The following is a 144,179-nucleotide window of genomic DNA, read 5'->3' as shown; positions in this document are numbered from 1 at the left end:
AGGTAAATATACGCAGGTTATGCCTGCATAAAACATGCACAGGTTACAACTGTATAAAACATACCGAGGTTACGACTGTATAAAACATATGCAGGTTATGACTGTATGAAATATATGCAGGTTACGACTGAATAAAATATACGCAGGTTACTACTGTATAAAATATGCCCAGGTTACGACTGTATAAAATTTATCCTGTCACTTGCAGTATTTTCGACCCGATATCAGGGTGCCGTATATCTATCTTGATATACCGTCAGTTGATCATGTGACCAGTGATATACGGTCAGTTGATCATGTGACCTTATTGTCGATATTGTTGTCATAAGAAATTTTGCAACGAAACCATCATCATTGTGTTGGAAATGTCCGAACTAAGAAAATGAGTGGTCAAATAATGAGTTTTTATTCAAAAACGAAGAAGTTATTGCGATTTTGCCGGTAATCACGTCATTATATAAGTGACGTCATTACGAATATGACGTCATTAAAGCGGTTGTGGCACACTTATTTTTGTAAAATAAATTGCCAAATATCGGATAATGAAGTAATGACAAGATAAATAGAATAATAGGTTAGTGCCTAAGATGGAGAAAGTTTATCTGGCTCGGCTCCGGACGTTATCAGGTTCGCCTTCGGCTCACCTGATAACCTCCTCCACCTCGCCAGATAAACTTTCTCATCTACGGCACTCGCCTATTATTCTCTATATATGCAGGTTACAACTGTATAAAACATATGCAGGTTACGACTGTATAAAATATACGCAGGTTACGACTGAATAAAATATACGCAGGTTACTACTGTATAAAATATGCCCAGGTTACAACTGTATAAAACATGCGCAGGTTACTACTGTATAAAACATGCCCAGGTTAAGACTGCATAAAACATATGCAGGTTATGACTGTATAAAATATACGCAGGTTACGACTGCATAAAATATACGCACAGTTGCCTGGTTTTAACATCATTAACAAAAAATCACAAAACAGTAATTCAATGGAAAGTTCTGATTTGTTTAAATCAGTAACATTAAAACAAATACCTGGTAAGGAGTATCAGTTTTAAAATTGTTCCAAAAACATATTTGTTTATTGAAATATTTTTCTTACAGGTTCTCAACTGATGATATGAAAAAGATTCTACAATTTAAATCAAATTTTATAAACATAAAATTAAACATGATTTGCTCTAACAGGACTCTTTGTATGAAAACAGTAACAAACAAGAGCTGTCCGTAAGGCAGCCAATGCTGGACTAATCGAAGTGTTGTCCCAGCAGAAGGAATATTACCCTAAATGTTAAAATATCTATAGAGTTTCAATCCAGTATCTGCATTAGTTTTGGAGATAGTAACTTGCATGCAAAACTTTAACCAGAAGTTTTTAAGTTCAAAAGGGGACATAATTTTGCAAAATACATGTCAGAGTTATGGGACTTGATGCTATGACTTAGTTTTATAAACCTGAAGAAACGTGTGAAGTTTCAATTCAATATTTGCATTAGTTTTTGAGATAGTAACTTGCAGGCAAAACTTAAAACTAGGATTTTTTAAGTCCAAAATGATGCATAATTTGCCCAAAATACATGTACAGACCTAGAAAAAGAAAAAAATAGTTTCAAAGCTATATGCCTTTAACTGATAGCTATACATCCTTGCATGCAAAACTTTAACCAAGGTGTGAAGACGACCACGCCGCCATGGTGAGCAGAATAGCACGGACTATTCTCCGAACAGTCAAGGTAAAAACTATTTCTGAACCAATGGAAGTAACCTTCATACCTGCCATTCTTGAGCTGCTGGATCATATCTATGTAAAGTGTATGTCTGTGAGATCATGTCTGGGCGTGTCTCCAGGGTTGTAGTTGGTGCCCATTGCTTAGGTGGTAACATGGTGTCCCATGGCACTTCTTCAAAAGCCCTAGAACAAACAAACTGGTATTAAAGAAAAATAAATTAATAATCTCTTTAGTGCAGAAATCATGTAACTGCTATATTTTGTCAGAGCAATTATCAACTTCTAGCAGTAATTTAGTGACATTAAGCTTTAGCCTGCTGGCTGCAAGTGATTCTGCCTTTGCGACCATTGCAGACCAAGATGGTCTGCACTGTTCGCTATTTTCAGTAAACACCCCTTCAAATAATAAATGGTACTGCACAAATTGAATGATGGACCAGTTCATTTTAGAAATTTAGTGTGCTTAATTAAGGTTAAGTGTAATACTGATAGTACAATGTGTTACAAATGGACAAAATCTTATTTTTTCTGACAGTGACTATTATGTTATCATTGGATACATTATTCCGACATGAAGTATGATGATATATCATGTTACAAATGGACATCATCTCTACAATTCTGATATTACAATGTGTTACAAATGGTGGCAATGTCACTAACTACTGTGAAATAAAAGTCACTTATAAAGAAGTAGAAGCAAATATTCTGTCATCAGACAAACTTATTATAATTCTTGAGTACCATCTAAAGTGAGAAAAGGCTGGCAGTGTCCAAGTTTCATACCAGACAATACAAAGCTTTTCTCTGGCAAATAAATGTCACTATGAGTATGCCCCACGTAACTAAATTACTGTTTTCTAATGCTCTCCACATATAATGATTTACAGGAAGTTCTTTATTTTGACATTTGAATTAAAAGTTCTAGATTTTGGTGCAAGCATTTAATCAGAGTAAATTAAAACAAAAGCACTGCAACTTTATCATTTTAAATTGTTTCTTTGTTTATATAGCTATACAAATTGTGGATCTATGACTATACTAATACATGTATATACTTACTTTTGAGTTGAAGTACTGTACTGATGTTTCATAGCAAGATGGTCACGTCCCTCTTTGCTCTGTTCTGATGGAGGTTTTTGTACAAACATTGACTAAAATTACATAAATATACAAAATATTTAAGTTTTTAAAAAATATTTCTGAATCATAATTTGTACATGACTGGCATTATTTTCAGCAGGAGTTTTAACCGGCTGTAGGCAGTAATAAAGAATTATATTACCAATAAAGACTTAAAATTATAAAGCCAAAATGCCAATAAAGACAGGCAATTTTAAATCTAATAAAGTATGAGGTAATGCCAATAACGACTGATCATTATAACAATATAATGCCAATTAAGGTTTACCATTATAATGTAAGTATAGTGCGATGTAATGCCAATAAAGGATGATATAATATAGACAATATTTTACAACCATTCTCTGAACATATTAACTGTAAGAGCAATGCAGTCATTGTTCAAACACTCTCTCCAATGTCTTCTGTACATAAAGTGTCCAAAAGTTTTCACCACAAACTATAATTATAATACCTTAGCTCTTCTCATGTCCAATGTTTCTTTAGGTGGGTGTCTAGGATCATGTGCACTAGTCCAACCTAAAGAAAAACAGGAACATATTAGTATAAATATATTACCTAACAAATGTACAAATTAATAATAAATATAATAATAATAATAATTAATAATAATATTAATCATACTAATAATGCATATCTATTATAATTTTCATAAGCTTCTTATGTCTTTCACAAGTATTTCATGCATAAAATAGTGTTAATTAATATTTAATTCAGTTTGAGCTTCAAGTTACTCAAAGTTCCCTATCTATATAGTCAATGGAAAACGTACTTAAAAATATTAAATGCGAAACATTTACAGTCACTGTTTATATATAATTTCACAATGATGATGAAGCACCTTATGAGGCAATGCCACAGACCTTGATGAATTTACTATCTAATAGATTTACTCTTTGACATAGACAGTTGGATTTGATTAAATGCTATGAAACTTTCATGACATACTCCTAAATGCGACTTTTAAAAACTTTACACAGTAAACATGTTAAATATAGAAAAAAAGTAGAGCATGTACATCATAATCGAAGCTAAGAAATATAGTATTTAATAATCTGGCATAAAATAAAAGAAATCTGATGTAAAAATATTTATCTTCTTGAGATATCATTAACTGTTCATAATCTGTCAGACAATAAAGCAGAAATGAATGCAATTCACATATGTATAAATATCAATTATCTATTGATGTGTTTCATTGGTTAATGGATATTGTTTAAGTTATATACATTGCAATCTATATTTAATCAGACTAAAGATTCCTTGATAGTAGATATGAATAAAAGATAGCTGTTTGTAATAAAATACCATAAAGTCTAAAAAGGAATAATTAATGACTTTAAAATCCAGTCTGCTGGTTATGAATTGTATATGTGCAGCTGTGAGATATTTGATATCTTTGATAAAATAATCAACATTTTTAGTTATATACAGACTGTCAATACAGACCAAATAGTAGTTGCTTAGGTACAGAATATATATCACAGTATTGTAAAGAAAAAAAATTGACCTGAAATGACTTAAGATTAACATAAAAGTTCAGCATAGAAAATATCAAAACATCCATCAATACCGCAAAACTGAAATTACAGCTGTACGTGAATATACTGAAAATTAATATGATAAAAAATTCACATTCTATTGCCTGTTCCCTTAGGTTAGAACTATCTTTTTTATTTTTGTCCCATTTACACAGCAAGTGTTGGTTAATGCTATTGAATACGAAACTTAATTTTTTAAAAATGGCTTGGATCGAGATCTGCCAAATAAGACATCATTTTTGTGCTGCATACTCACCACCAAGTTGTGATCTGATCCATATATCGGATGTTTTCCTACTGTTCCATGCAGAGGGTGCTCCTGGTTCATATGTATTGGACCGCCGTAGTTCTGGGGGAGCAGCCCTCTCATTCTTTCTATCTGAATCTTTAGAGAGAGGTGCAGCAGCTTGTGGAGTATCATTTAACTGAACTAGTGATTTAATTTTCTGGTGACCTGTGTTACGATCAACATCGCCACCAGCACTGACAAAACCAGACACAGGATCAACAATGTTCTCATAACTACGGAATGGCGCCTCAGCACGGTAATCACCATTATCATTCCATCGCTTAAAAGCAATATTTTTCAAATCTTCTTGGAAAGAGTCTACATCTTGACGACCGGACAGTGATGGAAATTTCATATGCCGGATGCGTCTCTTCTCCTCAATCTGATGCACAGCATGCCCACCTGCATTGGCATCAGTATACAAGTAGGTTTTAAAATGTGGTCTACTTTTGAAAGCAGAATCTGATAAAACTTGGCCCGAAGAAATTACTTCTGTCATGATTAGGAATTAAGGAATTAAGTTTTAAACATAAATGAATTTGTCTCATGAAAATCAGTTGCTGTCACTGTGGTTGTACCATTTAATCTCCTATGCAAACTTATACATAATTCCCGTTACACCATTACTTTTCCGAACAGGTGTAAACTTCCTTGTTACCCTGAGACACGACGGAAACTTCCATATATGGAATTCTCCGTAAACAGGTGCTTCCTCCGATTAGCGGAAGTTACTAACTGGATTTTTGACGGGTTTACAATTCAGATATAATGATACGAGAGGCGAAAGTCAGAAAAATGTAATTCTAGATCCAGCCAACTGTCAATTACACGACATCAACAATGGCTGCAAAACGACGGCAGATGCAAAGTTCCGATGCTTCAAATGGCAAATCTAGTGCAAATAAGGGGAATTCAAGACCCAAATTCATTCCAAAAAATAAATCTAAAGATGATGAGTATTCAAAGAAGAATGCCAACACCGTGTTATATAAGATATTCTTGGTTGCAATGGGTAAGCTTTTCGTTAAATTCGTACCCGGTAATTTTCGTTCTTCTGTCAATCACTGTAACATCTAAACTTAATAAAGTGTAAGATTAGTGTCTGTCTCGCCGTAGAAAAATGTGATCATGTAGAGATCAATCGATCCTTTCTGTGAAAAAGATTTAATTTGGCCCAATTTGTAAGTCCACAGACGCATTGGTCCTAAGAGGCTTTCTATTTTTAGCGGTCCCCACTGACTGTTACTATTTATTTTAGGAGGGCTGTCAGGCCCTTCCCCAGCCGCATAAGGCACCGCGCTACCGCGGCGTTTAAAACACGAAATACAGCTTCCCGCAGCGCTTAATTATCCTGCGCGGTGCTTCAATTATTAGCGCAGCGTCTTAAATCAGTAAGCGATTTCATCCCTGTGAGATACCTCAGGTAAATATCATTCGGGGAAGTTTATGAATACACAGAGTAGCTAGCTGTTTACCATGTACTGATAATAGGGTTTAAAGACGACACGTGTCGATGAAAGTCTGTGTTTTCACAAGTTAACTGGAGCAGGAGTGATTGGATTATAATTAGTTAAAGATTACAATTAGTCTATGCAACGAATTGGGATAACAGCTGGTGACGGCATGCATGGGTAAGTTAACTGTTATCGAGTAATAATTAGCAGAGAAAGGCAACTGTATTAAAATGACCAGTGATTCTTTGAAGTTTGAAATCATTGTTCCGGATGAACTGAAGCAAACTTTTTCGAGGATGTTTAATTACCATTGTTTAAGATGCTATTAATTTCTAAATATTAAACTTTATCTACTATGATATTTTTGTTTCACTTTGCTTTTGTATCTCTCAAAGTAAACATGAAAAGACCAAATGATACAAGTTTCAGTGGAATAACAAAATTTAGGGCAGGTTACCTAACCATCGTTCCTGGGAAAGACCAGTTCCAAATAAGCAACTGCCTACTTTCTCACGTAAAGAACCGGCTAGTCGGTAAAAGGGATCAATGAATTCTCTTCTGCTGTATTTCAAGGAAGTCAATATTTCTATGCTAAATAAACATTGATTTATTTATTTACTGACTATATTTACAGCATCATGTATGGTCCAAAGAAATTTAGAAGAAAAAAAAAACAAGAAACTTATCAACAACAAAAAAGTTATGATTCATTTTGTCAAGTCATTGAAACATGTCATTGTAACTTCTGTTTCATTTCAGGCTCTTTCATCACTCTTCTCCCTTGAAGAAGACCGGGCGGTTATTGAATGGGCACAGGCAAATCTTAGCCACCCTTACCACAGATGAACACTTTGAGCACCATGGAGTGGATTGTTGGTAATCTGTCCGAGTCTCACCCAAACCTGAGCAAAGTCGCTACAGTGGGACTGCTTCTACCAACCTCCACAGCTGGTGTGTATACATGTTCTTTCTGAAACTTTCTGCTTGCAGTAAAATACATAGTTAAACTTGAAATACAGATTCTGAACCTGCTTCTGTGTGTATATACTAATCTCATCATACAGGATTTAAGAATGATTTTTCACCTCTCATGTTTTTTATTAACAGATCCTATTATATGTTGAGTTAAATTATAAGTAATTTTTTAAGAATGTTACACGAAATTATACAAAAACCATCTTAATTAATAGAATTAATTAACAAAATATCAGTAAATGAATAAATTACATAAAACATATTAGTATTCAGATTTATTGTATGTGTATATTTGTGTTCATATTATTTCCATAAAATATATATTTTAACCTTCCGCTATAACATGCATGTTTGTAATGTATATATATGACGATGAACGTTTAATGTTCAAGTCTTCCTGTAAATAAACTTCTGTTCTGTTCTGTTCTGTTCTGTATAAAAGCTGCAATGGTGTTGTTAATACCCACAAATATTTAACAGAAATACTGTTGCAATTCATTGTGCAGAAGAAAACAAGATAAAGGTCAAATCTTAGGAACTTTTACAATATAAATCCATCCTTGGTTATCCTTGCTCTGGGAAAATAACAAATACTTTTTTTGTACTTTCAGATTGTGAGAGAGGTTTCAGCAGTTGAATGTGTAAAGACCACCCACCATTCACCGGTGAGCATGAAAGTGCTTAATGCCTTACTCATGGTGTCCATGCAGGGACAAAAACTGAATGACTTTAATTTCAGTGGTGCAGTAAAGGAATGGCAGAGAGCCAAAGACAGACACTTACCAGTATATGAAAACAAAAATGCCTATGTGTTGTTAGTGTTAGTACAAAGACAAAGAAGTGGAAGGACATATGTGTTGTTCGAAAGTACATAAAAGAAGTGGACATCTGTCATGTCTGTGTAGTGTATATAATATATTGATGGTTATATGATTATGTAAAAATGTAGAAGTAATGAAATACATGTTTTTGTGTTTTTTTTGCATATGGTATACTTAAAAAAGCACCATTTGGGTTCGATTTTTAAAAAAAAATCGATCACGGGAGGGGAAACCCCTCCCGCACTTATCCCGCCACGCCAACATTACCCCAGCCTTAAAAAATTTCTGGTGAAGGGCCTGGCTGTGTTTAAATTCTTGATAAAATAACATAGCTTTGGTAAGGGGCTAGTAACACTAATGAAAAAAGCAGGGGTGTGGGGGCAGCAGCCCCCAGAGTTATGTGATGATGACGTATTTCCGACCGGGGACTGCTAAACTGGAAGTGTCCCAGGTGACTGAGTTCGATTCCTGGCTACGCCCATTTAATGGCTCATTGTCACAGGGGCAAACAATTTTCAAAGTGACTTTTTGGCATTTTTTTCTGAGAAAACATTATTATTGTAATAATTTATAAATCTTAAGTGTATACTTTTTATGCCTCTTTCTCGTAATTCCGAGCCTTCTCATTGATCCGAGCCTTTGGAAAATTTGCACTTGCAGCTATTTCCCATTTCTAAATTTTATGTATGTTGCGTCAAATCACATGACAGTTAAACAAAAATAAAAAGAAAATAGTATTTATACTCACATTAAAATAGAAATATACACAACAGAAAATTTTGGCACAAAATTTGCTTATCTAGAATCACTGGGGTAATACATAACCTTCTTACAGAGAACAGAAACCACTTATTGTAAAACATTTTTGTCTGCAAACATAATTATATATCTCTTCTTAATTTTAAAAAATAACTTTTTCAAAAACAGCCTTGGTTTTTGAGAGCTAGTACAAATGATCACAAGTCTCAGTTCAACAAGAAAGCATCTGGCTGTTTCAGAGGGTGAGGGTCATCATGTGAAAGCATGGATTATTCTTGACAACAATCCTTATAATTTTTCTTCATGGGGATTTTTTAAGTTTAGATGTTGGAGTATCAAACAATAGCAAAAACTCTTTTGAAACTTAAAACTCTTACCGACAAGAACTGGAATACTGGTTAAGGGGCTCGGAATAATGAGAAAAGGGCATATACCAATTACCAGGATATAATTATACATATATTACCGGGAATGTCCTGTTTTGACACTTAACATGAAAAGTGCTTTACTTTTTCCTCTCATTATATGCTCAATGGGCTTAGACTTTTAGAAAAACTATTTTTGAAAAATAGAGTGTCCACTGAATATAAGACTCACGTTAATTAGTATACCCAGTATATATATGGCACATGGACCGGTCCCATACTGTAACCTAGATACGTTAACCTGTTTGCACCTATTTTTGCGGTACTAAGGGAATAAATGAATAAAGGAAAGAAAACCAAGATTATGTTGCTATTATTTCCTATTGACTTAGTAAACCGCAGGGCTTTTTCAGGGGGTTTTGGGAAAAAGGCCCCTGGTCATATTGGGAATTTTTAACGCGGTAAATTGTCAAATTTGGGAAAATATACTGACAAATTAAATGAGTTTTTAATAAATATATATTAGTTTAAATCTTTAGTTTCAAATTTTACTGGTAGTGTATCCCCTTGTGAAATTTTGAGATTTTTTTTTCAGGATTGTGTTCCAATATTGCCTAAAAATACAGTAACTCTTTATTTGTCATGCTAAAATTTTTGTTTACAGTTTGTTTTCACCAAAGTCATAACTGAAATTATCCAAAAAGTAAAATGGCAAAGTGTGTGTATTTTCGAGTGTAAAAACTTGGTCGCGAAAATATGTGACAATTGATTTTAATGATATAAGAACTACCTGTCAACATGTTTTGGGTACTTTATTCAATTAATATTTGTGTTTTTATGCATTTTGAGAGGTTTTTGCATACAAATCATTCATTTCTTCAGCAAAATCTTGTAATTATTTTTTGCCGAGGTTGCAGCCGGTCATGTTACTAAAAATAGAAACCAATTGGTTTTTCCAACATTTTGTTTGATTTACTTGGCAAAAAAAAACTAATTATGCAAGAATTATTACTGAAAAACAGGAAGTAAATGATTTCAGTTGGGAAATTTTTCACTGGATTGGGAATTTTTTGCTCCAGATTGGGAAAAATAGAGCATATTTGGCATTGGGAATGGGGCCGAATATCGGCCCCGTGAGATAGGGTGAAAAAGCCCTGAAACCTGTCTTTTCCAGTATTATTTCAAACAGGGAATAATTTTTCTAGTCATTGTTTACTTTAAACCCATCATGTTTCCGGTGCATGTGACCTTCACTTTTGCCAAGGGAGTTTAATTCTAATTTCGCAGTACAGCATTCAACTTGATAAAGCGCTTCCTTTGAAAGCGTAAAATATATCTGACCCCCATATTTCTTAAAATAATTTCGTGAGTAAGATATTTACAATTATTGCAATGTAAATTTAAGACAGTGGCAGGGTAATTTCATCAAATATTTGGACAACACACAATTCCTTACCAATTTTACTTTGTCAAATGATCGACAAGGGCATTTGAAAATAATTAGCCTGCTTTTACAAAAATAGGGTGTGAAACGTATTAAGTTTTCAAAGTAGGTCAAATTTGTTTCCAGTAGGTAGCGCTGCACATTGTTGTTCTCGCAAAAATCAAACATCGCGAGACCAGATGTAACACAAAAATAGCAGCAAGAGGTATACTTCCACCTGTGATTATCATTGGTTTTCAGTAAACTTTTGCAGGAAAAAGCTATTTCCAATAGCTGCATTTCTTCATTTATACAATTTGATGTAAGATAGTTAAATAAGAATCAAAGACCTGCTTTAAACAGTTTTAAAAGCCTCTGTAGAATGTTGATCATTTATATAACAGTATCTTGGTCTCTTAAATCCTTCCATTTTTCATCTTTACTAAAAAATATAAATGAGTTAAACTTCATTAAAGGGACATACCTCCAGATAAACATCAAAATTTCAAATTGTTATCATCAGATAGGAATTGTTGTTACATGTTATTACTGAAAATAAAAAATAAATGATATTTAAGATGAAATTTAATGTATAAGATATAGAATGCAGCTAAATTCTTTGTTTTATACAAATTTCAATTGTGTGGCTATGTTGCTTTTGAGAGATTTACTACCCTACCTACATTGTAGTTTTCCTACTACAACAGTATTTTATCGATAAATTATGTCAACAACATTGTGTCTGAAATCATTAGTCCTCCACCTCTGATTTATGTGGGGAAGTTGGCAGTTACTTGTGGAGAACAGGTTTGTACTGGTTTAGAATCCAGGAACACTGGTTAGGTTAACTGCCTGCCGTTACATGACTGAAATACTGTTGAAAAACGGCGTTAAACCCAAAACAAACAAACAAATTATGTCAAAAATGCACATTATCAATTTATTTCTTTTTTCTTTTTCAGTTAATGACTAAGAATTATCTATATTTCAGAAAATATCTCTTAAATGTGGAGGTATGCGGCTTTAAAAAGTTGAACTAATGGGAAATTTGAAAGAAATGCCAAAAAAACTACTATAATTGCTTGTGAATACTATATGGATTGTAACATTTCTTTTTTCTCTTTCAGCTATTCTGATTGGCTTTACGCACAGGTAAATATGAGTTCTTTACTGTTAAAATAGTAGACCCATAGTGTATACCTATATATAATTGTTTATTTAAGTCTCATCATTGTACAACATTGCATTCTACAGTCTATACAATTTCTGCTATATAAGTACAATGCCATTAAAGATTTTAATTATAAGAGACAGTTTACAATGTAAGTTAACAAGTCTTACACCACATCTTGACAAAAGATTACAAATACTGAAAGTTTAGAGACAATCATTATTCAGGATATAATATAATTTTCAGGATGAAGTTATGCCTGAAATTTACCAGAAACTGTATGTAACTCAACAAACACATGGCTTTGCATACCAAAATGGCACGCAGAGTACATTGTCACTATGGGTCCTCTGCCTTAAAGGGATGTTCATGTGTTATTTTTTTCATAAAATAAAACCTTGATTTATCCATATCATTTTAGTTGATCAGTTAAAAGAAACAGAAAGAATGAAATACTGCTGTGATAATCAGGGTATGGTTATAACTATGTGAAAACATGGAAGATCATGTCTTCCAATCATGTAAAATTGATAAAACTAAAAACAAAAGGTAGATTTCTTTAATATTTTATAGCAGTTTTGCCTATTTTTGGAAGATAATCCTTATCTGGCATTCGTTGGTCAATATTAAATTAAGTGTTTGATTATCTCCATTAAAATTTTATTCTTTTAGTGAATCTGAACTCATATAATTTCTTAGTAAAACCTTGAAAGATATACTGACAGCGTACTTTGACATGAAAATGCAGTAAAGGCTGTATCTGTAGGTCACAAGAACTAGAGGTGCTATGGCACTTCTTATACATACCTGAATAATGATAGTCTTTTATTTTACCAGTATGTTTCTAATGATTGTACAGATGTCAAGTTTTGAATTTTTTAAACTATATTTAATGAAGATATACATGTATATGCGTGGTATACAACTGACTGTATTGTAATTTTGTATTTCCAGAAACCACATTGCAAACATGTTTGAAAGAGACCGGCATTTTTCTCATTTATCTACACTGGAGAGGGAGCTTGCTTTTAGAACAGAAATGGTAGGCTATATTTAACTGCTGTGTTGCCAAAGTCTGGGTGTTTTGTTATTTTTTTTTAATGATGTATTAACTAAATTTAATACTAGTGCATCTTACTGAAGGCTGAATAGTTTTAATTACATAAAAAAATATTGTAAATTTGATGTTGTGGCAGATTTACATCAGAACCATTTTACCACCATTTCCATTTTAAAAAAAATAAATCGAGTAATTTGAGTATTGATATAATTTTTATGTCTCGGGGGAGACATATTGTTTTTGCCCTGTCCGTCCGTACGTACGTCACACTTCATTTCCAAGCAATAACTGGAGAACCAATTGCCCTAGAACCTTCAAACTTCATAGGGTTGTAGGGCTGCTGGAGTAGACGACCCCTATTGTTTTTGGGGTCACTCTGTCAAAGGTCAAGGTCGCAGGGGCCTGAACATTGAAAACCATTTCCGATCAGTAACTAGAGAACCACTTGACCTAGAATATTGAAACTTTATAGGATGATTGGTCATGAAGAGTAGATGACCCCTATTGATTTTGGGGTCACTCCATCAAAGGTCAAGGTCACATGGGCCTGAACATTGAAAACCATTTCCGATCAATAACTAGAGAACCACTTGACCCAGAATGTTGAAACTTAATAGGATGATTGGTCATGAAAAGTAGATGACCCCTATTGATTTTGGGGTCACTCCGTCAAAGGTCAAGGTCACAGGGGCCTGAACATTGAAAATGGTTTCCGATCAATAACTAGAGAACCACTTGACCCAGAATGTTGAAACTTAATAGGATGATTGGTCATGAAGTGTAGATGACCCCTATTGATTTTGGGGTCACTCCGTCAAAGGTCAAGGTCACAGGGGCCTGAACATTGAAAACCATTTCCGATCAATAACTAGAGGACCACTTGACCCAGAATGTTGAAACTTAATAAGATGATTGGTCATGAAGAGTAGATGACCCCTCTGTGAAAGATCAAGGTCACAGGGGCCTGAACATTGAAAACCATTTCCGATCAATAACTAGAGAACCACTTGACCCAGAATGTTGAAACTTAATAGGATGATTGGTCATGTAGAGTAGATGACCCCTATTGTTTTTGGGGTCACTCTGTTAAAGGTCAAGGTCACAGGGGCCTGAACATTGAAAACCATTTCCAATCAATAACTTGAGTACCACTTGACCCAGAATAGTGAAACTTCATAGGATGATTGTACATGCAAAGTAGATGACCCCTATCGATTTTGGGGTCATTCTTTTAAAGGTCAAGGTCACAGGGGCCTGAACATTGAAAAACATTTCCGGTCAGTAACTTGAGAACAACTTGACCCAGAATGTTGAAACTTAATAGGATGATTGGTCATGCAGAGTAGATGACCCCTATCGATTTTGGGGTCACTCTGGTAAAGGTCAAGGTCACAGGGGCCTGAACTTGGAAAACCGTTTCTGATCAATAACTTGAGAACCACTCAGAGAACCACTCAACCCAGAATGTTGAAACTTCATAGGATGATTGCTCATGCAGAGTAGATGACCCCTATCGATTTTGGGGTCACTCCGTTAAAGGTCAAGGTCACAGGAGCCTGAACATTGATAACCATTTCCGATCAATAACTTGAGAACCTCTTGATCCAGAATGTTGAAACTTCATAGGATAATTGAACATGCAGAGTAGATGACCCCTATTGATTTTTGGGTCAGTCTATTTAAGGTCAAGGTCACAGGGGCCTGGTGATGTGAAATCATTTCCGGAAAATAACTTGAGAACCACTTGACCTAGAATGTTGAAACTTTATAGGATGATTGGACATGCAGAGTAGATGACCCCTATTTATTTTGGGGTCACTTGATCAAAGGTCAAGGTCACAGGAGCCTGAACAGTGACTTGAGAACCACTAGACCAAGAGTGTTGAAACTTAGCAGGATGACTGGACATGCCAAGTAGATGAACCCTATTGCAGCCAACCATCAGTGTCTCTTTGACTTTCGCTCCTGACTCCTATTGATTTCTTGCCTATACCACTTTGCATTGGGGGACACATGTGCTTTTTTGCAAAAGCATCTTCTAGTTTACTTTTTCCATCATTCTTACTTTCTGAGCTACACATAGATGGATAGGATAGGATAGGATAGGATAGGATAGGAGGATAGGATAGGATAGGATTGATTTTTAAGTGTGATAAAAAGCCATCATGCACACTGTTTTATGTTCTGCACCAGCTTTAAGGTTATGAAAACTTAAGGTAACAACAGACACTTGATGAAATCCAATTCTCTAAATCTGTGTTCTAATTTATTTTCGAGAGGCAGAAGGTTTACCCCTTTACTGTATTTTCTTTACATTATATTTTCTAATGAAATATTTTAAGTTCAAACTCTTGGAATAGATAACATCAGTTTGTGTAAGCATAACATAGATGAGTTAAAACATAAAATACCATACATCACTGTTCTCCCTAAAAGCTATCATATTGGATTGCTATTTTGCTTAATGGACAACGAAAAATTGTTTATTAAATTCCTTAATTGTTCAATCTTAATTGCTCCTTGATTGAAATCTTTTTGTTACAATACTATCATTGGGTCATAGTGATTTGATGAAAAGATTAAACTATTGTTCCGTAACTAGATTAGGGAGTTAGTTTTAAACACCTTTGATATTTGATAAGTTTAATTGTACCTTTAACATGCTGGGAGCATGCGATGTTAATATTAGGTTTCAGTTTTGAAACAGTAATAGCATTCTCTCTGTATTGTTAGCTAATATTGTTTACCTTTAGGTTGAAGGTAATTGAAAGATGCAAAGTTTTTTATAGTCGTGTTATGATACGCAATGCCTTCAATACTACTAATATAAAGATAAGTATTTTGTCAAATTTGTTTTCGCAAATGCAGAGAAATTACTGAGATGTGGCAAAATGTTTGTTTTATAGTTGTTTTAGCATTCAGATATTCAGACAACTAAATGTGTGTAATTATTTCTTCGCCAAAAATATGGTACAAAAACATTAGACCTGCTTTTACAAGAAGAGAAAGATTTTGTATTTGCACTAGATTGAGGGACCTCAATGGTTTCCTTTCGCTGTTATTAGTGCAAAGCCCTGCCAGATTTATCTTAATTAGCAAACAATTTACTTACTGAAACCCTTTTAACAGCATAAAATAGAACCAGTCAGGACATACAGGTTCTATGGTAGCTATTATTACATTTAAAGCAATTTTTTAGTCATAAAACTCCATAAAATCTGGATACTGTGAAAATGAACAGTGATACAAACTTATTGACATAAGATTTTTGCAAGATACTTAAATAAATACCCGTCCCTAGATTTGCCGCCTAATGCCACTCTTTGCCACTTATTTCCATGTTAAAAGGGTGGCAATTGGTGGAAATAGCTGGCATTAGCTGGCGTTTGGTGTAATTCAACTCTTTTTTCCAATAAGTGGTAAATTTGCCACCAATTGCCACTTTATTTTGGTGGCATTTAGGTGGCATTAGGTGTAAATTTGAACATAGTTTTTCTTTATGGTGGCAGGAAGGTGGAAATAGGTGGAAAGTAGAACATAGTTTTTTTTCATGGTGTAAACTGAGCGGCGTTTAGTGGAAAATAGGGACTTAGAAAATTTTCTTGGTGGCGAATAGGTGGAAAAAAACTTAGAAATTTTTGTGATGTTTGATTTAGAAGCAAACTGGAAGACATTGGATTACCCTTGACAAAAATCTTCACATGGACTCTGCTTGGAATCAAGGTGTAATGGACACTAAATGTCAAACTTCAGGCCTAACTGACACGGACCCTGACTTTGCTAAAACTCCACATTGACAACAGCTCGTAGAACACAAAAATGCCCCCCTTGATGCATTCAGTAACTGTACAAGAAACAAAAATCATTTGGTCAGTGTGCACTGGACGTCTGATGTACTGACCTCAAATCAATAATTATGGGTCATTTACCAGTCATAAGTGACTTCTGTATCAAATGTGATCTTAGACCAAAGCATTCTCTAGTTATTGGGCAAAAAAAGTTCTAGTGTTCTGGGTCAATGTGACCTAGACCTTTGTTCAACTGACCTCAAAATCAATAGGGGTCGTCTGCTGGTCATGATCAACGTCCCTATTTATTTTCATGATCATAGTACTAAGAGTTCTCAAATTAACATCCGGAAACAGCTTAACTGTTTCAGTTCACTGTGACCTTGAGCTTTGACCTACTGAACTCATAATCTATAGCGGATATCTGCTAGTTATGATCAACCTTTCCATTCACTTTCATGATCCTAGGCCCAAGAGCACTAGAGTATCATCTGGAAACCATTGACCTACTGGCCTCCAAGTCAATAGGGGTCACTGCTGGTCATGACGAACCTCCATATAAAGTTTCATGATCTTAGGCCCAAGTGTTCTTGAGTTACCATCTGGAAACCGATTGTTCTACATACCGAACGACCAACAGACTGACAGACTGACTGACCGACATCAGCAAAACAGTATCACGTACCCAGACTCCTTCAAAGGATTTTGTTAAAATGAGAATAAGTCTACGCTGACTCCAGCTAGACAAAAATAATATTCAGAGTGGTGTATTATACAGAAAATTTAAATTTTGGTTATTTTGTGAGACAGAATATTTATTAATTATTATATCGTTGTATTATATACAATGTAAATATTATTAATAAGTCACTTTTTCAATCAACAATTCTGAAATACAGAAAATGGTGGAAAATAGGTGGCAACTAGTGGAAATTGGCTGTACTGGCTGAATCTGAAAAGATCATTTTTGAATGTGTCTGCAGTGTATTATTTCTGCATGAGTGAAAGTTGGTTAAAGATAAGATTAATGATAGATCAAGTTACAAGCTCTCACACTAATGTATAGAAACAACCTCAGGTGGAATTTGGGTCAGTTAAGATTTATATATGCAGGCAAACATCAGGTCAGATGCAAAGAAATAGTTCTTGCCTTTTCTCTTCATTGATTGAAAAAAAAGAAGTGTATATAAAAAGGATGTTTTTACAATAGTTTTCAACTTAAGTATTTGACACCTTCTTTAGCTGACCAAAAAAGTGTATGTGTGGAATCAATTTATCTGTGTAGTAATACCAAAATTTGAAATCTGGCATTTGATGAGTCAGTCAGGGAGAAAATGGAAACACATTGTGAGAGGTAACAATATTATACTGTTTATTTTTTTTTTAATTGTTACTGTCTTTAACATGTCTTATTTACTTACTCTTAACAAATACTCGAATTTGAAACAATATTTACAAATCTGCTTGAAATTAAAATCGAACCAATCTCCTTTTAGGAAGTTTGGCAGATGGATTATTTATCCAAGATATATTTTCTGGAATATAGCTCAGTTATGTTTTTAACACTGCTGGTAAAATTGTATCATTGTAATTATTTACAGTGTTGATTAGCACTTAGGATACAATAATTATGCACTTTAAACTTTTCATACCAGGAACCTTCTGTGAATTATGCAACTTTGTGACATGATCTGCCTGCCTGGCTGTATATACCTAAGCAGCATACAGCTTATTACTGCATAAAAGAAACATATCAAGATAATTCTGAATCAGGTAAATATTTTATGTTTTTTAAAAAAAACTAATGTTTAAATAACCCTTAATTTTTAAAGAAATACACCAATTAAAATAGAATTTCCTGGCATATTATATGATAAATATTAATTATAAATGTGATGAAAAACCCAAGTGCCATTATTATCTTTTGCCAATTTTAGGTAGAGGGATATTATTTTTGGTGTTGTCCTTTCTGTTTCATCTGTCCATCAGATTAATTGAAATGCTTGTAATTGGAAAAATTTATAGCAGCTTTGTCTATAGAATCACTAAACCTCGTGCAATTATTATAAGCTTATTAACACTGCTCAATTATTTATCTTGATTTGGTAAAAAATAGGGATTTTTCCTGTATTAATTGAATAGAAATTTTTCTACAATGTAGATTTTGATGAAACTTCTCACAGTTTTAATAAAGATGTGGCATATCATTTGACATAGATTAAGTTTGTAGAGTTTGTTGTTATGTCAGTAAGTTAGTTCAGTCTTTTGATTTCATATTTCCTAGAGGAAATTTACAATTTTCTGCAAAATTATTCAGAATGTTAGAAAAATATATTTTATTTAATTTAATAGATATATGGTTTGCTGTTACAGATTGTGTGCTGGAAAAATGGCCTTACATCCAAAGGAGTGAAATTTGGAGAGTCATTCGCCATCTACTGAAGCCATCCTGGAATATGAAAAAATAAGACTGCATTGACAGCATCCTGATCCTCCTGTTCAGATATTTTGTGATTTCTTGTGAAGGGTCTTTGATTTTTGCATAAAAATAAAAAATATATTAATATAATTTGATTTTTGCTTACTACTGATTTTTTTTCAAATTTAGCAGGTGCAGCCGATTTCCACTAGTTGCCACCTATTGCCAGCTATTTGGCAGCATTTAGTGGAAAATAGGACTGCCACCATAGTGGCGTTTTGGTGAAATTTTGTCCACTTACTGCCACCTATTGGGGATTGGTGGAAATAAGTGGCATTAAGTGGCAAACAAATTTTCCACCATCATGGTGGCATAATGGTGTAAAACTGTCTAAATACTCCACTTATTGCCACCTAAAGGTGTACACAAGTGGAAAAAGGTGGGATTTAGTGGAAAACAGGTTTGCCACTGTCCTGTTCATTTTTTCACCATTTTGGTGGCATTTTAGGTGGCATTTTAGTGGAAAATTGTCTAAATACTCCACCATTGAAAAGGGTGGCATTATAGTGGCAAATCTAGGGACGGGTAACCAAAAATATTGTGTATAAGGAAGTAAACCACACTATTAAGTTCCAGGGATATAAACTAGCTATTTTTATTTAGGGGCCCAGACTGTCTAAAATAAATGTTTAACATTAGGTATATGGGCATTTTCTCAAACAATTTAGGGGCCCAGCCCAAAATCCAGGGGCCATGGGCTACTGGGCCCCTGCTAATTTATATCCCTGTATTAACATGTATTTTCACTCACTTATACTTTTTTCAGTGTCATATATACATTCTATGCCAAATGTGTTCAGTTTTGTTGTCAGTGAACTTGTTGAATAATTTCACCCCTGCCATACTTTTCAGAGATATATTTTTAATGTGTTTTAGAGTGATATTTTTGTTGTGTTTCAGGGTTTATACTATTCATACTACAAAACAATGATTGAATCGCCAACATTTATTGACGGTTTATACCAGATTATGAATGACAACATCACAGAATACCCCCTCACTATAAACACCCTGAAGAGATTTAATCTGTACCCAGAGGTGAGCAACTTTTTACTATACTTTAAGATATATGTTTTAAGAATGATTGACTTATTTTGGAAATCAGAACATTTTCTTAAACTACAGTCTGCTTTAACCCTTATCATGCTGGATACAATTAATTCTGGCTTTGCGACCAGTGTAGATCATGATCAGCCTGCACATTTGTGCAGTCTTATAATGATCTGCACTGTTCGCCATTTAGTCAGTTTCTTTTTGGTAAGCATCCCTTTTAACAGTTAATGGTACTGTCCAAATTGAAAGATGGACAAGTTTATTATAGAAATTTAGCAGGGTAAGTGTTATGGGCATTTCTGACAGTTGTTACTGTGTGGCCTTTTGCACTGTGGCTGGTCCATTAGATACAGATTCTCCTTTGCATTGAATAGAAGGCTGAATATTTTTCAGACGGGCTTGGACAGAAACAAACTAGTAATGAACACGTTTTAGGTGGTAAAAAGTGAACAGGTCAATTTTATCTAAATGAAAGAAAATGCAATGAAAAAGAGATGCCTGTATATAAGTAAAACAATGGAAAGTTAAGAAAATGCTGCTTTGGGTAGTGTTGTATGAAAGATTACAATTATAATAATGAAATTCTTATGAATGTTCAAGTATATTTAAGCATCCCATTAGAAACATGAGTTAATGATGATTTCTCTGAACCGAACACCTAAGAATGTAAATAGTGCAGACAGATAGCAGAGTTAGCACCCCTGGCAGAATTGAATCTAAATTGGAGAAATACCTAAATATCTGAAAAATCATGGGATAGCCATGATTTTTATGGTTTCTTTCAGATGTAAATGATATAAGCAACTAATACAGTATATAGAGCAGAAATTGTATACTTCAGGTAGCATTAGCCATTGGGTACAGAGCGTATGAAGGTATTAATGCAGCATTGAAAAGGCCCACCAAGATGTGTTGGCGAGTGAACCGTGGAGAAGGTCTTAGTCCAGTACAAAGTTGTGAAGGTCAGTCTAAAATAGTACTGGAAATGTCTGTCAGGTTTTAACTTGGTGTTTGATCTGCCTCACCCGTAACAGGGTTTGTGGTGAATTGTGACTTCATTTTGCACGATCCATATATAAATTACACATCACTTAATATGTCTCCAGAGTGGTAGTAGTATCTTTACCAATTCTTTCATTAACATATCATATTATTGTGTTTAAATTGTAGAAATTGTTTTCTCTATGGAGTCTTTTGTTACTAATTGTTGGATAATATGTATTTAGGTTTGGGTGAGCCGTCGTATTTCTACGTGGAGCATGTGTTCATTCTGAATGGCATAATGATGTCCATGTTTTTCCTGTTTGGTACTTATCTAAGGTAAGATTGGCACTCACTATGGTATTGAAGTGGGGGAACTTTTTTGTGGAAAATAAATCTTACACTGTACTGGAGACATGATATCACTAACATATTTATCAGTATTTTGCTACAGAACTTCCTTAGCTAATCTACGATTTCACCACAGGAGAGCAGTTTTCTTAATTAGTGAAATTATTTTTGAAATCAAGATATTGAATATGGGAGGAGGTAAGGGATTGGGGTTCAAATTTTGTAGACAGGCAATTCACCACTTTTAGGCAACAGGTCAGTCTTAAATATTATTAGAAGTACGATTTCATATGTTTCAGTTGAAAAAGAGAGATTCGTAAATAAATGTATTCAATTTGAAGCTTATTCTTAGAGTAAATTTTAGATAGTTGAATGGTTTGCAGTATGTTTAATACTTATGAGGGGACTTCTTTAAACAATTCGTTAAACAGTTGAACTTCATTCAACATTAGCAAACTCACTTCTCTGCACAAATTAGTTAGAAGTAGAAAAATAAATTTGTAAATGTTTTCACTTTAAACTTGTTTTTAGGGATTGAATTTTGCTGTTTTAATTTTGAATATGTATGCTGGGAAGGAATGCAGGCCATATTTTCACTTTGAACATCTCTATTGGGATGGAATATTGTCCATGTTTTAATTTTGAACATGTTGGATAGGATTAGAAGTAGGCTGTGTATTAACCCTTACCACGCTGGACACGATTGGTTCTGCCTTTGCGGCCATTGTAGATCACTATCAGCCTGCACATCTGTACAGTCTGATCATGATCTGTACTGTTCGCTCTTCAGTCAGTATCTTTTTGGTAAGCACCCCTTTTAACAGTTAATGGTGCTGTCCAAATTAAAAGATGGACAAGTTCATTATAGAAATATAGCAGGGTAAGGGTTAATTTTGAACATGTATGGTGGGATTGAATGTTGGTTGTTTGTGTTACAGTGGGAGCATGTTTGGAGGGATACTAACTGTGGCATCATTTTTCTTTAATCACGGAGAGGTACGATTTTACACTTACTTTGTTCTTTGTTTGTGTTTGTATTTATTTAGTGGAAAATGTTAACTTTATAGAATACACACAGTCATGTCCTTAACCCTGAGAAAAAGGTAAATAAGAAGTCATTTTCAGAACAATTCAAAGAAAATGTATTGCTTTAGGTGTTTGTTTGTTTTTAACATCAATATATGTGTTCTGGTACAGTAAGTATGGTCTAAATTGACATTTTTTTGGAAAGAGAAAAATTATTATTTGCCTTGTAGTTAAATGATGTAGAATATAAACAAGAAACTGTTTATAGTACTAATAACATGAGATCTATTATCACACATTTTTACATCCAAATATTGATTAAACAAGTTTTGAAAGAAGCACTGAGCTTGTTATATATAGGTATATAAGAATGAGCTTGTCTGACGGTTGGTCCGTCCTTTGGTTTTCATGGTTTCCGGACGAAAGATAAGAACTAGGTCAGGTGAGCCATTTAGGGCCATCATGGCTCTCTTGTTGAATAAAGGGAATAAAAGGATTGAGTTACCTGCTGCCTGTCTGCTTTCCTCATTTTAATTTGGGGATTGTAATAGTATAAACTAATGGAGAAAACAAAAGAAAAAATGACCTTGTCGTCTTTGATTTGAAGCCTCTCTTTTAAAAGTCCAATTATCTAAAATTGTAATAATGATATATTTTGCAGGCCACAAGAGTACAGTGGACACCACCTTTGAGAGAAAGTTTTGCTTATCCATTCATTGTTGGTCAGATGTTTTTAGTCACCCATCTTCTCAGGTATTTAGTAGTTGATGTAAAATAATTTCCTTTACTGTCAGTAGGGGCCTCCGTGGCAGCTGGCTTATGAAAAGTTGATGGTTCTACCATGGTGTCTGCTTGAGCTGGAAACAGTGCCCGCAAGGGCATCTTAGGCTTTCTGCCACCATCAAAACCTGGAATAATGTCATATGTTGGTGAAACAAAACAGTCATTTTGAATGATGTGCAAATTCTCAAGTTGTAGAAGATACTATTTTAGGCTGTATGCCACAATTAGTATTTCAGTAATCCCAATCAGTGTGCATGCCCTTTTTGTAAAGTGACTAGGTTTCCACAAGTGACCTACAGTTTTCCCACAGATTAGAGTTTGAATATAAATGTCATTAGTCAGTACATGTACTTTGCACAGGATTCTAACCTACAGCCTCCACACTTGAAATCTTGTGCTGTTGTCAGTTTTGAAGTTCGGACCAATTTGGATAATTTGGACAGAAAAATGTCATAGAAGGAGAAAGTTTACCTATATTTCATTTAGCATTACAGACAGTTCCAGCTTTTCCTTCTCAGATATTTGTCCATTTCTGTTTGTCATCTTATAAAAGAGAACATTAAAATTAAGACAGGGTACAGAAAAAATCTGTATCAGATGCATTTGTAATACAATTATAGACAGTTTGGAACCAAAAAGAAGTTATACAGTACATAAATGACTGAAGTAATTTATTAAATCAATTTGTTTTAACCACACAAGAGTATGAAATACAGAACATTATATTGAATATATATTGTTCTCTTTGCTACTGCAGAATCAGGGGTGTAAAAGTTTTTTTCACCACTTGCCTTGTAGGACTAGTAGCCAGTATAATCAACTTACCTGTAATAAACTTGCCCCAATAAAATTTCTTTCATCTGCCCACCTGCTGGTTCTCTGTGGATACCAAATGTGACATGGTACGAGATATAAAGCGGTGAATATGATAACATCAAAGCTGATAAAATACCTTCATGTCCAGACTGGCTTATGTGTACTTATTATAAAGATTATGACTAATAAACTGACAAGAGAATCAGAGTCTTGTTGTAACCATCAATCTTATGTGCACATGTTAATCATGATCGTTGTATGACTGAATTTTAAAGCATCTACTGACTTGAATGTTATTATCTTTTCTCATGGGGTAGTAAATTTCAGAACATATTTAGAAGAATTTCGGAAAGGCTATGTCACAAAAAGCACTCGCCCTGTTTGTAGAATATACAGAATGTTTCACTTGTCCTAGCCCAACTTTAACTCGCCTTTGTGACTGGGCGAGTGGAATTTTACACTCCAGTGAATACTGTGAGAGCATTTAATTCTGCGGGCATGAAAGTTTGTGGTTTTGGCCTTAACAGTTATTTTGTGGGGATACAAAATAACGGATTTAAACTTTTCAAGATCATATAGAGTGTAAATTTCTCTAATTAGTTGGGATTTTACCTTGTGGATTGACTGAAGCATGGAATCCACACACAAAAACAGTCCTCAGGGGTGTGGAAATCCCAATCTTTTTCACTTATTGAACAAATAAGACTTAAAAATCTACTTGTCTGCAGTGAAAACTTACTTGCCTGGATTTTCAACATTAAGCATGCAAATAATTCTTTATTTTGGACAATAATCTACAGGTACTAACAAAAGCAAACATAATAAAGTTTAATACTGTAGCTGTTTCAAAAAACAAGCTTCCGACACTTTTGCTTGTGTTCGTCCGAGAGGCAGGCCAACATTTAACAGAAATGCCTAAAAGACTGCCCATCATGCCATGCGAAGCCATGTGAGGAAACATGAAACTTTCTGACTGTTAGAAAACATGAAACTTTCTGACACATACTAGCGAGCTCTTTGTGCTTTGATGGTTGACTTCCATTTTTGTTGGCAGACGAAGTTGTAACAACAAATTTGTCCAAAACTTTGTGATAATTGTTTATGTTTCCAGTTTCTATTCGCCGAGTTATCATGTGCAAAATCACACGAGACCGTGACAGGGAATCAATCAGAACGCAGAAAAAGAGATGCTTAATTTAGATGCAGTATGGTTTTCCCAAAACTGCAGAAATTGAGAGGCCCTCGGTGGGTAAAACATCTGTTTCATACGTCAAATTCGTTTATAAACTCCATAAACTTGAAGCAATGTTCACTGTTTCTAAATTGATCTTTCTTTTTTTCATTTCAAACCAGAAAGTTTGTGCTTGTCCGCGGACAAACGGAATGCGAAAACGCACTTGTCCGCCATCAAAAAGTCCCAAGTCGGACATAGGAATTCCACACCCCTGGTCCTCCATGAGCATTAATGATTCTGCACTATCTCATTGTTCATTCACATTCTTTTCTCTTTTTGCAGGACACCAATACCAACATTTAGACACAGTTTACCCATTGCCATAGCAACCATTTTGTTCATGTTACCATGGCAGGTAAAGATTACTTTTCTTTCATATATGGAGGAAATAAGGAAAGAGGTTCTTAGACTAAAATATGACAAAAACTGATTCGCTATGTTAATTTTTTATCATAAATATGCAGGGTTTTACAATTATTAGACATTGCATCTTTCTTAATATTTTTACTGTTGATTTTTTTAAGATATTGCAAACTGGAAATATTGGCCTTAAGATCAAATGATATTTTCAGATAGCCTCTTCAAGTAAGTTTTAAAAAATACAGAAAACTAGAGTTTATTTGAAGTCCGTAATAGAATATAAAACTTTTAAATTATTATGTTGGTGTTATACGCATGCAACTGGTGAATTTGGGAGTGGTTCAAAACAACAACTTTAAGCTCTTTCATCAGGATCCAAGGTTATAAAACTGAGTTAGGAAACCAGTCTCAAAACTGCAATTTGATTGGCTGATTCTTAGCCTGCTTTTGAAAATGACCAATCACACAGTTGCATTTTGTGACTGGTCTCCAAACTAGAGTTTTATCAAATGAAACTACTTATGACAACTACAAGATATGTCGGTATATCCATATTTTACCACTGGTTTTCAGGAATATATTTATCATTCAGTCCAAATTGTTCTCTCTTTCAGTTTGCACAATTTGCTTTGTTAACAGAAATGATTGCCGTATTTGCCACATATGTTTTAGGCTATATTGGATCTCGTAAAATGAAAGTGTTTCTTCTAGGGATAGGGGTATGTATTTATGCTTTTTTAAACTGTTTAACATCAGTGATTCAAATGTACTTGCTAGCTTAACAAAAGTTAAACATCTTGAAATCGGCCTCCATGGCCAAGATATGGTGGAACAATTGCCTTTTTTCATTAAAATTATTATGTGAAAATGTCGTCTAGCTGGTTTGCTGAAAATTGGCGACTTTTCCCAGGCCAGTGCTATACATTATGTCCAGAAGGGGCACCTGGGATCTTTCTTTATGAAGAAATGCAGGAAAGTCTCCATTTTACCAGAATTATGGCAGTGTGACTTGAAACCGTTCAAAATAAGTGATGTTTTAAGAAAATAAATTATGTCAAGCAAATAACCTCTCCAACAGTTACATGTTTTTGATAGATATTTTTATTATAATATATACCGCTTATTTGATTTTGTAAACTAGTATATAAAAAGATTGTATACAATTATTGCCATTTAATGAGGTCATTGAAGTCTCATATGAAACAACCATAAAAAGCAGCAACTGTTTATTATGAACTCCTTCATCTCCAAAAGAGTTATAAAGTTCAAAGTTTTGCAGAGGTTATGTTTTATGACATTGCTGCTAATATGTACCCTATCAAAGTAGATGATGATAATTTTCTCACAAGTCAGTATTTGTTTTCGGATCTACCCTGTAGATTTTATAGTATTTTAGCATTGCCGGTATATCATTCATCTTGCAACTGAGTCTAAACTAATGAAAATAACTATAAATATAGATTTAAAAATGATAGATTTTATAATGAATATATATCTTATTCACAGGGATTTTAGAAATGAATTTTTTCATTGTTGTTATTTCAATTATATATTTCAGGGTGGTTTTGTAATAAGCTATATCCTGCTGTTTGGCAATAAGATGTTGCTGACGTCTTTCTTTTTCTCTGGTCTTCTAACCATCACAGTAAGTATTTTCTGTAATGGTTTTTCTCCAGACTTTCTAACATGTACTTGTTTTAACATAACAAAAGCATTAACCTCCCCAACACAAGGTATTCTGTGACAGTTATATTGCTGTTACAGCAGTGTTAGAAATGTGGATAGGCCACACATGCCCCTAGAAGTTGGAAATCAGCATTGCAAATCAGTGCTTAGTAACTTAAATTTCAGGCTTATGATAAATGCTCTAAATCATTAAATGAGCTGCGCCATGAGACAACCAGCATAGTGGGTTTGCGGTCAGCATGGATCCAGACCAGCCTGCGCATCTGCGCAGTCAGGTCAGGATCCATGCTGTTCGCTAACGGTTTCTCTAATTACAATAGGCTTTGAAAGCGTGCATCATGGATCCTGACCAGACTTCGCAGATCTACTCCAGGTACCCACTATGTTGGTTTTCTCATGGCGCAGCTCAAAATCTTATTTTAGTGGAAATTTTTTAGCCTGTGCTTTGACCTACGATCTCAAGACTTGTTGTGTGGGTACCTGGACTAGATACCTACTAAGACTAAAATTCTTAGCTATACATCCACTGACAAATATGCAATTCAGGCAGCATCCATCGTTTTTAACAATAGCCATTGTTTTCTTATATTTGAAGCTACTGTCATATGTGCAGTTCTGTAACAAAAACTTTTCTTTTAACAAGCTCTCAATGGGCGTATTTTAAGACTAGGGCACCCATGTTACAGTTAATAGTACTGTCCAAATTTAAAGATGGACAAGTTCATTCTAGAAATTTAGCAGGGTAAGGGTTAAGTAGAAATCATAAACGATAGCTACTATGTAAATTTTATAAATTGAAAACTTACTGAGAATAAAGAATAGGTTACAATGTACATGTACAAACTAAAATGATATTTTACCTTTCAGGGTATTGTATTGATAGAACCAGTCCTAGAAACACTTAGGATACGCCCTTTGATATGGGTAAGATTGATTCTGTCACATTTCTGTATTATACACAAATTTCGTTGTTTTGAAAATGTTTGATTCCGAGGCTGATTGGTCTTGGACTAGACGTTTAGGGGAAGCCATTTATTGAAAAATTTGTTAAATAACATTCAAAGAAATATATTTATAGTTTGTCTTTGAAAATTATATCAGCACCTTGTTTACCTTTGGCTAATTGATCACTCTTCACAGAGCTGTATAGAGAGAAGCAGATTTTAAACTGTGAAAGTGTTTTCTAAATTTTGGAACTATAGGACTAAAGTGAGAAGTTTTGAAAAAAATGAGAGAAATGCATTCTGAGCAATTGGGAGAGGCTCCTTATGCAGAACACTTTATGATGGGGAAAAAACTTGATTCACCATAAAGATATATCTCTTTATATCATATATAGTACAGAATTAGTAAAGATGAAGAAAGAAGTTAACAATTAGATGACTCTTTATTGATTATGTCTTTGTTCTTTTTTTCTGGAGTATTATCAAGTATGATTTACCTGTTTGTATAAAAAGTACAATATTTTAGATGTGTTTGCAGAAACTCTATTGAAATGCATAGACAATTAAATCTGTAAGAAAAATAGGGTTAAATCATTGAAAAAATGCAATGTTTTTTTATTTATTTTAGATAAGTCAGGGAGCTATGTTAGGTGTTGGAACTGTAGGATTTAAATTTGTCATTGCCAAACTATTCAATATAGAGGATGATGTAAGTACACTAAACAGTCTTCTTTTATAATATTCATATGTAACATTGTTTGTTTTTTTTTGTCACTTTAAAAAAGAAGGAAGTCAAGTATAGTATATTCTGCAATATTCAACAGTTGACAAGCAGACTTCTGATAGAAAATAATGACATATATTCTAACATGGCTTGATTTGCCTGTCATTTAGATATAGGAGGAAGTTGAGAATAGTATATTCTGAGATAAACAATGGTTAACAAGCGGACAGGTGATAGAAAATAATGATGCTAGTTATGACGTCAGAAGTCCACTTTATGTCATGGTTCGATACTACTCTGATGAATAAAATTCATTGCAATATTTATCACATTTTAATAGCAAGTTAGCCTGAAAATGAACTAGGCAATCTTATGGTTTATGATCTGATTACCACTTGTATCATTTAGAAACGTGTACTTGGATAGGTTCCATTCTTGTGCATTCTAGTCTCTGAACAGTGGTTACTGTAGATCAGGCAGTAAACATGGAATTCCTTTACATGTATTATTAACTTTGATAACAAGTGAATGATCATTTTAAAATTCATTTAACCTTAGCCATGAAACTGTTTCCAGGATACCTAACTGAAAAATTTCTTCAGGGTAAGGAATCATGGAGACTTCTGTCAAATTCATCCTAAAGATTCAAACTCAGAATCTGCTGATTGGGAATATTTAATTCTCAAAAGCACTATATGGCTTTGGGTTGAAAGGAAATTTCATACTTACATAAACTTCTGTATGAAATAGCTTCATGTATTTGTTCAGTTCAGTATTAAACATACTGGAATTTTTTGTTTCATTCACCAAATCCGTAAACTTTGTGAATTGTTTCTCATCTTAGAAAGTCACCATATGCATGGTACACAATCACTTGGTCTATGATGTCACGCCGTAGGTATCGCGCTTAACATTTTTTGTCAACAAGGCGTTGATTCAAGAAGAAAAATTTGTCTTAAGTATTTTGTTACGTGGTCTATGACATCGCCGTAGGTATGGCGCTAAGCATTTTTTGTCAACAAGGCATTGGTTCAAGAAGAAAAATTTGTTACGAATTTTTGTAAAATGTCTTTTTTATGTTTATTTGAATGCGTACATCCGATCTTCAGATGGCTGTTTTGGTTTGGTACTTTTTGTCGCAAAACAGCTGCTGATTGATTATTTTTCACAGTAAAGGCGTTATTTTCAGGTAAAACCAAGGATAAAAAGGTATGCTATTGTGGCAAGTTCTTGAAAATAAATGATATTGCAACAAGCTGAAAAAGTATACTATAGTGGCTACTTCTAAAAGATAAATGCTATCGCAACAAGCTGAAGCACATGCGACGGCAGCTTGAGAGGCTTGAGCCTGATTTTCAGGATAATCACAGGCTTTGAAGCATAATAAAATGGTAATAAAATGCTGTGTGATTGGATGTACACATTGATATAAGGACTTGCAACATACAAAAGACATTTTACAAAAATTTGTGACAAAATACTTATTATGAATTTTTCTTCTAGAATCGATGCTTTGTTGACAAAAAATGCTTGGTGTGATACCTACGGCGTGACATCATAGACCACGTGGTTGTGCACCGTGATATGACCTATAATTGTGTCGGTGTGATGTTAAGCCCAACCAAACAGCAAATTCCTGATGTTGGAAGAACTAGATACATGTTTACATCAATTTACTCTATACTTCAATACCTATCTATCATAAAAACTTGTCTGATGTTATGTAACATTATCTATTTGAGAAATGAGAAATCCAACATAGTGCATTTCAAAGCCTATTGCAATTAGAGAAACTGTTAGCGAACAGCATGGATCCTGACCAGACTGCGCGGATGCGCAGGCTGGTCTGGATCCATGCTGGTCGCAAATGCACTATGTTGGTTTTCTCATGGTGCGGCTCATTTGTTCTGTACACATTCTTAAACAACAATTGATTTGTTTGCTTTCCTTTTTCAGGCACATATAGGAGATATCTTCCGGAGTAAATTTTCTGATTTTAAAAACTTCCACACGATGTTATATACATGTGCAGCAGAGTTTGATTTTATGGAAGCAGAGGTAAGGGAGAGGGAGTTTAGAAGATAACACATATTGATATTTGGAATTATTCTTAAGTATATTGGGTTTATTTTATACAATGCAGTATATCTGTCAGTGTTTTTACTAGTTTTCTGTGAATTATTTCAAGGGTTTCTGTGAATGGTTATAAGATGTGTCTTGGAATAATTTTAATGGTACTTTGCCCTGATTTGGTCAGTATAAAATGTTTTCATATATTTGTAACTGCTCTTTTTCAACTAGAAATATTTGAATGGAATTTTTTTCACCTTATTATGGAAAAGAAAGTAGGAAAGAGGATAGTAACAAGGATTGCAAGTGAAAGAAATTATGTCATTACTCAGGAGTTGAAAATGATAAATATGTCTATATGTGTTTGAAACAGTTTGGCTTTTGTGTAGTGCTGTTTTATCAACAGATGAAAGTTCTAAAAATATCTCTCACAGTTTTAAGAAGCTTTTATGAATATCTCTCGCAGTAAAAGAAAGTTCTCTAAATATCTCTCAGGACAAGTGAAAAACTGCTTTAAATATCTCTCACTTACAGCTAATGAAAATTCTCTTAATATCTCTCACAGACTCCTGGTAGAATCCTGAAGACAATGTTAGCTCCAGCAGTTCTTGTAGTTTTAGTAACAGTCACCTACTTTGTAAGTATTTCTTTGTTTGTATCTGTCTAAGTTTATTTCTTGTCCGCACCAAATTGCAGAAGATGTTCCAGTTCCAGAAGCTTCCTGCTTCTTTAGCATGCCCATACTTACCTAAATGTTAGTAATCTTAGTTTTTGGAAGAGGAGATTCGAACTTTTAACCCCTAGCTTCATAGTCTTCTATGTTACCACCGAACGATTACATCTTACATCTACTAGTCTCAAATCTCAAGCATTTGATTGGTTAACACCTTGACACCTAGTCCAGAAGACCATTGAGCTTTACATTCCTGCAGACTCATTGTCCATCAACATTTTTCTTGAAATGACATCAGTTTCGATCACACTTGGAACCACTCTGTAGTGGTAACAATAAAAAAATCAAAGCCCTGAAGTATTGGCTAAAGGTGTTGATCAGTGCACAGCTTTGAACAACATTTATTTACAAGACCAAGTTTAACACAATTTTGTATAGGCCACAGTTGTGACTCAGTATTTATGAGACTTGGTCAGAATGTTTGTCTTGATGATCTCTAGGTCGAGTTTTAATCTGGGTCATTTAGGGTCAAAAGCAAGGTCACATGGTGAAATCAAAGGAAAAGTTTGCAAACACTCTAAAGGCTACAGTTGTGACTCAATCTTTATGAAACTTGGTCAGAATGTTTGTCTTGATGATCTCTAGGTTAAATTTGAAACTGGCTCATGTGGGGTAATAAACTAGGTCAGTAGGCCAGATCAACTCTGGTGAGTGATATGTAGGGCCATCATGGCCCTCTTGTATAATATATTCTACGGTTAATTAAATTGGTAAAATTTCTTTTTTTATGTGGAGTGCAATTTTTACATATTTTTATCATTACAATGTATATATATTTTTACAGTTGCTGAAATCAGAATATACTTCCTGGTTGAATACAAGTGATGAACCAGAGCAGATACTCAATACAGACATTCCAAATAGAAGTAAACCTAATGCTGAGGTAAAATACATATTGTATGCCATTGATATAATACCAGCTTTAAATGGCTGTCATGACACAATCTGCGACTTAATGTTTACTGCTTAAGATAGTTCTGCACATTTGATTAACCAGAACTGACAGCATTATGTCATTTGTCCAGATAACTTAGAATAAAGCCTGGACTCAGCATATGAAAATGAAAATCATTTTTTGGAATTAATGGCAGTGTTGATTTACAAAATTTGAGAAGTTTCATTAAAATATACATTGTAGAAAAATTTATGTTTGCGAAAATGTTGTATAAATAGTAATTTTCCCATAGACTCCCATTATGAAAAGTTGATTGAGGTCCAGATATTTCAAATCAGTCTAGCAAAATTTCAAAAACACGACCCTATATTTTTTAATTGCTGAATTTTCTAAGCATGTTCTGAAATTTTGAAAAAATCAGGGTTTAATAAAATTATATATTACTGGCAAACTTTTGATCAAAATGTGCAGAACTACCTTGTTTAATGTAGGTTTATTACATATTTTGGCAGTAAAAGAGGTCTAATAACCAATCCAATGTTCCTGGAATTCTGTATTACTGTAGTACTGCATTGTACACCATTAATGACTGATAACTTCTTCACATGAAGTGGAGGACTTGTTACTCCCAGTATAATATCTTCTGTCAAATATATAAAAGAGCATTTACCAGGCTTTTGACCTCTTTATTTTTGGTCTTGATCTGCGCCTTACAAAACCCAGGAAGCTTTAGACTTTAACATGCTAGCATCTAGACAGTAGCTAGGCGCTTGTTTAGCACCATTGCTGGTATATCCTTGAAAGACAATTTACTTGCAATCATATAATATGACTTTTAATTAAACCTATAAATACACAAAGTTGGTTTTACAGTTTAATAGTATTATCCAGAGAGCTTGTAGTATCATTATTGTGTATTACTTATGTCACTCATAACAGATTAATGAAAAATGAAAATAAGAACAGTTTAGTTTACAAACACAGTAAGGTAAAAAAAATTATTGAGTTTGTTTTCACATTGTCTCTTTCAGATTGTTTATCATTTATTCCAACTGATAGCTTTTACACTAATGGCAGTGATCATTATGAGATTAAAACTATTCTGGACACCCCATTTGTGCCTTATGACTTCATTGCTAGCTTCTAGACAGGTAAGTTTGTACGCACTATACTTGCCTCTTCCTTTTAATACCAAAACTGTGTAAAGAATGGTATCTTTTAAGTAAATACTTAAATTAGTTAGTAGGTGTTCTTAGCATGAATGGGAAAAGCATTATACACATATAAATGGTCTCTACAGTCTCCAAATCTACAATTCCTGTGATGAGACTGTAAGAATCTGTCACTGGTTGTTTGGGAATATTCAGCTGTAGGGTAACTGTAAAGTTGGTAATAAGTTTATGTAGCTGACTTTGAACTCTGTTGGTAGGTCAGTGGTTCAATCCATTTGGCTATCAGAGTCTGAATAAATGCTCATTTAAAGTTGAAATATAAGAATCTTTTACTGGTTGAAGGTGCAGATGGAAAAATCTGGCTCAGGGGTATCTGTTTAGGCAGTAACGAGGCTCTGCTAAGTTACTGCAAACAGTTGCCCAAGAGCCAGACATTTCAATCTGCACCTTCAACTAATGATAGATTCTTTTTCTTGCATGCCATCTTCTTTAATTAGTAAAACAAATGTTTTTCTTTTGAGCACTATATTCTTATAGTAGCATATGATTTTAAGCATTCATTTATAAATTGCAGTACGTAAGTCATCTTACACCCCAGGGTGTAAGACGAGCTTTTCTAGCACGGGCAAAAACACGGGAAATCCTGTCTGGCATGCAAGAAAGTCACAATATTGACTACATGGTGTCTATATAACTTAAAGTTCCAGACTATTAAATTTATGTTAAAAAAGGATTAAAAGCAGATGTCCAAACAGATGTTAATATGTAATTACATTATTAGAAAAACAGTGTTTCTAATATTGCACTTGAGCATGTATAGAGCTGTAAAGGGAGGAAAATTAAAAACAATGGATTCAATAATATTTTTAGCTACGTTAATCAGTATTCAAACCCTTGTCAAATATATAAGAGAACAGCTGTCAAGAATAGGAAATAAACAGTCTATATACTTGTATATGTATGGACAAAATAAAAGCTGTGGCAGCCTTATTATAAACAAAAACATTATGGGCCTTTTAAGCTTTGCAATACAAAAAGAGAAACTAAGTTATATAAATCATGTTGTTTTTTTTTACTATTACAGATTTTTGGTTGGCTAGGAAACAGGGAGAAACATTATGCAATACTGACTGTGTTACTGGCATGTATGAGTTACCAGGGAATTGCAAACCTGCAGCATCAGTGGAGCATTCTCGGTGAATTCAGTAATATGCCATTAGAAGAACTTGTTGAATGGACTAAAGCAAATACACCAAAAAGTAAGACGGCCCTTTGTGTTTACAAAAGATAATTATATAACTTAAAGCTGGCTAGAAAGATTAATAGGAATCAAATGAAAGTGCTTATTTTTCATTGCAAGTCTGTTAACGTAAGATATATATGATATCAGCTTTATACAGCACCCTTTCTTGGTACACATGTTTAAGGGTGCTTTACATACAGTGGTGTCAGACCCTCAGAGTGCCAAATTCATCCTGTACCAGTTCAAACACAGAGCAATCTGACCAGAGGGTAGAGCAGAAGGAATAGAGAAAGAGAGAGAAATTTAGAAGTGCCTGTTCTAGAATTTGATCTCGGACCTCATGCTCCATGTTCACAAAACATTTTTCTGTGAACTGAGTTTGAGGTTGAAATTTTAGTAGTAAATTCTACCACAAAATCTAAGATTAAATTCCAATTGAGACTGACCATTAGCACTGAATAGTCACTTGAAAGTAGTCATTAACTTAACATTTAATTTTAAACATGCAATTTAGATATAAGGGACAAAAAAGATTTATTATCAGACTCAGTTGAGACTGAAATTGTTTTGTGAACATTGGGATGGGGAAACACAACTATGCTGATAAGCAGTTTCTAGTGCACCTACACACTGACTCAGTATTTGGTTTCAGGAGAATGCATCATGATCTCTATGGGATCTGACTGGTTGACTTTAGTTTTAAGAGACCTTAAATAATAAAACGAGACATTAACAATTTGTTGTTTACTGTTTTTTTAGCTCACCTTTGCACAAAGGTGTAAAACTTAGGTGAGACTTGGGACCAATAAGGCCCTCTTGTTTTCAGATTTCTACAAAGATTGTTAGAACAAATTTTTTCCATATCACAAAAAAAAACATATTTAGCCCATATGACTTTAACATGAAATACAACCACACACCAGAGCATTGGTAACTATTGTTTTATTTATGAACATTTCAGATGCAGTGTTTGCAGGTCCCATGCCCACAATGGCTACAGTAAAATTGTGCACAGGTCGACCAATTGTAAACCATCCACACTATGAAGATGCAGGTTTAAGGTATAAAACTGTAAAAATGATATTGTCCTTCTGATGATGCCCAGTCAGAGAGACTGCAATATTACTTAGGTCTTATTATTTACATGCTATGTTGAAAATGATAAAATATTTCTTAAAGAGGTATGCAGAGTTAACCATCTTTCCGTTAGATATATTGCTGTAATGCTTAGACACACTACCCTGATGGTAAAATATGCTTCCTGCTATGATAGTCATTCTTAATGCTAAGAAGTGCATCCATAATGCTAAGACATCTTTCCATAATGCTAAGATATCCATCTATAATGCTGAAGTATTCTACTTATTGCTAAGAAATCTATCCATAATGACAAGATATCCATCCAGAATGTTAAGATATCTTTCTGTAATGCTAAGCTTTTCATCCCTAATGCCTAAGATATCCATCTGTATGCTAAGATATACAACCTTTATGCTAAAAAGGTGTGTCTGTAATGCTTAGAAATTCATTTGTACTACTAAGATATTGATACGTAATGCTAGGATGTTCATCCTAAATGTTAAGATATCCATCCTTAATGCTAAGATATCAGTGCCTAATGTTAAATGTTATATATACAGAGAGAGGACAAAGAAAGTATACACAATGTACAGTCGTAAACCTTTAAGTGAAATAAAGAAGAATTTACAAGCTCTTCAAGCAGACTATGCTATACTGGAGGACTCTTGGTGTGTTCGGAGATCAAGGTGAGATTTTTCATTTTGTCATGTACAGTTATATAAATAGGAAAAGTGTTATAGTGGCACCCCTGTTGAAAAAGGCCAGCCATTTGGACTTAAAAGATATGTTTGTCTTGTTCGCATTTAATTTCCAAATCCTGTCTTTTATTACCATGCGACAGGGAGGAATGTGATCAGTAACCATTTGAATCTGGTGGTTAACAAACTGGCCACATTAGCACAATTCCCATTGGGATTCAGACCTTCAACCTCCCAAGGCAGATGTTTTGCTGACTTTGCTAAGGTGTATATTTCAAGACTCAACAGAAATCACACAGGCCATGATCTAACAGAAAACACACAGGCCATGACTTAACAGAAAACACACAGACCATGACTTAAAAGAAAACACACAGGCCATGACTTAACAGAAATCACACAAACCATGATCTAACAGAAAACACACAGGCCATGACTTAACAGAAAACACAAAGGCCATGACTTAAAAGAAAACACACAGGCCATGACTTAACAGAAAACACAAAGGCCATGACTTAAAAGAAAATACACAAGCCATGACTTAACAGAAAACACAAAGGCCATGACTTAAAAGAAAATACACAGGCCATGACTGAACAGAAAACACACATGTAATGACTTAACAGAAAACATGCAGGCCATGACTTAAAAGAAAATACACAGGCCATGACTTAACAGAAAGTACCCAGGCCATGACTTAAAAGAAAATACACAGGCCATGACTTAACAGAAAACACACAGGAAATGACTTAACAGAAAACACACAGGTAATGACTTAACAGAAAACACACAGGTAATGACTTAACAGAAAACACATAGGTCATGACTTAACAGAAAACACACAGGCCATGACTTAACAGAAAATACACAGGCCATGACTGAACAGAAAACACACAGTCCAAGACTTAACAGAAAACACACAGGTAATGACTTAACAGAAAACACGGAGTAATGACTTAACAGAAAACACACAGGCCATGACTTAACAGAAAATACAGAGGCCATGACTTAACAGAAAACACACAGTCCAAGACTTAACAGAAAACACACAGACCATGACTTAACAGAAAACACACCGGTCATGACTTAAAAGAAAATTCACAGGCCATGACTTAAAAGAAAACACACAGGCCATGACTTAACAGAAAACAAACAGGCCATGACTTAACAGAAAATACACAGGCCATGACTGAACATAAAACACACAGTCCAAGACTTAAAAGAAAACACACACATAATGACTTAACAGAAAACACACAAGCCATGACTGAACAGAAAACACACAGGCCATGACTAAACAGAAAACACACAGGCCATGACTGAACAGAAAACACACAGGCCATGACTGAACAGAAAACACACAGTCCAAGACTTAACAGAAAACACACAGGCCATGATTTAACAGAAGCACAAGGCAATGGCTGAACAGAAGTCACACAAGTCATGTCTTAAAAGAAATCACATAGACCATAACTTATAATATAGGTTTACTGTGTTTGTTTTCAGAGCTGTATTACAGTTGCTGAGAAGTTATGTTTGACTTCAGATTATTTGTGCACCTGAGGTCTTCCTTCGTAATGACTTAACAGAAAACACAGGCCATGACTTAACAGAAAACACACAGGCTATGACTTAACAGAAAATACACAGGCCATGACTGAACAGAAAACACACAGTCCAAGACTTAACAGAAAACACACAGGTAATGACTTAACAGAAAACACAGGCCATGACTTAACAGAAAACACACAGGCCATGACTTAACAGAAAACACACAGGTAATGACTTAACAGAAAACACACAGGCCATGACTTAAAAGAAAACACACAGGCCATGACTGAACAGAAATAACACAGGCCATGACTTAACAGAAAACACACAGGCCATGACTGAACAGAAAACACACAGGCCAAGACTTAACAGAAGAAACAGGGAATGACTTAACAGAAAGCACACAGGCCATGACTGAACAGAAATAACACAGGCCATGACTTAACAGAAAACACAGGCCAAGACTTAACAGAAAACACACAGGCCATGACTGAACAGAAAACACACAGACCATGACTTAACAGAAAACACACAGGTAATGACTTAACAGAAAACACACAGGCCATGACTTAAAAGAAAACACACAGGCCATGACTGAACAGAAATAACACAGGCCATGACTTAACAGAAAACACACAGGCCATGACTGAACAGAAAACACACAGGCCAAGACTTAACAGAAGAAACAGGGAATGACTTAACAGAAAACACACAGGCCATGACTGAACAGAAAACACACTGGCCATGACTGAACAGAAAACACACAGGCCAAGAATTAACAGAAAACACACAGGTAATGGCTTAACAGAAAACACACAAGCCATGACTTAAAAGAAAACACACAGGCCATGACTTAACAGAAATAACACAGGCCATGACTGAACAGAAAACACACAGGCCATGACTGAACAGAAAACACACAGGCCAAGACTTAACAGAAAAAAACAGGTAATGACTTAACAGAAAACACACAGGCCATGACTGAACAGAAAACACACAGGCCATGACTGAACAGAAAACACACAGGCCAAGACTTAACAGAAAACACACAGGTAATGACTTAACAGAAAACACACAGGCCATGACTTAAAAGAAAACACACAGGCCATGACTGAACAGAAAACACACTGGCCATGACTTAACAGAAAACACACAGGCCATGACCTAACAGAAAACACACAGGCCATGATTTAACAGAAGCACAAGGCAATGGCTGAACAGAAGTCACACAAGTCATGTCTTAAAAGAAATCACATAGACCATAACTTATAATATAGGTATACTGTGTTTGTTTTCAGAGCTGTATTACAGTTGCTGAGAAGTTATGTTTGACTTCAGATTATTTGTGCGCCTGAGGTTTTCCTTCATGGTGAAGCTGAAAAAGTCACTATTTTACTAAAAATGTGTTGGACTCAGCAAAATGAATAGTGTGCACCAAAACTTTGTCAGTTTTAGTCAAGCAAGTACTTAATGTTTCCCTCTATGGAAGATACCTACTGTAAAACACCAATTATGAGCTAAATGCTTCAGTTATCCAGGGTTTTGAGAGATGCAAGCATGGAATTTATATGGATAAAAGACTGGGACTTCATGAATTGATCAAATCAGTCCTAGTGCTTGAGTCATTTAGGCAAAGTGAGTCCATGATTAATGAGAACACTGGTAGGTTCATAGCTGAATTACAGTAAACTTAACAACATATTAAATCAAAACCTGAAGATAAACAGAAAAATGTTTTATTCTTAACACAATATTAGTATTTCAATATTTCCAGACAAGGGTGTAGTATGGCGGAGATCTGGGATATAGAAGATGAAGAGAATCGAGGGGAGACAACTCCAGCTTGTACAAAACTGAAAGAAAGCCCCGGACCTTACTTCAAGACAGTGTTCAAGAATAATGTGTATCAAGTACTTAAAGTGTTAAAATAGTATATCATATTGCTGATTAAGTTTTTTTACTGACATAAGTTTGCAGATTAATTTTTTCGCAAGACTTTACCTATATTTTAATCAGGGTTTGATTATTTTGCCACCTGAGAAACAATTTCTATTATTTATACATTAAAAACAGTTCAAATCATAAAAAAGCACTATCAAACAATTTTTTTTTCATTATTGATGACTTTCATGGAATCTAATGATAAACTGAATTAGAAGTTTTTGTTTGATATTACCATACGTATCCAGTTTTAAGGTGATAAGAATACAATAAGTTTTTTTTTATCTATTTAATATGTTAGATAAGAATGTTAGGTACGAAACTATTTATTGTTGTTAAAATACTTGAAAGGAACTTGTTTATTGAAGAGCCCATTTTCTTTCCATGATTACATTATTGTTTCATTACTTGAACTTTATTTTTGTGTCTGCACTTTATTGAAATTTTAAGTCAAAATTTGAAGTATTTGTGTTCAGATAATGTATTCATTATTTTCAAATTAGTTGTTACTTAGATTGTGTAAAAATGGTTATATAAAATGTACAAAATTACTCCATTTTTCTTCAACTTCAGACGCTGGAGTTACCTTTCCTCTTGAAGTGAATTCCTCATAACTGCATTTTTCTTCAACTATAGACAGTGGAATAACCTTTTCTTCTTAAAGGGACATTCCTCATAACTCCATATTTCTGGATGGTTTGGAACCTTTCCTCTGAAAGGGACATTCTTCTAGATTTTGGTCAAAATTATATGAAATCAAAATAGTACTTTTTTACTAATTTCTATAGTGATATGCAGAGTTTAGTGTTTATTTATTTTAAAAAAATCTTATCCAATATAAAATAATTTGATAAAATATTGATAAAACCTTATACTGTGCTAGTCATACAGTAAAAAGTACTGGAAAATTTCAGGAATTTAACTATACTATATTTTAAAGCGTTCTGTCAAAATTTAGACAAAAGGGGTGAGAGCAAAAGAGTTTTATGTGCATGTGAATAAAGAAGCAGATTGGCCTCTTTAACATTCACTCCCTGTAATTTTTTTATTTTTTTTAAAAAATGTAAAATTGATTTTTGATGTTTTACTGTAAAGTAATCATTAATTGTATAATTCCTGATTTAATAATTGTATCAATACATGCATGTAACTTTAAAACCAACAAGCAGGAAAAATTTCTCTTCATTTTATTGTGAAAAATTATAATTCCACGAATTTATATGCAGAAGAAATGGCCATTTAGCTTGAAACCACTAAATTTTATGACAACGCCATTAAATGATTTTGAGGTATATAAGTTTCAATCTTGTTTTGAAATGTTTGATATTGTGATGAACAGTGGAGGCATGTCCCTGTAACAGAATTCAAGTACAGTAGAGTGCATATCCCTGTAACAGACATCATGTACAGTAGAGTGCATGTACCTGTAACAGACATCATGTGCAGTAGAGTGCATGTCCCTGTAACAGACATCATGTACAGTAGAGTGCATTTCCCTGTAACAGAATTCATGTACAGTAGAGTGCATGTCCCTGTAACAGAATTCATGTACAGTAGAGTGCATGTCCCTTTAACAGAATTCATGTACAGTAGAGTGCATGTCCCTTTAACAGAATTCATGTACAGTAGAGTGCATGTCCCTTTAACAGACATCATGTACAGTAGAGTGCCTGTCACTTTAACAGACATGTACAGTAGAGTGCATGTCCCTGTAACAGACATCATGTACAGTAGAGTGCATGTCCCTGTAACAGACATCATGTACAGTAGAGTGCATGTATCACTGGGAAGAGATTACTTATTGTTTGTGAAGCACGGTAGTCAGCTGTAGTTGTAACCTTATCATGACAACTATTTACCTATGGTATTAACACTTTTTTTTATATTTATTACTTTTGTTACAATTTTGCTAGGTGTGTTTGCCATTGCTTTAAAAGAAGCTAGTCCCACCAGAAATGTGCTTTAATTTTGAATCTCCATTCAGTTTAAATATTTTTCATTGATATTCTTATTTTCTCTTTCATTTCCTCGTTAGTGTTAATTCATATTTAAGACCAAGTTTTAAAAATGTTTATGTTGTATGATTGTTACGGGAATTCAGTTCTGGATTGTTATGGTAAATTCCACTGAGAAAATGAAATTGAAGAAATAACATTTGAAGTTACATTTCGCTACACCTTATTTTTTTTTGTTTGGAAGTTATAGCTGTAGTGTTACCTTTAGAGAACAAGAATGTAGTTATATATTATGATACTTGTTGCATATTGAATTCAAACATATTGTCAAGAATTAGGAAGTGCTAAAAGTTTGTGTAGGCTACAAGCTAATATTTCATTATATATGTCTGGATGTAGAAAAAAGGAAATAAACAAAAAGAAAAGTCATTTAATAAAACAAAAAGTGTGAATAACTGTATTAACTTGTTAATTAGTTGTGCAGATTTACTTGTATACATGTACAGTTTATACAGTTGAAAGATGTATACTTGTTGGATCATATCTCCTTTTTTAGCAGGATTTGTTTTGGTGTTTGGGGTATAATTAGTGGGTTAATGTGTGCCAAGACTATCATTAATTTTGTTGATGATTTTGTAGTTTAATTTCTCAAATTAATTCAATGTTCCATTTTTATATTTTGTTAATTTCATTGTTCCACTGTTATATTTTGTTGTTTTCTTGTGTGCATATCATTTCTCATATAAGCATAATTACTTGATGTGTTCATAACTCTGGTTGCTAATCTCACTTTGCTCAAATTTCATTTTAGCTCTTCCAAAATTTGTACCAGTCAGAAATTAAACTGTGCCAGTCAGAAATATTCACTTTTCCAGCCAGAAATGTTCACAGTTCCAGTCAGACATATTCACAGTCCCAGTCATAAATATTCACAGTTCCAGTCAGAAATATTCTCAGTCTTTTACAGTTCCAGTCAGAAATATTCTCAGTACCTATTCTGTTGTGTAAACTGTTGTGTTTTTTTTAAATATATTTAAGATTTCAAATGAATGAAATAAATCATTTAGAGATTTCAAATGAAAGTAATACTTCAGTAAGAGGTTTGAAATGAATGAAATAAATCATTTAGAGATTTCAGATGAATGTAAGAAATCAGAGATTCCAAATGAATGTAATAGATCAGTTAGAGGTTTCAAATGAGTGTAATAAATTAGTAATAGAATTCAAATGAATGTTAAATAAATCAGTAACAGATTTCAAGTGAGAGTAATAAGTCTGAAATATTTCGCATAAAAAAGAAAGGCAAAGCGCCCAAAAATCAATGAAATAAAATGTTAAATTACTGTTAATATCATGTCAGTATTGATCATTTTAGTATCAAAGAAATCTCATGAAAGAATAAATCTGAGAAAGATTTCACATGTAATAATAAATCTCATATTTCATTCAGAGCTGACTGCAGATGCTAAGTGTTTTATATACTTTATTACAGGTTAACTTGTTGGTCTTCCTATAAAAAAGAAAAAGTCAAATTGGCATGTACTTATTTTTGTTTTAACATATTATGGTCTTCCAAATAAAAAGAAATGGATAGTTATGTTAATTATTTGTATGATTTTAGGGGTCGGTTTTACATTAGATCTACACGTTGCTGTTTAATTCAGTTGTGGGTAGTGTTTAATTTAATAAATTTCATTTATATTATTAGGCCAATAATGGGCAGTGGTGAAAATTATGAAGTATGGGTAAAAGGGTTTGCTTTCCAGTATCTATATGTAGTTTGTTATGTCAGGAAGGTTTGTTGCTCGACTATTCAAAGAATAGTCCAAGCTATTCTACTTACCCTGGCGTCAGCATCACACCTTGGTTAAAGTTTTGCATACAAGTACATACAGCTATCATTTAAAGGCATATAGCTTTGAAACTTATTTTTTTCTTTTTCTAGGTCAATAACCAACATCACTGGGTCAAGTCCAATAACTCTGACATGTATCATGGCCAAGTTATGCCCCCTTTAGGACTTAGAAAATCCTGGTTAAAGTTTTGCATACAAGTTACCATCACAAAAACTATGCAAATATTGAATTGAAACTTCACTTGTGTCTTCAGGGTTATAAATCTAAGTGATAGCATTCAGTCCCATAGCTCTGACATGCATTTTGGCCAATTTATGCCCCCTGTTTGACTTAGAAAATCAAAAAGCAAAGTTTTTTTTACTGCATGTATCTGTAAAAAAAGTCTTAGAACGTTTATGTAAAATTGTTACTTACATTATTTCTTAAGCTAGTTGTAGTTGTTTGTAGTTAATATATATTATTTATATTTAAATTTTATAATATTCTACCGTAGATACCCGTGTATAATGCGCACCCGTGTATAATGCGCACCCCCGATCTTAGTCCAAAATCCTGGGAAAAAAAAAAAAAAAATTTTTGGTCAATTTTGAGGTGGATGGAAAACGAAAGTAGAGTTTACATCGACACCGGTAATAAATTTTATCTCCACGGCGGAGAGCAGCATCGGTCTCACGGTACTATCGATTTTTGTTTTCTCGAAAATAAAACCAGTAAATTATTGTTATATTTGTTGTTTTAGCTTTTTTAATTCACTATTTTGAATAAATAAATAGCAGCTGATTCAATATTTCGGAATGGTATCTTTCAAAATGACATGAGCTTCTCAATTTAAACTGATAACAAAAGGTGTGATAGTCTTTTTGTCACGATCATAAAGCCAGTAATTACCGGCAATCAACGTGTCACCTCGTGTCAATTATGTTGTTCACAGTTTGATCTCGGTTAAAGATAATTCTCGATCTTTAATTAGTAACATAATTTTTGTGATTTATAAACATTTCTTTCGTCAAAATACTTTTAAATTTATATGAAATTAATTTTGTTTGAAAGAAAAATAAACAATTCGATCTTTTACGGAACGTAACGGCAATCTTAGATTTTAGCGGAGACAGTAAGCGCGGGGAGTAGTTTCCCTTTACCAAAATGGCGAACATCGGTAACAAACTTGTTTTGAAGTTGGAAAATTGTCTATACCTGTGTATTATGCGCACCCACGATTCGGGGGTGGTCCCGGGGGTAAAAAAACTGCGCATTATACATGGGTATCTACGGTAATCAAATGTATTTAGTTGATGTTCTAGTCATGCTTCTTGTTGTTATAACTGGTGCATTGATTTTATATAAACTGTTTCTCTGAATGTTCTTCATGCTAAAGTTCAGTCCATTCTGATTCTTAGGGTGGAAAGATTAATATTTAATATATTGTTGCATTAAGTTCATTTTCTGACATTTTTCTTTAAAATTTTGTTTTGAGGAATTAGTAAGTTTGAAATAAAACAATAATATATCCTGAGAAAATAAGGCTAAAAGAAAAAAAAGAAGAGAAGAGAAAAGAAAAATGAGTTAGAGCATTTTCTTTTAGCAGTATTTTTTTTATCTGTTCGATTTTATTTTTTTGTACATGTAAAATTTTTAGTTATTTCATTTTTGAAAATTTTTCACTATTAAAAGACCATTAATGTAGTCTGTGATGACTAAAATTCTGTGAACACCAGTCATTCAATTGTAAATATAGATCATGCATATGGATGCATTTGTTTGAACTATGGTTTTCAGTCTCATCAGTTGAGTAGAACACAGAAACCATGGGATACCAGTAATATATACCTATTGATTTGATTGGATATCTAGCTTGTTATAATCCACCTCACCTGACTGCACAGCATCATTAGGCTATACATGTACTTACAAGTCAGAATCCTCAAGGATATATTTAGTTGATTTTACAGCCTTCTGTTTCAACAGATGATTGCAAGTTGACTTTTGTTTAATTTGCACATTACTATGCAGTGCATTAAATCTTTTTTTAAAAGTATGAAAGTAAAATTGCTAATGATGCAAGTACTCTGAACTTTATCTGGAACAGCGTCACCATAAATGTGAAATTTAAACATTGGTTTTACCTTTGATGTTTAATGAGGATGTCAAAACTTGAGAATTCTTGACTGTAAAATTTTAATATGTTCCTACTGTAGGACAGAAATAGTTTGTCAGAACTACAGAGCTGTTATGTAATTCAGTTGTATATATATTGTTTTAATTATTTAAATTATCTGTCCAAGAGTTTTGTTTTTAAAGTTAAAAGCTTTTCTGTTGTGTTTTAAAATTTTCCTGATCAGGTTTTTGTTAATCTTTTTCTTGTTAGTAAATTACCCAAATTGTTGAATAAAAAAATCTGCAAAAATAAGATTTTATCATTGGTTACAACATGTACTTGGCATTCTCGCATACCAGAGGTCTACCATGGTCCCTTGTTGCCCGTCTGACACCTTTTACCGATATATATAGTTTGGTTACATTACAGCCAATCAGCCATGTTCGCTACAAATCTCTGTGAACCATTCAAAATCGGCCATGAAAGGCGTGACCGTGTCTTTTCCAACATCATGCCAAATTTGAGGAATATTAATATTTCTTGAGGTAAATTTCTAATCATCCGATTTGAGGAATAAATCTTTATTAATCGCAGTCATGCAATATCGTTTTTATTCGTTGTTAGCAATTACTTTGCCTAGCTGTTTTGTTTGAAGTTTAAAATTTGGTGTGCTGGATAATGGCGGACATTGATTGGCTGAAATTCCCGGTTGTAATAGCAAGTGCCCATGCTCACCAAATAAACAGAAGAAATAAATCAGAGGTTCGTCTCGGGATTTTGACCAACCTCAGATGAATGAGAATGATACTTATGATAGCAGTATTTCTAGAGCTGTAGTTTACATGACAACTGGTAATGGTTGACACCCTTAGGTCGGTGTTTCTTCTTTAGTATTATACAATCATGTTGAAATTATTTTCTTGTGCCAACTCATTTATCATTATAGGCTTGCTTTGATGTATCTTCAACTTTTTTGAATACCATGAATACAATAATGTAAAATGTATTCCAGTACCATTTCACTACACTTGGAATGTTGGAATAGCTTTGGTTTCATGATTAATTTCAGTACAGTTGTTTTGTTTTGTTTTTTTCAAATTCCTGATTATTTTACAGGTACATGTAGTGTGTACTTGTTATTGACAGAATTCTAGAATTAACAACAATGGGTAAAATATATTTTAGTAAGGTTGGAAGTTGTTTTTTTTTCAAGCAGACATTGTCGATTTATACGGTAGACATTATTTTATTGAAAATACAAATAATACAGTTCAAGCAAGCAACACAATTTTAAATTTGCCAGTCTATATTATTTTTTAAAGTTTTCATAGAAATTTTTAAAAGAACATTTACTACATGTATGTGTCATAATGTGTGTAATGTGAGATTAAGAAAAAAATATTTTTGTCACTTGAAAAGTGTTGTAATCTTTAATACCATTTAGTTCTTTAGTTTATACCCATATTAGCTTAAAATATAGTATATATATATTACTGAAACAGCTTCGTTCATATAGTGTTTAGTTTTGTTAAAAAACCACTTGAGATCTTGCCTTACCTGTATGCATTTAACATATTCTGTAGTTTATCATTACCGATGATCACATCATTGTTGTCTGGAATAAAAATGAGATTTAATATGGTCTTGACTTGTTGTTTGAAAGCCAAATACATGGAGACAAACTGTAAGCACTGTAAGTATTCCAGTTTGAACATGAGTTACAAGTACAGCTAGATACAATACTCTGTGAAATCATTGAATGGGGACATGCATTTGTCGTCTGCTCCTAACTTGAGCAGCTCTTATCCAGTGCACAACAAACTTGGTCAAATTTTATTGGCATAACATGGACAAGTTTGATAACCAGCTAATTTTCTCACTCATGTATGAGTTATGGCCCTTGAATAAAAAAAAACTATAACTTATGCAGTTCTTATCAAATGTTCACAAAACTTATACTGTTTAAAGGCATATTGACTTGGCCAATTTCAGTAACCAGACGGATAGTCTTTTGTTGCCCTTGAATTTGAGTTGAAATTGAGAAAACTGACCGTCTGCTCAATAAGTAGTGTATTTTTTAAGTCCAAAAGTAATTTGCTGTGATGTCTGTATGGTGGAACAGTTGACACTTGTTCCGTTTTAAATTGAAAAAAAAAACAACTGCAGAATCCATAAAAATTAGAATATAACTCGCAAATACGATTGCACAGAATAAAGGTTTTTATAGGCCCGTCTCTGAAAGAGGGGGGCGTATTATGTGAACACCCCAAAGCATGTCCGCTCTCTAAGACAAACAGTTTTCATCCGTTCTGACAAAGGTTTGTGGACAAAATATCTCGGCCAAGTTCGGTAACCAACCAAATCGCCTCAGGCACTCTTGGATTATGGCCCTTGAATTACTCGAAAAACTGCTAATTTAGCCTTGTCCGCTCTCGAAGACAGTTTTTCACCAAACTTGCTGACAATGTTTGTGGGCATAATATCTCGGCCAAGTTCGGTAACTAGCCAAATTGCCATGGGCACTCTTGGATTATGGCCCTTGAATTACTCGAAAAACTGCGGATTTAGCCTTGTCTGCTCACTTAGTCAAACAGTTTTTACCCGGTCTTCACTAAACTTGCTGACAATGTTTGTGGGCTTAATATCTCGGCCAAGTTTGATAACCACCCAAGGCACTCTTGGATTATGGCCCTTGAATTAGGCCAAGTTTGATGACGGGCATATTTTGTGACAGTCTGACACTCTTGTTATTAAAGCCATTATTCTCCTCAGTCACTAGTCTTCAGATTAAGTGTCATTGTGTTGATAATCATGATGCATTGGATTCTCATATCACTGCATTACAGTGTTACTTGTCATCCCCATTTGTGAGAAGTTACAGCAACATTGCTGATTTACATGAGAAATTCTCTGTATACATTTTTAATTATCAGTAACACTTTTGGTTTACTGTGAACTCATTAATATTAATTGGGGACTAATTTTTGAGTCAATGCACAAAAATTAAATCTCAAAAAAAAAAAAAATCATGCAAAAGTTGAAATACAAGAATCTGAGCTCATACCTGCAGAAATAGCCATTCTGACCCAAAACCACAACATTTCAGTAACACCTAATTTAGGTGAGAAGTTATCAGTAATGCCTTTGATTAATTCGAAGTAATTAACAGGAATACATTTTATTTATGTGAGAAACTTCCTTTATGTGGGGAATATATCAAGTAGTCTTTTGTGAAGAACTTATCAGTAACACCTGATTTATGGAAGAAGTTACCAATAACCACTCTGATCCATGTGAAATTACCAGTAACACCTCTGATTTATGTGAAAAATTATCAGTAACACCTCTGATGCCTCTGATTTATGTGGGAAAATTATCACATCAAATGAACTTTACATGATCAGTAAAACCAAAGATTTAAGTGGGGAAGTTACCAGTCACACCTCTGATTTCTACAGGAAACGTATTAGTTACACCTCATATTTATCATATGAATAGTTACGCATCAGGTATGTGTGGAGAAGTTGTTGTATATTTGATTGTGTGGGGAAGTTATTTGTCACTTTTCTGAATTATGTTAGGAAGTTCATCTCTGGTCTTCACATCTCTGGTTTGTATCATGAAGTTATAGTTATACGTCTCTGATTTATAAGGAGAAGTTCACTTACTCCTCTGACTTATGTGGAGAAGTTATCACGTAATTTTTTATTTAAAATTATAAGCGTTAATCAGGTACAGGCTCCAGATACGCTTAGTAGACTGACTGGTATAAAATAAAGGAATACTGGGTAGACTGACTGGTACAGAATTAAGGAATACTGGGTAGACAGACTGTACAAAATCCAGGAACACTCGGGTAGATAAGACTGGCACAAAATCAGGAATACTTGGTAGATTGACTGGTACACAATCCAGGAACACTGAGTAAATTGACTGGTACCAAGTCCAGGAACACTGGTAGATTGACTGGTACAGAATCCAGGAATACTGAGAAGACTGACTGGTAAAGAATCCAGGAACACTGGGTAGACCCTGATACAGAATTCAGGAACACTGAGTAGACTGACTGGTACAGAATCTAGGAGCACTGGGTAGACCACATGGTACAGAATCTAGGAAAATTGGGTCGACTCAGACTGGTACAGAATCCAGGAACACTAGATTAGGTTAGCTTGTAAGAAAATCGAAAAACACTGCAGACTGGCTGACTTTGAAAATTGATTGAAAATTGGGAATTATATACAGGTATGTATCAAAACACACAAACAATATTTAAATATACATTGTATTCATGTTTATTATGTAAGAGTGATGAATATAATTAATATACTGCAGGGTCATAATGGCCTATAAATAAAGAGTACAATCATGTATATATACAATTGTACCTTAACAATTTACATCAAACAAAATATCAATTAAAACAAACACAATTATATATATTCATTTTGTAACATGGCATTAAAAATAGATATGCATTCATAATGCTAAATAGGCCTGTCTAATATAATATAATGTTTTCTGATTGGCACTAATAAAATTTGTACTATAAATGTATTCTGACTAAACTCTGAAGTAGTCACAAATATTTTAATTTTATTAAAAAAGGCCTACTGTTTCAAAAAAAGATCTTTCAACACAAACCTTAAATCCTATTAATTTTCAAAATGAAAAACACCCTTGCAGAAATTGACCAGAATATCCTGGGATGTCTCAGGAACTGCCAGGAAAAAATCCTGTAAATATCCTTGGATATCCTGCTTTTCAAGACAGGAAATGCCAGGATAGTGAAAATATCTCTACAAAGGAGCTGGATATCTCAGTTTCCCAACAAAGTTAAAAAAATTAGTTATGTAGTCTTGTCTATTTACCATTAAGAGTTATGATTACATAATGTACGGGACCTCCGTGGCCAAGTGGTTAAGGCCGCTGACTTGAAATCACTTGGGTCTCACTGCGGTGGGGGTGGGGGGAGGGGGGGGAGGGGGGTGGCGATAATTCTTCATGTGAGAAAGCCATCCAGCTGGCTTACAGAAGGTCTGTGGTTCTACCCAGGTGCCCGCTTGTGATGAAATAATGCACGAAGGGGCACCTGGGGTCTTCCTCCACCAACAAAGTTGGAAAGTCGCCATATGACTTATAATTGTATCCGAGTGACGTTAAACCCACCAAAAATAATAAAATACACAATGTAGCATAAAAATTCCAGGTAAGGATTCTTGAAGCAGTAGCTTCAGTGCTAGTCATCTATTTTAGGTGATGAATTTCTTCTAAATGTGATTTATTCAGGGTTGTTTAAGCATTTGCTTTGCAAATCTGGAAAAAGACTTATTACAAAGATTTTTTATATAAATTTCTGTCCTTTATAGTATGGTGGTAAAATTCAACAACACGTGAATATTTACCTTTTATCAACGTTTCGGCGCTTATGCCTTCATCAGGATTTTTTAAATTTTTATAGTGAAATTAATCTCAAGTATTCTGGAGATAATCTTGATGTTTTCTAATTAAGTTCTTTTTAATGAAAAAAATTTATTAAAGCAGAGCTGTAAATCATTTTAATGATAAAAAAACAACACAACAACTGAACAAAGACTTCATGATTCAATATTACAGAACCATTTGAGACACTTAAGAATATTGTATGACATATTTCAATTTATGCACACTACAGTGTCTTTTGATTTCAGGAAGCTCCTTACAGGAGAGTTTACAGCTACAAAATTTACAGTAGAACTGTGACTGTCAAAAGTGATCCTATAATAACTCAAAATAATTCTAGAATTTCTATGTATAAAAAAAACTTATCTTTTCCAACAGCTGTGTTCTTTAAATATTCTAAATTTTGATATCAGACTCAAAGCACCCTGCTGCCATTCCTTTATATTACATTCTAAAATGCATACTAGTGTAGAGTACTAGTATCTGTAAGGGCACCTGCTGTACCTTCATGTAAGGTCTCTGACAAGAACCCCAGTTTATGATACACCTAGCACCATAGATAATTTATCAGTGTAGTGATTATAAAGACTCTAGATCTATAAAGATCTGTGATTAATTGGAAATATATTGTGTAATATACACAGCTTAATATACTATGTAATCACAACTTTGAAAAATACAGTTAAACAACTTTAATCAGGAATTAAATGAACTAAATCAATAAAAGTTTGAAATCTAATTTTTAATGATGCTAGCTTTACACCTTTAACTGCTAAAAAATGTTGTTTGATCTAACCATTTCAGTTTCTTTTGCTCTGATCAAACATATCAAAGCCAACAAAGGAGTTTTAGGTGTAATTTATGTAAACTTTCAATAGTTTCTTCTTGTTTTACTTGACAACATTTATTTCATTAATATTTATTTCATTAACTCTTAGCCTGCTGGCGGTAAGTGATTCTGCCTTTGCGACCAGACTGAGTGCAGACCAAGATCAGCCTGCACATCCATGCAGTCTGATCATGGTCTGCACAGTTCGCTATTCAGTCAGTAAATTTTCAGTAAACAACCCTTTGAATAATAAATGGTAATGCCCAAATTGAATGATGGACCAGTCCATTTTAGAAATTTAGCAGGGTAAGGGTTAATACACTTTAGATTATTGAACCATGTAAGATAAAGAATAGCCTATGTCCTTGAGGCAGGAATTTACAGAACTTCTTGTTTTAAATAAAATTCTGTAATAGTCCCGGAAACTCCTGATAGCAGTACAACATAGTTTTGATTTGTCCTAGTTTTTTCTTTTATGTCCTAGATATTTCTGGCTTTTCCTGTCTACCATTAATTAAGTCCTCACTTTTTCTGGTAGTCCCATGTTCAAGTGAGTATCATTGGAAATGTAAAGTTAAACACCCATATGGTCAAAGTTAGAGTAAAAATAAACATGTCAATAAAATATTGTTTCTGTAATACAAAATTAATGTACATATATATATAAATGTTTTTGTCTTTTTTTTTAAACTTTTCATGCACTATTCCACCCGAGTATCCCTTTAACATTAAAAAGGTATACAATAGTATAGTATAAAATAAAAACTACAAAAAGATCCTTCGGAAACATAGAATGCAAGCAATTTGTTTCTGTTTACTTCTTATCACTTTGTCAAATTAAATACCATAAGGAAGAAATAGATTAATTGCTACCTCTTGTGAAATGCTGCACAGAAATTTTAATAATACACATAGATCTATTGTTATAACTGTGACATTTTTAACACATTCAGGAAAAAAAACCTGTCGTATGTAAATTAGGCATGTGAGATTAAGTCTGCCAGTAAATGGAAACATTCTGAACAAATACCTATTCAAAGTGACAATTACAGAGATACAGCACTAGTAAAACAACAAACAAGAGCTGCTGGAGGACAGCAACGCTCCACTATTCGACAGCCTTGTCAATTGAATGAATACAAAAGTCGAAAAAGGGGCATAATTTTGTAAAAATGCAAAACAGTGTTATGGAACCTGCACAGTGCTTACCAGTTCATGACAGTAGCCAACTGTGTGAAGTTTCAATCCATTCCCATTAGTAGGTACTGAGATACCATCTTACATATAAGACTTTAACCAAAAACTGCTAAGTTGAAAAAGGGGCATAATTTTGTAAAAATGCAAAGTAGAGTTATTGAACCTTTAAATTGCACTGCATGTCATATCATGACAGTGAACACGTGTGTTAAGTTTCAATCCTTTTCCATTAGTGGATACTGAGATACCAGCTTACATACAAAAACTTAACCAAAAACTGCTAAGTCGAAAAAGGGGTATAATTTTGAAAAAATGCAAAGTAGAGTTATGGGACCTGCACAGTGCATATCAGATTATGACAGTGAAGAAGTGTGTGAAGTTTCAATCCATTTCCGTTAGTGGATACTCAGATACCAGCTTAATTCAAAACCTTAACCAAAAATTTCTAAGTCAAAACTTGGGACCATATTTGAACCTTGGGGGATAATTTGAACAATCTTGGTAGAGGACCACTAGATGATGCTACATACCAAATATCAAAGCCCTAGGCCATGTGGTTTTGTACAAGAAGATTTTCAAAGTTTTCCCTATATAAGTCTATATAAACCATGTGACTCCTGAGGCAGGGCCTTATTTGACCCTAGGGTGATAATTTGAACAAATTTGAGCATTGCTCATGGTGAGCTAAAAATAGGGGTAAGGTTGGCCCCTGTCACTCTTGTTCAACCATCCCAGAAAAATATGTCACACACATGGAGATTTTGTGGTGATCACAACTATTAAGTTTCATCGGAATTTATCTAAAGCTGTGAAAACTTGAGTATGGCTCCCACATTTGTCCATTCCTGAAGGTATAATTTATGTCTAACACAATTTCACTTGATGTGATAATGTGTTTAAAATGGAAATTATTGGAGGCTGTGACTGCCTGCATCTCAGTCCCCAAAAATACAATAATACATTAGAGGAAACAAAATGTGGAATTTAAATAAATGAAGGTGGGTTGTTTTTTTTTGTTAAACCATAGTGCTCTGGTATATAATCAAATGACCTGATGAAATAATTATATCCAAAGGTGTGAATTTCCGACTCTATAAGGTGATGTTATGAATGTTTAGATGCATTGAACGTCAATCCACATAATTATATTAGCTTTATTCCTGGTTGTTGTAAAGAGCCTCTTATTTTGAGAAAAAGTTCATGACCGACATCTGAGGAGCAAAAAATACCTGAAATTAGAAGAAACAAAATTTTCTTCACATAAAGCAAATTATTACCTTTCATACAAAAAGATATGCAAGGTAATGTCTAATTTAACTGTATCAAAATTGTTTTTCAATTTCATTCTACAAACACATAGTTTCCAAATGGTGTAAAACAAGAAGGTTTAAAGGGCCCTTTATAACTCATTTGATCTTTTTCTTAAGTTAACCTAGATGCCCAGGTGTCGAATTTGGCCTAAATTTCGTTAATATAATTATTCTGACCCATATTTATGTAAGATCATTAACCAAAATTTTCAATAATTTGACCATTATGACCTAGTTCTTACACAAGTGGCCTACTTCTTACTCACTCCTCTACAGTGTTAACAATGTTTGTTCTATTATTTGACCTAGTGACCTAACTTTTCATGTATATTACCCAGTTTCAAAACAGATAATTACAGACTCCACATACTAGACAAAAAGTCTGACAATGTTTTAAGCAGATCAAGCCGAAAATGTGACCTCAATAGTAAATGTTTTTCTATCATTTAAGCTTCCATAGTGACCTAGTTTCTGACCTCAAGTACCTATTCTTAGCTTCACCTAGATTGACACACATACTAAAACAGTTTAATGAAGATCAATTAGAAAATTTACTTTTCTTAAATATCATATAACATTTCAGCAGTTTGTTATAATTATGCATAACATTAACAATGAACAAAATGAATACAACTGGCTGTATCACAAAATATCACCAATATAGACAAGAGGTTGTTACAATTTCTCAAGTATGTGCAGGCAACTGGTTAGTACATGCAAACTGGATGTCTTTTTACACACAAACTAAACCAACAGTGTTAGGGATAAGACAGTGTGAGCTTACTAAGTTGCAAACTAGATGCCTTATTTCATTACAATCATTGTAATACTAATACTATACAACCATTGTTCATTACAGCCATTGTAATACTAATACTATACAACCATTGTTCATTACAGTCACTGTAATACTAATACTATACAACCATTGTTCATTACAGTCACTGTAATACTAATACTATACAACCATTGTTCATTACAGTCACTGTAATACTAATACTATACAACCATTGTTAAAACAGTATAATTACATTTTCTCTATTCCCTAAATTTAGGTAGAAGATTATTTTTAACTTGACTATATTAATATCATGTACTATGATTATTCAACTTTACAATGTTTCACACTGTATTAGATCCATTGCTAAATCATATGAAATAGGTAGAGCTAATACAAAGCATAACTGAGCCAATATGAGAAAACAGAGTCAATAAGGAATTCAAGCTTTCTGACTGGTTCAAAAGAGTGGGCCAGTACGGGAGTCACTTCCATTAAATTTTAAATGACGCCATTTTGTTTTGCATAAAAATTATACATTACAATACTTTTCACATTTTTGACAAAAATATTATCTAACATGTTCATGTAATAACCAAGTAAGACTGACAGGACGTACGATGTCAACATACATCTTTGTAGATTATAAAGATATACTTTCGACTTATTTCTTATTGTGTACAAACAAGTTTCTGTCAGAAGTTCTGACAATTTTCAAGGAAAATTGAGAAAATATGAGAAACTCAAATTAATTTAAAGGATGAGACTTATGGATTATCTGTGCAATAATAACAGTGATTCACATGCTGGGAAGTGGACGAATAATTGGTTGTGAACACATCAGTTGTAAACTGCAAACAATTTCGGATAAGAATAAAACGAGGCATGGGGGTGTATAATATGTGATGGGTTGGTTGTATTATCTTGAACAACACATGTGGACAATTTTGTGTCTCGTTGCCTGCAGCATACAAAGAATTGTCATTTAAAGCAGTCTCTATCACAGCTCAACTGATAAGATACTCACTAGAGAGAAAAATATGGTAAGTTCCAGTTATTGCTGATTATGTCGAGGCATCACAATATTTCTCAAAATTATTCACACATACCTATATACAACTCATTCTTTTCTACTGGCTAAAATGATGATGCTTAAATCAAAATTTTTGATCTTCAAAATGCACACCTGTCGTAAAGTAACTCGAGGAGTTCTTATGGTGCTACCATCAATATTTGAAAGCTGAATAATAAAATCATCATTAATCAAGCGATTTCATAATGGCCTAGTTATCTGTCCTCGGGCAGCCATATTGGCCCTCAGCCTATGGCCTTGGGCCAATACAACAACCCTTGGACAAATTACAAAGCCAATATGAAATCACTTGACAAATAACATTATTACAATATTATTACTAAAGCCTTTACATTTTCACACCAGTGATAGATCATGGTTACCTTAGCAAACTATCCTTTATAATTGGTTATTTTAGTTTCAGCTGGAACTTTGTCAGCCCAGACTGGTTTCAGGTAACTAAATTACAGCCAAGGACTAACAAAATCAGAACAAAATTAATGTTGTCAATCAAGTAATGTTAATCAATTAAACATAACATATATGAACACAGTTAAAGTTCAAGTTAGGTAGGCAAAATGAATAGCAGAAAGCACTAGAAAGCAAAATTACCTTTAAAAAGACAGCAAACAGAGTTCCAAACATGAAGTAAATCACCAAGGACATATTTGCATTGCTCTTCAACTTCTGCTTCAGGATCCATGTGACAATTTTCTCTTTGTTCTTTGTAAATGGAGGATATCTGATACTGCCAGACAGAAGAGAATATACATGGGTAACTAAAGGTAACAAGAGGGCCAAGATGGCCCTAGGTCACTCACCTGAGAAACACACCATAACAGTGTAAACATGTTTGACCTAGTGCTTTCATAGAAACAAATATTCTGACCAATTTTCATTAAGACTGGACCAAAAATATTGAGGGTAAACAAGTATTTTCTTTGATTTGACCTACTGACCTAGTTTTTTAGTCCATAAAAACAAACATTCTGACAAAGTTTCAGGAAGAATGAAAAACGTGACCTCTAGAGTGTATACAAGCTTTTCCTTTTTCCTTGGCCTCTAAAGTGTTATCAAGCTTTTAATTTGATTTGACTGGATGACCTAATTTTTGACCCAACATGACCCAGATTCAAACCTGACCTAGAAGTCATCAAGACAAACATTGTGATCAAATTTCATAAAGATCCAGTGTAAAATATAGTCCCTACTGCATATACACAAGGTTGTTTTTTTTTATTTGACCTTGCAACCTCGTTTTTGACCACAGATTACCAATATTCAAATTCGACCTGGATTTCATCAAGGCAGCCATTCTGACTAACTTTTATTAATATACAGTGTAAAATGCAGCCCCTATTGTGTACAAAAGGTTTTTCTTTTATTTGACCAGGTGACTCTATAGTTTCTGATCCCAGATCATGCATATTCAAACTTGACCAAGCTTGCACCTTGACAAACATTCTGATCAAACTTCATAAAGATCGAGCATAAAATGCAGTCCCTGTTGCTTACACAAGGTTTTTCTTTGATTTGACCTAAATACCTAGTTTTTGACCCCGAATGATCCATATTCGAACTTGACCTAGATTTTATCAAGGCAATAATTCTGAAAAATTTCATGAACCTCAACTGAATCTGAAGACTGTAGCTTGAGAAATGTGAAAGTAGGTCACTAGGTCAAAATCAGAATCAAATTTTATTTTGGAACAAAAAACTATGCATTGGTCCAAATTTGAAGCCTGTACCTTCAAAAATGTGAAAGTAGGTCACTAGGTCAATAACAAGGTCAAAGTTTTTTTCAGTACACAAACCTATGCATGTGGTTCAAATTTGAAGGCTGCAGCTACAGAAATGTGAAAGTAGGTCACTAGGTCAAGATCAAGGTCAATTCACGTCAAGGTTCATCTTGCCACTCAAAACTATACATGTGGTCCAAATTTGAATGATGTATGTTATGGACATGAAGATTCTAAGTTTTTCCGTATATAAGTCTATATGAACCATGTGACCCCTGGGGCGGCGCCATATTTGATCCTAGAGGAATAATTTGAACAAACTTGGTAGAGAACCACTAGATGACGCTACATTATAAAATATCAAAGCCACAGTCTTTGTGGTTTGGACAAGAAGATTTTCAAAGTTTTTCCCTACATATATAAGTCTACGTAAACCTTGGACCCCAGGGAGGAGCCATGTTTGACCCTAGGGGAATAATTTGAACAATCTTAGTAGAGAACCACAAGATGATGTCATATACAAAATATCAAAGCCCTAGGCCCTGTGGTTTTGGACAAGAGGTTTTTCAAAGTTTTTTTCTATATATGTGTATATAAACCATGTGACCCCTGCGGGGGGGGCCTTATTTAACCCCAGGGAAAAAATCTGAACAATCTTGGTAAAGGACCACTAGATTTAGCTACATAATAAATATCAAAGCCCTAGGCCCTATGGTTTTGGACAAGAAGATCAGAAATTGTTCAACTGTTCCTGGCCAATGTGACCTTGACCTTTGACCTAATGACCTCAAAATCAATAGGGGTCATCTGCTGGTCATGGCCAACCTAACTATCAATTTTCCTGACATTAGGCCCAAGCATTCTTGAGTTATTGCCCTGAAACCATTCTACTGTTCCTGGTCACTGTGACCTTGATTTTGACATACTGACCTCAAAATCAATAGCTGTCATCTACTGGTCATGATCAACCTCCCTATCAACTTTTGTGATCCTAGGCCTAAGCATTCTTGAGTTATCATCCGGAAACCGTTTTACTGTTCAGGGTCAAAGTAACCTTGACCTTAAACATACTGACCTCAAAATCAATAGAGGTCATCTGCTGGTCATGACCAACCTCCCTATCAACTTTCATGATCCTAGGCCCAAGTGTTCTTGAGATATCATCCGGAAACCGTTTTACTATTCAGGGTCACTGTGACCTTGACCTTTGACATACAGACCTCAAAATCAAAAGGGGTACATCTGCTGGTGATGACCAACCTCCCTATCAATTTTCATGATCCTAGGCCCAAGCGTTCTGAGTTATCATCCGGAAACGGATTGGTCTACATTCTGACCAACTGACCGACATCTGCAAAACAATATACCCCTCCTTCCTCTAAGGGGGGCATAAAAATACAGCCTCTATAGCATAAACAACGTTTTTCTTTGATCTGTCCTAGTGAACTAGTTTTTGACCCAGATGGCCCATAATCAAATCTGACCTAGATTTCATCAAGGCTATCATTCTGATCAAATTTAATGAATATCCAGTGTAAAATGCAGCCCCTATTTAGTACTAAAGGTTTTTCTTTGATTTGATCAGGTGACCTAGTTTTTGGCCCCAGATGATCCATATTCAAACTTTACCTAGATTGCATCCAGACAAATATTCTGATCATATTTCATGAAGATCCGGTGTAAAATGCAGTCCCCGTTGCATACACAAGGTTTTTCTTTGATTTGACATAGTGATCTAGTTTTTGACCCTAGATGACCCATATTCGAATCTGACCTAGATTTGATCAAGGCTATCATTCTGAACAAATTTCATGAAGATCGTTTGAAAAATACTGCCTCTATCGCATACACAAGGTTTTTCTTTGAGTTGAGCTAGTGACCTAATTTTTGACCCCCAGTTGACCCATATTCTAACTTGAAATAGATTTTATCAAGGCAATCATTTGGACTAATTTTTATGAATATCCAGTGTAAAATACAGCCCCTATTGCGTACACAAGGTTTTTCTTTAATTTGACCGAGTGACCTAGTTTTTGACCCTAGGTGACCCATATTCAAACTATGAAGATCCAGTGTAAAATGCAGTCCCCACTGCATACACAATGTTTTTCTTTGATTTGACCTAATGACCTAGTTTCTGACCCTAGATGACCCATATTCGAAAATGACCTAGATTTTATCAAGGAAATTATTCTGACCAAAATTCATGAATATCAATTGAAAAATACAGCCTCTATCGCACATACAAGGTTTTTCTTTGATTTGACCTAGTGACCTAGTTTTTGACCCCAGATGACGAATATTCAAACTTGACCTAGATTTCATAAAGGCAATCTGTCTGACTAAAATTCATGAACATCAATTGAAAAATACAGCCTCTATCGCATACACAAGGTTTTTCTTGATTTGACCTAGTGACCTAATTTTTTACCCCAGATGACCCATATTCAAACTCAGCCTAGATTTCATCAAGGCAATCATTCTGACCAAATCTCATGAAGATCAACTTTGAAATACAGCCTCTATCGCATATACAAGCTAAATGTTGACAAACATACGACAGACATACAGACAGCCGACAGATGCCGGACATAGAGCGATCACAATAGCTCAGGTGAGCTAAAAATTGTGTAAAATCATACACCTTAACACTATACTAGTAGCTAATTATCCTTTGACATCTTCATTACTTTTTTCTCTCAACTGATAAATCTATTAAACATCTACAACAGTGTAAAAGATGATATAATCATACTTTTTTTCTCCCCCTACCCATCTTTTTAGGTCTTTTGTTATCCTTTTAACGTAGTCCTTTTCGTGTTATTTCATTTCTCAACTCTTCTATTAAGTGGGATAGCAACAAAATTTATTTTATTTGGGTTTTACTGTGCATCAACACAGTATAGGCTATATGGCGCCGAACCGGACTACAAATTTTGGTTTCACATCTCATTTACATCGAAATAAAAACATGTGGTATGGAATCAAAATCTGTATAACTGCTGGAATCACAGAGTTACAGCAAAACCAAGTGTTAAGACCCTATTAGTCGCCTCTTACGATCATGCAAGGGTAAGGCAGTGGTTCCAGTTCTTTTCATACACGGATCGTCCCAGAACCACATGGGGCAAATTGGAATACAAGACTATGTTAATAATAATATTGTCAAGTTTGTGTATATACATGAACTGTATGTTTAAGTATCATGTATAAAAATAAACAGGGTTACCCGCAAGGGGCCTCAAATGAAAGAAGCTCAATAGCCTGGTGGTAGAGCATCCGATTCGAGTGCATGAGGTTGTGGGTTTGAACCCCTGCCATGTCATATCAACACCTTGAAAAATGGTACCAGTAGCTCCCATGCTTGTGCTCAGCATTTTAAAGGAAACTGGCTTCTCCTCTATCATACCCTCGAGGCGATGGATTCCATCAGGAATGAGGTGTCGAGAGAGATTAATATAAGTTGAAGAATTTGCTTCACAATCAACCTAAAAAAATTAAGTATAAACTAAAAAGAAGCTTGTATATCAACCTGAAATATTCAAATGCAGTGCAAACTTACTTGTTAACACTCTCCATTTCCAGGCCTCTCTCCATACAACCTCTCTTGTGTGAGAATGTCTCAAATGTAAATCTACCATGGTAACGACCCATTCCACTGCTACCTACCCCACCAAATGGTAGTGTTGGTACTGAAAACATATACTGACAATTAACATGTTTACTTTACAATTACAAAATTACATCTTTAATGGAATGAACTACTCAACATGCTTCATGAAAAAGCAATTCATTCTAAAATAGTTGCTTTATTACAAAATATATATACTAACCAGAGTGTAAAATTTTAAAACTTTCTTCAGCTACTGATAAATAAAACAAACCAGATACAAAACCAGCTGTTTTTTGTAAGGTCTATTTATCCTTATAGTAATTTCTATAAACTTTTACTAATAAGCATGATAAGCATACTGAAAACAAAAATGCATGAGACAATCAATCAGCAGAACAGCTTCCAGACCTTTTCTAGATACCAAAGTCAGTGACTGGAGACAAAACAGCTAACAAACCATTCTAATATTTGCATTATATTCACAAGAACTAATGCAATCTTAAAAAAATCCAAATAACTAGCTGATATGTTTAATGGAATTTGGGCTGTTTTGGAGAAAGTGCATTTATGATTATATAACTTACTACAATTTTTTTTTAATTGTCACTCCATTATCAATGAGATCACAATCACTCTGGTGTGCTAGCTGTTTTTGTTGTGACTATTCATTGTAAGAAAGTGAAAGAAAGATACAAGAGCTCTTTTGAAAATGCATATGCTCCCAAGATGGCTTGATTGAGGAAACTGGGTAAATAATTTTGTATTCTGTGAGCTTGACCTTTGACAAAAAGACCTCAGAAACACCAAAGGTCACCTACTTATTTTTTAACAGTCAAATATCTTATGAAGACTGGGAACCAAAACATTCTTTACTTACTTCTCTGATTTTCAATTCAGAGGTCATTGTGACTTTGACCTTTGACCTAGTGACCCCAAACAATAGGATCACACATACACAATCATCCAACTAAGTTAGACTATTTTAGGCAAAAGTGTTCTTTACTTATTGAATGAAAATCATTTTCATTCTTAAGGTCATTGTGCCTCTGACCTTTGACCTACTGACTCCCAAAACATTAGAGAACCTCCACTGACCACAGACATCTATCCCTTTGACAACTGAAGGACATGACCTTTTTCTAAATACTGAAAGGAAATCGTTTTCAGTCTCAAGGTGACTGTGACTTGACCTTTGACCTACTGACCCTGAAAACAAAAGAAGTCATTTCCTAACCTCAGGAAATTATCCAATGAAGTTTGTTGACTGCAGGCCAAAACATTCAATTGTTATTGAGAGGAAACTGTTTTCACTCTCAGTCACTCAAAGAACAGTGAGTTATAAATATATATTGATCAAGTATAGCAACATCTAAATATGAAATAATCAATGTTAGTGCAAAGCAAACATTACAATATAAGCACTGAAAATACAAATAAGCATATTGTGTTTAAAAGAGCGAGTTAAAGTTTATAACATTACTTCTAGTAAACATAAGTTGCAACCAGAGTATTCTGATCATTTGAAAGAACAAACAGAATAACTCTTGAAAGAGTTTAGTACATCCAGAATCTTAACAAGACTCAACAATGTCTTCGATGTGTCTGAAAATGAGTGACAGTTTCTAACATGTTCTTTGTACCTTTTGTTACGTTTTATGTTGCAATAAAAATGGCAACTTTTCCACTTTTAATGGAGAAGTCACTCTGGGCATTATTTCAGGCACTGGTGGGGGCACCTAGATAGACCAAATGAACAAGCTGGAAACAAACTAGAGCTGCTTTTGAGGAAAGCACATGTCTCCCACAAGTATATGAGTCATTTATGTGCCCCAAGACCTGAGCGTTTTTCGGTAATTCAAGGGCCATAATTCTGAAGTGCCTGGACCAATTTGGCTAGTTATCAAACTTGGCAAAGGACTTATTGGCAAACACATTTTGTTCAAGTTTAGTGAAGATTGGATGAGAAATGTTCAACTTAAGAGTGCCAACAAGATTTGTGACTGCAATAAAAAATATTTTCTTCGATTTCTTATCTGTGCAAGTGAACTCAAAGCATCTGATGCATCTGAATAGTGAAATCAACAATTTTTCTGTCATTTAAATGTCTAAAAGCTATATTTACTGTGACAGCAGCGTGCTTTGGTAATTTTTTTCCAGTATTTTACAAAATTTTGTAAGCAAAGCAGCCTAATATCATTTTTCTAAGTGATGCAATAAAATGATGTACCTTATCATTAATTTTTGATTTTGTTTATTTTTTCATCTCTATTTTTATTGGGTTAAACCCTCATCATGCTGGACACGATGGATTCTGCCTTTGCAACCAGTGCAGATCATGATCAGCCTGCACATCTATGCAGTCTGATCAAGATCTGCACCGTCCGCCATTCAGTCAGTATATTTTTGATAAGCACCCCTTTTAACAGATAATGGATACTGTCCAAACTGAAATATGGACAAGTTCATCATAGAAATTTAGCATGGTAAGGGTTAACATCTCACTGAATCGATCACAGGTCATCTGGCGGCTTTTCAGCTTTTGATGACCCCAGGTTCTCCTAAGCATTATTTCAGGCATAGGTAGGCACCTAGGTTGAACCACCCCCTTTCCTTAAGCCAGCTGGATGGCTTCCTGACATGAGAAAAATACTACACCCAAGGCCAGATTTCAAAAGCACAGCTGTGAAGGGGATTTCAAACCCACAGCTGTGAAGGGGCAAGTGAACTGAAGTCAGTGACCTTAATTACTCAATTCTAGAGGCTCTATATTCTAAAATACTTGTGTACTTGTATTGATTAATTGAAATAGTCATGTTTTAAAGCATAAGCTGTGCAAAATTAAATGAAGGCTTCTTTATTAGATTATTACATGCCTTTAACCATACACTACACAATAAATTGACATGCAATATCTTACTGCTGCCCTGCATCAAACAGTCATTAACACAACAGCCACCAGAATTGACCCCATCCAGAAATTTTTTGACAACTTGCTGGTTGTTTGAAAACACATACAGGGCTAATGGAGCACCTGTACTTCTGAAATGGTTCATGAATTATTGTAAATGATTCATCGATCTAACTTCTACTAGAAAATCTAGAAGATTACTTAAAAGAGAAATGTTAAGTTTTGTAGGCCATTGTTTAATATATCATTTTGAATAATTAATACCAGTTACTGATGGTTACAAATGCCTCTGGAACACAATATTACATCATATAAAACAGTTAAATATGGGCAATGATATAACTAACTGCTGCCTGTTTTTACAGTTTCTATATTGTAAATAATGAAATTTAAAAAAATATTTTCAAATCACAAATTCATACCTGTAAACATTTCATTCTTTCCAAACTTCCTAAGTGTTAGTGTCACTAAACTGTAAATGTCTTTTTACTTTTTATGGGTAATCAAGTTGGCTATACATAAAACAGTTCTACAAGCCTTACATTTACTTGAAGTCTATTTGCTTTATTCAATCTTAGGTCACACTGACACAGTTAGGTGTTATGGTAAAATTCCAGCTTTAATGGTGGAGGTGCACCCTTGGTATCCCTCCATGCATTATTTGAGGCATGGGCTGCCCCTGGGTAGAACCACTGACCATCACCAAGAAAAGTAGATAATAATATTCATATGAAAGAATTCTATGCCCAAAATGAGTAAAAAGTTTTGAAACCACAAGTTGGTTATTGTCAGTGGTTTTTTTAACTACTCCTCCACTTGTGCCCCCCCCCCCCCCACCCCTGACCCCCATTTACTTGAAACTCATACTTCATATCCAATCATTAAAATTTGTGGTGGGCTAATTTTCATGAATTACATGGTCATATCAATCCATAAAATCAATCCAATTCAACAAATAAACTTTCCATTCATTTCAACTTTAAAAGTACAAATCCTTGAATTCAAAACATAAAAAAAATAGCCATTTTGAACAAAACCATGAAACTTCGTTCCCACTAATTCAACTGATTCTACAGTACTAGAAATTCAATGTTAATCACAGTTTTATCAAGGACTGTGCCTTTAAGATCACTTCAAAAAATGTAATCAGGTAAAACTAATCAATAATGGAGAATCACATCAGCAAAAGTTAGTGTAAAATATTACAATACAATCAAATCAAAATGCAATTTCATACCTACTATATTCAACGAAAATGTAAATATCGAATGATGTCACACGTCATGATCAAGGTACCCTAAAAGCACAGCACTCAAGATTCATGTAACAAAGAATGGACAAGGGTAACGCCTCGCATTAATTTTAAAAAAAAAGTTCAATAATAAACCAAACTTACCCAGCATTTATACGAGCTATTGCCTCATCTTCATTTTTCACTGGTACAATAGGCAGCACTGGTCCAAATACCTGCAAACCAAACAAATACTGCTACAATGGGTAATGCTGGTCCAAGTACCTGTAAACCAAACAAGAATGCTGAAGCCGAAAGGGCAACAATGCCAAGCCCATTATTTGTTGACACACCACCTGAATGACTCAAAACATTTCAGCCAATTAAAACAAAATTCATTTCAATATCTTGTTTCAAACTAAAGTTATTTCACAAAAACCATCATCCACACAAATGGTACAACAACTAACACTGGCCCAAACACCTGTAAACTTAATAAATACTGGTACAACAGCAAACACTGGCCCAAACACCTGTAAACCTAATAAATACTGGTACAACAGCAAACAGTGGCCCAAACACCTGTAAACCTACCAAATACTAGCACAACAGCAAACACTGGCCCAAACACCTGTGAATCAAACAAATACTGGTACAACAGCAAACACTGGCCCAAATACCTGTAAACCTAACAAATACTGGTACAACAGCTAACACTGGCCCAAACACCTGTAAACCTAACAAATACTGGTACAACAGCAAACACTGGCCCAAACAGCTGTAAACCTAACAAATACTGGTACAACAGCAAACACTGGCCCAAACATCTGTGAACCAAACAAATACTGGTACAACAGCAAACACTGGCCCAAACACCTGTAAACCTACCAAATACTAGCACAACAGCAAACACTGGCCCAAACACCTGTGAATCAAACAAATACTAGTACAACAGCAAACACTGGCCCAAATACCTGTAAACCTAACAAATACCGGTACAACAGCTAACACTGGCCCAAACACCCGTAAACCTAACAAATACCGGTACAAAAGCAAACACTGGCCCAAATACCTGTAAACTTAACAAATACTGGTACAACAGCAAACACTGGCCCAAACACCTGTAAACCTATAAATACTGGTACAACAGCAAACACTGGCCCAAACACCTGTAAACCTACCAAATACTAGCACAACAGCAAACACTGGCCCAAACACCTGTGAATCAAACAAATACTAGTACAACAGCAAACACTGGCCCAAATACCTGTAAACCTAACAAATACTGGTACAACAGCAAACACTGGCCCAAACACCCGTAAACCTAACAAATACTGGTACAACAGCAAACACTGACCCAAACACCCGTGAACCTAACAAATACTGGTACAACAGCAAACACTGGCCCAAACACATGTTAACCTAACAAATACTGGTACAACAGCAAACACTGGCCAAAACACCTGTAAACCTAACAAATACTGGAACAACAGCAAACACTGGCCAAAACACCTGTAAACCTAACAAATACTGGAACAACAGCAAACACTGGCCCAAACACCTGTGAACCAAACAAATACTGGTACAACAGCAAACACTGGCCCAAACACCTGTGAACCTAACAAATACCGGTACAACAGCTAACACTGGCCCAAACACCCGTAAACCTAACAAATACCGGTACAACAGCAAACACTGGCCCAAATACCTGTAAACTTAACAAATACTGGTACAACAGCAAACACTGGCCCAAACACCCGTAAACCTAACAAATACTGGTACAACAGCAAACACTGACCCAAACACCCGTGAACCTAACAAATACTGGTACAACAGCAAACACTGGCCCAAACACATGTTAACCTAACAAATACTGGTACAACAGCAAACACTGGCCAAAACACCTGTAAACCTAACAAATACTGGAACAACAGCAAACACTGGCCAAAACACCTGTAAACCTAACAAATACTGGAACAACAGCAAACACTGGCCCAAACACCTGTGAACCAAACAAATACTGGTACAACAGCAAACACTGGCCCAAACACCTGTGAACCAAACAAATACTGGTACAACAGCAAACACTGGCCCAAACACCTGTAAACCTAACAAATACTGGCGCAACAGCAAACACTGGCCCAAACACCTGTGAACCAAACAAATACAGGCACAACAGCAAACACTGGCCCAAACACCTGTAAACCTGACAAATACTGGTACAACAGCTAACACTGGCCCAAAAACCTGTTAACCTGACAAATACTGGTACAACAGCAAACACTGGCCCAAACACCTGTTAACCTAACAAATACTGGTACAACAGCAAACACGGGCCCAAACACCTGTGAACCAAACAAATACTGGTACAACAGCAAACACGGGCCCAAACATCTGTAAACCTAACAAATACTGGTACAACAGCAATCACTGGCCCAAACACCTGTAAACCTAACAAATACTGGTACAACAGCAAACACTGGCCAAAACACCTGTAAACCTAACAAATACCGATACAACAGCAAACACTGGCCCAAATATCTGTGAACCAAACAAATACTGGTACAACAGCAAACACTGGCCCAAACACCTGTTAACCTAACAAATAATGGTACAACAGCAAACACTGGCCCAAACACCTGTGAACCAAACAAATACTGGTACAACAGCAAACACGGGCCCAAACATCTGTAAACCTAACAAATACTTGTACAACAGCAATCACGGGCCCTAACATCTGTAAACCTAACAAATACCGATACAACAGCAAACACGGGCCCAAACATCTGTAAACCTAACAAATACTGGTACAACAGCAATCATGGGCCCAAACAACTGTAAACCTAACAAATACCGATACAACAGCAAACACTGGCCCAAACACCTGTAAACCTGACAAATACTGGTACAACAGCAATCACTGGCCCAAACACCTGTTAACCTAACAAATACTGGTACAACAGCAATCACGGGCCCAAACACCTGTAAACCTAACAAATACTGGTACAACAGCAAACACGGGCCCAAACATCTGTAAACCTAACAAATACTGGTACAACAGCAATCACGGGCCCAAACACCTGTAAACCTAACAAATACTGGTACAACAGCAAACACTGGCCAAAACACCTGTAAACCTAACAAATACTGGAACAACAGCAAACACTGGCCAAAACACCTGTAAACCTAACAAATACTGGAACAACAGCAAACACTGGCCCAAACATCTGTGAACCAAACAAATACTGGTACAACAGCAAACACTGGCCCAAACACCTGTAAACCTAACAAATACTGGTACAACAGCAAACACGGGCCCAAACATCTGTAAACCTAACAAATACTGGTACAACAGCAATCACTGGCCCAAACACCTGTAAACCTAACAAATACCGATACAACAGCAAACACTGGCCCAAACACCTGTGAACCAAACAAATACTGGTACAACAGCAATCACTGGCCCAAACACCTGTAAACCTGACAAATACTGGTACAACAGCAAACACTGGCCCAAACACCTGTAAACCTAACAAATACTAGTACAACAGCAAACACTGGCCCAAACATCTGTGAACCAAACAAATACTGGTACAACAGCAAACACTGGCCCAAACACCTGTAAACCTAACAAATACTGGTACAACAGCAAACACGGGCCCAAACATCTGTGAACCAAACAAATACTGGTACAACAGCAATCACTGGCCCAAACACCTGTAAACCTAACAAATACTGGTACAACAGCAAACACTGGCCCAAACATCTGTAAACCTAACAAATACCGATACAACAGCAAACACTGGCCCAAACATCTGTGAACCAAACAAATACTGGTACAACAGCAAACACTGGCCCAAACATCTGTGAACCAAACAAATACTGGTACAACAGCAAACACTGGCCCAAACACCTGTAAACCTAACAAATACCGATACAACAGCAAACACTGGCCCAAATATCTGTGAACCAAACAAATACTGGTACAACAGCTAACACGGGCCCAAACACCTGTAAACCTAACAAATACCGATACAACAGCAAACACTGGCCCAAACATCTGTGAACCAAACAAATACTGGTACAACAGCAAACACCGACCCAAACATCTGTGAACCAAACAAATACTGGTACAACAGCAAACACGGGCCCAAACATCTGTGAACCTAACAAATACTGGTACAACAGCAAACACGGGCCCAAATATCTGTGAACCAAACAAATACTGGTACAACAGCAAACACGGGCCCAAACATCTGTAAACCTAACAAATACCGATACAACAGCAAACACGGGCCCAAACATCTGTAAACCTAACAAATACCGATACAACAGCAAACACTGGCCCAAACATCTGTGAACCAAACAAATACTGGTACAACAGCAAACACGGGCCCTAACACCTGTAAACCTAACAAATACCGATACAACAGCAATCACTGGCCCAAACATCTGTAAATCTAACAAATACTGGTACAACAGCAATCACGGGCCCAAACACCTGTAAACCTAACAAATACTGGTACAACAGCAAACACTGGCCCAAACACCTGAAACCTAACAAATACCGATACAACAGCAAACACTGGCCCAAACATCTGTGAACCAAACAAATACTGGTACAACAGCAATCACTGGCCCAAGCACCTGTAAACCTAACAAATACCGATACAACAGCAAACACTGGCCCAAACATCTGTGAACCAAACAAATACTGGTACAACAGCAAACACTGGCCCAAACACCTGTTAACCTAACAAATACTGGTACAACAGCAAACACTGGCCCAAACACCTGTGAACCAAACAAATACTGGTACAACAGCAAACACGGGCCCAAACATCTGTAAACCTAACAAATACTGGTACAACAGCAATCACGGGCCCAAACACCTGTAAACCTAACAAATACTGGTACAACAGCAAACACTGGCCCAAACACCTGTAAACCTAACAAATACCGATACAACAGCAAACACTGGCCCAAACATCTGTGAACCAAACAAATACTGGTACAACAGCAAACACTGGCCCAAACATCTGTAAACCTAACAAATACTGGTACAACAGCAAACACGGGCCCAAACATCTGTAAACCTAACAAATACCGATACAACAGCAAACACGGGCCCAAACATCTGTAAACCTAACAAATACCGATACAACAGCAAACACGGGCCCAAACACCTGTAAACCTAACAAATACTGATACAACAGCAAACACGGGCCCAAACATCTGTAAACCTAACAAATACTGGTACAACAGCAAACACTGGCCCAAACACCTGTAAACCTAACAAATACCGATACAACAGCAAACACGGGCCCAAACATCTGTAAACCTAACAAATACTGGTACAACAGCAAACACTGGCCCAAACACCTGTAAACCTAACAAATACCGATACAACAGCAAACACGGGCCCAAACATCTGTAAACCTAACAAATACTGGTACAACAGCAAACACTGGCCCAAACACCTGTAAACCTAACAAATACCGATACAACAGCAAACACGGGCCCAAACATCTGTAAACCTAACAAATACTGGTACAACAGCAAACACTGGCCCAAACACCTGTAAACCTAACAAATACCGATACAACAGCAAACACGGGCCCAAACACCTGTAAATCTAACAAATACTGGTACAACAGCTAACACTGACCCAATCACCTGTAAACCTAACAAATACTGGTACAACAGCTAACACTGGCCCAAACACCTGCAAGCCAAACAAATACTGATACAATAGCTAACACTGGTCAATATCTGTACAATGGTTTACACTTACCAAAATACCTTTGAAAATGAAAACAAATACTGGTTCAATGGCTAATATATGTCCAAATACTGATACAACTGGTAACACTGACCAAATATCTGCATACCAAAGAAATATATTATTGGTACAATCAGTAAAACTGGACAAAACACTTGTGAACTAAACAAATACTTGGCCAATCAGTAACACTTGTACAAATACCTGTGAACTAAACCAAACAAATACCAGTACAATCGGTAACACAATCTGACTGAACTTATCAATCTTCCGAAAAGTTAGATCTGATAACAGATCTTTCTGTATAATCGGATTTACAATAACGCTATTTCTATTTCCATCAATCTATTTTTATTTGAACCAATCAGATGACTCTTTTCAACAAGCATTTGGCTAAAAGGGACTGGACTTTGGCTAAAATAGCTTTTCTTTAGATTTAAAATTTCATTATATGATGAACACAAGAAAATGAGATTTTGTTTCTAAACTGATTTTGTTTCTTAACTATCTTTAAAAAAAGTATGAAATCAAGAAACAAGAGGGTCATGATGACCCTGGATCGCTCACCTGAGTAATATGAGCTACATGTTTCAAATGTCAAACTGATGATAAAATATTAAGAAAGTCAGTAGGTCACATTCATGGTCAATGAAATTCAGTTTTACGATATGTGTGCAAAACTGTGTATGTCATCAAAATTTCAAGGCTGTATTTTAAAAAACAAGAAAGTAGGTCAGTAGGTCAAGGTCACAGTCAAGTGACATCATATTACTTGGAGTCATCGGGTAATTATAATTAAACAGTCTTGGAAATAGGATCAGATGATATTTAAGTATTTTTCCTATATAACTCACATAATAACTAAGTGGCCCCAGGACGGGGCCTCTTAACCCCAGGGGCATAATTTGAACAATTTTGGTAGAGGACTACTAGACAATGCATCATACCAAATATCAAAAGCCTATGTAGTATGGTTTCAGACAAGAAGATTTTTAAAGCTTTTTCCTATACAAGTCTATTTAAAACTTGGGACCCCCAGGGCAAGGCCTCTTTTCACCCAAGGGGCACAATTTGAACAATTTTGGTTGAGGACCATAAGACAATGCTACAAACCAAATATCAAAGGTCTAAGTGTTGTGGTTTCAGACAAGAAAATTTTTAAACTTTTTTCCTATGCAAGTCTATGTAAAACTTGGGACCCCGGGGGCGGCGCCATATTTGACCCTAGGGGGATAATTTGAACAATCTTGGTAGAGGACCACTAGATGATGCTACATACCAAATATCAAAGCCCTATGCCCTGTGGTTTTGTACAAGAAGATTTTCAAAGTTTTCCCTATATAAGTCTATATAAACCATGTGACCCCCGGGGCAGGGCCATATTTGACCCTAGGGGGATAATTTGAACAATTTTGGTAGAAGACCACTAGATGATGCTATGCACCAGATATCAAACCCCTAGGCCAAAAGGTTTTGTACAAGAAGATTTTTAAAGTTTTCCCCATTTCAGTCTAAATAAACCATGTGACCCCCGGGGGCGGGGCCATATTTAAACCTAGGGGGATAATTTGAACAATCTTGGTAGAGGACCACCAGATGATGCTACATACCAAATATCAAAGCCCTACGCCCTGTGGTTTTGTACAAGAAGATTTTCAAAGTTTTCCCAATATAAGTCTATATAAACCATGTGACCCCCGGGCCAGGGCCATATTTGACCCTAGGGGGATAATTTGAATAATTTTGGTAGAGGACCACTAGATGATGCTATGCACCAGATATCAAAGCCCTAGGCCCTGTGGTTTTGGACAAGAAATTTTTTTGAGTTTTTCCTTTCGGTTGCCATGGTAACCAGAGTGCTGCACGGAATTTAATTCTTTGAACAATTTTGAAAGGGGGCCACCCAAGGATCATTTCTGTTAAGTTTGGTGTAATTCTGCCCAGTGGTTTTCAAGGAGAAGATTTCTTTAGAAATTGTTGACGGACGACGCATGACTGACGACGGACATCAAGCGGTCACAATAGTTCACCTTGTCACTTTGTGACAGGTGAGCTAAAACTCATGCCCGAGTTGGGAATCGAACCGCGCCGCCATGGCAATAAATATTTTCCTGCCTTCTTGACCAATATTCCACAGAGGAATGCATACAGTGTATTCATCAATGGTTAAATATAAAGCTTTGTAATTAAAACAGTTTACCTCCGGTACCCCTTACAAATGCTTTTCAATTTTGAAAGGGCAGTCTGGTCAGGATCCATGCTGTTCGCTTACGGTTTCTCTAATTGCAATAGTCATTGAAAGTGAACAGCATGGATCCTGACCAGACTGTGCAGATGCACAGGCTGGTCTGGATCCATGTTGGTCGCAAATGCACTATGTTGGTTTTCTCATGGTGCAGCTCACCTGATCTCTAGTCATTACCTCAAATTAAAGACCACTCCACAAAAATTCTGAAGTACTTAAATGCATACCTCATCTTGCATGACAGGATCACTAAACGTAACATCAGCAAGTACTGTAGGAGCAATGTATCTCTCTGAATCATTTGTGTCTCCACCTACAGCCACTTGCCCTCCTCCCTCTATCATCTTCTTCACTCTCCTATAAACAGGACAGTAAAATATGTATCTATCGGTGTTCTGCAGAAGTTTCTTGGCTAAATTTAGTTACAATTTTACTTTTATGCTGTCTGACATTTTACTTCTAATTTTGTAAGCCGTGTAAATTTGAATACATATATCTGAGTTGATGATGTGATTGTTTATATATAAAATGTTAAGAAAATGATCTTGTGATCAATAATTGATAAATAATTGTTTGCATCCAATTAAAGAAATCAAGCAAGTACAAAGTACTTATTACAACATCTAGCTGGATCAAGAAGATGATTATATCTTAACACGGAGACAAGAATTGCGAGATTGAGTATATATTAAAAGTGGAAGAAGATAATACAAAAACAAATCTGATAAAACAAAGTAAGGTCTAAAAGTCGAGGTGGTTTCTACATAATTATGCACCATTTACAAATACAAATGTTATTACTACGTGCCATCATTTCTTTCATTGTAAACTGGTAAACAATTTTTTTCAAGGTAAACTATTCAAAGTTTCATTTAAAACCAAGAATAACTTGAATATATTACTCATCCCTTTGGGTCCTTTTACTGCATATATATCTGTTATAACGTACAATGTTCGTATTTAAATTTGTATGTCTGAAAAATCTATAGTTGTTAAATGTTTAAACATCTATCAATAAAATCACGGGGAAGTAATTCTGATTAAATTAAAGCAAACCAATTTTTTCATTATAATTGCGTCCAGCTTGCTGTGTTGAATGTTTATGCCAATTTATATAAATATCTCTTCATGGATGAGAAAGTTAACAAGAGGGCCATAATGACCCTATATCGCTCACCTGTTATCATTGCACTTAAGGACAAGAAATTGAAGAAATTTAACAAGAAAGAAAAATAAAAACAAGTGACCCCTGCGGCGGGGTCAATTTTGACCCCAGGTGTCATGATTTAAACAAATTTGTAGAGGTCCACTAGGCAATGCTACATGTGAAATATCTAAGCTCTAGGTCTTCTGGTTTATTTTTAGAAAAATTTTGAAGATTTTCCTATGTAAAATCAAGTGACCCCTGGGGCAGGGTCAATTTTGATCCCAGGGGTCATGATTTGAACAAATTTTGTAGAGGTCCACTAGGCAATGCTACACATCAATTATCTAAGATCTAGGCCTTCTGGTTTATTTTTAGAAAATTTTTGAAGATTTTTCTATGTACAATCAAGTAACCCCATGGGCGGGGTCAATTTGACCCCAGAGGTCATGATTTGAACAAATTTTGTAGAAGTCTGCTAGGCAATGCTACACATCAAATATCTAAGATCTAGGCCTTCTGGTTTATTTCTAGAAAATTTTTGAAGATTTTCCTATGTAAAATCAAGTGACACCTGGGGCCAGGTCCTGTTGACCCCAGGGGTCATGATTTGAACAAATTTTGTAGAGGTCCACTAGGCAATGCTACATGTGAAATATCTAAGTTCTAGGCCTTCCTGTTTATTTTTAGAAAATTTTTGAAGATTTTCCTATGTAGAATAAAGTGACCAAAGGGGCGGGGTCAATTTTGACCCGGGGGGGACATGATCTGAACAAATTTTGTAGAGGTCCACTAGGCAATGCTACATGTCAAATATCTAAGCTCTAGGCCTTCTGGTTTATTTTTAGAAATTTTTTGAAGATTTTCCTATGTAAAATCAAGTGACCCATGGGGCGGGGCCAATTTTGACCCCGGAGTCATGATTTGAAAAAAACTTGGTAGAGGTCCACTAGGCAATGCTTCACACCAAATATCTAAGCTCTAGGGCTTCTGGTTTTTGAGAAGAAGATTTTTAAAGTTTTTCCTTTTGGTTGCCATGGCAACCACCTTTTGGTTGCCATGGCAACCAGAGTTCTGCATGGAATTCAATTCTTTGAACAATTTTGAAAGGGGGGCACCCAAAGATCATTCCTGTGAAGTTTGGTGTAATTCTGCCCAGTGGTTTTCAAGAAGAAGATTTTTTTAGAAATTGTTGATGGACGACGGACTACGCACGATGCACTACGCAAGTCGGACGACGGACATCAAGCGGTCACAATAGCTCACCTTGTCACTTCATGACAGGTGAGCTAAAAATGGGAAAATAAAAATGACCTAAAACCTTTGACTTACTTTACCTTGAAGTTAGGACTGTGTCTATTTGTGCCTAGTAATTTCAATGTCCCTTGTTGGGATGGAAAAATTATGGAGATGATTCAAAACAGATATTGTTAACTTTTGACCTTATGGTTGATATCTGTGCCAAGTTATTTGAATATCCATCTGTGCATGGCAAAGTCAATTACCAAACAAGAAAATTGAAACAAGAGTGTGTCCTTTAGTTGAGACAGATCTTGGTACTGCATGACATGTCATCTTAAAACATTTGTGACAAGTTACTATTGAAGTACTATGAGGGATGGCAGAGTCATGGAGGGGACACAACTGGTAATGCCTATCACTGACAATATCAACATACTGGTAATGCCTATCACTGACAACATTAACAATATACAGCATACTGGTAATGCCTATCACTGACAATATCAACAATATACAACATACTGGTAATGCCTATCACTGAAAATATCAACAATATACAACATACTGGTAATGCCTATCACTGACAATATCAACATACTGGTAATGCCTATCACTGACAATATGAATAAGTTACAACATACAACATACTGGTAATGCCTGTCACTGACAAGCCTCCCATAACAAGACGACTTGGCAGGTCCCTCAGGGTAAAACTTTTCTAGAGTAATTTTCATCTTCTCTACAAGTGCATCCTGAAATATAATAGATTTTATTTTAAAGAATTTTAAAGTAAGAAGCTGGCTTTTAATTAGATGCAGCATTAAGTGGCATTATGCACATCCTACTGCACATAGTGTGTTTTTGGTGAATGTTTTATAAAAGCCATTTTGGGTTGCTGTGCATTTAAATGTGTTAAATTAACGATAATGCCGCATAAGTATTTGAAGCTGATGCTTTAAAAATAAAGAAATCAGACTAATAAAATAATAGTTTGTGTCTTCAATTTCTATGCAGTGATCTCCCTCACCTATAGGTAGAGATTTCTTAATTGTGTCAGGATACGAGTTATATGACCCGGGGAAGTGCCTACGCCTTTAGTATCTTGAACAATGAAATGGGTCCAATCACTGAGGTGACTATGTCGTAGACTAGCTGACAAACGATATAGAATGTCCTTTGTTAAAACGTATAACTAGTGAGACCAAATATCTCATATATATATAGAATTTTCCCATGGCTACCTTGCCTAAATGATTCGTGTACCAATGATTTGTAAATGATTTTGATTATGAGCTAGATAATTTCAGGGATCAGGCAAATCACTAAATGTTTCAAACTGACAATCTTCAATTAATAATAATTAGCTCAAACTCCTATATAGGCTGGAGACTCAATACTTGACTGGTCTTTTTGTTGAAGTTCCCGTCAGACAATGTCTTTGAATCAACAACATACGAGTCCTATCGCATAAATGTCCGGCCTCTGTCCTCTTAATTGAAGTTGCAACTCTATATGATTGCCCTGACTCCTGGATGCTCAGTGCCTGTATGCTATCATCTGTAGCATTCAACTACCATATAGGTATATTCCCGATGCCTTGGCTGTACTTCACCAATAACGTTGAACCGTCGATAAGCTGGAACTCTCCTACTATCTCAGTAGATTACCAAACTCTGTGTCTCTGTCTCAGCTTTCCGATGCTGAGCCTATATTTGCCATCACCTATAGCATTCAACTACCATTAAGGTAAAACTCCTATGCGATGGACCTATAGCTCGAAATCTTGTTGAAATTCTGCAACTCTTCTTTAGTCTATGAACTTCAAACGTCTTCTTTTTAATAATTTATCCACCGTAACAGGGTAGTTGCAATAACTTCCTTATCAAGGTACTGGGATAAATTATTAGTTGAATCCTCAATGTGTCTTCTTCTATCCGATATCGCTGGATACAGAATGAGCTCTGTAATCCATCTACCTATTTATACCTTAGCAGACGTGAGCTTTGATTGGTGCTATTTACAGAACGTGCTCTGATTGGTCCAAATTTATATATTGTATTTTACAACAAGTACTTGCTTTATTAAATATCTGGATCCCTTTAACTACTGTATATGACATAATGTGTGATGCTGGGATCCAGCTATCACTGTAATTAACCCAAATTGTCCATAAATGATCCAAATCCTATTATTTACAGCAATTCAACAATATTTATACCAATGGCATCATGAAAAGAGAGTCAAGCACTACCTGTGCTTATGTGTTACGTTATCAATGTATCAGATATACAAATTATTCTGACAAAGTGGAAGGGAAGCAACTCCTGCATGCAGTTTGACTTTTCTTAACAAGAGGGTCATAATGACCCTGGATCGCTCACCTGAGTAATATGAGCTACATGTTTCAAATGTCAAACTGATGATAAAATATTATGAAAGTCGGTAGGTCACATTCATGGTCAATGAAATTCAGTTTTACGATTTGTGTGCAAAACTGTGTATGTCATCAAAATTTCAAGGCTGTATCTTAAAAAACAAGAAAGTAGGTCAGTAGGTCAAGGTCACAGTAAAGTGACATCATATTACCTGGGGTAATCAGGTCATTATAATTAAACAGTCTTGGAAATAGGATCAGATGATTTTTTTAAAGTATTTTTCCTATATAACTCACATAATAATTAAGTGACCCCAGGGCGGGGCCTCTTTTAACCCCAGGGGCATAATTTGAACAATTTTGATAGAGGACTACTAGACAATGCATCATATCAAATATCAAAAGCCTAGGTCGTATGGTTTCAGACAAGACGATTTTTAAAGCCTTTTTCCTATACAAGTCTATATAAAACTTGGGACCCCCATGGCACTGTCTCTTTTCACCCAAGGGGTACAATTTGAACAATTTTGGTTGAGGACCATAAGACAATGCTACAAACCAAATATCAAAGGTCTAAGTGTTGTGGTTTCAGACAAGAAGATTTTTAAACTTTTTTTCCTATATAAGTCTATGTAAAACTTGGGACACCAGGGGCGGGGCCATATTTGACCCTAGGGGGATAATTTGAATAATTTTGGTAGAGGACCACTAGATGATGCTACACACCAAATATCAAAGCCCTAGGCCCTGTGGTTTTGGACAAGAAGATTTTTAAAGTTTTCCCTTTTGGTTGCCATGGTAACCAGAGTTCTGCATGGAACCAAGTATCATTCCTGTGAAGTTTGGTGTAATTCTGCCCAGTGGTTTTCAAGAAGAAGATTTTTTTAGAAACTGTTGATGCACTACGCACAACTGACGACGGACGACGCAGTACACACAACGGACATGAAGCGGTCACAATAGCTCACCATGTCACTTCGTGACAGGTGAGCTAAAAAGACTTGCCCCAGTCAAAATAAGATAAGTCATATTTGGAAACTTATTATTTCGTACTGGTAACAGGAAGAGTTTGGTATATTAGGTTAAAAGTTATACATCCTATTTTTACTTGAAAAATGCACATAATTCCACTTTAATTAAGCCTTAATTTGTACTGCCACATTCAGGTTGAACATAAATTTTTGATAAATTAAAACCAGTTTTAGCCAAGCTTTTTGGGAAAAACATGCTATTTAATGCAAGATCTGAAAATATTTCAATTTCAGTCACAAATTAGCAAGTATTTTCCATCAAAGGCAGAAAACTATTGTCCCTGGCTTATGACTTTATAAAATGAACAATTCACATATCCAGGAGAAATTTTTTCTGTCAGAAAACCATAGCAGTTTCACCTTAGAATCTTATTTCATACCCTTGTTTTCTTAGAACACATGATGTATTACTCGAGTTTCCTTCGATGCAAGATGTATCACCAAAGTTTCATTTAAACAGATGATATATTAACCGTGTACCCTCATAAGCTGTGATGTATTTACTGCCCTTCCATAGAAAATATTATGTATTTACCACTATTTCTTAGAACACATGATGTGGTACCCAAATTTCCTTAAAACACATCATGTTTCACTAGAACACATCATGTATTACCTGTGTCTTGGAACATATGATGTACTCATTGAGTTTCTTTAGAACACATGATATATCAGACTAAGTTTCCTTTGAAAACATGGTGTATTACCTGACTTTCCTTAGAACACAATGTCATACTGTATCACCCAAGACACAATCATGTTGGATCACCCAACTGATGTATTACCCAAGTCCCATAGAACGTGATATATTACCTGAGTTTCCTTAGAACACATGACGTAATCAGGAGCAATACAGGTCTGTCCCGCATTTGAATTTTTTCCCCATAAAATTCTGTTTGATACAGTGCCAAGATCACAGTCTTCATCAACATACACTGGGCTGAAATGATAAATCAAAATCACAGCCTTCATCAATATACACTGGGCTGAAATGATAAATCAAGATCACAGCCTCCATCAATATACACTGGGCTGAAATGATAAATCAAAATCACAGCCTCCATCAATATACACTGGGCTTGAATGAAAAATAAAGATCACAGCCTTCATCAATATACACTGGGCTGAAATGATAAATCAAAATCACAGCCTCCATCAATATACACTGGGCTGAAATGATAAATCAAAATCACAGACTCCATCAATATACACTGGGCTGAAATGATAAATCAAAATCACAGCCTCCATCAACATACACTGGGCTGAAATGATAAATCAAGATCACAGTCTTCATCAACATACACTGGGCTGAAATGATAAATCAAGATCACAGTCATCATCAACATACACTGGGCTGAAATGATAAATCAAGATCACAGCCTTCATCAAGATACACTGGGCTGAAATGATAAATCAAAATCACAGCCTCCATCAATATACACTGGGCTGAAATGATAAATCAAAATCACAGCTCATCAAGATACACTGGGCTGAAATGATAAATCAAAATCACAGCCTTCATCAATATACACTGGGCTGAAATGATAAATCAAGATCACAGCCTTCATCAATATACACTGGGCTGAAATGATAAATCAAGATCACAGCCTCCATCAATATACACTGGGCTGAAATGATAAATCAAGATCACAGCCTTCATCAATATACACTGGGCTGAAATGATAAATCAAGATCACAGCCTCCATCAAGATACACTGGGCTGAAATGATAAATCAAGATCACAGCCTCCATCAAGATACACTGGGCTGAAATGATAAATCAAGATCACAGCCTCCATCAAGATACACTGGGCTGAAATGATAAATCAAGATCACAGCCTCCATCAATATACACTGGGCTGAAATGATAAATCAAGATCACAGCCTCCATCAATATACACTGGGCTGAAATGATAAATCAAGATCACAGTCTTCATCAATATACACTGGGCTGAAATGATAAATCAAGATCACAGCCTCCATCAATATACACTGGGCTGAAATGATAAATCAAGATCACAGTCTTCATCAACATACACTGGGCTGAAATGATAAATCAAGATCACAGTCTTCATCAACATACACTGGGCTGAAATGATAAATCAAGATCACAGTCTTCATCAAGATACACTGGGCTGAAATGATAAATCAAGATCACAGTCTTCATCAAGATACACTGGGCTGAAATGATAAATCAAGATCACAGTCTTCATCAAGATACACTGGGCTGAAATGATAAATCAAGATCACAGCCTCCATCAATATACACTGGGCTGAAATGATAAATCAAGATCACAGCCTCCATCAATATACACTGGGCTGAAATGATATCTTCATCAACATACACCGGGCTGAAATGATAAATCAAGATCACAGCCTTCATCAAGATACACCGGGCTGAAATGATAAATCAAAATCACAGCCTCCATCAATATACACCGGGCTGAAATGATAAATCAAAATCACAGCCTCCATCAATATACACCGGGCTGAAATGATAAATCAAGATCACAGCCTCCATCAATATACACCGGGCTGAAATGATAAATCAAGATCACAGCCTCCATCAATATACACCGGGCTGAAATGATAAATCAAGATCACAGTCTTCATCAACATACACCGGGCTGAAATGATAAATCAAGATCACAGCCTTCATCAAGATACACCGGGCTGAAATGATAAATCAAGATCACAGCCTCCATCAAGATACACCGGGCTGAAATGATAAATCAAGATCACAGCCTCCATCAATATACACCGGGCTGAAATGAAAAATCAAGATCACAGCCTCCATCAATATACACCGGGCTGAAATGATAAATCAAGATCACAGCCTTCATCAAGATACACCGGGCTGAAATGATAAATCAAAATCACAGCCTCCATCAATATACACCGGGCTGAAATGATAAATCAAAATCACAGCCTTCATCAATATACACTGGGCTTCATCAAGATACACCGGGCTGAAATGATAAATCAAAATCACAGCCTCCATCAATATACACCGGGCTGAAATGATAAATCAAAATCACAGCCTTCATCAATATACACTGGGCTGAAATGATATATCAAGATCACAGCCTCCATCAATATACACTGGGCTGAAATGATAAATCAAGATCACAGCCTCCATCAATATACACTGGGCTGAAATGATAAATCAAAATCACAGCCTCCATCAATATACACTGGGCTTGAATGAAAAATCAAGATCACAGCCTCCATCAATATACACTGGGCTGAAATGATAAATCAAAATCACAGCCTCCATCAATATACACCGGGCTGAAATGATAAATCAAAATCACAGCCTCCATCAATATACACCGGGCTGAAATGATAAATCAAAATCACAGCCTCCATCAATATACACCGGGCTGAAATGATAAATCAAAATCACAGCCTCCATCAATATACACCGGGCTGAAATGATAAATCAAGATCACAGTCTCCATCAATATACACCGGGCTGAAATGATAAATCAAAATCACAGCCTCCATCAATATACACTGGGCTTGAATGAAAAATAAAGATCACAGCCTTCATCAATATACACTGGGCTGAAATGATATATCAAGATCACAGCCTCCATCAATATACACTGGGCTGAAATGATAAATCAAGATCACAGCCTCCATCAATATACACTGGGCTGAAATGATAAATCAAGATCACAGCCTCCATCAATATACACTGGGCTTGAATGAAAAATCAAGATCACAGCCTCCATCAATATACACTGGGCTGAAATGATAAATCAAAATCACAGCCTCCATCAATATACACTGGGCTTGAATGAAAAATCAAGATCACAGCCTCCATCAATATACACTGGGCTGAAATGATAAATCAAGATCACAGCCTTCATCAATATACACTGGGATGAAATGACAGGGTTATCACTCGGGTTTTTATTTGAGAGTCCATGGACTCCCATGGCTGCTAATTTAAGGGTCCCTAATCATTTTTGGGGGTCCACAAATTATTGATCTTGAAAATGGACATTATAACTATAAAAATTTACCCTAAAACCGAATGAACTTGTATCTTTTTAATTTAGATAGCAGCTGATTCAATATTTCGGAATAGTATCTTTCAAAATGGCATGAGCTTCTCAATTCAGACCGATAACAAAAGGTGTGATAGTCTTTCTGTTATGATCAAATAGCCAGTAATTACCGGCAATTAACGTGTCACCTTGTGTCAATTATGTTGTTCACAGTTTGATCTCGGTTAAAGATAATACTCGATCCTTAATTAGTATCATAATTTTTGTGATTTATTAATATTTTTTCATCAAAATACTTTAAATTTATATGAAATTAATTTTGTTTAATAGAAAAATAAACCATTCGATCTTTTACGGAATAATTGTATGCAAACAGGCCAACAAAACTCCCAGCAGTGGTTTCATCTTCTGACTTTACTATAAGGGGAAACCACTGCACAAGAGGACTGTTTTCATTCATAAAATGAGCCGTGCCATGTGAAAACCAACATAGTGGGTTTGCGACCAGCATGGATCCAGACCAGCCTGCGCATCTGCGCAGTTTGGTCAGGATCCATGCTGTTCACTTTTAAAGCCTATTGGAATTGGAGAAACTGTCAGCAAACAGCATGGATGCTGACCAGACTGCGCGGATGGGCAGGCTGGTCTGTATCCATGCTGGTCGCAAACCCACTATGTTGGTTTTCTCATGGCACGGCTCAAATGTAAGCTTCTTTCGCTTTATACCACTGATATACATGTACATGCTTTGTCTTTTTGTTTGATTTGGGTTCAACTCTTGTCTTTTTTTATTTCCACCTGTATTTCAGTTCCATAACGGTAGTTAGATAGTCTAACCAGTTTTCCTGGATAATATACCAGTACTTACTTTTCTCCCCAAGTAACTGACAACTTCTCCACATGAATCTGTGGTGAATGACAATTGAGCCGCGCCATGAGAAAACCAACATAGTGGCTATGCAACCAGCATGGATCCAAACCAGCCTGCGCATCCATGCAGTCTGGTCAGGATCCATGCTGTTCACTTTCAAAGCCTATTGCAATTAAAGAAACTGTTAGTGAACAGCATGGATCCTGACCAGACTGCGCGGATGGACTGGATCCATGCTGGTCGCAAAGCCATTATGTTGATTTTCTCATGGCGCGGCTCAAATGACTTCAGACACATTGATTTCTGTCAAACTGTCACAAAGACCATTAGTTTATACTAATTTATTTTAGGTCAGTTGTGAAACAAGTTCTACACTTCATATCAATCACTCTCTACACCTCATTCCTGATGGAATCCATCCAAGACCTTTAAGCCTTGCTAAAGAATTAAACTCATAACCTCACAGTCTTGCGCTCTACCTAGTAAGCCAACTTGGCAACTTTCATTTCACAGTAAAGGTGTTCCAAGCCTTTTCATGCCCCACTGTTTGTATATTGACACCATAAATGTAGCTCTGTAACACCAACTTGATCTAAATGTTCACTGCTTAATTTGGAATATTGTAACATCATAAGTATTTATGGGGACTAATATTTGTAGATTATGAGGTCGCATCAAATCTTGAAAGTAAATCTAAACAAAGCAAAGACTGAAATGCAGTAATCCACAAATTCATACCCCAACAAAGTAGCTGTACTGGGCAAAACCACGACATTTATATATCAATGCAAATTATATGGTTTCATAACATACTAATCTGATGGAAATCTTCAATGTAGATTTTCTAAGTTGCACAGTAATACTTAACCCAAACTTTATTTACAGAAATTCAGAAAATCCTCAAGTGCTTTCAGTGTCACATTATAAATGCTAAATTCCAAACACTGACACACTTCAACAGAATCAGAGATAATGGCGATGACAAGTGGCAAAATAACAAGCTGAGATCTGCCATCTGTTTTTCATCATTATGCATAACAATACATATACATTGTATGAAGGAAAATTTTGACCTGCAAATACTGAACCAATACATACCTTTTGCCACCCATCTCTAGTGTAACTGGTGTAAGATATTCTGCTGCAGCCTTCAATATTATCTTGCCCACCCTAGAATTCCCTGTGTAGAAAATATAGTCCCATTTCTCCTTCAGGAGAGCTGTGGTCTCAGGAATTCCACCGCAGATACACTTGATACATTCCTGAAAACATGTACTGCTTGATTGCATTGAGTTTTAAAGGAACTCATTTCTATATAAACATTAGATTATCATTATTCTCAAAACATAATTATGACAATGTATGTGAAATGTAAAGTAATTAAGAACTGTTTGAAAAACAATTATGCCAACATAGTAAAGGCCTTTTATGAAAATAGGGGAAAAAACTCGCAAAGAATTGATTTTTGGTGTAAGCATTCTAAAAGACGTATGTAACAACATACTAAAAGTATAGAAAAGTATCATGGTGCAAAATGCATTTTTTGGAGTAAAACGTTAAAAAATATAATTGAAACTATGAATTTCTGGAATCGACCCATAATAATTTCATTGTTTTCATTAAGAAAGCGAAATTTTGCATGTTAGTAGAGAATTATAACACAAAAAAATTTAAGTTCAAGATTATTTAAAAAAAACCAAGATGGCCGCCAAAATCCAAGATGGCCGCCATTAAATTTTCATTATACAGGAAAACCGTTTAAGTATTTCAAAAACTTCAAATAGTGTGAAAGATGACCAGCATCATAGAACATACATACATTTTATTTCAAAACGCACAAACTTCAGTCTTAAACAAATTCAAGATGGCTTCCCGATTCCAAAATGGCCGCCACAAGATCATTTAGGAATACATACACTGAATAGGAAAATTGCTCTAAAATGGTTTGACTGAAAATATTTTTCTTGCATCAAACATGATCCCCGGTTTTCTTCTGATTTTTATTCAGGACTGAGGATATTCTTCAAGAAAATGTAAGTTACAGACACTTAAAATAGGTCCAGATGTGTTCTGCAGCCATTGGAAATATGACAATTTTATCTAGAATAGAGAAGAACAGCTATTTAGTGTGCTGTAACATACAAGGGCATATTGGTAAAAATGAAATCTGGCCACATGGGAATGGTTTTCTTTGACTAGAATGGATAGAAAATGACAAAATCATTGCAATTTTGCGTTAAATATTGATACAACACAAACAATATCACATTTTTAATGTTTTGGTTGTACAGTATTGTTTCTCAAAAACTGCACATTGGTATCCTAAATATTACTGATTTTTAGTAGTCAGAGGTACAACCAACATATTTAATAGTTACTGCTTAAATGTGTAATTTGTATACAGATCCGGGTAGAAAATTACAGAACAGGGCAAAGTAGGCTACAGTTATGAAAACTGATTGAAAATTATGTTGTTACAGCTATTTTTGCCAAAATTTGACGAGTTGTCATACGTTACTGAAATTACCATAAAACCTTAGACCCTGTTGGTATCAGACTATAACCTTGTGTTTTTACATGCATCTGGGTTGTTTGTACATTTCAAATGAAACTTGCACAATGTTAGAGAAACAAGTTTATCTTATAAGCATAAAGACACTAAATAGGCAAATAGCGCAATTCTTCGCATAATGGCGGATTCATATAGTCCTCGATTTTTTTTTTGCTCTGTAGAACTATTTTCCTTATTTTCTTTTCAATTCTTGCTGAAATCACATGACAAATCTATGCTTGACATGTTGGTAGCATTTTCATAATGAAATGATAACACTACAGTACTTGTCATATATACTAGAACATACACCACCCTCTACAATTTAAGGGTCTCATTCTTTAGCTGATTTAAAATTTGCAGTTTAAAAAATGTGTGTTTGACTGAAAATATTTTTTTCTGCATTAAACATGACTCATGCTTTTTCTTTTTCTTTATATTTAGTATTTGACAATATTCTGCAAAACAATGTGAGTTATAAAAATTTAAAATAGGTCCTGATGTGTGCCACAGTCATTGAAAATATATGAATTTTGTAAAGAATAAAGAAGAACGGCTATGAAGTGCGTTATAACCTTTACCAAGAACATAAATTGATAACATTTTACAAAAAATATGCTTTGCAAAAGCAAAGAAACCTATATCATAACAACACTTCCACGTAGCATATATATATATCAATACTATGTATGTCAAATTAGAGTTATATGACCCAGGAGAGTGCCTATGCCTTTAGTATCTTAAACATTGTAATGGGTCCAGTCACTAAGGTGACAATGTCTCAGACTAACTGACAAACTATGTAGAATGTCCTTTGTTAAAACACGTAGAGCTAGTGAAACCATATACCTCATATATATTTTTTCTCTGACTATCTCGCCTAAATGTTTTGTGTTCCAATATTTCATAAATAATTGCAGTTATCAGTTATCAGGGATATAAACTAGCTATTTTTATTTAGGGACCCAGACTGTCAAAAATAAATATTTAACATTAGGTATATAGGCATTTTCTCAAACAATTTAGGGGCCCAGCCCAAAATCTATATAGCCATGGGCTACTGGGCCCCTGCTAATTTGTATCCCTGGTTATGAGCTAGATAATTTCAGGGATCAGGCAAAAATCACTCAATGTTTCAAACTAACAACCTTCAACTAATGATAATCAGCTCAAACTTCTATAGGCTGGGGATGCTATATTTGACAGGTCTTTTTGTTGAAGTTCCCGTCAGACAATGGCTTTGAATTGACAACATACAAAAATAGAAAAAAAGGAAACTCCACAGGTTGCTCAACACAACAAACACGAAAATGTTGCAGGCTCGGTTTGATTGAGCCTGTTCATGGACGGTAGTGGAAATGCATGCTACCGTCCACGCCCTCTAGCCCCGGGTTGAGCAGATTTCAACATATACACATGCTAAAAGTACAAAAAATAATTCAGAGACATCCACAGATGTGTTTTCACATAGATGTTCAGCCGATGTTCTCTTACTTGAAGTTGCAACTCAGTATGATTGCCCTGACTCTTGGATGCTCAGTGTTTATATCATGCTATAACATATAGCATTAAACCACCATATTGGTATGAATGTTGAACCCCGTCTGTGAGCTGGAACTCTCTTACTGACTCAGAAGATTACCAAACCAAACGTCTCTGTCTCAACTTTCCAATGCTCAGCCTGTATTTGCTATCGTCTATCCCGTAAAGGTTTAATTTCTATGTGCTGGCCCTAAAGCTTGACACCTAGTTACAATACTGCAACTATTTTTTTAGTCTCAAATCTTTTTTTATGTAATTTATCTGCCATTTCAGCGTAGCTGTAATAGCTCATTTAAGGTACTTGGATAAATTATAAGTTGAATCCTCAATCGCTGGATAGAAAATGACTTCACTGTAATCTGTCTTATTAACTTACCTAGCAGAGGTGTATTTTAATTGCAGCTATAACTTGTTTCTGATAGGTCCAAATTCTAACATATTTTACAACAAGAACATGAATACTTGCTCTAATAAATAGTTGGTTCCCTTTTACTATTGTATATAACATCATGTGTGATGATGAAATCAAGTTATCACTGTAATTAACCACATACAATACACTAAGTAGCTGTTCTTCTTTATTCTATATAAAATTGCACGTATTTACAATGGCCGCAGAACACACCAGGACCAATTGAAAATGTAAAATGTCTGTAACTTACATTTTCTTAAAGAATATTGTCAGTTCTGAATAAAGATATATAAAAAGCTGGGGTCATGTTTGATGCGGGAAAATATTTTCAGTCAAATGATCGAGACTCCAGATTGTAGAGGTGGTGTATGATCTAAGTAAACATGGCAAATTCTGTAATGTTATTATTTCATTATAAAAAGGCTACCTACAGATCAAGCATAGATCTGTCATGTGATTTCAGCAAGAATTGAAAAGAAAATAACGAAACAAAACCTGAGGACTATTTGACTATCATCTATTTCGCGCCATTTTTCTATTTAGTGAAAACAGAACTGTAAACAATTTCAATGTAATTTTTCCCAAAAACATGATTATCATATGGAAATGATCCTACTAAGAAAAGATGGGAAATGATCCTACTAAGAAAACAAATACTTGTACTCATATATGTTTTGTTAATAAATAAGGAAGTTATCGCTGCTTAACGACAATTTCTACTGCTGAATGACTCAAAAATTGTGTCTGTATACTTCACTATTGCCCCGTATTGAATCTTCTGGCAGTATGTTTTCCATCTTAAGCTGCATATAACAATTATCAACTTACTGTATGTAAAAGCAATGATATGAGACAATTTGACATAAAATCAATGATAATTCTGGTTTAAATGTCGTTTTTTATGGCGGCCATATTGGATTTAGGACGCCATCTTGCTTTTTTAAAAATTTCTAATTAATCTACGTTTTGTACAATATAGTAATCTAATGTTGTGCCAAATTTGGATCTCTTAAGATACATAATTCTGTTGCTATGGGTTGATTCCAGAAATCCACAGTTTCATTTATTTTTTTAACATTTTTACCCCAAAATAGACATTTTGCATCATGATACTTTCCTATACTTTTAATATGTTGTTACATACATCCTGTAAAATACTTACACAAAAAATCAATTCTTTGCGAGTTTTTTCTTTTATTTGGCATTTCGGCCATAAATGGCCTTTACTAACAATGAAAGTCTGTTGGTGGTAACTGAAGACAGAATTTTCAGTCTTATGTATACTGTGACCTAAGCCTTGGACCTAAGGCCTAAAAAATTTTGTTTCCAGTAACATGCTAAAAAAATTAGGGTAGGTAGGTTAGTAATTTTGGGGGTGGGGATTTTTTTTTTATTAAGTGAGACTTTTGGGAAATTATTTTTGTGTCAAAAATTAATACAAATAAGGGGGTTATGCCTTTAGAGTATCAGTAAGTTGATTTCTAACATCTCTGACCATGTTAAAAAGTTGAAAAAACAAGAGGGTCAAGATGACCCTAGGTCACTCACCTGAGAAACACATCATAACAGAGTAAACATGTTTCCAAGATGACACATATTTGAACTTGGCCTAGATTTCATCAAGGCAATCATTCTGACTAAATTTTATGAATATCCAATGTAAAATGCAGCCCCTATTGGTACACAAGCTTTTTCCTTAATTTAACCGGGTGAACTAGTTTTTGACCCTAGATGACCCATATTCAAACTCGACCTTGATTTCATCCAAACATTCTGACAAAATTTCATGAAGTTCCGGTGTAAAATGCAGTCCCCATTGCATACACAAGTTTTTTCTTTGTTTTGACCTAGTGACCTAGTTTTTGACCCAAGATGACCCATATTCAAATTTGACCTAGATTTCATTAAGGCAATCATTCTGACCAAAATTCATGAAGATCAATTGAAAAATACAGCCTTTATCACATACACAAGGTTTTTCTTTGATTTGACCTAGTGACCTAGTTTTTGATCCTAGATGACCCATTTTCAAACTTGGCCTAGATTTCAAGGTTATCATTCTGACAAAATTTCATGATGATCAGTTGAAAAATACAGCCTCTATCCCATACACAACGTTTTTCTTTGATTTGACCTAGTGACCTAGTTTTTGATCCCAGATGACCCATATTTGACCTCCTGGATTTCATCAAGGCATTCATTCTGACTAAATTTTATGAAGATCCAATGTAAAATGCAGTCCTTATTGCGTACACAAGGTTTTTCTTTTATTTGACTGGGTGACCTAGTTTTTGACCCCAGATGACCTACATTCAAACCTGACCTAGATTTCATCCAGACAAACATTCTGATCAAATTTCATGAAGATGTGGTATAAAATGCCGTCCCCACAGCATACTCAAGCCTTTTCTTTGATATGATCTAGTGACCTAGTTTTTGACCCCAGATAACCTATATTCGAACTTGACCTAGATTTCATAAAGGCAATCATTCTGACCAAAATTCATGAAGATCTATTGAAAAATACAGCTTCTATCACATACACAAAGTTTTTCTTTGATTTGACCTAGTGACCTAGTTTTTGACTCCAGATGACCCATTTTCAAATTTGGTCTAGATTTCATCAAGGCAATCATTCTGACAAAATTTCATGAAGATCAGTTTAAAAATACAGCCTCTATCGCATACACAAGGTTTTTCTTTGATTTGACCTAATAACCTAGTTTTTGACCTCAGATGACCCATTTTCAAACTTGGCCTAGATTTCATCAAGGTTATCATTCTGACCAATATTCATGAAGATCAATTGAAAAATACAACCTCTATTGCATACACAAGATTTTCTTTGATTTGACCTAGTGACCTATTTCATCATTTCATCAAGGTTATCTTTCTGACAAAATTTCATAAAGATCTATCGCATACACAAGTTAAATGTTGACAGACAGTCAGACGCCAGACATCGAGTGATCACAAAAACTCACCTAAGCTTTGCCTAATGAACCCAAAAATCCGGACCAGTATTTACTGACAAATGGGTTTTAGTTTATGAAGCTTTATTGTAATAACTGGTCAAGGTGTTCTCCAGAGGATAGGAAATCATTGTAAGTCTTGTTACTGTGACCTTGACATTTTACCATCTGGACCCAACACAAAAAGTGTCATTGATAGCCTAGAACTATATTAGGTATTAAACATGATTGCTTACTGTATCAAAGTATTTTGGGATCAACTCCTCTAACAATGAAGCCATGTTTTCAGCAATCTCAGATGGTTTTATCACCACACAGTTACCTGTAATCAATGTATAAATAGCAATTATTATTTTCAGTCAGATGTTTCTGTTGAAACGTGGTTTTGGATTGGTTGAAAAAAGGGTAGAGATACCCATAAGAGTCAATGAGGCATAAACCGATTGGATAAAGAAGTTAATGTTTACAATTATAAAATTTGTGTCAAAATCAAGCAACACAATGTGTTTTCTGTGAAATGGAATATTTAACAAATGTCTGACTGAATGCATGACTTTTTAGTTGTCACTTTGAAAAGTAGGATTCAGTGGGCATTTGGCTTCTATATGCCATTCAACAAAGTGGGTAGTTGTGTTTGAAGAGAAAGTGTAAAAAAATGGATTGGTTAAGCCTACATAAAATTACTATTATTTGTGTCAGACATGTTAACTTATAAAAAGAATCCCATTTTAATTGACATCTCTCAATTTTGGGGTATATGACAAGAGTCATTTCTTATAATGGAAGCCTATGGAAAATCAATAGCAGTGCCTGACCTTTAAAACAAACATTAAGCAGTGTACAAAAATATTCAAACAACTGCTTCAAAATTATAGTCTGACTCAATAGTTTAGATTGGCTGACTTTGATCTCAGTTCTGGTTGAACTTGAACTCAGTCTTACTTGATTCTGAACTCAGTCTTAGATGATTTTGAGCTTAGTCTTTGTTGGTTTTGAGCTCAGTCTGTCTGAGCTGATTCTAAGCTTATTCTAGGCTGATTTTGAGCTCAGTCTTAGTTGATTCTTAGTTCATTCTTGGTTGATTTTGAGCTCACTGAGTCATTCTTGGTTGATTTTGAACTCAGTCTTGGCTACATTTGAACTCAGTCTTGGTTTTGGTTTGTGCTCAGTCTTGGAAGATTTTGAGCTCAGTCTTGATTGATTTCAAGCTCAGCCTTGGTTAAATTTGAGCTCAGTTTTAGCTGATTCTGAGCTTATTCTTGGTTGGCTTTGAGCTCAATCTTGGCTGATTTTGAGTTCAGTCTTAACTGATTTTAAAGTCAGCCTTGGTTGAATTTGAGCTCAGTTTTTGATGATTGTGACCTCATTTTTGAGTTTGAGCTGAGTCTTAGTTGATTCTGAGCTCATTCTTGGTCGATTTTGAACTCAGTCTTGACTGCTTTTGAGATCAGTCTTGATTGCTTTTGAGATCAGTCTTGACTGATTTTAAGCTCAGTCTTGGTTGGCTTTGACCTCAGTCTCAGCTGACCGTTTGCTCATTTTTGGTTGATATTGAGCTCAATCTAAGTTGATTCTCAGCTCAGTCTTGAATGAGACAAAGTAGATAGCTTTTACTTAACAAGAGATGTCAGAGGACAGCAATGCTTGACAATTCAACAGTCTAGTCAACTGAATGAATATAAAAGTCTAAAAAGAGGCAAAATTTTGTAAAAATGCAAAACAGAGTTATGGAACCTGTACAACATGTCAGCACATCACAGTGGAAAAGTGTGTGAAGTTTAAATCCAGTTTCATAAGTGAGTACTGAGATATCAGCTTACATACAAAATCTTCACCAAAAATGGCTAGGCCGAAAAAAAGGCATAATTTTTTTTTAAGCAAAATAGTTACGGAACCTGTGCAGTGTAAGTCAGTTTATCACAGTGAGTAAGTGTGTGAAGTTTCAATTCATTCTTACAAGTGATTACTGAGATACCAGCTTACATACAAAAACTTAACCTGAGACGCAAACACAAGGGCAAGTCCAGTAGCTCTACCTATTCTTCAAATAGTCGAACTAAGAAAGAGAAGTTTCTGAGAAGAATTTACCTGCAGCAATAGCACCAATCATGGGAAGAATCGCAGTTTGGACTGGATAATTCCATGCTGCTATTATCAGAACAGCACCAAGTGGATCGTGTCGGATGTAAGCTTTGTCCATCATGTTAAGTATTCCTTTCTTCACCTGCAACAAAGTGGAATGCAATACCAGTATGTTTATTTCATCAGACTTATCTGTGAAAAGCAGTTCTGTAATGTTTTGTATTTTTCAGGATAGCTTAATTTTCCTGATGCAAAAAATAAAATCTTTAAAATGTAATACCAAGATTCAAATTCATTTTTACCAATTGAATGTGTTCTTGAAAATGAACCTAAAATATACAAAAGATTAATTCATTATTATTTATTTTGGGGGATCATTTTGTACATGTGTTTTATTTTGAGAACTTTCACTAAATAATCTCTATCTCTACAGTTTAAAAAATCAGGGTGGTTTTTCTCAAGAAATGCAGATTGCTATTTAAATCATGGAAAGTTTTTCATACTCCGCAAACTATACGGTACATCTACATGTACAGTTGAATATCGTTACCTTGATATCGGTTAGCTCGATACTCCGGTTAGCACGATGTGTTTGAGTCGGTCCCGATTTTTCCCTATTTATCTTAATGTAATTATTTATCGTTTATGCTTAGCTCGATATTTTGTTTAGCTTGATGAGATTTTTCAGTCCCGTCCACTTACCTGTACTGTTTTACACCTAGTTTCGTCGATATCACAGCTTGTCAAAAATATCTGTATTATTTGTAAGGTGTGAAAATCAACATATTGTTGTCCGGCGATGTATTAATCATATTCAAAATAGTTTGTGTGTTTGTTTTGTTTGTTATTTAATCTTTGATCCAATTTAAATTTCTGGAAGTTTGCATTTAATTCCCAATAATTACTCTTATAAAACACCATGCAAGCAGGAAAGCTGTTTTCCGATGTAACAACTAATTTGGATGAAATATTTTCTGTTTGACGGAGTAAAAATCTGCCATTTAGGATATTGAGTAACAATATTCGTATTTAACTGGCAAATTTTCGCTATCAAAGCACTGTCAAAATGACTACTCAATTAGGAACATTACCGCTGCATTCAGGTTTGTTAAGGGAAGGAATAAAAATGGTAATGTTTAAATGCATATTTTGAAGAAATAAAAAAGTTGTATGTATGTATTTAATTAAGATGTTTTATTTGTAAATGAAATTAAAACGGTATTTACATTTTATATTATTTTAACAAGAGCGCCGCCAAGCGGGGCAATATACGCCCGAAGGCTTACATCATAGGATGGGAGCAAAATTTTAAGAACTTGACTGTTGTAGCCCCAAAGGACTGGAACAACAAAAGGAAAACTTCAAAAAACAAATCTAAGTCCACAAAAAAAATATTCAAAGTCTACAAAAAAATCCTTATCGGGTACAGGTATGTAAAAATACACCTTAAAATCGGAGGTACCATCCATGTTGTACCACAGAAAAGTGGTCTCGGTTTTTCCCTACGGCCAATAATCAAAAAGTGTCAAAATAAGCTATTTATAGTAACATAAAAGGGAAGTAATTAAAAAAAAAAATTTATTGTAAGTACAAAAAAGAGATCTGCCAAATAAAATCAAGAGCACTGCAATGCAAAGCAATATACACAAAGCAAAGTCATATATGACCTTTGACCCTTAAGTGTGACCTTGACCTTGAAGCGAGTCATCCGGAACATGCACTCTGCACATCGTTACAATGTGGTGAACATTTCTGCCAAGTTTCTTTGAAATCCTTCCAGCAGTTCAAGAGTTACAGAGCGGACACGAAACAAACTGACATGACTTTTGTCCCCTAAGTGTGACCTTGACCTTGAAGCAAGTCATCTGGAACATGCGCTCTGCATGTCATCTTGGTGTGGTGAACATTTGTGTCAAGTTTCTTTGAAATCCTTCAAGGGGTTCAAGAGTTCCAGAGCGGACACGAAACAAAGTGATATGACCTTTGACTCCTAAGTGTGACCTTGACCTTGAAGCTAGACATCCAAAACATGCGCTCTGCACATCGTCTTGGTGTGGTGAACATTTGTGTAAAATTTCCTTGAAATCCTTCAAGGGGTTCAAGAGTTACAGAGCGGACACGAAATTGCTAATGGACAGACGGACACCAGCGTCATAACATAATACGTCCCTTCGGGCGTATAAAAAAGCATTGGACATAATGACAAAATAGACGTCTGACACAAGTACAAAGTAGTCCCAGATAGTCGATATCGTTACGTCGAACTTCGGATACGTCGATGCAATTTTTACAGTCCCTTGAATATCGAGGTAACGGTATTCGACTGTAATTAGAAAGGCGATCAACATAAAATATCAAACATGCTCTTTTTGGACAGTTTCCTCATCAAATACAGAAAATTTAACTCAGAAGAGTTTGCCACCCATAATTCAAAACATATTTTCAATATGGTACCGTCTTTAAAATTTCTAAAAAAAAAAAAGATAAATCTATATAGCATTTCTGTTTGCTTCAAAGTATTTGACATAAATATTGTTACATACCACAGAGATAAAAAACTTAAAACATAAAAAGTTTATTTTCTGGCATATATCTCCCCTGAAAGTGAGACAGTTTTTATGTTTTCATGAGCATGTAGCTCGAGCGAAAATGTGAAAACTGTCTCAACTCAAGATGAGATAAATGTCTGTATATTCCATATTCACGAAAAAAAACAACAGATTTTCTTTTTTATTTTACCCTTATTAATGTTGAAAAAAATTTCATCTTGGTTTGGGAAACAGAACACGTATACAAAAATATTGTTAGACAGCTTATGATGTTACAAAGATACACATAAAATAAAGTTCCATTTCATTTCATTATTTGCATAATAACGTTATAAACTTCTCATCAAGTAACATAATTTGAATCGAGAAATAGCAAAGAGTAAACTTCAAATTTTCATCCTCTTTACCGGTAAGCAAAAAATTAGCATTTAGCCTGTTGGCGGCAAGTCGTTCTGCCTTTGCGACCAGTGCAGGCTGATCATGGTCTGCACTGTTCGCTATTCAATCAGTAAATTTTCAGTGAACACCCCTTCGAATAATAAATGGTATTGCCAAAATTGAATGATGGACCAGTCCATTTTAGAAATTTAGCAGGCTTTGGGTTAGAAATGTGCACACAATAAACAATTAAATCTACAAAGCTATATAACTGTAGTAAGTCATATGTACAGACTAAAAAACACCAATTACAATATAAAATAAATAATCATGTCTATTCTAATTTGATAAATCTATCTAAATTATCAACACCAGATGCATGTTTAAACAGTGACACAAAATTATCAGGGTGTTCAATAAAACTCAAAGTAGGAAGTTTGAACCATAATGAAGGCAAGGCTTTTCAACTGTTTTGTTCCTAGGTCCAATGCTTTCCTCATCATCCTCACTTGTATGTTCATGTTTCTATTTTTAGCACACTTTATCTACTAACCTTCTCTGGTTTTACCCAATCTGTCAGGTTATTAAGCGCATAAATAACTTCATTCCGTATTGGACCCACCTCCATAAGATTGGATTCAAATTTGTTCTGAAATTATTAAGTAAAACCAAAGTTAAATCAAACATGGTATCATCTAACAAAGTATGCACTATTTATGCATAAAGCAAATTTCATAAAATCAATGTTTGTGCAAGTTTCATTTGAAACCTATCAATTTTGACAAATTCAAGAACCATAATGTTAGTGTTTTAACAGTGAAATGTCCATTATAAAAGACCTTTGAGATCTTAAGACCACATACATTCCATGAAAGTTTCAAGGAGATTAATCAAGAAATGCTGTCTCTCACATTAAATGTGAAAAATGGTAATTTTGACAGTCAAGAGCTGTAACTGTGTGTGCTTACTGAAGCAACCTTCTTTGTTTTCAAATGCCTCTGAGACTTATGGGCTACATAAATTCTATGTAAATTTCATCGAGATTGCTCAAATGATGTGGCTCCTTATGTATTAACAATTTGAAATTGACAATTTCATCTAATTCAATGGCTTTAACTCTGATGTTGCTGGAGCAAATCTTGCTTTTTATCAAATTTATGCTACAGATCCTGTGGATATATACATTCTGTGTAAATTCCATGATTGCTTAAACAATGTGGCTTGTAATGTACATGACTGTATTAATAACATGAAGTATGATAATTTCAACTTACTCAAGATCTGTAAGTGTGTAGTTACTGGAACAAATACAGACATGAGCCGTGCCATGGGAAAACCAACATAGTGGGTATGCGACCAGCATGGATCCAGACCAGCCTGCGCACCTGTGCAGTCTGGTCAGGATCCATGCTGTTCGCTAAAAGTTTCTCCAATTCCAATAGGCTTTAAAAGCGGACAGCATGGATCCTGACCAGACTGCGCAGATGCGCAGGCTGGTCTGGATCCATGCTGATCGCATAACCAGTATGTTGGTTTTCTCATGGCATGGCTCACATCTCACTTGTGCTAGATCTTTTCTCTATATAGCTTCTATGTAAGTTTAATCAAGATTGCTCAAGTAGTGTGGTTGCTTATATGTTGACAATGTAAAGCAAGACACAACATTTTTTACTAAATCAAGGGGCCATCACTCTGGTATTACTAAAGCAGTCATGAGGATTATCATTTGATGCATCTGAGATCATAAATCTTGAGGTCATACATATTTTGTTCAAGTGTCAAGAAGATTTCTAGCAAAGTACAATCACTAATGTAATCACAATGACAATTTTGACTAATGCACAAGTGTCAAGAAGATTTCTGAAGAAATGGGATCCCTAATGTGTAAATTGTTAAACTGTTGACAGACAACTGATGGACAAAGTAGCATTAAAACAGCTGACCACTGAGCATTTTGGGCTCAGGTGAAATTTCTACCTTTCTTTATCTCATGAAATAACGCATCTGAACTGAATGAAATATTTTGATCACTGGAAAAGAGAGGCAATATGTATGTTAACACAGTGTAATATTCAAAATACATCTCAAAATAACATGACTACTGACCAGCTAATCATTCAAAAAGTATATACTATACCACTCAGGGCTTTTCATCCTTATATAACACAGGCTGATATTCGGCCACTTCCCAATGGAAAATAAGGTCATTTTTTCCCAACTGAGGAAATTTCCAAAATGTAATTTTTTTTTTTAAATTATACTTCATAAATAGGAAGCAATGAACTCATTTATGATAAGGAAACCATTACATTGTGTCCTTTGTTACATACCTCTTTTGCAGAAGGAAAAAAGGCCCTGTTTCAATAAAATGCTCTTTTCCCAAAATGAGCAATTATCGCGCATTAATTTCCCAATTTGAAAGGCCAGGGCCTCTTCCCAATTTCCTAATGTAAAGTCCTGCCACTACAAGAATATAAATCATATTTTAGAACCTTTCTAAGGTCTTTCTCTAGAGCTTCACTCAATCTATCTCTGTTGTCATCTAACAGCTTCAGTAGTGCCATTAGCTGTGACCGTCTCCATTTCAAGTTCTTTGTCCTTCCTGATTGGAATACACTTCTCAATGAATTTACTGTCTGTAATAAAATATTTTAATGAAATTCAATATCTTTTTTTTGGAAGTGTGCTTTATCTTCACTTCAGTCACTTGCCTAGAACTTGGCAGTGTGCCACAGGATTTCAATGGGGGTCAATGACTTTCAGAGTATGGTTTCAATAAACAGGGGTCATTGATTATTGGAAAGTCAGGCAACCTTACACTGGTATGTATAAGAGAGAAGAAGAAACTGTGTATTTTATTATCAAACTTTTATTTAATATATATGCGATAATTTTACAAATTATATCTATTTTAGGGGCAGTTTTTTTATCTTAAAGATCTGTTTGTCTGACTTTCCAATTAACAATGAGCCCTGCTTATTCTGTGAAAGTCATTAGACCCCGAATGTGCTACTGAAGACTGAAATCCCTCGGCACACTACCTGGTGAAGATATACCGGTAGGCTTTTAAGGCTAACTTGACCAATCAGCATCATGGTTACAAAACTGGCCTTAAACAAACTATGTTCAGTTTATGAAAACTGGCCTTGCTCTCCAACTGGAAAAGGACTAGTTTACAAACTGCAAGAAATCAAACAGCACAACAGATCTTTATACAGCTGCGCCAAAAAAGATTGTCAGGCCAAGATTATAAGTAACACACAGCAAATAATATTAATTTAACTCATGTTGTATGCATATATACAATTTGATTCTTTTTAACCCATTGGGTAACTCAGATCACTACCACACTGATAGATCTCTCTATGCGCCAATTCAATGGAAAATTGTTCTATAAATGAAAATACAAATTTGTGAGAAAAAAGGTTTCCTCACCGATACAAAAATCAACCCTCTGATTAATCAATATCAAATTAGTACTTAAACCATACTATTTTTAAAATGCTGTATGAGCTATATACATTGTATTATATTCTAATATGAAATTTTCTATTATACACAACTATACTGAAATCACATCAGTATAATTTAGCATCATAAAAGTGTCAAGAAAGACTGCTACAACAATTAATCTCATATTCTATATAAAAGATAATTCATAACTGGAGTGAGACAACAGGATTGCATTACAATTAATTTACAAAGAATGGATTGTTATGCACATGAAATAACTCAGTAGACATGTACGCACTCCTAATTAATTCCATGTGACGTGTTACTCCCTGTATCTTAACAGTTAAAATAAGGTTACACGCAGGCAATGATCGAACAAAATTACCATAATTTTACCATTTACCTTGAAATTATGTGGCCTTCTATAAAATGTACAGCATAAGTATATTTCATTTGTTTTGATACAGAATTAGTATTCTATTTACAGAATGTACAGCATTAGCATATATTTAGACTCCTTTAATATATAAATGAAGTGCAGAATTGATGTTTTGTTGTGAGTCTATCATTGATGTTTTATTAGTATTGCACCGACTCATTTGCATGGTGTAGTGATTCAAGGCTTCTGGTTAACCAGGAGCCCAGTTAACTCAGTTGGTAGAGCACCTCACTTGCAAGAAGGAGGTCGTAGGTTCCAGTCCTACGCTGGGTAGATGATTTTCTCACTAAAATACAACAGTGACGACAAGGTAAATTAGAAAGTGCGGGCTACACTGGCCAGTTTATGTAGAGCATGCGGTTTGCAGGGGCTATACTCTGTTAGAAACTGAACAGTTGATGCCCCACTCTGCAATTCCACTGTAAAGGAAGGCTACGTAGCCAGTTATATAGAGCATGCAGTATTTGCAGAGGCTGTATTCTCATAATTCTGCTGGAAGCTGAACAGTTGATGCCTCACTCTATGATTCCAAGGAAAGGTTTTAAGCCTTTAAAATTAAAGTGAGGAGGAGTGTAGTGATTCTAGACTTCTGGTTAACCAGGAGCCGAGTTAACTCAGTTGGTACAGCACTTGACTTGCAAGCAGGAGGTCGTAGGTTCCAGTCCTACACTGGGTAGATGGATTCTCTCCCCAAAATACAACAATGGTATTTTTTGTGCTATTTCTATATCAATACAATAGTATACTATACAGAATTAGTATTAAATCATAGCATTTTGTTTACTCCTTTCTTTTTCATATGGGATATGCTTCTACAGTGAGGTGATTAGAGAAGATTATGGTGTTGTTTATTAAGGACTATGCTATTTTGACAATGCAAAATTCCTATGTAAAACTGAGAATGTCGTAACAACACAAGAAATGCACGGGGATCAAAGAGAAACTAATGATAATGAAAAAATGTATCTCTGAGTAAATTATAAAGTATCAGTGACACTCAAAAGCATGTCCCAACAGTTTACTAGAAGAAAATGCATAGAAATTTTCGGTGCAAGTATTTGGTACCACAAGTCTCTCATATTTATATAATATATATATTCATCAATCAGGGATATGTCAGTGTAAATGAGCTGAGCGTAAGTTTTCTAAGAAATCGTCGTTAAACTGTGTTACACAAATCACACGTGCACCGCTTTTTTACAAAAATATGTCAGCCATGTTTTCTTCAGTGAACGAAATAAAAGGAGTATTTTACCTTAGGTTTCCTTATTGTATAGTACGTTTCACTTTCTAATCTAAATAAAGCATCACTTTTTTTATAACATTCCACAGTCACTGTCCGATCTTTCTGATCACTTAACGATCACTCACAATTACAAAATAAAATCAACGTGTCATCAAAATTATCACATTACACGGCTTCATGGACATCACACCCTACTAACATTAAATTTGTAATCATGCACTAACCAAACAAATGATGAAAGATCGGGACTTTTTCAAAGATATGTTTTATTTCCTGTAATTTACTGATATTCTAACCTTTAAACAACCGAATTGTATGCACAGAAATAACGAAGAATTTATGGAATATAGCTTTTAGTTTAAATTTTGGACCTATCTTTTTCCAGCCCAACAACAGACATGTATATGTCACAAACCCGGCTTGTCCTCGAAATCAGTGTCAAAGGTTACTAGAACATAAATACAATAAATAAACAATCGCTTACTATGTTCTTGCAAGTCCTGTTAGATGAAACGGCCCGTGTTTATACATTCATATATATTCCGTATCGGGAACATTGACAATCACACAGTTCGATCTTTACCACGAACATGAAAACAGTTACTTTTATTCCTTTGTTTACATTTCAAACAAGAAGATTCACATATACGTTTAAGAACGTAAATACCGTGCTTTCCGACCCTCATGGTGTGTAAACTTTTGTAATTAAAAGTATGGTGTATTCGGCCAACCATTTGTAATTTCTGACGGTAAATATCATTAAGAGTATCATTTATGTTCACGAAATTTAATTGAATATTTAATTTTTATACTAGCAAAAGAAAAGCGTGATAGTCATGGTCGCTGGCTTTGAATTCCTCGCCCATCACCGACGTGGGATCGAAACCTCACTTGAGATGTAAAACTTTTCACGTAAGGAAGCCATCCAGCTAGGTACTAGTCTGAGCTACAAAAAAATGTCTGGAGGGGCACCTTGAGTCTTTCTCCACCAACAAAACCTGGGAAAAGTTCATTGTGTCGTTTCGGTGTTACTCTCAATCAAACAAAATAAACATTGCTCCCGCTTTGGTTTGTTTGTTTGTTTATATTTTTATATAAATGAATATGCAAAAAGGGTATTTGTTTGTTTCAGTGTAACGTCAAAACATAATATTACAATTATATATCAACAGTGAACGCCACATGCATTATATTTTCACGAGGGGTTAATGCCTTGATCTTACATGTAAAACAAACATATTCCTAGTGTATAAAAGGTAAAGGTAAATATATATGTATATGTGTATGTACTCGCGGAATTAAATGTTAAGTGTAAATCATCCATGCTAAATAATACGTACGATATGTTTGCTCTCTCACTGTCTAACCTGTCCGAAATGGTCTATGCGATTTTTATCATAAGAGTTCTAGTTTAATTTTCATCTTAAATTAAAGCAAACGTGTTCAATATAATTTTAAACTTAAGCTTTGAAGTTTAGTAGGTTGTAGCATTCTCTAGGTCAAGAGTATTTTTTATTACCTTCTGTAGTTAGTAATTATCTATTGTAAAAATGCTTTTTTAACCAAAGTGGAAGACATCAGGTACTTGAAAATGCAGCTTCCTAAAAGGTCAGTTTGAATTCTCGATGTCATTTGTCAGACATACCTTGTAAAAATAATATTATTACAAAATTAATACTGCTATTTCTTTTGTTGCACTTTGCGGACTTATGATAAAGTTATATATATATTTATCTGAGCAGTACAATCCGTGTAAATGAGCACTACGTAAGCGCTCAGGCCCTTCTCGCACACCATACCTATAGTTCGGACTTCTTTAATGTGTAAAGGCATGTGCACAAAAATGACAAATTTTGCCATCACCTGGTAAATTGTAATGTGTTTTTTAGAAAAGTAATAAACGGAAATAGAAAAATAGCTCTCAGATCATTTACACGGATAGTTCAGCTTTATTATGTACGTTATAGTTTTTTGCAGTTATGCATGATTACATAGAATACTTGCACCGAAAATTGTGACATAACCATACTGATAACTTTTCCCACTTTAGTCTTTTAATTAAAGTAAGAGACCAGCACTTCATGGTTTTAATGTATTGTCACATTAGAGTAACGTTTGTTTTACAGTAACTTCGAAATTCCTCAGAAATAATATCATGTACCCCACCCACCTAATTCATAATTTCGAAATAGCATAGTCCTTAACTGATCATATCCATAAGTCGCATAACCAGAATCTCAACTTACTAGCTACTATATATACGAATGCATTTTAATGTAAATCGTATCAAATGTTATAAATCAATACCTCTGAATAATTAGCCATTCCACTTTGCTTCCCAATGGGTAATTCGAAAACTGTAAAAATGTATATAGGACTATCAGATGTCAAAATGTAGAACAACTTGGTAATCCGATAGGATATTATCTAAAGGTTTAAACATATCTTTTTTAAAGGTTCATCCTATATGTAACGGAACTGTGCGAGCTTTCTAAAAGTTTGCGAACTAAAACCCCGGATAGATTATTCAATACATCCAATAGCCTGAATAGGGGCGATTTAATGGGGTTCCCGATTTAATGTTAATGTTCTGATGGCTACAAATGGCGTTTTTATATTAAAGGGAAATAACTTGCATATTCGTTACACCCCGATTTGGAGTTCCTGGATTCTGTACTAGTACAAACATGTTCTTCGTAAGTAACTGCCAACTTCCCCACATGAATCAGAGGTGGAGGACGAATGATTTCAGGCACAATGTCTTTTATCAAGTCGTCACGGACCCCGTGATCCGTAGATCGAGCTAAGCAGGCGGGTGATAAACGAATAGGCCTATGCCTACCTTTTAATTTACTTTAGGTAGCAAATTTATCTTTCGAAAAGGTGTTATATGATATTCTGTATACAAGCTGTTGAAAAAAGCAACAATTAGATATTCAAATATACAATTCATTGTAAAAGCAACAGGACAGTGGTCCGAAAACTCTGATAAATCAAGAACACTCATATTCAATATTGAATTAAAGCTATTTACATCTGTGATTAAATAATCAACCGTACTTGCTACGGGCTTATTTCTGTAAATTCCGTGGTATGTGTAATTTCCGTGCTCTAGTCTACCATTGACAATAACGAGATTGTTTTCTTTGCAAAGATTTAACAACCTTGATCCGAAATTATAGCATAGCATTGAATCCTGTGTATCACAGTAATACAAATGGTCAATTTATGCAAATGAACACAGCATCGCCAATTTTTTCACCAAATAATACGCCTTCAACACCAGTTAATAGCACTCAGCAGGCGGACATGTTTTCTATGATTATGCAACGTCTAGACTCGATGGATAAAAGGCTAAACGAATTAGACTCCATACAATCCAGTGTGAAAAGTATAACGGTCCGTATTGACACTATTGATCAAAAGGTCACCAATTTAGAGGCCAAAATCAAGGACATTGAGACTAGCCACCAGTTTGAAAGCGATACATTGGAGCAACTAAACAGAAAACAGAATGAAATCGACTCATCGCTTATCAAATTACGAAATATTGAGGCGGAACAGCGTTCACGAGAAGAAGAACTCCAACGAGAAATTACCGACCTAAAATGCAGGAGTATGAGGGACAATTTATTGTTTTTTAACATTCCCGAAGAAAAGAATGAAAACTGCGAGAGAAAAGTGCTAGATTTAATAGAATCTAAGTTGCAGATTGATGATGCCAAAACCAACATCAGACTACAAAGAACGCACAGGGTTGGCGTATTTAAGGAATCAAAGATTCGACCCATCGTCGCTAAGTTCAGCAATTTTCCGGACCGAGAGAAAGTGCGCACATATGCGAAGCTCCTTAAAGGCTCACGGTATGGCATAGGAGAACAATTTCCGGCTGAAGTGGTTGATAGGCGGAGGAAACTGATTCCTGTTATGAAGAAAGCACGATCAGAGGGCAAAGAAGCTTACCTTAGTGTTGACAAATTATACATAAATAAGCAGTTATATAAAGAAAGTGTGTAGGATAACCCCGAGAGTGTTCTGAAATGTTGTTCATGGAACATTGAAGGATTATCATTAGCAAAACGATCATGCGATGAGTTCGTAAATCTCATAAGTGAATATGACTTAATTTGTATCACCGAATCTTGGACAAGCAAAAAGTCGGACATTGAACTTAAGGGATTTAGTAATCCTATCCATTCATATAGACAATTTCATCATAGGCGAGCGAAACGTAACAGTGGGGGGTTAATCATTTACATCAAAGATAGTGTAAGAAATGGTGTTAAACTAATAAAAAATAATATAGACTGCATTGTTTGGCTGAAGCTTGATAAGAATTTCTTTTGTATAGAAAAAGACATATATCTAGCCGTGACTTATATCCCACCAGAAAATTCACCATTTCACAATGTTTACGATATGGATCTGTTTCAGATATTAGAAACTGATATAAATATATTTCAAGAGAGGGGAAACGTCTTCGTCGCTGGAGATTTTAATGCGAGAATAGGCCGTAAAACAGATTACATAGATCATGACTATAACATTCAAGGTGACGTAAACCAAGACATCGATTTACCGTTACCTCGATCAACACGGGATTTACAACAAATCGCTTTGGAGATTATCTGTTAGACTTATGTAAAGCAACAAATATTCGAGTTGTTAATGGTAGACTGTACAATGACAAATTATGCGGAAATTTTACGTGCATGACCCATAACGGCGAAAGCATTGTGGACTATTTATTAACATCATCGGCTAATTTTGACAAACTAGCACATTTTGCAGTTGACGATTTTAATGAGTTCTCGAATCACGCACCAATATCTTTTTGGTTTAAAACCAGATCACATAAAATTGATAATCAAAACCAAAAGAGAACATTTTATAAATGGAACCCAGAATACAGGGAATCCTTCTTAAATGAAGTTAAAAGTGATGCTGAGCAATTGCAACAGTCTTTGAACGAAAGAATTGAAAATAACTGTGATATAGACGATTTAGTAGCGTTGTTTACAAACTTTTTTAACAGCAAAAGTTGTAAATATTTTGAGAAAAATGTTTCTGTTAAAGATGTATACTTTACATCTGTAGATAAAAATAAGCAGAAATGGTATAATGATGAATGTAAAAATAAATGTCAAATATATAAAAAGGCAATCTTTGATTACAATGTCAATAAAACATTTGAAACAAGACAATCATTGTTAAACAAGAAAAGAGAATATAAATACTTTTGCAGAAAATGTAAAAATGAATATAACAAAAAATTGAGCAAGAAAATGAATGACATGAGACGTAGTAATCCACGTACATTTTGGAAAATGTTTAAAAAGAAAAATAGTAATCCGTCCGGAGAAGGTATTAATATAGAAGAATTTTTCAATCACTTTCAGAACTTAGCACAGACCTCTGTACCAAATGAAAACAAAGATTGTTTGGAGTTTTTATCGCATTTTTCTGATAATAATGTCGAAAGTACTTTTCCTAAACTTGATTCACCAATAACTACGACGGAAATTTTATCTGCTACAAAATCGCTGGCTTCAAATAAAGCATGTTCAATAGACAATATTCTATATGAGTATTTTAAAGCTAGTATTGATGTAACAGTGCGACCTATTCAGCTATTACTCAATTATATATTAGACCCAGATAGCAGACATGCGTTGGCCCAACGTTGGCCCAACTGCAGACTCTTCGTTGGCCCAACGAAGATTTCCAACGTTGGCCCAACGCCATTTTGCTAATTGGCGCAACGTTGGCCCAACGGTTGTTACACCGTTGGCCCAACGACTGGTATCCTACACTTATCGTTGGCCCTCCACTGGGCCAACTACTGGTATCATACACTTATCGTTGGCCCTCCATTGGGCCAACAATATTTTTTGTCTATTATGGTTGGTCCTACGTTGGGCCAACTCTAGCTCTTTGTTGGCCGAAAGAAGGATGCCAACGCTATCCCAACGATAACGAATTTGAAAAAATAGACTAAAACTAAAATTATTTAGTACACATTTTATTTTCAAATAATTGTGATTTTGTTTAACATTTAACAAGAAGAAATATAACATTTATTTAAAGTTTGTTTGCAAGTTTCCTGAAAAATTAAATATAACTGAATATTTCATCACTATAACATGTCAAATATTTATTCCAGCCATTAATAAATCTATTTTCTTTTTTCAGTCACTGATCAAATCCTATTAAAATGAATTACTGTCTGTATAGTAACTCATTATATATCCAAGTTCTGTCTGATTGTTTTCTTTTCTCACTGAAGTTGCAGCTTTCTATCTTTTCTTTTTTCTTGTGCCCCACAGAGCTAGGCGCTCAATTATTACTTTCTTGAACAGCATCCTGTAAGAAACCAAAATCATAATGTTGATTAAACCATCTACGTCATATCAATAACAATAACTATACAGATGCACATAAACCTTTTGACATAAACTGTATGAAATTTATTTTTGTCTGTATTTAACCGGGAAAAAATATGTTAAAATTAACGAGAATATGAGTTATTTTATTTACAGAATTAAATACTCAACACTTGTGCCATCCCCCAGTTCAGTTCTAGATTTAAGTATTCAACATATGTTCAAGTCACATAGATACTACATGCATACAGGCTATAAAAAGAAATTCTCTATAAGATTCAACAATTTTATCAAAAAATATTCAAAAACTTCTACTCACAGTTTATAGCTAGTAGACCGGGTTTTTGTTAACATGTATAATAGTTTCCTATACTTCACATGTCTATGCAGCTAGAAATCTCGCCTAGAAAGTAAAATTAACCACATTTTCTAGGATTTCTTACATAACTCGGGTTAACGAGAGTTCATGTTCTGGAATATTCAACAGATTTATTGTAAACATTTTATGATTGTACAAAATTAGATATTTGTTATAGCAGTTTTTTTCTTCAATATTTTTTTCACAAATTATATTCTTCAGTTAGAAGATTTTAGTAGTTCAAAATATCATTACTGCTGCAGATAAGTATTAAGTTTAATTAGTCCAAACTATCAGATTACGAATTTTTGCAGAAAAGTATTTGATTATTAATTAAATACTGCATGTTACACCTACACAATGTGTTTAGCTGTAGGTGCTTGTGATAAAACAGTCATGCACCTGTAAAATATATAATTATTATATTATTACTTGTAATGGGCCAACGTTGGGCCAACGATGTTTTCTCTGTGTAAGTCTTTCCCTGAAAATCAGTATTGGGCCAATGCAGAGCTATCTTTGACTGAAATTTAAAGTTGGTTCTACGTTGGCCCAACCGCTGTATTTACAATACTTACTAATCATTGTTGGGCCAACAGTGGCCCGACAACGATTATCCTTTGACGGTTTTCCGTCGTTGGCCCGATGACTTCATGTTTACAGGGGAGCAGGGAAGGTTTCCGCCTAGCTGGTCAAGGGGTGTGATTATCCCGTTATATAAAAAAGGTGATTCGAGTGACCCAGATAATTACAGAGGTATAACCCTCATAAGTTGCTTTGCAAAACTGTTCACTGTTATTTTGAATAATAGACTTAAAAAGTGGGTAGAGCAAAACGATATCATGACCGATGCTCAATTCGGATTTAGACCAAATGTTAGCACAGTAGACGCTATATTTATTCTAAACTCTCTGGTTGAGAAACAACTGAAGAATAAGTCATCTTTAATATGTTGTTTTATAGACTGCAAAAAGGCATATGATCTAATTGACAGAAGTTGCTTATGGTATAAAATAATAAAATCAGGGATCGACGGCAAGCTGTTTGCTGTTCTACAATCGATGTATGAAAATATTAAATTATGTGTGAGACGTATGAATACTTTATCAGATTTTTTTGACTGCAATTTAGGGTTGTTGCAAGGGGAGATAACCTCCCCGATACTGTTTTCGTTGTTTTTGAATGACATTGAGATGCATTTGCAACAGAACATAAATGCTGGTATTACACTTGACCAATTGTCAATATATCTGTTATTGTTTGCAGATGATGCTGTATTGTTTGCTCAATCAAAAGAAGGTTTACAAGAATCATTGCATAATTTAGAGTCATATTGTAAAAGATGGAATCTTACTGTTAATGTTGAGAAAACAAAGATTGTTGTTTTTAGAAAGGGGGGAAGATTAGATAGTACATATAAGTGGACATTTGAAGGAAAAGAAATAGAAATTGTTAATACATTTAATTATTTAGGTGTTGTATTTTCGAGCGGAGGTTCTTTTAGCCATGCAACTAAGACATTAGCTGGGAAAGGTATTAAAGCAATGAATGCACTATTCAATGTAACAAGGGGAATGAATGTTCCAATAAATATTATGTTTAATTTATTTGACGCATATGTTTTGTCAGTATTAAACTATAGCTGTGAAGTTTGGGGATTCGTAAAAGCAGATAATGTAGAACGTGTACATAGAAAGTTTTGTAAATGGATGTTAAATGTTAAAAGATCAACTAATAGTCTATCTCTATATTCAGAGCTTGGCAGATTTCCTTTGTATATAAACAGATATGTACGTATTGTAAAATACTGGTTGAAATTGTATGATTGTAAATCGGATAATTGTATTATAAGTACTATTGTAAAGGCACAAAGATTTGAGATAGTTTATAATAATAGAACAGTTAATTGGTCGTCAAAAGTACGAGGTATATTGCAGAATGCAGGTTTTGCTGATGTGTGGGAATTTCCCGAATCTGTAAATATTGACTTGTTCATACCATTGTTTAATACTCGTTTAAGGGATATATATATATGACAGAATGGCGCACTAGTATGTTATCTTGTACATCTTTGTCCCTATACAGACAAATAAAAACTTGCTTTAGTCGTGCAGAATACCTTACCATTTGTGATATTCCGAAATATAGAAATGTTATTGCTAAATTAAGGTTAAACTCGCACAACTTAAACATTGAAACTGGTAGACATAGAAACATTGAAAGGAATCGTCGTTTTTGTACCTTATGTAACACAAATGATATAGAAGACGAATTTCATTTTGTTTTAGTCTGTCCATTTTACAATCAATATAGAGATATGTATATTCCAAGATATTTTAGAATTCGTCCAAGTATGTATAAATTCTGTGCATTGGTTAATTCAGATAAGAAGTCTGTTCTGCATAAATTAGCCGTTTTTTGCCTAAAGTGTTTCAGAATAAGAAATGAATATTTAAATAACTAATCATTGTATTGTACATTATATTTCATTTTATGTGTATGTTTTTCTACATATGTAACGACTGTAAAAGGTGATCACTCACAAATCTTTACCAAATGTATGTATGATGTGACTCAGATGTATTGTAAAACTGTGACTGTCATGTAATGTTATGCTATATGACGATGAGCTGTATGCTTAAGTCAAAAATAAAATTTCTGTTCTGTTCTGTTCTGTTCTGATATTTAAAATCATAATCAGAAAATCGTGATCTTTTGATTGGATTATCACACCTTGATTAATTGTCGGTTGATATACAGCACGTGTGCGCATTGCAATTAACAATCAATTAAGCGATTGTAGTGAAATCGGATATTTATAAACATGTGTCAACATTACCTTTAATTTCGGCGAAAATGTAAAGAAAAATGATAGGAAATTGAACAACACATTGCTTATTCTCGAATTAATGTTATTTTCGTAAGCGGTTTTGACGCACACATAACGTATTTGCTTTACAGAATACAGAATATGATTTTTGTTATTTACAACTGGTATTTTCTTAAGAGATTGAAATTCGGCGACCACGCGGGAAATTATCATAACTGAAATACGCCCGTATTTCTTTAACAAATGGTATTTTTGAAGTGATTTATGACTGAATTCAAACATATATATATATATCATAAATTATTATTTTTCAAAAGGAAAATTAAAATACTTTTGCGCGTTACATCTTGTACATGATTGAAAATCGGCGTGCGCACTGAAAATTTGTACATTCTGAATTTCCATGTCCGAATTGCTCTAATGTACACAGGTATTTCTTTAATAAATCGTGTTTTTAGTGTTTATGATAGAATTCAATCTTGGTTTAATTTGTACACTAGTCAGCAGTGTACATGTATCTAAATAATTTGCAACCATGCTTTGCACGGAATGTCACGGATCAGAGGGATAGACTGGCTATATTCATCACTACAACCCGATGAACTGTATGAAATCTAAAGTGGTAGTATATTCATGGCATGCCCCGCCCGAGGACAGAACTCACGACCCCGAGATCCGTAGACCGACGCTCTACGTCCTGAGCTAAGCGGGCGGACAATTCAAGTATCAGTTGTGAACCACGAAGGTCACTAGGCTCAATGTAAAGGTCACAGTTAAAGATAAAATATTTCAAATTTATGCCAGCTCCATTTCTTCTAAGCCACTGAATGAATTGTATAAAATCAATATCAACTATTAACCCCATCCAGTCAGTAAAGTGCATAAACCAGGTTACTAGGTACGAGGGTCAAGGTCACACTTAGAGGTCAAAGGTCACGATCACAACATTCTATTTTACGTGTATCAAAGTTGCGTCTAGGGGTATCAATCACAGTTAGTGATAGCTCTAGTCTCGGGCCAAGTTTGATGAACCTGCCAGATAGTCGTTGTGCTGTAGCTACTGTGTTCAGTAAATGTTGCAGGTACTGAATAAATTGCTGTATTTAGGCATTGGTGCAGCTGCTGAATAAATTGATGAATTCAGGCACTGGTGCAACTGCTGAATAAATTGATGTATTCAGGCACTCGTACAACTGCTGAATAAATTGATGTATTCAGGCACTTGTGCAACTGCTGAAGAAATTGATGTATTCAGGTATTGGTGCAACTGCTGAATAAATTGTTGTATTTAGGCAGTTGTAGGTACTGAATCAGAGTGATAGCCAAAAAGTGAGATGACGACGAAGCATGGGCAACCACAAAGTTACTTTAATTCACCGTAGTGGGCGGCCCTGAGTTCATCAACAGAAGTTACTCGTTTAATATATGTAGACTGAGAGAAACAAGATTTACAGGAATGAAGAGATGTGGGATTATTCCAGAGAGTATTTATGTAAATTCCAAAATAAACATGCAAATTTTTTCTAAAACCTTTTCAAACCTTGAAACAAAAGCGAAACTCAAGATTTGCAGGTCATAGGAAACTTGCAAAAGGGATACACATAATTATATCAAGTCGGTAAAATAAATAACAAAAGAATAACGTTTCTCTTTAACAAATATTATAAAAGCCGAGTTAACAGCTGCCAATGTTCTTTTGTATTCTTTCGATTCCAAGAAATCTTTCAAAAGGAATAGGACACGCACAAGCTCTTAAGTGTTGAATTAAAGAAATAAAACAAAACAATAGAGAAAAATAATTAAACATGTTAATAATCAAAGTCAGAACAGACATTTAACGACAACAAGGCTAAGCGGTATGTGCGACATTCCACATATAAACATCTAAGTAAATATCAATCAATCATGATACAGATACATATACATCAAGGGTATGCCTACATGAGCGAATATTGCTTCATCATTTGTCTCAATAGCTGGAAGCCCACAGTAGATGATTGTTCTTTAACTGAAATTGAATAAATTCGACTAAACCCATAATATCATAAACCATAGATATCAGTCATTTTCATTGCATTTACAAAACCAACGTGCGTGGTCAATTTCACTTTCAATGTATAAATTACGTGTTTTACATTTGTGAAATCATACCATTCAGTATCTGAAACACCGTACAATACAAGGGAGACAACTCCGGAAGTGTTGGCGTTTTCCCATAGAAAACATGGTTTATCTACCGTTACTTGTTACCTAGGGTGTTTGTTTTTAAGATAAACGCTAGTCATTTTCTAAGTATACTGTCCAGGAAATAGTCCGCTCGCGATATAGTCATGCAGGACATATACTTTTGGAGAATCCTATAAACATCCGGAATAAATCCAGTATACTGTTCATCATGGTTCATAAATGACATTAATTACTGACAAACACCTTCTTCGCTACGCAGGTCGGTGAGAGTCGACACAGCTGATCCAAAAATTGTAGCTTCTTTAACTCAACGATATTTTCAATGGATCCCATGTTGAACGCACTCAATGTAAAGTCTGTGTTTGTGTTACTTTAATGATTGTACATGTCTTATTTACAAAATCTGTGAGCTACTTCCAAATGATCAAAATCTGTTTAAGAATAGTTTTTCCACACGTACCTGATACCCGAGTAAAGGCAAAGAAGTGTTTTGTCCTGACATTGGCGGAAAGCATTTCCTCCGCGTTGCAAAAAATCAACGCCTCCAATCACTCTGACAGACATATTCTGATAGGCCTTCACCAACCGGGACTTTTCTACCGGGGGACGTTCCCTGTTAGAGTTCTGCATATGCCTGGGCGGTGCCAGTACGGTCGCCGGAGGGCTCGGAACAGAAACTATACTGTCACCGCCCAAGAGCCATCCGGGTCCCTTCCGGTAGTCAAACGATGTTCTGGTCATAAGCAACTATCCGGTCGCAGTTGAATTTTATCATTCATAGAGTTCTTCCCTAAACTCTTCCCAGGTGTCACGGCATAGGACTTGAATATTAAAACGGGGAGAAATTATGTAGGCGGCCGTGTAGCTCATTCGGTAGAGCATCGGAGCAGTCCCGGTCTGGCTGCACATTTTTCTCACCGTGTAATATTTCGCACCCAACGTGGGAATGTGACGGCATTACACTGGTTAGTCTCCGACGCCAATAATTGCTTTTATTACAAGACTGTATTCTATTGTTCCTCTGATTGACTGAAAACGGTTTGAAAAGTAATTAGTACATATCATATCAACTTATCTTGGGTTATAAATAGTACGAAAATAAAAATAGATCGAAGTTGGTGCTTGGAAAACCAGTATCAACCTGATTTGGTCTAAATTTATTCCTTATTTCTTTATTAAAGTTACAGTTGTAATAACAAGACTGACTTTACATTTATTCATGTAATAAAACAATTATTGACTTTTTTCATAGGTTGATATCAAGATTTACCAACCCTCAGAAAGTTCACCTCGCCTTCGCCTCGCCTTCGGCTCGGTGAATATAACTCTTTTCGGGTTGATAAGTTAAATTATGTGTAAGGTGTGTATGTTATGTGTAAGGTGTTTAACAATAACCGGTTTGGTCACCTTACTTTGACATATTCATTGGGTGCATAATAAAGGATTAACGGCTATTGTTGCAATGTATACATTCTTCCAACACCCGTAAATTGCGTGCAAAATGTCGTATTCACCTACATGTATCTGTTCCGCGAATTATGTTTGATCCACGTGTCTACACTCTAAGAACATCAACATTACCCTGCTTCTTCTTGCACTATTTTTGCATTTAAGTAAGATTTAGAACATTTGAGCCGCACGATGAGAGATCTGCGACCAGCATGGTCGCTGACGGTTTCTCTAATTGAAAGCGAACAGCATCTGGATCCGTGCTGGTCGCAAATGAAGTATGTTGGTTTTCTCATGATGCGGCTCATTTATGCTTTAATCAGGAGTTCATTTTCCTTGACTTACCAATATAGTTTCGCAAGCTCTTCTATGCAAAGTTCAACAGACATCGTATTTTCCCTACATCATATTATATTCAATCTGTTCCTGAGCAAACAATTTTGACTGTTAACTGGCACGTAAATACAATGTGTTTGTTTATCTATTCGTTTTTTTTTCACGCTAACTTGTATATATTGACAATCTTCTAGTACTTTCTGGGAAGAAGATACACTTTATATCATAGTTCAAGGTACTTTGATCTATGAAAATAATCTGCAACTGTAAAGACCCTCATTTAAAAAAAACTGCCATAGAAGTCTGACGATTGGGTGCGCACATCAATAAAGTACATGCCGATAATGGAAATATAGAATGTCAAAAATGAAATGCCATGCCTTGGCGCGAAAAAAAATAATGGCGGATTCAAGTAGTGACAGTCCTCTTGTTGTTGTTGTTTTTTTTTTTTTTTTTTTTTTTTTTTTTTTTGCTCTGTAGAGCTATTTTTTCCTTATTTTCTTTGCAATGTTCTACATAAATCACTTGACGGATCTACGAATAACTTGTAGGTAGCATTTTTATAATGAAATAATTACATGACAGAATTTGTCATGGAAACTAAGACCATACAACAACACTACAAATTGGGTCTCATTTTAGCTGATTTTGCAGTTTGTTAGACTGAAAATATGTTTCTTGCATCGAACATGACACCCACTTTCTTTTGGATTTTTATTCAGCACTGACAATATTCTTAAAGAAAATATAAGTTACAGACATTTAAAAATGGGTCCTCCTGTGTGCTGCAGCTGTTGGAATTGAAGGATGTGATCTGCGCTGCGCTGCGAGCCAAGAGAATCAAAATCCATGACATCAACGACGGAGGACAACACACTGGCCATAGCTTTATCAGATCAAGTGGTTCCAACGTTGTTTGAGCGGTGAATTTTACGCCGATCAGATGGAGAAATATGGACGATACTACAAATATCCGGAATTGTAAGTATGATTTAAAGGAATTTCTACCCGTTAAATAACAAATCAAATGAAACCGATGGGTGCACCTGGAGCGCAAATGTGTCTATATTTTAGCACATGTGTCTATTTAGCTGAGATTTGTGCCGTTTATTCAAACACTTCTGTACAGTCCGGCGGGGGAAGGAGATTTTTGACAGTTTTTGACAATATCGCCTCAAATATAGTGTTTATCGGGAGCAAGTAACTGTTAAAACACTTTTTATGTAAAGGGTTACCTCTTAAAACAAAGCGTGTGCATTTTCATAGAATTATTCAGGGTTGTTTCTGAACAATTGGCCGAAAACCTAATGCAACGCGCCGTTTCGAGTGGGTCGCTATGCAACGCAACCAAGTGGATACCGTTCTGTGTCTTACTTGCGAAGTCTTATCCGTCTTAAAAACAGTCATTAAAGCCTAACAATGAATAAATTTAGTGAGTTTTATATCATTATAATGATCCCGCCATTTAAAATATCTTGTACTAAATATATATAATACATTTTTATGCTCGCTTAACATTTAACATATTTTTGCATTGTCAAAAACATCAACACAAAAACATAAGCAAGGATGAACATCGAACAATATCATTAAGTAAATGGTAGTAATAGTTTGTAAAAAACAAGAACCAGTTCAAGGACATTTATCTCCTCCACAAATGGTATACTGAACAGCATGCCAAAAGCGGGTTGACTCTTTATGAGGATTGTTCAAATATGAATGCATCTGAGCACATAAAAATGTATCCTTGATAGATTTCAATTAAAATTTTATTTGGTCCCCTCGAAGTATTCACCTCCAACAGATTTGCAAAATTTCAGTCTTCTAATCCAATCCTTGAAGCCTTTCTCGTAGTATTTTCTAGGTATACTATGAAAACACTGGAATATTGCAGAACCGAGGTATTTGCGCTGCACAAAGTTTCGACCAGAAAGGTATTCTTGAGCCTAAGGAACAAAAAGAAGCCACACGGGGCAAGGTCAGGCGAATAAGGAGGGTGATGAAGGGAGCACAACAACCTTTTCCTGCTTCAGAAAGTCTTGTACAATAGACGCCTTGTGTGATGACGCATTTTCATGTAGCAATCTGACATTGGCCAAACCAGTTGCGGGTCTTAGAGTTTGAAATATTTCTTCAGTTTCCGAAAACTTTAGTCTTGTTAAACTTCGAATTTACGGATTTGCCTTTAGGAACAGCAACCTGAATGGCAGGACCCAGTGTTGTGAAGAATATGGCATACATTACCTTCTTGACACTCATGGTCCGCTTTGCAATGCATGGTCTTTTGCCAGGATTTGTTGCACAGTTTTTTTGTTCTGAATCTTTCGTTTGGGCTCGAAAAAGTGAACTCATGTCTCGTCACCAGTGACGACATTTGCGAAAGATCGTGCATTGTAATTTGGAAACTATTTAAGCAACAAGTTTGCGCATTGCACGCGTGCCTTTTTTCTGCTCATCTGTCAACAGATTGGGGAATGTTCCTCATTTTCAAATTACGTTTCAGAATTGTATGAGCTGCTGTTATGAGATGCCAATCATACTAGCTATTTGCCTAGCGGAGTATATTGCATCAGTAGCAACTATTTCTTTCACTCTAGCAACCATCTTGGCAAACGTTGCTGTTTTCGGCCGACGGCCATGTGGTTCATCTTCTGTTGAAACTAACCCACATTTGAATTTCTTAAACCAACGTATAACTGCCGAAAAAGATATTTCATTATGCCCATAAACAGAACATATATCATCAAAAATGTCTTTACACCCTATGCCAAAGTAACAACGATTCTTGATATAGGACCGTATTTCAACGGCGTATGCTGACCTTCTTCCAACCATTTTTGTATTAGTATACACGAGTAGCGAGGGATAGACACAGCTAAAGTGAACGGATTTTAATGGGTGTGGTATCAATGTATAAATGTACAAATGAAATACAGACACCAATGAAAGAAATAAACGGACTAGCAATACTAAGAGAGACGTGTTACAGTTGTACTATTTAACTGTCTCCAACAAAACTTTTTTTTTCATTGGTGTCTGTATTTCATTTGTATTTTCATTTTTAAACGGCGGCCATAGAGTTTTATTACATCGTTTCTGTTTTCTGGAGGACAAATAAAATCTTGCCTTTTCCCTGGCCAATTTTAACGGTCTCTGTGATTTATCTCTCTGAAAATAAATGAACGTTTCACCGGAATATGAATGAAAATATATACAAACAACCGATCAATACTTTTATCATGGACCAAACTTTATTTTTTTGTATGAACAGCTTAAATGCACAACAAATCAGTAATGAAATCACAATGTATTGGTTTTAAGGGATTAAAAGTGACCAACTGTAACTATACTGATTTAAGAGTCAACCCGATTTCGGCATGCTGTTCAGTTCCATTCGTGGAGGAGAAAAATATCCGTGAACTGGTTCTTGTTTTAACGAACTAATACTATTATTTACTTAATGATATTGTTCGATGTTCATCCTTGCTTTATGTTTATAAATGTGTTGATGTTTTTTGACAATGTCCGCAAAAATATGTGAAATGTTAAGTGAGCATAAAAATGTAAAAGTACAATATATTAGAAATGGCGGGATCATTATGATGATATAAAACTCTCCAAATTAATTTATTCATTGTTAGACTTTGAAAATAATGACTGTTTTTAAGACGAATAAGACTTCGCAAGTAAGACACAGAACGGTATCCACTTGATTGCGTTGCATAGCGACCCACCGAAACGGCGTTGTATTAGGTTTTCGGCCGATTGTTCAGAAACAACCCTGAATAATTCTATGAAAATACACACGCTTTGCTTTAAGAGGTAGCCCTTTACATAAAAAGTGTTTTAACAGTTACTTGCCCCGAAAAACACTAAATTTGAGGCGATATTGTCAAAAACTGTCAAAAATCTCCTTCCCCCCCCGGACTGTACAGAAGTGTTTTAATAAACGACACAAATCTCAGCTAAATAGACACATGTGCTAAAATATAGACACATTTGCGCTCCAGGTGCACCCATCGTTTTCATTTGATTCGTTATCTAACGGGTAGAAATTCCTTTAACTCATACTTACAATTCCGGAAATTTGTAGTATCGGCCATATTTCTCCATCTGATCGGCGTAAAATTCACCGCTCAAACAACGTTGGAACCACTTGATCTGATAAAGCTATGGCCAGTGTGGACAAGATACATATAATACGTCAGTTAAGGTGTCTCTATAAAATTTAAACTTGACACTGCATAGGAAGAGTGATTGCTTTTTAGCTTATCTGACTTTCTGGAAAAAAATGATGAGTTTTTGTCGTCACTTGATCGGCGTCGGCGTCGGTGTCGGCGTTGCCTTGTTAAGTTTTATGTTTAGGTCAGCTTTTCTCCTAAACTATCAAAGCTGTTGCTTTGAAACTTGCAAGAGTTGTTCACCATCATAAGCTGACCCTGTACAGCAAGAAACATAACTCCATCCTGCTTTTTTGCAAGATTTATGGCCCCTTTTGTACATAGAAAATATCAGATTTCTTGGTTAAGTTTTATGTTTATTAGGTCAACTTTTCTCCTAAACTATCAAAGCTATTGCTTTGAAACTTGCAACACTTGTTTACCATCATAAGCTGACCATGTATTTCAAGAAACATAACTCCACCCTGTCTTTGCGAGAATTATTGCCCCTTTTGGACTTAGAAAATCAGTTTTCTTGGTTACGTTTTATGTTTAAGTCACCTTTCTCCTAAACTAACAAAGCTAATGCATTTAAACTTGCAACACTTGTTCACCATCATAAGCTGACCATGTACAGCAAGAAACACAACTCCATCCTGCTTTTTTGCAAGATTTATGGCCCCTTTTGGACTTAGAAAATATCAGATTTCTTGTTTAAGTTTTATGTTTAGGTCAACTGTTTCTCTTAAACAATCAAAGCTATTGCTTTGAAACTTGCAACACTTGTTCACCATCATAAGCTGACCCTGTACATCAAGAAACAACTCCATCCTGCTTTTCGCAAAAATTATTGCCCCTTTTGGACTTAGAAAATCAGTTTTCTTGGTTGAGTATTATGTTTAAGTCAGCTTTTCTACTAAACTATCAAAGCTATTGCTTTAAAACTTGCAATAGTTTTTCACCATCATAAGCGGACGCTGTACAACAAAAAACATAATTCTATCCTGCTTTTTGCAAGAATGATAGCCATTTTTAGACTTAGAAAATCATGGGTAGGACAATATTTCTATTATACAAAAAAAATCAGATGAGCGTCAGCACCCGCAAGGCGGTGCTCTTGTTATTGATGTAACAAAAAGACCCTAGGTCAAACACTGGTCAGCATCCAGGGTGCAGCCTGTAGATGTTATTTTTACTATGCGTTTTTTTCTAATTCAACACTAAGACTGTTATTTTTTAGATGTTACCGACAGGCAAACCATAGCCAAGACCATATATGTTTATTCAAACATTCAGAGGCAGACTATTCTCTGAGGTCTTAAAAGTTTACCAAATAATTCCACGGCCTAACCTGATGAAATTTGTATTAGCGGCATACATATCTCACCTTAAAGTTTGAACAAATAGTTGGGCCTGAACTGGTATAAGTGAGAAAATCAAGTGTTCAATAAAACAAACGAGACGAAAACCACCTCACTTGGGATAAAAACGATCTAAAACAAACTTAGGAAACTGAATAAAACAAATGACATGGAAACACGATGGCATTTGTTTTATTCAATTTCTTAAGTTGTCATGTCATATCTGGTCTGCGTTACGGTTAAAGTGTTATCATTGCGTAGCAGGTGATGTCTAGTGAAATCATAAGATATATTCAGTGTAGCGCAAGGGTGTTGATCACGTGACATTTTCTATTGGTGGACTCGTGTTCAGCAAGGTGTGTCAATTTTTCAGCCATAGCAGGTACAAGTTGAAGACACAACGAAGAAAAGGAAAGGTAAATAAATGAAATATGGTTACGTCAATTAAGCAAAGCTTCAATTTAACAGTGTTTAATGTTTAGAGTTTCTACTTTGTAAATTTGATGAGGTTTTTCAGGTAAATTTCATTTGCTCATCTCTTCGTGACAAAATGCCCGCCTTTGTTGTCAACTTAAGAAGTCTTATTGGTTTGCTAGACTTGGAACCAGTTTCCTGTATAATTAATTGTCATTTGCTAGGTCTGAATCAGGTAGTGCCAGACATTGTCCAAACCCGTGACCTGTCCACCCCAGTGTGGTATGGTTACCACCCATTGCAGAGCTTGACCCAGTCGTTATTTTGATATGCATGGAATTATGCCTGTTTTAGCTGTATTTTTCAAAGGATTAGTACTATTTGTCCAAAGCCTCCTGTAAGCTGGTATCACAGTTCCTACTAATTGGAATGGATTGAAATTTCACACGATCCGACATGTATTGTTAAATTTCCATAACTATACTCTTCATTTTTACAAAATTATTCCGCTGTTCAACTTTGCAAATTTTGGTCGAGTTAGGTTTTGTATGTAAGCTGCTATATTTCATAACCCCAAGAATGGGAGTTGATTGAAATTTCTCATATCCTTTGCACAAGTTCAATAACTTTTCCATTGCATTTTTACAAATTATGCCCCTTGTTTGACAATGCAATATTTGACTTAAATGAAAGCTAATATCTTGGTACCAACTGATGGGAATGAAGTGAAACTTCACACACTTGTCAATTTAAAAGATATGCACCTTTTTAACACAGGCACGGGTCCAGTGATTTTTTGTTTCATATAAAATAATCCCTTTTTTCACACAAATATAAGATCTACATTTTATATGTTAGTCAAATGAAAAAAAAACTTGATGACAAGAAAACCGGTCACAGTATCATATACATTGACTGATACTGTGACTGGATTTTTTGTCATCATTTCTTGTTTTCATTTGACCAACATATAAAAAGTATATTTGTGTGAAAAAAAGGGATTTTTTTATGTAAAACAAAAAATCACTGGACCAGTGCCTGCGCTTTTTAGCTCACCTGTCACAAAGTGACAAGGTGAGCTTTTGTGATCGCGCAGTGTCCGTCGTCCGTCCGTGCGTCCGTAAACTTTTGCTTGTGACCACTCTAGAGGTCACATTTTTCATGGGATCTTTATGAAAGTTGGTCAGAATGTTCATCTTGATGATATCTAGGTCAAGTTCGAAACTGGGTCACGTGCCATCAAAAACTAGGTCAGTAGGTCTAAAAATAGAAAAACCTTGTGACCTCTCTAGAGGCCATATATTTCATAAGATCTTCATGAAAAATTGGTCAGAATGTTCACCTTGATGATATCTAGGTCAAGTTCGAAAACTGGGTCACGTGGGGTCAAAAACTAGGTCAGTAGGTCTAAAAATAGAAAAACCTTTTGACCCCCTCTAGAGGCCATATTTTTCATGAGATCTTCATGAATATTGGTCAGAATGTTTACCTTGATGATATCTAGGTCAAGTTCGAAACTGGGTCACGTAGGGTCAAAAACTAGGTCATTAGGTCTAAAAATAGAAAAACCTTGTGACCTCTCTAGAGGCCATATTTCTCAATGGATCTTCATGAAAATTGGTCAGAATGTTCACCTTGATGATATCTAGGTCAAGTTCGAAACTGGGTCACGTGGGGTAAAAAACTAGGTCAGTAGATCTAAAAATAGAAAAACCTTGTGACCTCTCTAGAGGCCATATTTTTCATGAGATCTTCATGAATATTGGTCAGAATGTTCACCTTGATAATATCTAGGTCAAGTTCGAAACTGGGTCATGTGGGGTCAAAAACTAGGTCAGTAGATCTAAAAATAGAAAAACCTTGTGACCTCTCTAGAGGCCATATTTCTCAATGGATCTTCATGAAAATTGGTCAGAATGTTCACCTTGATGATATCTAGGTCAAGTTCGAAACTGGGTCACATGCGGTCAAAAACTAAGTCAGTAGGTCTAAAAATAGGAAAACCTTGTGACCTCTCTAGAGGCGATATTTTTCAATGGATCTTCATGAAAATTGGTCAGAGTGTTTACCTTGAAGATATCTAGGTCAAGTTCGAAACTGGGTCACGTGGGGTTAAAAACTAGGTCAGTAGATCTAAAAATAGAAAAACCTTGTGACCTATCTAGAGGCCATATTTTTCATGAGATCTTCATGTATATTGGTCAGAATGTTCACCTTGATGATATCTAAATCAGGTTCGAAACTGGGTCACGTGGGGTCAAAAACTAGGTCAGTAGGTCTAAAAATAGAAAAAACCTTGTGACGTCTCTAGAGGCCATATTTCTCAACAGATCTTCATGAAAATTGGTGAGAATGTTCAACTTGATGATATCTAGGTCAGGTTCGTAACTGGGTCATGTGCGGTCAAAAACTAGGTTAGTAGGTCAAAAAATAGAAAAGCCTTGTGACCTCTCTAGAGGCCATATTTTTCATGAGATCTTCATAAAAATTGGTGAGAATGTTCACCTTGATGATATCTAGGTCAAGTTTAAAAGTGGATCACGTGCCTTCTAAAACTAGGTCATTAGGTCAAATAATAGAAAAACCTTGTGACCTCTCTAGAGGCCATATTTTTCAATGGATCTTCATGAAAATTGGTCAGAATTTTTTATCTTGATGATATCTAGGTCACATGTGCTCAAAAACTAGGTCACTATGTTAAATAATAGAAATAACGATGTCATACTCAATTCAACATTGGGTCATGTGGGGATAGGTGAGCGATTCAGGACCATCATGGTCCTCTTGTTTAAAGCAAAGTTATCGCTCAACTTTGCCCAAAACGCAGTCCCTGCCAATGACTGATTTTTATATGCCCGTTTGAAAAACGGGACGTATTATTGGAATGCCCCTGGCGGGCGGATGGGCGGGCGGCCTCCACAGACTTTGTCCGGCGCATATCGTCTTCATGCATGGAGGGATTTTGATGAAACTTGGCACAATTGTTCACCATCATGAGACGGAGTGTCATGGCAAGAACCAGGTCCCTAGGTCTATGGTCAAGGTCACAATTAAAAGGTCAAAGGTCAAATTCAAGAATGACTTTTTCTGGAGCATATCTTCTTCATGCATGGAGGGATTTTGATGTAACTTGGCACAATTGTTCACCATCATGAGACGAAGTGTCTTGCGCAAGAACCAGATCCCTAGGTGTAAGGTCAAGGTCACACTTAGAGGCCAAAGGTCAGATACAAGAATGACTGTCCGGAGCATTTCTTCTTCATGCATGGAGGGATTTTGATATAATTGGCACAAATGTTCACCACCATGAGACGGAGTGTCGTGCACAAGAACCAGGTCCCTAGGTCTAAGGTCAAGGTCACACTTAGAGGCCAGAGGTCAGATACAAGCATGACTTTGTCCGGAGCATTTCTTCTTCATGCATAGAGGGATTTTGATGTAACTTGGCACAATTGTACACCATCATGAGATGGAGTGTCATGTGCAGGTCACTTCTTTAGAATTACTTCCCTTTGTTGTTACTATAAATAGCTTATTATGATTATCCCCCGGCAATGAAATTGGGAGGTGGGTATTGAAATGGCATTGTCCGTCTGTCCCATCCGTCTGTCCGCAGCCATTTCTCAGTAACTAGCAGGTAGAATTTCATGAAACTTGAAATAAACGTGAACCAACATACTGCGATGATGCCCATCAAGTTTTTTTTTGATTGGTCAATTTCCCTTAGAGTTATTGCCCTTGATTTAATGAAAAATGCCCAAAAATATCCGTCTGCAACCATTTCTCAGTAAGTAGCAGGTAGAATTTCATGAAACTTGAAATAAACATGAACCAACATACTGCGATGATGCCCGTCAATGTTTTTTATTTTTTTTTTTGATTGGTCAATTTCCTTTAGAGTTATTGCCCTTGATTTAATGAAAAATCCACGTCTGCAGCCATTTCTCAGTAACAAGCTGGTAGAATTTCATGAAACTTGAAATAAATATGAACCAACGTACTTTGATGATGCCTGTCATTTTTTTTTAATTGGTCAATTTTTAGCTCACCTGTCACAAAGTGACAAGGTGAGCTTTTGTGATCACGCGGTGTCCGTTGTCCGTCCGTGCGTCTGTGCGTCCTTAAACTTTTGCTTGTGACCACTCTAGAGGTCACATTTTTCATGGGATCTTTATGAAAGTTGGTCAGAATGTTCATCTTGATGATATCTAGGTCAAGTTCGAAACTGGGTCACGTGCCGTCAAAAACTAGGTCAGTAGGTCTAAAAATAGAAAAACCTTGTGACCTCTCTAGAGGCCATATATTTCACAAGATCTTCATGAAAATTGGTCAGAATGTTCACCTTGATGATATCTAGGTCAAGTTTGAAACTGGGTCACGTGGGGTCAAAAACTAGGTCAGTAGGTCTAAAAATAGAAAAACCTTGTGACCTCTCTAGAGGCCATATTTTTCATGAGATCTTCATGAATATTGGTCAGAATTTTTATCTTGATGATATCTAGGTCAAGTTCGAAACTGGGTCACGTAGGGTCAGAAACTAGGTCATTAGGTCTAAAAATAGAAAAACCTTGTGACCTCTCTAGAGGCCATATTTCTCAATGCATCTTCATGAAAATTGGTCAGAATGTTCATCTTGATGAAATCTAGGTCAAGTTCGAAACTGGGTCAAGTGGGGTTAAAAACTAGGTCAGTAGATCTAAAAATAGAAAAACCTTGTGACCTCTCTAGAGGCCATATTTTTCATGAGATCTTCATGAATATTGGTCAGAATGTTCACCTTGACGATATCTAGGTCAAGTTTGAAACTGGGTCATGTGGGGTCAAAAACTAGGTCAGTAGATCTAAAAATAGAAAAACCTTGTGACCTTTCTAGTGGCCATATTTCTCAATGGATCTTCATGAAAATTGGTCAGAATGTTCACCTTGATGATATCTAGGTCAAGTTCAAAAACTGGGTCATGTGCGGTCAAAAACTAGGTCAGTAGGTCTAAAAATAGGAAAACCTTGTGACCTCTCTAGAGGCGATATTTTTCAATGGATCTTCATGAAAATTGGTCAGAATGTTTACCTTGAAGATACCTAGGTCAAGTTCGAAACTGGGTCATGTGGGGTTAAAAACTAGGTCAGTAGATCTAAAAATAGAAAAACCTTGTGACCTCTCTAGAGGCCATATTTTTCATGAGATCTTCATGAATATTGGTCAGAATGTTCATCTTGATGATATCTAAGTCAGGTTCAAAACTGGGTCACGTGGGGTCAAAAACTAGGTCAGTAGGTCTAAAAATAGAAAAAACCTTGTGACCTCTCTAGAGGCCATATTTCTCAATGGATCTTCATGAAAATTGGTGAGAATGTTCAGCTTGATGATATCTAGGTCAGCTTTTAACTGAGTCATGTGCGGTCAAAAACTAGGTCAGTAGGTCGAAAAATAGAAAAACCTTGTGACCTCTCTAGAGGCCATATTTTTCACGAGATCTTCATGAAAATTGGTGAGAATGTTCACTTTGATGATATCTAGGTCAAGTTTAAAAGTGGGTCACGTGCCTTCAAAAACTAGGTCATTAGGTCAAATAATAGAAAAACCTTGTGACCTCTCTAGAGGCCATGTTTTTCAATGGATCTTCATGAAAATTGGTCAGAATTTTTTATCTTGATGATATCTAGGTCACATGTGCTCAAAAACTAGGTCACTATGTCAAATAATAGAAATAACGATGTCATACTCAGTTGAACACTGGGTCATGTGGAGATGGTGAGCGATTCAGGACCATCATGGTCCTCTTGTTAAGAGTTAGCAATTTGAGGTTTTTGCATGTTAACTGTTATCTCAATACCAAGTAATGGGAATCACTGTCTCCTGTACCCTGTAATGATCTGACATGCTTCACACAGGTTCCATAACTCTACTTTGCATTTTTACAAAATTTGCACCTTTTTAGCTCATCTGATTTTTTGAAAAAAATGATGAGTTATTGTCATCACTTGAGCGGTTGTCGGCGTCGGCGTCGGCGTCTGCGTCGGCATTGCCTGGTTAAGTTTTATGTTTAGGTCAGCTTTTCTCCTAAACTATCAAATAATCTTTGTTATTACTGAATGGATTTGATTCATACTTGAAGTAGTTGTTCAACATCATCACCCACATCATATTACACAAGGTTCATAACTCTGGCACCAATGTTTCATGAATTATGCCCTTTTTACTTAGAATTTAAGATTAATTTTGATGCATTTTCACTATATCTCAGTTCTTACGAAATGCATTTGATTCAAACTTGAAGTACTTGTTCCACATCATCACCCTCATCATATGACACAAGGTGCATAACTCCTGCACCAATATTTTATGAATTGTGCCCCCTTTTTGTTGTGCCCCACATGAGTGGTGGGGGCATATAGATATGGTCTTGTCCATGCATCCGTCCGTCTGTCCGAAGTTCGTAACGTGCCTAGCTCAAAAAGTATTTGATATAAATTGATGAAACCTTGCTTAAGTCTTTATCATGATATGAACTTGCGCACCTTCAATTTTTCGTCTGGCTCTGCTCCTTATTTTTAGAGTTATGACCCCTGAAATAGTCAAAAATGCACATTTTCACCTTGTGACAAGCCTAGCTCAAAAGTATCTGATATAGATTCATGAAATCTTGCATGAGTCTTAATCATGATATGAACTTGTGCACCTCCTATTTTTCATTTTGGTCTGCCCCCTATTTTAAGAGTTATGGCCCCTGAAAAAGTCAAAAATGCACATTTTCACCTTGTGATGCGCCTTGCTCAAAAAGTATTTCATATAAATTGATTAAACCTTGTATGAGTCTTTATCATGATATGAACTTGCACACCTCCTATTTTTAGCTCACCTGTCACACAGTGACAAGGTGAGCTTTTGTGATTGCCCTTCGTCCGTCGTCCGTCCGTCCGTGCGTCCGTCAACAGTTTCTTGTCTGCACGATAGTGGTTTCATTTATGATTTTATTTTAACCAAACTTGCACACAACTTGTATCACCATAAGATCTCGGTTCCTTTCTTGAACTGGCCAGATCCCATTATGGGTTCCAGAGTTACGGCCCCTGAAAGGCCCAAAATTAGCTATTTTGAGCTTGTCTGCACAATTGCAGCTGTATTTATGATTCGATTTTTACCAATCTTGCAGGCAACTTGTATCACCATAAGATCTTGGTTCCTTTCTGGAACTGGCAAGATTCCATTATGGGTTTCAGAGTTATGGCCCCTGAAAGGCCCAAAATTAGCTATTTTGACCTTGTCTGCACAATAGCAGCTTCATTTATGATTTGATTTTAACCAAACTTGCACAAAACTTGTGTCACCATAAGATCTTGGTTCCTTTCTTGAACCGGCCAGATCCCTTAATGGGTTCCAGAGTGATGGCCCCTGATAGGGCCGGAATTAGCTATTTTGACCTTGTCTGCACAATAGCAGCTTTATTTATGATTTGATTTTTACCAAACTTGCAGACAACTTGTATCACAATAAGATCTTGGTTTCTTTTTTGAACCGGCCAGATCCCATAATGGGTTCCAGAGTTATGGTCCCTGAAAGGGCCAAATTGGCTATTTAGACCTTGTCTGCACAATAGTAGCTTCGTTTATGATTTGATTTTTAATAAACTTGCACAAAACTTGTGTCACCATAAGATTTTGGTTCCTTTCTGGAACCGGCCAGATCCCTTAATGGGTTCCAGAGTTATGGCCCCAGATAGGGCCGGAATTAGCTATTTTGACCTTGTCTGCACAATAGCAGCTTCTTTTATGATTTGAATTTAATCAAACTTGCACAAAACTTGGGTCACCGAAAGATCTTGGTTCCATTCTTGAACCGGCTATATCCCATAATGGGTTCCAGAGTTATGGCCCCTGAAAGGGCCAAATTGTCTATTTTGACCTTGTCTGCACAATAGCAGCTTAATTTATGATTTGATTTAACCAAACTTGCACACAACTTGTATCACCATAAGATCTTGATTCTTTTTTTATACGCCCACAGGGACGTATTTTGTTATCGCCTCGGTGTCCGTCTGTCTGTCTGTGTGTTGGTTAGCAAAACCTTCCACTCTGTTACCTTTTGAAACAGACCACTTTTCTGTGGTACAACATGGATGGTACCTCCAATTTTAAGGTGTATTTTGACGTATTGTTTTTGGCGAAAGCAATGGTACTCAGGTTAGCGATATAGGGCCATCATGGCCCTCTTGTTTGTTAATTATTAGCACAACTAGTAATTATTACGTCAAAGAAATAATAGGCAGTATGCAAAGTAATTTTGCTTTTGTCAAGATTATCAAAATTAACAAGTACCTATTGCTATCATCATGATCTCGGTGCCGCGACTATACTGGTCAATCGCCGTCCTGGGGAGTACAGTCACATACCGATGCTACAGGGTTAGAAAATATAACGCCAAAACTGGCCAGATCCCATCATGGGTTCCAGAGTTATGGCCCCTTAAAGGTCCAAATTTGCTATTTTGCCTTTTGCAGCCATATAGAGACTTCATTTATTGTTTGATTTGATACAAACTTGCAAAATATCTTCAACAACAATAAATCTTGGATTACATGATGAATCTGTCAGATCCAGTCATAGGTTCTGGAGTTATTTTTTATCTGATTACCTCCAATGATTTTAATCAAAATGGATTTATATCAGTAAGTGCTTATAGGACTCATTAAACATTTCATTATTGTTATTACAATGTAGTTGGGCTCAGACAATCAGGATAGATAACTATGGACTGATTTTATGTCAAATTACCTCCCTTTATTTCAAATTAAAATTGGTATATCTCTGTAACTAATGAAGATACTGTTCTGAAATTTCATTTATGCCATCAGATAGACTCGAACAATCAGTGAAGATAATATTGACTGAATCTATGACAAATTACCTCCCTTTATTTTTAGCTCACCTGTGACAAGGTGAGCTTTTGTGATCGCGCAGCGTCCGTCATCTGTCGTCCGTCCGTGCGTAAACTTTTGCTTGTGACCACTCTAGAGGTCACATTTTTCATGGAGTCTTTATGAAAATTGGTCAGAATGTTCACCTTAATGATATCTAGGTCAAGTTTGAAACTGGGTCACATGCGGTCAAAAACCAGGTCAGTAGGTCTAAAAATAGAAAAACCTTGTGACCTCTCTAGAGGCCATATATTTCAAAAGATCTTCATGAAAATTGGTCAGAATGTTCACCTAGGTGATATCTAGGTCAAGTTCAAAACTGGGTTACCTGCCTTCAAAAACTAGGTCAGTAGGTCAAATAATAGAAAAACCTTGTGACCTCTCTAAAGGCCATATTTTTCATGGGATCTGTATGAAAGCTGGTCTGAATGTTCATCTTGATGATATCTAAATCAAGTTTGAAACTGGATCACGTGTGGTCAAAAACTAGGTCAGTAGGTCTAAAAATAGAAAAAAATTGTGACCTCTCTAGAGGCCATACTTGTGAATGAATCTTCATAAAAATTGGTCAGAATGTTCATCTTGATGATATCTAGGTCAAGTTTGACACTGGGCCACGTGCCATCTAAAAGTAGGTCAGTAGGTCAAATAATGTAAAAACTTTGTTACCTCTCTAGAGGCCATATTTTTCATGGGATCTGTATGAAAGTTGGTCTGAATGTTTATCTTGATGATATATAGGTCAAGTTTGAAACTGGGTCAACTGCAAGTTAAAACTAGGTCAGTAAGTCTTAAAATAGAAAAACCTTGTGACCTCGCTAGAGGCCATACCCTTGAATGGATCTACATGAAAATTGGTCAGAATGTTAACCTTGATAATATCTAGGTCAAGTTTAAAACTGGGTCACGTGCCATCAAAAACTAGGTCAGTAGGTCAAATAATATAAAAAGCTTGTGACCTCTCTAGAGGCCATAGTTTTCACGGGATCTGTATGAAAGTTGGTCTGAATGTTTATCTTGATGATATCTAGGTCAAGTTCAAAACTGGGTCAACTGCGGTCAAAAACTAGGTCAGTAGGTCTAAAAATGGAAAAACCTTTTGACCTCTCCAGAGGCCATATATTTTACAAGATCTTCATGAAAATTGGTCTGAATGTTCACCTTGATGATATCTAGGTTAGTTTTGAAACTGGGTCACATGTGGTCAAAAACTAGGCCAGTAGGTATAGAAATAGAAAAACCATGTGACCTCTCTAGAGGCCATATTTTTCATGAGATCTTCATGAAAATTAGTGAGAATGTTCACCTTGATGATGTCTAGGTCAAGTTCAAAACAGGGTCATGTACCTTCAAAAACTAGGTCAATAGGTCAAATAATAGAAAAACCTTGTGACCTCTCTAGAGGCTATATTTTTCAATGGATCTTCATGAAAATTGGTCAGAATTTTTATCTTGATGATATCTAGGTCAAGTTCAAAACTGGGTCACATAAGCTCAAAAACTAGGTCACTATGTCAAATAATAGAAAAAACGACGTCATACTCAAAACTGGGTCATGTGGGAACAGGTGAGTGATTCAGGACCATCATGGTCCTCTTGTTTATGTAAATGAATAGGTCTAGCAGCCTCTAATGAGATTGGTTTGAAGTGTTATTTATGTCTTCCATGGTAAGAAAGTTTCTACTTTCTTTTCTAATATATTGTTGTAAAGGCTTGTACTCTGTATCTTCTACATGAATGCATGATTACCTCCCCTGATTTTAATAAAAATGGATTTATCTCAGTAAGGACCCATTTGAAATTTCATTATTGTCATTAGTTGAGACAATCGGGGTAGATAACTATGGGCTGATTTTATGTCAAATTACCTCCCTTTCTTTCAAATTAAAATGGATGTATCTCAGTAATCAATAAAGATACCAATTTGAAATGTCATTTATACCATCAGATGGACTTGGACAGTCAGGGTAGATAACTTTTGTCTGAATTTATGACAAATTACCTCCCTTTTTTTATGTAAATGAATGTACCTCAGCAGCATCTAATGAGATTGGTTTTAAATGTTATTTAAGTCTTCCAGGGTAATGAATAGTCCTGCTAGTACAAAAATGCAGCATTTGAGCCTAGGACCGTCGAACTTGTTATGGAGATTGGCCCTGACTAGTACGTGATCCATAGGTCAAACGGGACTGTTTCAAGAAAATAGTTATCCTGATGATATTTAATGTGTATGCCTATGTGATCCATGTCAAAACTTGATCTTATCATTAAGAGCAATGGTATGAGCGATATAGGGCCATCATGGCCTGCTTGTATAACAAAAGAACAAATTCAAGACAGTTTGAATTTTGGTCTTGTGTTAAATGTTTGATTTTCTTTTCAGCCAAATAGCAACATGAACTACCCTCACTCCCCATTACCAGGCAACCCAACACCACCAGTTACTCACAACGGTGTACCCTACCCACCAGATGTAAAACCAAATATGATTGCACCAGCAGCCATCAAGAAAGGTAACTCATGCAAAATATCTTGTCAGAACAGAGTGCTTTATATTATTGAAATATTACAATAAAGATTGAGCTGCACCATGAGAAAACAACAAGTTCATTGCAACCAGCATGAATCCAGACCAGCTGCGCATTTGTGCAGTCTGGCCAGGATCCATGCTGTTGCTAATGGTTTCTCTAATTGAAATAGGCATGAAAGCGAACAAACATGGATCCTAGCAGACTGCAAGATGCGCGGCTGGTCTGGATCCATGCTGGTCGTAAAGGCACTATGTTGGTTTTCTCACGGTGCGTCTCATTTGTGATTGTGATTACAAAGATGAATATTACTTTAACGTATTTAAACTTCCTTAAAAGTCATTGTGACAAAAATAGTTGTGATTAGACATCCATGAAATTGTCTTTCAGGTTTCATTATCCGTATTAAAGAATATATGGAAGTAATGTAATATCTAAATAAATTCATACTTAAATACCTTTTGAACCACACAATTTCTCAATGTAGTGCAAGTTGAAAGTTCAGTTCATGAAACCTTTTAATTTTAGAAATTGGTGAGTTGCGACTAACATTTTGAGTATGGGATGGTGTTTTGCCACCATTTAGACTGGAACACAATCTAGCAGTCAGTAATCATGTCTTCCACCTCTTGAGTCAGTCTACCAAACATTGATGTGGAAATGAGTTTTGATATGTAATACAGTTTGTTACGGGGCATATCCTGCTTAGTTAAAGGTCCATTACTAAAACCCGAACGAGTATTATATGAAAACCAGAGTTTGTAGCTGAGACTTCCTATTTACTGAAAATATGGCCCACTGCATCGGTTCTGACCAAATAGTCATGAATATGTTCAAGAATAACTAACAAATAAACAAAAACTGTTGCCTATGACAAACCGAAAGTATGCTTTCCGACTGCTTACGAACCCGTCGAGCATCTTCGGACTTTTTCGGAAGAATCCAAAACGAGGCTATAAGTATAGGATAGACAACTCGTGCCGTTGTCTACAGGATATATACAACAAGCAAAGCGAGTTGTATATATCCCGTAGACAATGGCACGAGTTGTCTATCCGACTTAGACCACGTGACATAAAAACTGCAATTACTGAAAACTGTCCCACGTGTTCTATAGAATTTAATTAGGACTAAACGTGTTTTTATAAGAGTGATATTATCTTTGTACCGTTAGCGCTTTTTTGTCAGTAGGGCATGTGAAAGAATGCAGGTTACTTTGTATAAATTCAGTTTTACTCAAATACCGGATTTACTAAAATTTGACGTTCATTAACACTTAGAGTCATTTGCAATCGCAAATGCTAAACAGTTAAATATGGATTTCTCAAAAATACTCAAAATTGAACTACTGAACAATTAGTTTTTGTGAGGAGTTTGCATGTTGGCGAAACACGATGACAGATATGTTGATTCAAAAAGATAGCCAGGTTTGAAACTACAAAAAAAAGGCTGACAGCAAATCGGAGGTAAACATGTTGGATAAAAAAATACTGTTTTTGAAGTAATCTGGACTAGTGCTTACTGGTAATATACATAATCACATACAAATTATCAGATTCTAATTAGAAATCACTTTTCAACAATCGGTATAAAGTGACAAAATAATTATGGTTATATTCATTTTTGTTCTTATAAAAACAGGAACCAGTGTCGATGTTTATTTATTTATTTATTTATTTTGTTTATCAGGATATATTTAGTGCGTAGATGCTTGTAGGACTACAAACACTTTTAACTATATCGTGCCTTTCTTGTAAGAATGATGTAGTTGTTCGAATTTCTAACAGGACCCAGTTGTTCGAAACTTTAACGGGCTGTTAGTTTAGTTTAGTTTATACTAATTTGTTTTAACTCGATTGTGATGAAAGCTTCAAGCTTATTGTAACCACTCTCGAGTCCGTTTCCTGGAAAAACCAGTACTGGTGCCATATGAGAAGTCATGGTCGTGACCCCAATGATGCCCGAACCCATGACCCCTGCAGTAAGCTGTTAAATTAACCGCCTGTTAAATTTCTATTCAAGATACTAGTCTTGGTGGGTGGGAAACACTAGTATGATGTTTTAATTTTACTGTGAAGATGATTTAGTGTTTATAATACTTAACAAGTACATTTGTTTTTCTAAGTTTTCTAAACTGTCGAAATATACTCATAAATTTAATCGACCGTTACCTCAGTCGCCTGTTAAAGTTTCGAACAACTGGATCCAGTTGTTTGCAAATGTTAGGATCGTGCTGACATGTATATTTTATAATAAGTGAACATAAAGTTACAACTGTTGGAAACATTTCAGTGAATGTGTAAATTACTTATTTACCCAGTTGGTTCTACACTACAAATGTGGAGTTTCTTGTAATTCAATTTGATTTTTATAGTCTTGTATTTCAGTCATGTGAACCCTTTTACTGATATCCAGTAACATGGGGTCATTTTTACGATATTAATATTTAAACATTGTCACTGAATTTACCTCCAAGCCAATCTTTTATCCCATTGATAATTGGTGAGAATATTGCAAGGTCATTTAACTCCGGCATTAGCCTGTATTGTTAGATGGTAAATTGACACGAAATCCACGCGTTTTTTGCCCAAGTTTCCCCCGATATATATACAACGCTACTGTTGTATATGAAATATAGATGGGTACAAGTCTGCTTTGCGATTGGCTATTTACGGTTTATCGTGGTCTAATTTATAAATAGATGCAAAATATATCATATGCCCAAATGATAACGTGATTTTTACAAACTTAGCACATGGAATTCAACAATTTTGTAACTCACAAAAACTTCATGAAAATCATTCTTATAAAACAGGTAATATACAGCTATACTACACGATTTCGTAAGGACAATTCAGGCCCTTCTCGAATAAAAGTGTTTTTACAACTTAGTCTGTAAACTTTTTCATTTAATCTCTTTTCAGTATAATTTTAAGGTTTAGCAGTATATCACAAAACAACAGATTTTTTTAGTAAATGAACAGCATCTTGACACACAACTTATCTGTCTAATACATGTTTTACTGTTCTGTCCCATGGAGTTGGATACTTAAAATATTCTAAATGAGTTGTCGCCCTTTAAATAAGAGTGCCATTTGTAAAGAAATAAATATAAACAATTGTCAAAAACGATGTTTTACCTAGTTATGTAAAGTTTCAACACTCGCACGATGTTGCAAATGCATCAAAACGTAAACGTGTAACAGCTTTTAAAAAATGGTGAGTTTTTAAAGGCGCTGAACTGTCCAGAAGTGGGGCCCCTTCATGCAGTCCCTCTCCAGAATTTAATACATATATGAGTAAATTGACAATGGTTTTGTAGAATAATATAAATGTTTTATAAGCTGTTAAATTTTCATGTAAAACAATGCTTTCTTTCTATGATTTGATGACGTTCGAACTTTTTTCTCCGAAACATGGACCTATACCTTAAGAATATAAATGAGTAACTGTCTTACACTGCAGAAACAAAGTATGATTGAAATTTACCTAAATACACTTATTTATGTACACATGGCTACATTAATTTAATAAGATTTTAGACTTTAAACCCATTGTCTTGGCCTAATATATGTCACTGTCAATTTTGAATTTAAATTTTGTACATCTCATATTTTTCGTGCAAGTCGTGCATAATTACCATCATAGAAATACAGTTATTTTGTTGCACGTCTTAAATGGATATTCGTTTGAAACAATTTTAAAATCACGTGACCCCGAAGAATTTCCGACTGATTACGGAAAAGCGATAAACACGAAAGTAGGACAAAATGACCCCCCATGTCAGTCTAAGAAAATACAGAAACAATCATTTGTTTCTCTGTACATGTGTTGATTCAAGGGATATTGCACGGCTATCGTAATGTTTAGTACTATATTTCAAAATGTGTAGTCTTTTTTAGCTCATCTGATTTTTTGAAAAAAAATGATGAGTTATTGTCATCACTTGAGCGGTTGTCGGGGTCGGCGTCGGCGTCGGCGTTGCCTGGTTTAAGTTTTATGTTTAGGTCAGCTTTCTCCTAAACTATCAAAGCTATTGCTTTGAAACTTGGAATACTGTTTCACCATCATAAGCTGACCCTGTATAGCAAGAACATAACTCCATCTGCTTTTTGCAAGATTTATGGCCCCTTTTGGACTTAGAAAATATCAGATTTCTTGGTTAAGTTTTATGTTTAGGTCAACTTTTTCTCTTAAACTATCAAAGCTATTGCTTTGAAACTTGGAATACTTGTTCACCCTCATAAGCTGACCTGTACAGCAAGAAACATAACTCCCTCTTGCTTTTGCAAGATTTATTGGGCCCCTTTTGGACTTAGAAAATCAGTTTTCTTGGTTAAGTTTTATGTTTAGGTCAGCTTTATCCTAAACTATCAAAGCTATTGCTTTAAAACTTGCAACAAATTGTTCACCATCTAAGTTGACCCTGTACAAGCAAGAAACATAACTCCATCCTGCTTTTTGCAAGATTTATGGCCCCTTTTGGACTTAGAAAATATCAGATTTCTTGGTTAAGTTTTATGTTTAGGTCAACTTTTTCTCTTAAAATATTAAAGTATTGCTTTGAAACTTGCAACACTTGTTCCCCATCATAAGCTGACCCCGTACAGCAAGCAGCGTAACTCCATCCTGATTTTTGCAAAAATTATTGCCCCTTTTTGGGGGTTAGAAAATCATTTTCTTGGTTGAGTATTATGTTTAAGTCAACTTTTCTCATAAACTATCAAAGCTATTGCTTTTAAAACTTGCAACAGTTTTTCACCATCATAAGTGGACAAGTACATCAAGAAACATAACTCTATCCTGCTTTTTGCAAGAATTGATAGCCCTTTTTAGACTTAGAAAAACATGGGTAGGACAATATTTCTATTACACAAAAAAAATAGATGAGCGTCAGCACCCGCAAGGCTTTCTCTTTTTTAAGATTTTTGTCTATTTATTTGTCTTTATTTTGCACCTTTAAAAAAATTTGAGCCACTCTCTTTTGTTGAATGAGGTTTGCTAGTTGTAATGTGATTGAAGTCATCTAGCTGGTTGGGGAGGTGACTGGTTCTAACCCGGTGCATGCATGCCCGAAATAGTGCCTTGAAGGGGAGTTGGGTTTGGACATTCCTGCCCGGTGGAACACATGGGGTGTTCCTCCCTTGACAAAAAAATGGGGTTTTCGTCTTGGGAGAGGCCTATGGGTTGATATGATTTTTCTATAGTAAGGAACTTACAGAACTTTTGTCTTTACACTTACTTTAATTAAGATTGTAGATAAATTTGCCCTGTGTGTTTGGGTCACAGCTTTAAGTTTCCACCAAAATTTCTTTTTTTAAAAAAGGGGGGAAAATTGGGTATTTACTTTGGGGAAAATTTAAACCCAAGAACTATAAATTTAGAAATTCAAAAAATGAACTGATCTGTTAAATTTTGGCCCAAAGGGTTTGGTCGGTTTTAATTTTTAAATATAGGGTTTATCGGCTATCCCTTTTGGCAAATCCCCGGTCAAAATTGATTTAATCGGAAAGGTTTTTTTTTACTTGTTTGCCCTTTCTTTCCCGGGTGCGGCGCCCCGTAAACAACTTAAAAAAATTTTCTTTTTTGAAAAAAAAATTGGGGGCATTTTTACCCCAAAACCCTTCGCGGGGAATGACCCCTTGGGGGGTCCCCTTTCAAAATTTTTAAAAGGGAAATTTAAATTTCCAAAGCGGGAAAAACTTTAAAATCTTCTTGTCCAAAACCACAGGGCCTGGGCTTGATACCCGGGTGTTACTTTATCTGTGGCCCCTTCCCAAAAATTATTAAAAATTTATCCCCTGGGGCCCAAAAAAAATGGCCCCCCCCCGGGGGCCCCACAGGGTTTATATAAAAGAAATATGGGGAAAAAATTTTAAAAAAAATCTTTCTTGTAAAAAACCCACATGGCCGGGGGCTTTAATATTTGGTATGTAGCATAAACTAGGGGTCCTCTCCAAATTATTAAAATTTAATCCCCCAAAGGGTCAAAAATGGCCCTCCCCCGGGGGTTTTCAAAAAGGGTTTAAATATGGTTTTTTCCCAATATTTTAAAAAAAGCGTTTTTTTTGGGTTTTTCGTTTTTCATTTAAAAACTATTTCGGGTTGGGTTTTCTGTTTTTTTAAAAACAAAGGGCGTTTTTGTCTGTTGTTTTTAAAATTTTTTGGTCAACTTATAACAAATGCTGTTTTTTTCTGTTTTTTTTTAAAAATTTAAAATCTTTTGTTTTCTTTTTTTTTTCCCCATTTTTATCATTTTTAAAAACATTGCTGTTGTTTTAGTTTTTTTTTATACAAATGGGGGTTTTTTTCTGTTTTTTTCAATTTTTAAATTCTTTAAAAACTAAGCTTTTTGTTTTCTGTTGTTTCTCAGATTGTGTCTTTTTTTAAAAATTTTCTGCAGTTTTTTTTTGTTTCTTTTTTTAAAAAATCTGTTTTTTTCTGTTGTTTTTTCTTTTTGAAGCGGGGGGGCCAGCGTTTTGGGGAAAACAGGGGAAAAGGAAAAATAAACCCTTTGTATAAAAAATTTCAGGCAATTTAAAAATTTTTTTGGAAAAAAAAGGGGGAAAATTTTCAAAAATTGAAAAAAAAAAGTTTAAAAGATTTGTATAATTATGTTTTGGGTTCTGGGGGTTTCTCTTTTTTCATAATAATTACATTTACTAGAATTTTTATAATACAAAATATATATTTAAACCCAAATTTCACTCACTGTTTTAAAATTCAAAAAACTGTTATCATAAACTATAAAGATAGTTTTTGTTTCTAAATGGAGGAAGCTAAAATGGAATGACAACCTTTTGCCCCAGAGCCAAATCTAATACATTGTACTTTGATTTTATGCCCGGGTCCAGTTTCTCAATTTAATATTTTGTAATAGGGTATTGAATATAAAACATGCTTTTGCGGTTTATCTTAGTTTTTATGTATGATATGTTGTAGCTTATTTTTTTGGGTATTAGGTTTTGGAAAATGCACTTTTTTTTTTCATAATTAAACATTTAACGTTGAAAAGTTTTTTGGGTAGAAAAGAACTTATTTTTCATATTTGGGGACTTCATTAATTATAACTGTTAAACAAAAAATTTTTTTTTAAACTAAACGTTTTTTTCTCTTGTTTTCCTTTTACACTTTAAATCTAAGGGTTTGTTTTAACCCTTTTTAACAAAAGGGTTTTTTTTCTTTTTTTTTTCTGATTGTATCATCTTTAAATTTTAATCTGTGGTTTCTGTTCTTTTTTAATTAAACAATTTTTTGTTGCCCGGTTTTTTTTTGTTTGTATCATTTTTATACAAAAGCTTTTGTTTTCCTGTTGTTTTTCGGGTTTATTTTTAACCAAATGAAATTTGTTCTTGTTCTTTTTTTTAAATAAATGCGTTGGCTTTGTATTAAAATTTGTTTCATCTTTAAAACTAATGCTGTTTTTTTTTGTTATTTTTTTTAAAACAAATGATTAGTTTTTTTTGTTTCTTAAAATCATCTTTAAAACAATGCTGTTTTTTTTTGTTCTTTTTTTTAAAACAAATGCTTTTTTTCAGATTGTTTTAAATTTTAAAACTAATTTTGTTACTGCGTTCTTTTTTAAACAAATGCGTTGTTTTCTGTGTTTTTCAGCTTGTATCATTTAAAAAATTAATGCTGCTGTTTTCTTGTTTTTCAATTGTATCATCTTAAAAAAAAAGCTTTTTTTTTCTGTTTTTTTTTTTTAAAAAAACAATTTGCTGTTTTTTTCTGTGGTTTTTCAGTTTTATCATTTTTAAAATTTTAAATGCTGTTGTTCTCCTATTGTCCCATCTTTAAGATAATACGTTTTTTCTGTTCTTTTCAAAAAAGATTTTTGTTTTCAGATTTATCTTTTAAAAACTAATGGTTGTTTTCTTTCTTTTCTAAACTAAAGCTTTGTTTCTGTGTTTGTCATATTGAATATCTTAAAATATAATGCGGGTTTTTTTTTTTTATTCTTTTTCAAACAAATCGTTTTTTTCGTTGTTTTAAAATTTTGTTTATCTTTAAAAAATACTTTGTTTTCTGTTTTTTTTTTAAAAAAATGCAGGCTTTTTTTGTTTTTTCAATTGTCTCTTTTTAAAACATTGCTGTTTTTTTTCTGTTTTTTTTAAAAATGGTTGTTGTCTTTTGTTTTTTTAAAAATTGGGGAACTTTTAAAAATCCTTTTTGTTTTTCTGTTGTTTTTTCCAATTTTATTTTAAAACATGCTGTTTTTTTTTTTTTACTATTCTTTATACAAAAGCCCTTTTTCAAAAAATTGAAAAAAAAAAATTTTTAAAAAAAAAACTGTAAATTTTTATGTTTTGGCTACGGGGGTTTTTCCCTTCTTCTAAAGTTACATTTTTTTAATAATACAAATGTATACTTCAAAATGCACTCACTTTTTAATAATTCTAAAACTGTTATCATAAACTATAAGAGAAATTTTTTTTGTTTCAAAAAGGGAAAAAGAACAAAAAGGGAATTGAGAAACCCTTGCCCAGAGCTCAAATACTAATACATTGTACTTGTTTTTAGTGCCCGGTCCATTTCTCAATTAATATTTTAATAGGTATTGATAATATAACATGCTTTTGCGGTGCTTATCTTATTTTTTTATGTTTGTATATGTTGAGCTTAGCTTTTGGGGGTATTGTATCATTTTGTTTCTTCTTAATTAAACGAAAGTTAAAAAGTAATATGTAAAAATGCCTTTTATTTTCATATTTAGGGACTTCATTTTATAACTTTTAAAACTTTAAAATTTTTTTTAAAAACTAAAGCTTTGTTTCTCTTTTTTCCTTTTGTATCATCTTTAAATCTAATTTTGTTGTTTAATTTTCCTTTTTAAACAAATGTGATGTTTTCTGTTGTTTTTCTGATTGTTCATCTTTAAATTAATGCTGTGTTTCGTTTTTTTTTTAAATTTAAAAAATCTGTTGTTGTCTTTTTTTTTTAGGTTCATTTTATACAAAAGCTTTTGTTTTCTGTTGTTTTTCAGGTTTTTCTTTTTTAAAACCCAAATGAAATTTGTTTTGTTCTTTGTTTTAAATAAATTGGGTCTGTTGTTATTCAAATTGTTTCATCTTAAAAAAAAAGTTTTGTTTTTTTTTATTTTTTTAAACAAATATTAGTTTTATGTGTTTTTTTAAATTATACAATTTTTTAAAACTAAGCTTTTTTTTTTTGTTCTTTTTCTTAAAAAAGCTATTTTTTTTCAATTGTATATTTTTAAAACTAATTTGTTACTGCTGTTCTTTTTTTAAACAAATCTGTTGTTTCTGTTGTTTTTCACTGTATCATCTTAAAAAAATCTCTGTTTTCTGTTTTTTTCGGAAATTTTCTTTTTTTAAACAAAGCTTTGTTTCTGTTGTTTTCAGTTTTATCATTTAAAAAAATGTGTTGTTTTCGGGTTTTTTTTTTTTAAACAATCTGTTGTTTTTTTTCTTTTTCAAAATAATGTGTTTTTTTCCCTTTTGTCATTTTAAAACAAATTGTTGTTTTTTTCTTTTTTAAACAATTTTTTTGGTTTTTTCAATTATCTTTTTCTAAAATAATGCTTTTGGGGTTTTTTTTTTTTTCTAAACAAAGCTGTTTTTTCTTTTTTTGTTTTGTCTTTTAAACATCTTTAAATAAATGTTTTGTTTTTTATTTTTTTAAAAAAAACTGTTTTTTTCTTTTTTAAAAATTGTTTTTCTTTAAAAATTAAATACTTTTGTTTTTTGTTATTTTTAATAAATCGTTGTTTTCGGGTTTTTTTTTCGTTGATCATCTTTAAAACTATTGCTGTTGTTTTCTTTTTTTTTAAAACAAATGTGTTTTTTTTTTTTTTAAAAGGGTAAACTTTAAAACAAATCTGTTTTTTTCTGTTGTTTTTCCTTTGTTCTTTTAAAACAAATGCTTTTGGGTTTACTATTCTGTTTATAAACAAATGCGTTTTTTCAAAAAGAAAAAAAAATTTAAAAGCTGTAAATTATTATGTTTGGCACTGGGGGTTTTTTTCTTCAAAATATTAATTTTTTTAAATAATACGAATGTATACTTACAAAGCACTCCTTTTTTGAAAAATTTCTAAAACTGTTATCATCAACTAAAGGGAATAGTTTTTTTTTCAAAAAGGGGAAGAACTAAAAAAATTGGCAACCATTCCCCAGAGCTAAAATATAATACATTGTATTTTTGATTTGGGTGTCCGGTCCATTTCTAAATTTTAATAGTTGTAATAGTGTATTGTATAATACATGCTTTTGCGGTGCTTATCTTAGTTTTTATTATTGTATTTTGTGTTTACTTTTTGGGGTTTTTTTAAAGTGCATGCTACTTTTTTTTTTATAATTTAAAAAACAGTGACGTTAAAAAGTAATATGGAGTAAATGCCCAGTTTATTTTTAGGGACTTCATTAATTATAACTGTTAAATTTAAAATTTCTTTTAACTAAAGCTTTTTTTTCTCTTTTTTTTCCTTTTTATCATTTTTAAAATCTAATGTTGTTGTTTTAAATTCCCTTTTTTAACAAATGTGATGTTTCTTTTGTTTTTTCGATTGTTATCTTTAAAAAATTAATGCGT

At 34.9% G+C, this 144,179-nt stretch overlaps 4 protein-coding genes and 1 long non-coding RNA gene across 6 annotated transcripts in view; 3 read left to right on the top strand and 2 right to left on the bottom strand.

Annotated features, from left to right (window-relative positions):
• Positions 1–5,372, bottom strand: part of LOC123530811 (spermatogenesis-associated protein 48-like) — a 13,789-nt gene extending 8,417 nt beyond the window's left edge. Inside the window, exons 1-4 of the mRNA XM_053518728.1 lie at positions 4,683–5,372; positions 3,340–3,404; positions 2,805–2,896; positions 1,787–1,925 (exon numbers count right to left, since the gene is read on the bottom strand). Of these exons, the coding sequence (XP_053374703.1) occupies positions 1,787–1,925; positions 2,805–2,896; positions 3,340–3,404; positions 4,683–5,214 (828 nt within the window). The 5' untranslated portion in view covers positions 5,215–5,372. The remainder of the gene's footprint in view (positions 1–1,786; positions 1,926–2,804; positions 2,897–3,339; positions 3,405–4,682) is intronic.
• Positions 5,373–5,539: 167 nt separating this feature from the next.
• On the top strand, positions 5,540–42,766 carry LOC123531431 (probable C-mannosyltransferase DPY19L1). The gene is made up of 21 exons (XM_053518727.1): positions 5,540–5,727; positions 11,640–11,664; positions 12,638–12,725; positions 19,911–20,048; positions 20,905–21,025; positions 21,290–21,383; positions 22,334–22,391; positions 23,083–23,174; positions 25,537–25,609; positions 26,229–26,333; positions 27,173–27,259; positions 28,168–28,224; positions 28,873–28,953; positions 30,925–31,026; positions 31,604–31,675; positions 32,556–32,654; positions 33,698–33,817; positions 34,923–35,097; positions 36,043–36,142; positions 36,722–36,847; positions 40,185–42,766. The coding sequence occupies exons 1-21, from the start codon at positions 5,556–5,558 to the stop codon at positions 40,339–40,341; spliced, it is 2,142 nt and encodes a 713-aa protein (XP_053374702.1). The 5' UTR covers positions 5,540–5,555; the 3' UTR covers positions 40,342–42,766.
• Positions 6,153–8,004, top strand: LOC128547060 (uncharacterized). The gene is made up of 3 exons (XR_008366300.1): positions 6,153–6,346; positions 6,929–7,120; positions 7,756–8,004. It is a non-coding gene; the product is annotated as an uncharacterized LOC128547060 (long non-coding RNA).
• A 7,762-nt stretch (positions 42,767–50,528) lies between the features above and the next one.
• Positions 50,529–105,292, bottom strand: LOC123531684 (aldehyde dehydrogenase, dimeric NADP-preferring-like). Of its 2 annotated transcripts, XM_053518725.1 has the most exons (16): positions 105,239–105,285; positions 105,012–105,061; positions 100,059–100,202; positions 98,120–98,215; positions 94,646–94,781; positions 92,794–92,879; positions 86,179–86,342; positions 81,008–81,134; positions 77,438–77,541; positions 74,631–74,760; positions 66,542–66,612; positions 65,155–65,276; positions 62,187–62,316; positions 57,498–57,633; positions 56,923–57,053; positions 50,529–54,954 (listed from the first exon to the last, which is right to left on the bottom strand). In XM_053518725.1, exons 2-15 carry the CDS (start codon positions 105,027–105,029, stop codon positions 56,934–56,936), a joined length of 1,584 nt encoding a protein of 527 aa, XP_053374700.1. In that variant the 5' UTR covers positions 105,030–105,061; positions 105,239–105,285; the 3' UTR covers positions 50,529–54,954; positions 56,923–56,933. The 2 variants fall into 2 exon arrangements, with proteins under 2 accessions (XP_053374700.1, XP_053374701.1); XM_053518726.1 differs by lacking the exon at positions 56,923–57,053 and having other exon boundaries at positions 105,012–105,292.
• A 646-nt stretch (positions 105,293–105,938) lies between these two features.
• On the top strand, positions 105,939–106,721 carry LOC128546719 (uncharacterized). The gene has a single exon (XM_053517985.1). The coding sequence runs from the start codon at positions 105,939–105,941 to the stop codon at positions 106,719–106,721; it is 783 nt and encodes a 260-aa protein (XP_053373960.1).
• Positions 106,722–144,179: the final 37,458 nt, after the last annotated feature.

The sequence above is a fragment of the Mercenaria mercenaria genome, chromosome 11 (assembly GCF_021730395.1).
Source record: "Mercenaria mercenaria strain notata chromosome 11, MADL_Memer_1, whole genome shotgun sequence".
Lineage (NCBI taxonomy): Eukaryota > Metazoa > Mollusca > Bivalvia > Venerida > Veneridae > Mercenaria > Mercenaria mercenaria.
The sequence above is the reverse complement of the archived record's forward strand: the minus strand, read 5'-3'. Positions and strand labels throughout refer to the sequence as shown.

What these genes read in the sequence shown, in the direction of transcription:
- LOC123531684 (XM_053518725.1), bottom strand. An exon ending in GATTGGTGCTATTGCTGCAG is followed by an intron (nt 92,880 to 94,645) that starts GTAAATTCTTCT and finishes CATTGATTACAG; the next exon opens with GTAACTGTGTGGTGATAAAA. An exon ending in TGTGTTCTAAGGAAACTCAG is followed by an intron (nt 77,542 to 81,007) that starts GTAATATATCAC and finishes ATTATATTTCAG; the next exon opens with GATGCACTTGTAGAGAAGAT.
- LOC123531431 (XM_053518727.1), top strand. Translation starts at nt 5,556, where the DNA reads ATGGCTGCAAAACGACGGCAGATGCAAAGTTCCGATGCTTCAAATGGC. An exon ending in TTGCTTTTAGAACAGAAATG is followed by an intron (nt 12,726 to 19,910) that starts GTAGGCTATATT and finishes GTTGTGTTTCAG; the next exon opens with GGTTTATACTATTCATACTA. An exon ending in TATGAAGATGCAGGTTTAAG is followed by an intron (nt 36,143 to 36,721) that starts GTATAAAACTGT and finishes TTATATATACAG; the next exon opens with AGAGAGGACAAAGAAAGTAT.
- LOC128546719 (XM_053517985.1), top strand. Translation starts at nt 105,939, where the DNA reads ATGAACACAGCATCGCCAATTTTTTCACCAAATAATACGCCTTCAACA.